The 144,179-nt window shown below is 33.2% G+C and overlaps 7 protein-coding genes and 2 long non-coding RNA genes across 9 annotated transcripts in view; 2 read left to right on the top strand and 7 right to left on the bottom strand.

Annotated features, from left to right (window-relative positions):
- LOC145565339 (uncharacterized) overlaps window positions 1–1,996 on the bottom strand; it is an 8,530-nt gene extending 6,534 nt beyond the window's left edge. Inside the window, exons 1-3 of the mRNA XM_081625379.1 lie at window positions 1,514–1,996; window positions 859–1,118; window positions 486–684 (exon numbers count right to left, since the gene is read on the bottom strand). Coding sequence (XP_081481505.1) covers window positions 486–684; window positions 859–1,118; window positions 1,514–1,843 — 789 coding nt within the window. The 5' untranslated portion in view covers window positions 1,844–1,996. The remainder of the gene's footprint in view (window positions 1–485; window positions 685–858; window positions 1,119–1,513) is intronic.
- A 3,682-nt stretch (window positions 1,997–5,678) lies between these two features.
- On the top strand, window positions 5,679–7,755 carry LOC145564051 (uncharacterized). The gene is made up of 2 exons (XM_081624405.1): window positions 5,679–6,275; window positions 7,128–7,755. Exons 1-2 carry the CDS (start codon window positions 5,713–5,715, stop codon window positions 7,540–7,542), a joined length of 978 nt encoding a protein of 325 aa, XP_081480531.1. The 5' UTR covers window positions 5,679–5,712; the 3' UTR covers window positions 7,543–7,755.
- A 26,220-nt stretch (window positions 7,756–33,975) lies between these two features.
- On the bottom strand, window positions 33,976–34,983 carry LOC145565338 (protein FAR-RED IMPAIRED RESPONSE 1-like). The gene has a single exon (XM_081625378.1). It carries the CDS (start codon window positions 34,981–34,983, stop codon window positions 33,976–33,978), a length of 1,008 nt encoding a protein of 335 aa, XP_081481504.1.
- A 28-nt stretch (window positions 34,984–35,011) lies between these two features.
- On the bottom strand, window positions 35,012–35,683 carry LOC145565337 (protein FAR1-RELATED SEQUENCE 5-like). Its single transcript, XM_081625377.1, has 2 exons — window positions 35,577–35,683; window positions 35,012–35,498 (listed from the first exon to the last, which is right to left on the bottom strand). Exons 1-2 carry the CDS (start codon window positions 35,681–35,683, stop codon window positions 35,012–35,014), a joined length of 594 nt encoding a protein of 197 aa, XP_081481503.1.
- A 13,146-nt stretch (window positions 35,684–48,829) lies between these two features.
- Window positions 48,830–49,336, bottom strand: LOC145565336 (protein FAR1-RELATED SEQUENCE 5-like). The gene has a single exon (XM_081625376.1). It carries the CDS (start codon window positions 49,334–49,336, stop codon window positions 48,830–48,832), a length of 507 nt encoding a protein of 168 aa, XP_081481502.1.
- A 26,127-nt stretch (window positions 49,337–75,463) lies between these two features.
- LOC145564050 (uncharacterized) lies at window positions 75,464–76,834 on the bottom strand. Its single transcript, XR_014094735.1, has 4 exons — window positions 76,558–76,834; window positions 76,381–76,472; window positions 76,047–76,176; window positions 75,464–75,850 (listed from the first exon to the last, which is right to left on the bottom strand). It is a non-coding gene; the product is annotated as an uncharacterized LOC145564050 (long non-coding RNA).
- Window positions 76,835–76,882: 48 nt separating this feature from the next.
- Window positions 76,883–83,154, bottom strand: LOC145564049 (uncharacterized). Its single transcript, XR_014094734.1, has 3 exons — window positions 82,905–83,154; window positions 82,755–82,807; window positions 76,883–77,157 (listed from the first exon to the last, which is right to left on the bottom strand). It is a non-coding gene; the product is annotated as an uncharacterized LOC145564049 (long non-coding RNA).
- A 34,550-nt stretch (window positions 83,155–117,704) lies between these two features.
- LOC145564048 (chalcone synthase-like) lies at window positions 117,705–119,276 on the bottom strand. The gene is made up of 2 exons (XM_081624404.1): window positions 119,096–119,276; window positions 117,705–118,702 (listed from the first exon to the last, which is right to left on the bottom strand). Exons 1-2 carry the CDS (start codon window positions 119,271–119,273, stop codon window positions 117,705–117,707), a joined length of 1,176 nt encoding a protein of 391 aa, XP_081480530.1. The 5' UTR covers window positions 119,274–119,276.
- A 17,924-nt stretch (window positions 119,277–137,200) lies between these two features.
- On the top strand, window positions 137,201–139,880 carry LOC145565335 (uncharacterized). The gene is made up of 5 exons (XM_081625375.1): window positions 137,201–138,119; window positions 138,256–138,495; window positions 138,723–138,792; window positions 139,208–139,399; window positions 139,661–139,880. Exons 1-5 carry the CDS (start codon window positions 137,201–137,203, stop codon window positions 139,878–139,880), a joined length of 1,641 nt encoding a protein of 546 aa, XP_081481501.1.
- The last annotated feature ends 4,299 nt before the right edge of the window (window positions 139,881–144,179 follow it).

Here is a 144,179-nt window from a genome sequence, read left to right as displayed (position 1 = left end):
AGTAAATTCCTACATTTTGTGAGAACTCAAAATTCCTAGGAATTTTCACTCCCTCCATTTCACAAAATTTTTGTCAATCAAACAACGTACTTGGTACAAAGCTTGCAATTCCTAGAAAGTCTCACTTACCATATTTTTTTATGTCAAACAAATAAGCCCTAAGTGAAATTAACAGCCTAAGGTTCATAATCTTATTTTCTTCTCAACAAAAATTAAGTGAAGCGATAAATTGATTGTTTTAAGCTCAACCGCAAAAACTTCATTTTTTTTTCTTTATGAAGAAACTTCATATTATAAAGTAATAAATTGCTTCAACACAATTTTTTATCCAATTACACTTAGGGTCTGTTCTGTTCAGCTTAATTTCAGTTCAATTCAATTTAACTCCAATCAGTTCAGTTCCTAATTTCCATCTTTCATAAACAATTCATTTCAACTCTATTCAACTCATTTTAGTTTAGCCCCTTCAGTAAATTAGAACAAACCCTTAAACTCGCAAGTTCATAGTATGTACGATGGAGTACGGTATAGTTCCGTAACACAGTACTTTGAGTTCCAACAGAGTGATGGACTGTGGAGTACGGTGTAACAATTTGAACTCGCAAGTACTTAAATTTTTGATGATTGAACATCAAGCTGACAACTTCACTTAGAACGCAAAAGTTTTTGAGATAAAGACACAAACTTCACACATAATTACATGACATCAGTGAATTACATCAAATACTTCAGAGTTCAGAAAATCAGATATACTAAAACATCAACAGCAAACACACCTAAAAAATTGCTAATCTTACACAAGAATTGAATGAGGGCAACAAAATCTATAAAAATCAAATAATATACATGAATTATTACTAAAATAAATCATCATAAGCAATGATTTCTCTAGCCTTAAATGGAGCATCCAACACAGAACTAGTACTACTACTGGTATTGGTATTGGGGTTAACAATGGCTGAGCTCAACCTATTCCCCTTTCCATGTCTACTTAATGGCGCCTCCCCCCTCAACAGCTTCGACGTATTCGCATTTGGACTCGTGTTCAAATTCTTCCTCTCACTTTCCTCCTCAACTCCTGCCTCTCCATTCATTTCACTAGCCCACATCACTTGAACCTGCGAAACATACAACAATTACAATCTCAATTTCAATCCAGAACATTTTACACTGAAAACTTAACATTAACCCATATGATCACTACATTTTACTACAATCAAGCTTAAATCAAATTACATCCATCAATTCCAAATTGATAAACTCTCTCAAGATTTTTGCAATTGTAAATACAATAAAAAGTACAAAACCACCAATTCTTAGAAACAATTAACAAATCTAAATTCTGAAACCTAAAATTCACAAAAATAAAAACAACAGATTCATAAAATCAAACCCCTTTTATTTAAAAAAAAAACACACAAATCAAAAAAATCAAAATTACTTCAAATTCAGAAACCCAATTAAAAACCCAGAAAAACAAGAAAGTAAAGAGGAGAGAGAAAGAGAGGAATACAGGGTGGGAATCAATGGAGATGCCGAAGGAGGAGTCAATGGAGGCGGAGATGGCGGAATCAGCGGCGGATTTTGAGCGGAAAGAAATGAAGCCAACACCTTGTGGGTCGATCCGGATCCGAGAAATGGGCCCATAGATTTCGAACCTGGACTTGAGGTCCAAAACAGAGCAGCCCAATGGGAGCCCAATGACCACTAAGGCCGGTGGTGGGGTTGGTTTTTGTTTGGGTAGTTCGACGACGGGAGGTGGCGGTGGAATAGGGCGGCGGCGTTTAGGGTAGGAGTATGGAATATGGCGGGAGTTGTTGGGTTTGTCTCTTTTTCGGCTCATGCTTTTATTATTTGGTTTGTGTAATCTGTGTTTGGTTGGAAAACGTAAAGATGGTTGAAAAGGAAAAACAAGAAAGGAAGGGGTAGTCACTAGTCACTCATGAACTCATGACTCATGAGTTTTCCGGGGAAAAGGTAGATATTTGATTTTTCGAGTTTAACTTTTGGGTACGAAGGAAATATGACTGTGGTTGTGTTGCGTTAATGCATTAGCTATGTATTACCTCCGTTTTTTTTCTATTTGACATCGTTTAACTTTTACAATATTTATGCACTATATTTTGATTCTCTTTTATGATTTATAGATATGATAAAATATAGTCATGTGAGATCTTGTTTGAATTGTGTTGATATATATTTTATTCATATCTACTTTTTATAATTTTACAATGTTGATAATTAAAGATATTAAGCATTAAAAACATGCGTTGGCTAGTGTAATAATAGAAAGGTGTCAACTAAAAAACGGAGATATTATAATTTATTAAAAAAAACACCAAAAAAAAAATAAATAAATAAATGGAGCCCCATTGAAAAAAAAAAAGAGAGAATACAAGTTTATAACCTTGATAAACAAATTACAAGCTAGTAATAAATCATTGCTATATGAAAATAAAGTTTAATTTGTATCTAAATTATAACTATTACTTTATACAAAACTTATTAAATTATCAACTTGCAAATTTTAACTATTACATACAAGTACGAGTATTTAAATATTTTATCTCATATGTTTTTATCGTTTTAATATATTTCATGCATTTTAATACCTAGTGAAGCAGTTCATAATATTTATATACTCTTAAATAATTAATTATATTGTCATTATAATTAGGAAATTTTGTCAGATAACACCTTTTAAGAGTGATTTGTTGTGAGAAAACACTTTATATATATATATATATATTGTGAAAACACACCTAATACCACTTATTTTTTGTATGATAATACCTAAGGGTGGTTTTAGGCGTGTTGACTTGGTTTAACGGTGTTGACCACCACGTGTGAGTCACATGCGTCGATTTACCCCCCTCCCTTCTAATTTTTTACCCTTTCTTTCCCCCCAATTCTATTGTCTCTCTCCTCTCAATTTCTTTCTTTCTCCTCTCAATCACTCCCTCCCCTGATGCTACTCATTATCATATACCCCACCATTTTCTTAACCTACACCACTCACACACACCATCCTCTGCTCCCCCTTGCTACTGTACAAACCAGCCACCAACTCCATCCCATCACCAAATGAACACATAGCCATCAACCACCAATCGCACCCTCATCACCTCCCATTTCTCTACCTATTCACAGCAGTAACTCACCAACTCGCAACCCGTCACTACCGCCGAACCACCGCATCCAACGCACTATCGATCGCCCCACCTGCAATCAGTCGCCCCACCTGCAATGCTCCTACCATGGTCAGCAGCAAAATAGCAACTAACTGCCGCAACCACCTCGACATTACTGCTACCTCCATCCTACAAAACTTTGTTGGGATTAATTAACCCTCAAATCAAAAACCCTAATTCAAATTTAAAACCCTATTTATGATAATTTGCAAAATCAACAAAATTAATGGAATAAATCTTTAATTAAATCTACTTACATGCCTCGTAATTATGCCAATTGAGTAAATTTGTAAAAATTGGAGCTCAAAATTGGAGTTCATCTTCTTCAAAGGGGAGCAATGGAGTTTGGGTGGAAGAACAAGGGAAATAAAATGATTTAATTGGGGAAGAAATTGAGAGTAGAGAGAAAATAAAGTTGGAGGGAAAGAAAGGGTAAAAAATTAGAAGGGACGGGGGTAAATCGGCGCACGTGACTCCCACGTGATAGTCAATGCCATTAAACCAAGTCAACAGGTTGGAAACCGCCTTAAGGTGTTATTTGACAAATAATAGCTGGCATTAGGTGTGTTTTCACAAAAAAAAAAAAAAAAAAAAAAAAAAAAATTATAAGATGTTTTCTCACAACAAATCACTCTTAAAAGTGTTTTTAGACAAAATTTCCTTATAATTATTTAATATCCGTGCATTGGGTTAAACCTAGTTATCACCTAATTTAAAATGCATAACATAATTCGAGAAGAAAATATTAATGTTAACTACCTCCACGTAGTTACAAGACTTACAAGAGTTACAAGTCACAAGTTACAACTAACTAAACTAAGGCCTCGTTTGGTTAGATGTGGGAAATGTAAATGGCTTGAAATTTATATTCCTATATAATTGGAATTCCTAGAAAATGTTAAATTGTATTTGGTTAACCACGAAAAGTGGAAATTCTCATGGGAAGTTCCACTTACCTAGGTCCGCTTAGGGCGCTTTTCGATGAAGAAAACAGACTTTAGGAAAGCGTGCACGTGAAAAGGACACTGTGAGGACATAAGGAGCGTAAGCTCTCAAGCAGTGGGAGGGGGGCACAACCCTGACCGCGTGGTAGGTAATTAAATACCTTTATTTTGTGGGAATTGGAAATTCATGGGAATTTCTACTTCCCATTAATTTGTCAACCAAACAACTCCAAATAATTTCAATTCCTAGGAATTTCTACTTCTCATGTTTTTATCTTTCAACCAAACGACACCTAAGAGTAGCTTGATCAAATTCAATGTACACCTTTACCCTTAAAATAAACTCAAATTTATGTCATAGCCCCAATACAAACATCCCACAAATAGCAATCAAAATTAGAGGTGTCAATTCGGATAATCGGATGGAGTTTGGGTCGGGTCTATTCGGGTGGGGTCTGTTCGGGTCAAAATTATTCTTATAATTCGGATCGGATCGGATCGGGTCGGGTCAAATCCGGGTCGGATCAAATTTGGGTCATGGTCTATCGAGTCCAGGTCGAATATGGGTCGGATCAACTCCAGATCAGTTCATGTTCGGTTCGGATAAATTCGGATCGGGTTCAAAACGGGTTTAACTGGGTTAATTTCGGGTCGAATGAATTTGGGTCGAGTTGATTTCGGTTCGGATGATTTCGGTTCGATCAAGTTATGTTTGATTAAGATAAAGTTGATCCGTTGATTCATTAAATTGGTCAATTTCAATTCAATTTCTTTTTGTGTTTGGCTGGATTTTAATCGAGTTGACCCAATTCATATTTAAATAAGGTTATTTTTAAACTAGAGTTATTATTGAGTTTTTACCTTATTATTGGGTCAATATCAAGTCATCATGTATCATACAGAGTATATTTTATCGAGTTAAAAGAAGAGGTTTTAATGTTCAAGTATTACAAACTATTTGTAGCAAATTTTAGATGAGATGAATATAAAGCTTAGAAAATAATTTTATATAATTGGTAAATACATGAAGTAAACTTGTTACTCCGGATTATTTCTTTGTAGTAAAAAACATAAACTTATTAATAATAACGGAGCAGTATTATTATGGCCTGAATAAAAAGGTCAAAAATTAATTATGGCCTGGTTAAATTCGGATCGGTAAAAATCAAATCGAGTTAAAATCGGGTCGGGTTAATATTAGTTCGGGTCAAAACAGATCGGATTAGATCGGTTATTTGCCGGGTCAATTTCGGATCGGGTTGAGCTCGGGTCGGATCAAATCGGTTCGGTTAGAGTTCAAATCGGGTCAAATTCGATTTGGGTTGAGTTCAGGTCGGATCAAATCGGTGCCGAGTTAAGTTCAGATCGGGTCGAATTCGGATTCGGGTTGAGTTCAGTTCGGTTACAGATCGGGTTTGGGTCTTGAATTTCTCGAATCAAATCGGATCGATTACAGTTCGAAACGGATAGTTTTTTTCGGGTCGGTTCGGTTTTGACACCTCTAATCAAAATCCCCTTCGCAAAACCTTAAACCACCTGAAAATCCACTCTTTGGCCCTTGCTAATCAAACTCAACAATGGCTTCCAGTCTCCCAGCAACCACTTCATTCTCTTTCTCTCCCCTTAACAAAAGAACCCATCTAATTCCTCCCTCCATTACACACTACAAACTTCACACCACTAATTCACCTCCTTCATTAATAATCCTCCAAAAGGGCACTTCCCATATCACAATTAACCCTCAATTTCTCTCTCATCCCTCCAAATTAAGGGCACCTGCAACAAGAAATCCAGAAAATACCCCAACAAACGAATTGGGGGTCACAATTTTTGGGGAAAAACCCTTGAAAGCTGTGTTATGGGTGTTGTTTTGGACATCTGTTTCTCTTACAGTTTTTGCATTTTCTAAAGATAGTAAGGCTTCTGCTGCCACTGTTGCTGTAATTGCTAAAGATTCCTCCATTAAAGCTTCGAGCTTTGGGGTTAAAGTTGCTACCTTTTTAAGGGGTTCTGGTTGGCCTGATGAAGCTATTGTTTTTGCTCTTGCTACTCTTCCTGTTATTGAGCTTCGTGGGGCTATTCCTGTTGGTTATTGGATGCAACTCAATCCTCTTTTGCTCACCGTTTTATCAATTTTAGGGTGAGTGATTGCATCATTTTGTTCTTCATTCTTTATGTTATTGGGTAATTACTGATTTTCTATTAGAAATGTTTTATGGGGTTGATTAATTTTGGTGCTTATTGATTGTTATCGAAATTGTTATTGGATTCCCGCTATTGGTAGTGGTACTCAAACAAAATCTCGTATTGTAGTTGCTCGCAAAAGTTCCTTAACTTGAATCGGTGAAAATGTCCTTGCAATTAATTGAGTTTTAGTACTATGATCATGGTATCAATTTTGGCTGTTTGTGTGTATTCTAATTTCTTGATGCGATTCTTGGGTTCGGAGTGTTATGTTGAGATCATTGTGCCTGCAAGTTTATAAATTTAATGCTCTTGTTACACCAAAATAAGTTTCTGAGTGGCATTGAAAGAATTGTACGTTAATCAAGATTGGCAGTATGTTTAAAGGTGATATTGTGAGACTCGCGATTGAATTCTGTTTGTGTCATTTCCCTTTTATCACTCCATATGCACAACAAAATTAAAAAAGAAGCAATACTCTTTGTGTCCCGCATTAATGACTAAAAGGATATGAAGATCAGTTGCCTCAATTGGGAATGGTTTTGTTAAAAAGTGTGAAAATTCAAGAAATGAGACATAAAGCTGTATATATGACTAATTGAACCAACTTTGGTATGAAAATATTGCAGCGTTGGTTTGGTTTGGTCATTAATGCGGTATGAAAATGTTTGTATCTTTTCTTGTTATAAAAATAAGTTTGTCCAAGTCACCAATATGAATCATGGGAGAAACATGAATAATGTCAGGGAAAATATAGCTAGTTGATTGATATTGGGCTGATCTAATTTGGTTATGTATGTAATCACAGGAACATGGTTCCAGTTCCTTTCATTATTCTCTACCTAAAGAAGTTTGCCACTTTTGTTGCTGGGAAGAACCATACAGCATCGAGATTTCTGGACATGCTATTTGAGAGGGCCAAAGAGAAGGCTGGACCGGTGGAAGAGTTCCAATGGCTTGGTTTGATGTTGTTTGTAGCAGTGCCTTTTCCTGGTACTGGAGCATGGACTGGTGCTATCATTGCTTCCGTGCTGGATATGCCCTTCTGGCCTGCTGTAACAGCAAATTTCTTTGGTGTGGTGGGTGCTGGACTTCTTGTCATTCTGCTAGTGAATCTTGGCCTCAAGTCTGCTATTATAACAGGCATTCTCCTCTTCATTGTTTCAACGTTTATGTGGAGCGTGCTTCGAAGTCTTAAAAAGTCTCTGAAATCAGCAAACTAATTGTACTCGAATTCAATTATTTATTACACTAACCTTCTCTTGTATGGGAACTTGACCATATCAGCACCTCCCCTACCTCACTACAAGACAGCAGTAGATCAATTCTTTTCTTAGTTTCATACTAACTTTGTGAATGTATCTTAAATCTTGACATAATGAGAAACAAATCAGTATTATAATTTTGTCATCAATCAAATATCTTCTAGCAGATGAACTTGTAACAGATAGAACACCCGACTACTTTTGATTTATGGTCTTGGATCTCGTTACAGAATTGGCTTTCTGACCAATCATCTAAATCTGTTTTCTGAGTTTTTCGAAAACTGTATACTCACCTGACATGATTTCATCAGATCTAGGGGGTTTGAGATTTTTTTTTTTTTTTTTTTTTTTTTTTTTTTTTTTTTTTTGACAAGAAGGGGGTTTGAGTTGAGTTCTAAATTATCTACAATCTTTTATATATACTCACAAGTTTCATGATTTATTTGTATCCTAATACAAAGAAAAACAAATTATGAGGCCCATGTTCAGCCTTACTTCTAGTCCAAGTTTCTATGCAGCAAATGTTTAGAAACAGGCAGAGCCAGCAGCAACGTGCAGCCAAAATCCTCCACACCAGCCGCCTAAGCTAGCCAAGCCACTAATGCTGGTAATTGCTGCTTTTTTTTTTTTTTTTTTCTTTTTTTTGGGCATATCAGCTGCCCTTGACAGTGCTGCTAGTTCTGATGCGAAGTCTTGACAGTGCTGCTAGTTCTAATGCGAAGTCATACTGTCACATTCTCACATGACTCTTGTTAACCAACCTCAGGCCATCAAGTTAGTCAATCTGTAGACTGTAGTCCTTCGTCACCCATTATTAGAAGAAAGTAACACCTTAACTTTGAATGCGCAAAAAATAGCTAGTTACAATTTACAACAAAAAAATTAAAATTTGTCATATTGTAGCAATTAAATAATAAGTGAGAATATTGGTAAAATAGTATATAATTGTTGATTAATTCAATAATCCTGATAGTTTTACAAAGCTCTCATAATGAAGATTACACAATTGGTAGCTAACCGCCTAACTGGCCCTAGCCCTATTCTTTGACCTAATACGTATAACTAACAATTACGTTTACAAAGACAAAATAAATTTCTTCTAATTAAGACTACAAGTTAAGAAGCGCGCGAAATGCGTGCACAAAATTATTAGATGTTTTAAATAGAATTTTTTTTTAAATCTATGAAAATACATCTTCGAGAAACAATGTGGAAAAAATATTTTCTAATTTAGTAAATTAAACAATAGTAAAAGTACATCTCTGAGAAACAAAGATTAGATGCTACAACTTTTAAAAGCTATGAATATTACCATCCTAAAAAAGGGTAATACTAAAACGCTGATAAATAAATTTGGTCTTGGGGAAGCTACACTATCACACTGATTAATATAATTACCAATAAGGTTCAAAAATCCAATAAGGCAACATTAAACATTGCAAAATTTAACCAAAAATACACCATGATTAGCAAAATCAAATTGTCTTCTTGTGAATCTTGTACTTTGTATATTTGATATACGCAAATGAGGGGGATGATAAGGTGTTAGCCTACAAATAAACAAACTCATGTCATGTCGTATATAATTCATAACACTAAATATACAAATAAGATAAATAAAATATTTTCAATATGGGGTAAGATAAGTATAGTAGATTGACACAATAATTTAGTCATCATTCCACAAATTCAATTTCAAAATTTGAAAGTTATAAAAAAAAAAAAAAAAGGGGAAAACAAAGTAACACGCTCAATCACTCAAACTCCTAAAGGAAAATCTTTGACTAATTAACTTACAATATTCGAACTCACCAAAAGGATCTAAGATCAAAGACAACATTTTAAAAAGCAATCAAGCCAAAAGTTGGGCCATGTAGAGCAACTCCATTACTGCAACACTGATCCAACCAAATGAAGTAAAATATCAGAATTTGAGAATAGAATTGATTGGTGGTTTTTTTAGTAACTTCAGAAGAAAATAAAACGAAATATAACAGGTTGTCAAATACTAAATTTTGTAAAAAAAAAAAAAAAAAAAAAAATCAAGACATAATAATGCAAATAAAATTTAGTTATGTATGTGATTTTGGTTATCTAGTTATATATAAGGAACTATAAAATATAATTTTAGATGGATTTCCCACAAATATCATACCTTCTACCAAGTTAAAATATCACTCATGTTAATTTAACAACCCAAATAAATTGTAATTTGTCTTGGTGCAGACATATACATACACCATATGTACATTAGTTTACAGATATTCACATAGTACTACGGTACTACCTAATGCTGCACTTATTAATTTCTGAATAAAAGAATAGAATTCTATTCAATGCCAGGAATCTATCATAATCTGTAATGAAGTATCATTTTCTTATTTAATTAACTCAAATCAAACCATGAACATGAAACTTCATTTCAAGCAAAAATTCATGGTACCATGAAGATAACCGCACATACATTTTGTTCAATTCTTCATTATCCTTTTTCAATATTCAAAGTTCAGATAATTGCAATTTTGATTTCTCTTTATCAATTTAGATAATTGCAATCATTATAGAGAAGTTATAGACATAATTATTTTTTTTTTTTTTTTTTTTATTTAAAGGAGCAAATTATTATTTTTTTATGTGCATTTAAATTTCTACAACAGAAATTTGTGATGATAAATAAATTTCTAATGGCCAAGGAAGCACCGTAAACACAAACCTTTTGTGATATATGAAGTATAATCTTCTAAAGATCAAGAGCATTGATTGATAGATTAATTTGAGGGCAAAGAACCCTCCCTAGCACTTCCTGAAAACAATTTAATTACACGCACATTATGAATGTTCAAACAAAATATCAGCAAAATAAATCAGTTGTCTAATAATTTTTAATATCAATTTTAACAGAATTTTGCATACTTGAGTCGAGAAAATAATTAATTCTAGAAAAAAAAAACATCAATTGAAAAGATAGAGATTGAGATATACCTCAATGGTAAAATTACAGTAAAACAAAAAAAAGAAATCACAATGTAAAATTAGAAGATAAAACTAAATAATATGAGAAAATATACCATAACTAGAAGATAAAACTAAATAATAATATGAGTAATTATAGTTAAAGACATGGAAATGAAAATGGATAACCCAACATATATAAATTAGATGATAGTCATCGACATAGAACTGCTAGGGAGAGTCTACAGTATATGACACACATTGCTATGTACCGTAAAAGTAATGTATTGCTGTATGTTAGTGTAATACTCTATTATAATTTCTTAACTAAACTTTATCCTTTCCCCTTATTTTCACCCAGTTTCTCTCTCCTTCCTATGGCTTTCCCGTTTCCCCTTCTCCAAGTTCTCTCTTATAATCTATTACTTTCTTCCATTGATGAGTTTGAAGCTTGAAGCATGTAATTTTGGAAAATGTCCCTGTCTACCTCAATGATTCAATTTAATTCATTGTTTTTGTCATTTTTAATTTCTCTTCTAATTAATCTAAATCCTAATTAATATGCATTTACATATACGAATCACCCATTACCTTTGATTCTACAAAATCAATATTAGAATTTAACAAAATAATCTTTGATAATTATAATAAGAAAAAATAACTGAAATTGGTTCATGATTTTTTTTTTTTATTCTCATCACCATTGATTGTGAAGTACATTATATTGCAAGCCTATAAGGCACTGTAATCCGTTTTAAAAATTGTGAATTGAATGAAAATAAGTTTTCCATCACACAAATTTCAGCATAGTTCTTTGTAACTTAAATAAAAAGGAGCCAAATCAGAGGAAAAAAAGGGATTGATTGGGGAAAAAATTTGAGCCAAACTAACCTACGCTAATTTTTAAAATTGCAAATATTAAATAATATTTTTAATTTAAAATATTATTAGTGGTACATAGCAATACATTGCGTTAGTGGTACATATTGATACTTGTCATTTACTATAGAAGATGAACGTGGGTGCAGTTTTTTTATCCTCATTTTTTTTTTCTTTTTCCTTTTTTATTTGAGCTTTTATTTCCCTATTTAAAAAAATAAATAAATAAATAAAAATAAAAAAATTGTGCTGTAATTAAGAAAAAAAAACTGAATTTTTTATTTCCCTAATAAATGAGGGTATTTTTGAAAAATGAAAATTCCCAACTAAAAAAGGGAGTTCACTTTAAAGAGTAACACAGATATTTAAGAATTAGGGATGGCAATGGGACGGGTCGGATTCGGATGATGGTACCTCCATACTCATAACCGCCTAAAAATCTTATACTCATCCCACCTCACCACCCATGGCGGGTACAATATCCACATCCTTACCCGCCTCACCGGGTACAAGATAAGATCCATCCCCGCTCCACCACCCATTAGAATATCTATACTCACCCCATATCCGCCCCCAAAACCGTCCCAAACCCATTGCCATGATGCCGTATTGTATCATATTCATGACAATTATATCAAATTAGATTAAAAATTTTGGGACTCTTACTGTTTAGGCTTATTGGGCTTTGGGGGTATTAAGTTTCATAAATTATAAACTCTTCTACAGGAAATACAGGGCGGGTATAAGGCGGATATGAGGCGAAGCAGGCATGGAGCGGGTCTATTCTAAAATCCATACCCGTTCCATCAACCATAACGGGTACACATTTTATACCCATCCCCGCCCCATCACCTGCCAAACTTCCCTCTATCCCCTAGGGTGGAGATGGGACAAGTCTCCTATTTATCTCGACGGCTTGACCCACTGTCATCTCTATAAAAATTGTCAAATCAAATAATCAGGAAGATCAAAGATCAGAGATGAGCACTCCAATAATACCAGAGATGAGCACTCCAATAATATCTCCAACCTACATAACGAGCATGTTTTTACCTTCAAAACCCTGCGAATCATGCAGTTTTCAAGATAGATATCAGAAACAAGGAAGTGTAGTCACATTGTTTGACATCCCAAACTCCTCTAAACAACCTGAGCAATTATCTTTGTTAAAGTTAGTGATTCAAAGTTAATTAATTAGATATTTAGTTTTAATATTATTTTTTACTTAGTCAAACTAGTAAATTAGTAGTGGTAGTATTGGGCTAGAATTATGGGCACTATCAACAACAATCCCACGTACTTAGGATTTGCATGTTAATTATTTGCTTTTTATTTATTTTGGCAGTTACTTTTGTAGCCTATATAAGGCAATAAGACATGTCTTGTTATTAGTTTACTAGATTAACCCCGTGCGATGCACGCTTTTAAAATAAGAATTGAATTATAGAATTTTAACAACACGTACTGAAAGAAAACAACTTCCTCATTTTTCCTAACTAATTTCTAATTAAATATGAATATGCAATTCCCGAAAGTGCATAATTTTCATTTTAAATTAAAAAATTTCAATTAAATTATATTATTAACAATTGTTATTAATAACTCGTAAATAACTAAATAGCATAATATGTGTAGAAAATCCAAAATTTAAAATTTAAAAATTCAAATGGAATATATTTCAAACCTATGTTAAATAGAGTAGCTTAAAAGGAAAAAAATATGACATCATCCTTGCATTTTGGAAGGAAAAAATTAAATAAAAAAGTGACACGTAAGCAATGATGACATCAACGGTTCTTATTTTAGTATATATATAGATATAGATTGGGAAATTCTACTATATAACCTGCTACTTTTAGAAATTTTACGTCGTGTCCTTATTTTTTAAAACTTCTATATAATAACCCGCAAGTTCATTTAGTGACTATATAGTAACCTTGCCGTTCACCCACCGTTAAAAAATTCGGTTAGTGGGGCCTACTTTCCAATTTTTAATATTTTTTTATTGATTTTTGCGCGTTGTAAAATGTTCAGTTAAAGGTTTTGGAGGCTATTTTGGCCTTGAAGGGTCCAAATTGAGCTTAGATTTGCAAAAAAAAAAAAAAACAAACGTAAATACCTCGTTTTACATATTAAAATGTAAACATGCAAATCGAGTTATTTCTTAATTTGCAATACAAGGTATTTACGTTTCATATTTGCCAAATCTGAGCTCAATTTGGTCTCTTTAGGACCAAAATAGCCGCAAAACCTTTAACAGAACATTTACCAATACGCTAATCGATAAAAAAAACATTAAAAATTGAGGAGTAGGCCATACTAACAGAATTTGTTAATGGTGGGATAAGGACAAGGTTATTGTATAATTACTAAATGAACTTGCGGGTTACTATACAGAAATTTCAAAAAGTAAAAGCACAACGTAGAATTTCTAAAAGTAGTGGGTTATATTATAGAATTTCCCTAGTTTATTTAAATGAGAAAGTATAAGTTTGGTTCATCATCTCTTCTCTAGTTTTTTCTTTCTTATTTCCAACAATCTTTAGCTCTGGTCGCAAACAAACCCGACTCACTTTCTCGTACAACAGAATTTATGCATTTTTTTTTTGGGAAATTCCCTGTTTCTCATGGTGAGAAACAAAATTTGTTTCTCATGAGGGCATTTTCGTGAATAAATCAACAACTTTTTCAATATTGTGGGCTCCACAGTTGAATAAAGTTGAAAAAGTTGTTGATTTATTCACAAAAATGCCCCCATGAGAAACTGGGGCTTCCTCTTTTTTTTTCCAACACTCATTTTTTCCAACACTCGCACTCCTTAATCTCCACATTTTTTGGCTCGAAAAACATGGGTTTCATTTCCTTCTTCTCCTCATCATCTGTATCAAAATAGTGAAAATACATTTCCTCCTGCCCCTCCTCTATTTCCACTTGTTAAGCTTCAACTTTAGCGGACATAGCTAGAGAAGTATGACCAGATTCGAGCACATCATAGAGCATTGTCCCACAACTTTTAAACACAACATCAATTATACAATTCCAAGCATTCATATCAACATTAAGTTCATCAAGCCAATCCATGACGCCAACTTGCCAATCACAATAATAAGAGCCGGCAGAGCTCTTCAACTCTAATGTCCTAGTAATGTTGTTAACAAGATTGTCTTGACAGTACGATAGGTAGACTGTAAAGCAATCAACTAGAGGCTTTTGGTTGTGGTTATCGGTAGGGTTTACTTCGATTGTCATGATGTAAGTTCTATACGGCGATACCTAGTTTTACTAGAATTTGTTATGTAAACATTGGTGTACCGTACACTCGAGGGTTATTTGCTTATTTAATCAAGCACAGATGGGCAAATAATTATTTGTCCATTTGTTGATTAAATGAGCAAATGACCCTGGGTATACATAGCACCCTCTCAGGTTTTACTAATGAACTTAAATAAGAAAAAGAACTATGATTCACGATTAGTTAAATTCTCTAATGAAACTCCCATTTCCTTCCATTTCAAGGTAATCAGGTCAATTGACCAACTATTTTTTTTTTTTTTTAACAAAATTAGTTGTTAATAAATATTTAATAAATGAATAAGTAATTAATTATTTAACATTGAATTACTTAATATGAACAAAAAGCATTAAACATGTGTTAATATTGAATCAAGTTACAATGAGAACCAAGTCTAAAATGAGAACTAAAAACTAATCTAGACCCTTAGCTCATGTTAATTAGACGGTCTACGTGCATTTTGTGTCATTAATGACATTTTTGTAATATTTTAACTTTACAAAATAGTTTTCATATATATATATATATATATATATATATATATATATATATATATATATATATATATATATATATATATATATATATATGACCAGGTTATAATAAGAACCAATTGCAAAATAGGAACTAAGAACAAATCAAGACCGTTAGATCAGAGACAAGAGGCGCGTGATCTAACGGCCGAAATTGATTCAGAAAAATTAAGGCGCGATTTCTCTCTCCTCTCTCTCTCTCTACTCCGTCATTTTCGCTCTCTTCTCTCTCTACTCTTATTCGCCGTTTTCAACTGCTCACAAGCTTTGAAAACCGCTATAACCGTCCATACAACTGCTTAATTACGCTATATAATCACAATTATAACTTCTACTGTCTACATATTTCATTTTCGGAACAAAAAATTTCGAAAATAGGCAAAAATTGACGAATATTAGGTATTTTATCAAAACTTCGAAGTTCATACTCTTTTTTGCTATTTTTGTTGCAATTTTTTACTTATATTTGTCTTTTTTGCTTGATTATGTTAAATTTGAAGTACCAAAAGTTGAATCGGAGAACTTCGAAGTTCAATTTGGGCATTTTTAAGTTCGATTTCTTCTAAATCAGGTATTTTCACAATTTAGTTTGTTTTTGTTCAAATTATGTTTAATTTAATTATTATTTTGGTTTAAATTTGTTGTAATTTAGGTTTCAATTGGTACTAATTTAGAATAGTTTTGATTAATTTAGGAGTAATTGTTGATAATAGTTAATTTATGACTAATTTTTTAGTTCATTATTGTTGCTTTGGTACTTCTTCTCTGCTATTTGCTATTGAAAATATTGCTACGGAGTAATCAAGTGACTTTAGTTAATTTATGAGTAATTTTTAAGTGCATTATTGTTACTATTTGCTAAAAGTAGATAAAGATTTGCAAAATGTAAATAGAAATTAAATTAAAGTAACTTAAAAGTAATTTGTTTTAAGTTTCTATAGTTTTGAGTGCATTATTTTTAAAAGTAGACAGAAATTTGCTAAAAGTAGATAGAAATCGCCTAAAAGTAAATTAATGTGCCTAAAAGTAGATGTGCAAACTAAAGATGTGCCTAAAAGTAGATGTGCCTAATCAATAAATTGATGTGACTTTTGTATTATGGCTTATGTATAACATATCAAAAAAGATGAAAATCCTTGCTCATTACATTACCCTATACATTATCATTGGTCATCTCATTTTTGTTTTGAATTGCAGACAGATTAAAATGGCCAAAACTACAAAGAAAAAACCTCCAACACAACCAGATCCAGCAAAGGAAATTCCTACAGCAAAGAAAGTTGCTACAAGTAAAAAAGTTACTGCAAGCAAGAAATCTCCTGCAGCCAAGAAAGTTCCTACAAATTCAAAGCAATCTCCAATTAAAGGTATATAATATTGAAATACAATAACTATTTGATAAAGTAAATAGAAACACTTATAAAGTAAATCATTTATCCGTATAAGTCTATGTTACAAATTTAAAGATGCATACTATTACATAATTGAATATAAAAGTAAATGGTTAGTTTAGTAAAGTAAATAAAAAAGCTTATAAAGTAAATATATATGTTTTAAAAGTTCTGTAACATGTTTATACTTATAAACTGATTGTGCAAACTAAATGTATTAGGTGCTAAGCTTCAAAGGATTTCAAAAAGCAAATATTGATAAAGAGAAGGATTAAAGAACTAGAAGCATCAAAAGGTTCATAAATTTATATAGTAAAGAATCTATTAATCTGTTATAAAGTATGAAGACTGTTATAAAGTAAATACAAATTGTTATAAAGTAAATAGAAACTCTTATAAAGTAAACATAATCTGTTATAAAGTAAACTATTTACTATTATTTGTGTATGATGTCTATTGATAAGTTTAATAAAGTTAATAAAAATGCTTATAAAGTAAATATAAATGTTTTCAAAGTTAGTTAACATGTTTTAACAAATTATAGGAACAAAGAAAAGGATAAAATCTGAAGTGAAAGATAGCAATTATGAACCAGAAGAAGATCAGAATGAGGATTCTGATGGATCATCAGAAGAAGACAAAAAAAAAGGGAAAAGCTCATTTAAAGAAAAAAATGAAGCTTGACAATTCTGACCTTGATGTACATGAAGTTATTGATGTTAATGATGATGATAATGCTAATCTGGAAATCAAGAAAACACACTGCAGGCCCAATGTAGTTGTTGATTTGATCAAGGATTTTAGTGAACAGCAAAAAAAAGATGTCATAAGTATTGGTTTTGGAGGGCTGCTTGAACTAAAGTTAACAAAAATTTCAACAAAGATGCTTCCATGGCTTTATCACCATTTCAATGATATCAGCTGCATGTTCAAGATTGACATGGTGAAGGAATTTTCAGTTAGTTCTTATGATGTTGAAGATATATTCTTGCTTCCACATGTAACTGAGAACAAGGTCAGCTTTCAGTTAAGGAAGCAACCTCTATCAAACTTGTTGATTCAAAAAGAATGGAAGAAGAAGCTAGGAATTCTAGAAGATGATGAGATAATGTTGAATAATTTAGAGAACAAATTAAAGACTTTGAAGAAAGGAGGGGAGGATTTTAAAAGATTCTTTGTGATGTATGTTTGCAGCACATTCTTGGCCCCTGTTGCAAACAGAGTGATTGATTACAAGATAATCAACTATGCAGGCAATGTGAAACAGATACATAACCTAGATTGGTGTGGTTATGTGATGAATAACCTGTGCAAAGCAGTGGGGAGCTTTAAGAACAACAAAAACAAGGAATCAAGATCAGGAATTAGTGGATGTGTCCTGATTCTTCAACTTGTCTACTTTTATCATCTGGCATTCAGAGGGCAGACTGAACCTACAACACTGCCATTGATCAAACATTGGTTAGATGAGAAACTGAAAGAAAGAATTGCAAATGAGGCAAAGGCATCTTTTGGTCAAGGAGAACTCCAAAAAGATGTCTATCCAGTTTGTAGAAGAAAAGAAAAGCAAGCATTCTTGGGAGATGTAATTGAGAATTCTTATAGAAACTTTGCTGATAGAGAGAGAAGATTGGTGTCATTCAACCTACCAGAGGGTGTCATGACAGATAGTGAAATACATGATGCTGCAAAAGATGTGAGTAATTTTTTTATAAGTTACAATGATTTCTTGTATTTACTTTAAAATGAAATGTCTTTACTTTTATCTCATATTTGTTTACTTTTATTATATTGAATTGCTCTGCTTCTAGTAGTAATAATATATAGTGAATGATAAACATAAAGTAAATAATGTAGACTTAAAAGTAAACAAATTAACTTAAAAAGTAAATAGTATTCGTGTTCAAAAATAATGTATTAATAAATTGTTGTTATTTATTTTGAAGGAAATTGAAGAAGAACTGCATTTGTTGACTAGAGATTCAAAACTCTTTGCAATGATACATGTTGAGCGTATAACTACCTTAGGAGAGAAGATGAAATAGCAACTGTAGGGAATATTTCAAGCATTACCCCAAACTTGAACCCCACTGTGATCATACACTAAAGCATGGTGGCGTCCAAAGGGAAGGAAGCTAGAGCAAAAGAGTCGCCAACAAGTTTTAGGAACTTGTAAACCGTTCACAAGGTGAAGATTACACCCCTTAACAATCCATGAGATCGTCAACTCCAAAAGGTCTTGAACCAAATAGGGTTCGGGGATGAAGGTACAAATCCAACCTAAAAGAGATTGAACTTGCCCTAAATAGGCCTCTACTTCATTCTTCTCGTATTCATGTGCGCTTTCCGACTAACATGCAAACATTAGATTAACCCTAAACTTGTTTATTTATGTTGGTTGAATTTAATGCACAAATAAAACTATTATTGGCGATCACTTGAATTATAATCATATTAGCCTAAACAAGATTATAATTTATCTTATTAAGCGTGATTACAAGTACAAATTCCCTTTAAACATGCATAAAAGGCGTGATCAAGAAATAACAATAAATAAGCATCAAGCAACATAATAACAAAATAACAATCATCATAATTATAATAACAATTAAAATTAAAATAATCATGTTAAAGCATAATATTATTAGCAAGATCCTAGGCATGATACTAACAAGATTAATAACAAATCCTAGCATGTCACTAAGCAATAAAAATCAAAGCTTTAGCCCTAGCATGATACTAACATGATATTAGAAAAGAGTAAAAGGCACCCTAAACATGATGCTAGAAAGCAATAATAACATCCTAACATGATACAGGAATTAAACAAATTGAAACATGCTTTCTACAAGAATAGAGCAATAAGATTACATACTTTGATGCCTCGTATCTTTTTCTAATAACAAAATACACGCATTAGTAACTTCAAGGAAAATAATAAAATCAAACAATTAAATTAAATAATGAAAATAGAGATTTGGAACCAAACCCTCAGAAATTATAACCTTTCACGTCTAGGGTAAAGGAAACTTCGAACTTGGCTAGGTGTGTCTAGATCTCGTGTATGCGGAATTATGTTTGTGAAAAGCTAGAGAGATGAGAGCTTAGAGACAATTTAGAGAATACATTAATTGATGATTGTAGATGATAACTGATAATTGATGATTAAAAACGGAGGTTCAGGACCCTATTTATAAGAAAACAGTCCGGAAATAGGTAGAATTTGATAAGGAATAAAACTCCACGCTGTCGCTGCAAAACCGACTTTGTCGCTTGGCGACAAGTTCTGTTGCGTGGCGACAACGCTTGTCGCGTAGCGACAGTCGTTTGGCGACAGCCTGGATTCCTACGCGCTTTCAAACACGGAGTCCACTTATCAATCAAAATTGACTTGTAAAGTCCGTATGAAAACTAAAATCGTATTTTTCATAAAATAATATTTTATTCCAAGTAAAACTTATCAAAATATAATTTTTAATTCTAATTTTATTAGGACTTAAAAGAACCTTCTAGAGAATTCTAGAAGACTATAATTAATTCTAATAACTTTAGGAATAATAATTAACATTGGGCCCTCCCCTAGATCATTGGGCCGCATGTAAAGATCAAACCGGGCCCAGTTTAGTATTTGGCCATAACTTCCTTATTATTCATCGGAATTGGGCTTATAATATATCGTTGAAAAGATCTTTGCAAGCCCCATCCAACTACACTATTATTGGACCCTTGTCGTGGACCAAACTAAACTGGATTGACTATTTTCATAAAATAGAGTTGTTTTTTCGAAAACAGAAAGAAAGAATTTTTAAAACTAACCGCAACACCTGACCTTTTACACTTTCACCTCGTTCGATAATCATTCAACGCAAAAGGTATTCATCACCGGGTTTGGTTTTGGGGAGACACAAATGGGTTTCTACAGGAGCCCCCACTTTGACTGAGTTTGGAGAAATGCATGTTTCGAAAACGAAAGTCAAAGTAGCGATAGGGACGGAGAATGATTCAGAACGTTCTGCGATCCTAAATTACTCTTGTAACGCCGATACCTGCAAACTAGCGTTAGTTAAACAAATAAAAGAGTTAAGAAACGCGTATCTTGCACCGTCGAGCACACGTCTCTGAAAGTAACCGATTTGTTGCTGCATTGCTGTTGTGACAACTTTCCACAATCTATGGAATGCCATCTTGCTGTTTTGAAGTTCACTCATCTCTGAACAATAGAGCTTTTTTTGATATGTTCCCGCGCCTCTGAACAAAGAGCTTTGATAGAAATGTCCATGCGTCTCTGAACAAAAGAGCTTTGAAAGAAATGTCCACGCGTCTCTGAACAATAGAGCTTTGAAAGAAATGTCCACGCGTCTCTAAACAAAAGAGCTTGAAAGAAATGTCCACGCGTCTCTAAATAAAAGAGCTTTGATAGAAATGTCCACGCGTCTCTAAACAAAAGAGTTTTGATAGAAATGTCCACGCGTCTCTGAACAAAAGAGCTTGAAAGAAATGTCCACGCATCTCTGAACAAAGAGCTTTAATAGGATGCCCACGCGTCTCTGAGAAAAAGAGCTTGAAAGATACTTGAATGTTTGTTGCGATAATATTTCGAAGAAAATTACTGAAGACCAACGCTTGTCGATCTTTTAAAGTTCGCTTGAACTTTTCTTTCGCTATGCCAGTACGTCGGCGCTTTTGCTGCTTGTGAACCATTATGCCGGTGCCTTTGTTGTTTATGAACCAGTATGTCGGTGTCTTACGATGAGCCAATGTTTAGTCGCTTTAAGCTAAGTGAGACGATCTTTCGTCAGGTCGATCACTTATTGCGATTGTAATCAAGCCAACTACTTAATCATGTAAAATTGCTTATAGGGGCTAACTGGCGTACCAAGGAACCCGAAATTGCTGAAAGAGGTTGAAATAATTGCTCTGAGTGGTTGAGCATTCTATCACCGCTGCAATGCCTCTGGCGCCGCGATTTGGCTCTGTCGCCAGATGCTGGGATCTAGCGCCAGGCGCTGAAATCTGTTGCCAGACGCTAGATGTTGTCGTCTGGCGCTGGAGTAGGTCTTCCCTATTCTGCTCTTGCTGCCACTGGGATGCACCTGTATTTGTCTTTGACTATAGGACTTTGCTAATTTCTTTAATTATTTTAGGGTTGACCTAAGGTTTAATGTCGCTTAACTCATTGACTTGACATGACTCAAGGTATAAACTTGACTCGCTGTGATTGACTCGAGGTTGACTGGACTCGAAGTGAAATGACATGTGTGACTCATGACCCGTGTGTGCATTGTATTGTGAAAAGCAAAAATTTTCCGTCATTTTTGTGGAGGGTACCGACTTTCTCCTGTAAAAGAAAGACACAAAAAAGAAAGAAGTTTTTTATAGTGCATGTTGAATGAGCTTAGTCAAATGTATGCGCCTACGTTGTATCTCATAGTACAAGGATTGTAACATCTTAGACTATCCTACTTGACTCAATAATGAAAGTATTTAGGTAACTTAGGCACGGAGGCTAAGTGATTCATACTTTGTGATGCAATGATGAGTGATGAGTGATTTTGTTATGACAAAGTATGCTCCAACGTTGTGTTAAGATTTCATGACAAATGGTTCCTAAGGGAAAGACTATTTGGTCATGTATCTGTGTAGTGTGTGAAAGTGACACTAAAGTTAGGCCGCAAGGGCTAAGTGTGTGGAAAAATATATTGAAAAGAGTCAAATGATGGTGTCTCTTAAGCTAGGTAAGCTAATGATGTGAGGATCAAGCCCCCAAGTCTGGCTCTACATGGTTAGGGATAAGCATTGGAAATCCCTTGATATGATCATGCATGTTTATTACGGCCGCACCTCGATGTGAGGTTGCCTACGTATCCGTTAAGAATCTGGCCGAACGTAGCTCTAGCCGAACCTCGCACAAGTATGTGTATTCCTCAAAGAGGTCTTTTGAGGGTTGTAACGTGGTTAGGCTAAAGGTTATAGAAGAAAGGGATAAAGGCTCAAGACCCTAGATAAGCCCCCAAGGTGTGCAACCTTGATTTTGGATCTTTGTATTTTTATGCTTGAGGGTTTTCACTTTTGAACTCTTTTTTTTTTTTTTTTTTTTTTTTTTTGCTCTCTCTTTTTTGCTTTATCATTTTTTCAAATTCAAATCTCTTTTTTATAAGCGTGGGCAATTTCGATCATGCGGTCTATCACTCACTTGGCATTCATGTTTCTCAGGCACGGTACCGAGCACTCGATAAGAAACACAATCTGAGACGTGTTCATATCAAAGACATGTTCATGTCAAAGACATTGGAACACTTGCCATTTTGTACACTTTTATTGTTTCTATTTTGCTATTTTAATCTTTTGAAGTCACACAAGCTTTTTATGAAATTGAAAATTGCATAAGTTGCACACCATCCCATCCCAAGGTTAGGTAGATATGGGTTGAAAAAATGAAAGGTCTATCGTTAGACGAGGCTCAAAGTGGTTTATCAAAAAAGGATTGCATATTTGAAGGGTGAAAGGTGATATGATGTGGCTACAAGGGGTGCCTCAAATCATTGGTATATCTTGTACTTAGTTTGACATTTTTTTTATGCGATGTAATGAAATGATCATATACAAGAAAATAAATGCTTATTTTATTATAGGGAAAAAGAAAAAAACCTATAAAATAAATCTAAGAAAGGTGCCTATGCTAGACTTATTGGGGAAAGGAAAAAATGAAAAAGAAATAGAAAAAGAGGTCATGAAATCTTGTCGTTGACGTTCGCCTTTTGTCTTGTGTCGTTTGCTTCAACATCACCCAGTCTTCTCGCTAGCTAGAGGCAATGGGATCTTGTTTGCTTCTATGAGATCTTGAATGAGATTTTGATACCTGTAGCATTCATCGGTGGTATGACCATTTCCTTGATGGTACTTGCAATAGGAATTGGGATCCCATCTTGAAGATCGCTTTTCTGGCGTTGGATCCTCGGTAGGGCCAATGGGTTTAATTAATCCTCGATCGTAGAGACGATCGAAAGCAGCATCGTAGGTCATTCCAATGGGTGTGAACTCTCTCCTGGGTTTCTTTTTATATCCTTGATTATCCATAGCTAAGACACCGTTATTATCAAAGGTGCTAACATTGTTACTAGAGTGGGCGTTTCTAGAAGAAGAAGGATTGTCGTTCTTCTTTCCTTTCCAGCCACTGTGGTTACTATTGTTAGTAGCTTTTTGCTTTGCGAGGTCATCTTTGATTTCAATACCGATATCATAGACGACCTTGAAAGTATTCAAATTATGTTGATACTTTAAATGTTTTGAATACTTCTCTTGGAGGTTCTTGATAAACATCTTCACATATTCTTTTTCGGAGGGCACCTCAATCATCTTAGTGGAAGATTCCCTCCACTTATTAAAGAAAGAAGTAAAGCCTTCATTCTCTTTTTGTCTTAGCATCTCAAGTTGTCTATAATCGGTTTCGACTTGAATGTTACATTTATATCTATCAATGAAAGCGTTTACAATAGCATCCCAAGTAGAGGTTTTCTCTTTATCAAGAGAAAAGTACCATTGCTGACAAACAGTTTCTAAAGATAGAGAAAACACATAATGAAAAGCTTTCTTATCTATTCCCTTAATATTCATTACAGTTTCAAAGGCTCTTAAATGAAAAATAAGGGTTATCCATTGCCTTGAATTTCGGGATGTCGTTGGCATTGAACTTCTACGGAAGAAGATCCTTGTCCACCGAGACCCCTTGTGAGCTAATGCCCTGGAATCGATAGTCATTGGATAATCTTCTCAAACTTTCTTGTATGAGCTCCATTTGTTGTTGTCTCACAGGGTCATTGATTTGGAGAGTCAGATTCTTCAACATTTCAGCCATGTTAGCCACTTGTCCCTTGAGTTCGTTGACTTCTTCCTGACTTGCCATTATCTTCTTAGCTTTCCTTTTTCGACCGATTAGCTTATCAAAAATTTGAACTTGAATAAAGGTGTTGTCTTTGATTAATTGTCCTTCTCTCCTTGACCAAATACTGTGGAAAGGAAAATTAAGGGATAGTCATTGTTAATTATTTGACTCAACTCTATTCAACATGCAATAGATGGAAGAAGGTAATAAGAATGAATAATGTGATATGGGGAAAGCATGTAGAGAATGGAAAGATGATGTAGATGGAGAGATATGAAAAAATTAGGAATAGAATGTACCCCCAATTCAAATGACGGAAAAAACCGACTCATGCATGAACCTAAGACATGGTCATGGTGACATATACAAAGTGTGTGCTAACACTAGTGAGTGTAGGTGACATGTTAAGACTCGTGTCATGACCATGTGGCTAGACTATGTGACTAGACTCAAGCAAAGACTAAGTTAAGACCTCACATATGTGCACTAAACTGGACAGGCTGTAGTATTTTAGTCATAACTTTTGATCTGTGAATCCGAATTGGACGAAACCAACGGCAAATGAAAGATATAACTCGGGGCTACAGATCCATAGGTTATACGACTCGTAAATCTTCCTATAACTCTGGCTATCACCAAAACAAGTTGACGTTTGTGCAGTATACGGGAATGAAAATCCGAGTTGACTCAAAAGAACTATGACTCGATTTTAGACATATTTATTAGCAAAATTAATTAACTAATTAATTAAGAAAAGTCCTTTAGACTTTGGTTAGTTTATTTAGACTTAAACACAAGTCAAACAAACGGTTAGCACATGTAGGGTATGCACAAGCAAATAATGCACAAATAGTTCAAATAGTCACAATATGATGCAATGAGTTTGCAACCTAACCATGGCTCTAGTTCTCTAAAGTTCAAGGATATGGGTTAGTCAAAGAGGGTCCATGGTTATGAGTCCGGATGCATCGCGCGGAAGCCTTACCTTTGGAAGGGTTGGCGCGTATGGATGAGACCCGCAAGTTAAAAAACTTACTTCCACGGTTTGGTGAATTCACAAACTCGGATGTACCCGTCGTTGCCAGGAGCGTTCGATTAGGTAGATGGAGCGTGAACCCCCAGAGGGTTATGTCCATATGTAGAACACATATGGGTTTCAGAAAAGAGAGAAAAACTCAATCAGGAAGTAGAATCGAGCCAACAGTGCTAGAAATGGTCAAAACAAGAAGGCAAAGTTCTGACTCGGTATTGGAAGAACTTGGCGCCAGACTACAGGGATTGTCGCCAAGCGCCAGAACTGTCGCCAGGCGACAGAAGCACTTTACAGGCGACAAGCCCTGTTTTCTAGACGCTAGTTCCTACATGCCTCAGCAGGTATCTACGTTCTTAGAATTTTCCAGATTTCGCAGTATTATTTCAATTCTAGTTGTGAAAGATATTTCTCAAGTTTCCTACGTGTAAAAATCCTATGTTTTTGACTCATTTCGGATGGTCTATCCAATGAGGACCTTTTTTATGCATATGACAATAATGCTAATCAAAATTATGCACATGAAATACTTAGAACTTTTCGAGTCTCATCCACTTATTCTAAATTATTGCCAAAATAAATTTTAGGAATTAAAATAGAAATCCTCCCCAGCGGAGTCGCCAAAAACTGTAGGGAATATTTCAAGCCATCCCACACTTGAGCCCCACTGTGATCATACACTAAAGCATGGTGGCGTCCAAAGGGAAGGAAGCTAGAGCAAAAGAGTTGCCAACAAGTTTTAGGAACTTGTAAACCATTCACAAGGTGAATATTACACCCCTTAACGATCCATGAGATCGTCAACTCCAAAAGGTCTTGAACCAAATAGGGTTCGGGGATGAAGGTACAAATCCAACCTAAAAGAGATTGAACTTGCCCTAAATAGGCCTCTACTTCATTCTTCTCGTATTCATGTGCGCTTTCCGACAAACATGCAAACATTAGATTAACCCTAAACCTGTTTATCTATGTTGGTTGAATTTAATGCACAAATAAAACTATTATTGGCGATCACTTGAATTATAATCATATTAGCCTAAACAAGATTATTAATTATCTTATTAAGCGTGATTACAAGTACAAATTCCCTTTAAACATGCATAAAAGGCGTGATCAAGCAATAACAATAAATAAGCATCAAGCAACATAATAACAAAAATTACAATCATCATAATTATAATAACAATTAAAATTAAAATAATCATGTTAAAGCATAATATTATTAGCAAGATCCTAGGCATGATACTAACAAGATTAATAACAAATCCTAGCATGTCACTAAGCAATAAAAATCAAAGCTTTAGCCCTAGCATGATACTAACATGATATTAGAAAAGAGTAAAAGGCACCCTAAACATGATGCTAGAAAGCAATAATAACATCCTAACATGATACAGGAATTAAACAAATTGAAACATGCTTTCTACAAGAATAGAGCAATAAGATTACATACTTTGATGCCTCGTATCTTTTTCTAATAAAAAAATACACTCGTTAGTAACTTCAAGGAAAATAATAAAATCAAACAATTAAATTAAATAATGGAAATAGAGATTTGGAACCAAACCCTCAGAAATTATAACCTTTCACGTCTAGGGCAAAGGCAACTAACTTGGCTAGGTGTGTCTAGATCTCATGTATGCAGAATTATGTCTGTGAAAAGCTAGAGAGATGAGAGCTTAGAGAGAATTTAGAGAATAGATTAATTGATGATTGTAGATTATAACTGATAATTGATGATTAAAAACGGAGGTTCAGGACCCTATTTATAAGAAAACAGTCCGGAAATAGGTAGAATTTGATAAGGAATAAAACTCCACGCTGTCGCTGCAAAACCGACTTTGTCGCTTGGCGACAAGGTCTGTCACGTGGCGACAAGGCTTGTTGCGTGGCGACAGCCTGGATTCCTACGCGCTTTCAAACACGGAGTCCACTTATCAATCAAAATTGACTTGTAAAGTCCGTATGAAAACTAAAATCGTATTTTTCATAAAATAATATTTTATTCCAAGTAAAACTTATCAAAATATAATTTTTAATTCTAATTTTATTAGGACTTAAAAGAACCTTCTAGAGAATTCTAGAAGACTATAATTAATTCTAATAACTTTAGGAATAATAATTAACATTGGGCCCTCCCCTAGATCATTGGGCCGCATGTAAAGATCAAACCGGGCCCAGTTTAGTATTTGGCCACAACTTCCTTATTATTCATCGGAATTGGGCTTATAATATATCGTTGAAAAGCTCTTTGCAAGCCCCATCCAACTACACTATTATTGGAACCTTGTCATGGACCAAACTAAACTGGATTGACTATTTTCATAAAATAGAGTTGTTTTTTCGAAAACAGAAAGAAAGAATTTTTAAAACTAACCGCAACACCTGACCTTTCACATTTTCACTTCGTTCGATAATCATTCGACGCAAAAGGTATTCTTCACTGGGTTTGATTTTGGGGAGACACAAATGGGTGTCTACAACAACAAATGAATGTGTCTACATCAAATTCTCAACAGGTTTCTGAAACACAAAAGCTAATGGAAGATCCTAAAGTACAAAGGGCTATGGATGAAATAGTCAGGCTTTATGATGATTTAAGAGATGTAACTAGTGTGATTCTATCAACATGGGAGGAGCAACATCAAAATTCTAAAACAGATTCTAAACCTAATCAAGAAAGTACAGTTGATCCTAAAACTGTCAATTTGGATGATGATGATGAAGATATGAAAATAGAGGATCTGGATGATGAAAAAAACGAGGAGGATGACAAAAAAGAGGAGGAGGAGGAAGAAGAGGAGGAGGAGGAAGAGGAGGAGGAGGAAGAAAAGGAGAAAAAGGAGGAGGAAGAAAAGGAGAAAAAGAAGGATGAGGAAGAAAAGGAACAAAAGGAGGAGGATGCTGATAAGGAGGAGGAAGAAAATAAGGAAAACAAGGAAGACAACAAAGAGGAGGAACAAGTGAATGAACCAGAGAAGGAACAAGAGAAAAAGGAAGATGAGAAGCAGAAAGAGAACACTGAAAAGAAAGAAGAGAAGAATGAAGAGAAAGGAGAAAAGGATGCTGATAACCAAGAAGTTGATGCTGATATTAGTAGTATAGTACACTCAGTCACTGAGAGTATCCTAAATCAGCCAACACTTACAAAGAAAACAACAAACAAAACAATTGAAAGTAATTTGTTAACTTTGGTAAATATTTAATCAATCCATAGTCAATAGTGGATGATTGTTTTGAAACTATATCTACTATTTTATTTCAGGTGATGCTGAAAAACAACTTCAGGTAGAAACAACCATTGAACTTAAAGACATTCACCAGGAGATAGTTTCAAAAGTTAAAATAAATTTAGATTGTGGAGAAAAAGATATTGAAATTGATTTTATTTCAAAGACAATGAAGATAACAAATCAAGAATACATGAAATGCTAGAGCTTATCAAGTAGTGGCTGATTACTGCTTTGTGAAGTATAGCCCATTCAAATAGTAAGTAATGTATTATTTAATTTCAAACATATTATATCTACTTTAGATAATATTTAGTTTAATTTAAATAATATTTTATTTACTATAAATATTTAATTTTGCACAGTGAAGAGATTGTGAAATTTGAAGGTCTTCTCATGATAACAAGAGATGACACAACATCCCTAGCTCCAACAGCCCCTGCTCAAATGATAAAATCTAATATAGTTCAATGTTGGTCATTCCTTATGAATGATTCTCGATTGAAAGAAGATCCTTCATGCTTTTTCTTTGGCATTGACCACAATGTAAGAGTTAAATAAAATGTTAAGCTAAATCATAATTAAACATCTATGATCTCATTAAGTAATATGTTTTATGTGCTCATTAATACATAGAGACCTGTAGAGCTGTCTCTCATGTCACAAGATCCTTCCCAGCAAATAGATAAAACAACACATGTGAAGTCTCCTTCAGTACACTCACAAGAATTGAATCAGGCATGGTATGATTGAATGTGCCTATGTGATGCAAAGGAGAAAATTATGACAACTCAGTTGGTATGTCTTATTATTCATGTATATTAAACTACATTGTAGGTCATTATGATTTTGAATTTGTAGACTAATAACTGTAATTTTAATGACAGATTTTTGTTCCAATCTGTCTGATTAACCCCTATAGTTTAATAGTGGTTAACTTTATGAATCAGACCATTCAATACTTGGATAACAGGGAGTATGATGACAAGCAAAAGCCTTTCTACAGAATTCTTGGATCTATTGTGGTAAGATTTTTTTTCTTTATAAAAAGTAAATTATTAAAGTAAATAAGACTACTATTAAAGTATATGAATATGTATTAAAAGTATACATTATAATGTCTGTAAAAAAATAAGATAAAAATATAAAGTAAAAGATGTTCTGATTAAAGTAAATAATATTTTTATTAAAGTAAAAGAATATCTATTAAAAGTATACATTATATTACTTGTAAAAAAATAATATAAAATATAAAGTTAAAGATGTTCAGATTAAAGTAAATCATATGTTTATTAAAGTAATTTATACTATAAATTTGTATTACTTATATATTGCTTTACAAATGTTATAGGTGGAGGAAATGTCAAACTTTTTGAAGAGAATTAATCATGAAAAAGCTGATGAAATACTAGAATATGAGTTTGATAAAGTTAACTTCAAGTGGAAGACACCGAGATATACTCTTGATTGTGGTGTTTTTGCAATGATCCATATGCTGTGTTTTTCTGGAGACACTTTTGATTCTGACCTTGATTTAGCAAATAGGAGAAAGGTGTATCGTGCAGAAATATGTGCTACTCTTGCTTTGGCAGACATAAACACCAAAAGAAAACAACTTATGGGAAAAATTTCAAGGTTCAGGGTAGTTAGGAAACTAGAGAAGGAGAAAGGGGTGGAAGATATGATATGTGTTTCTGATTTCTTGAAGAAACACAAGGAAGTAATGGATAACATGAGTTTGACATGTCACCAAGTGATTGACTACTTAGCAATCAATGATGATGAAAACTTTCCAAACAAGAGGTATGTTTTATACTTGCTAAAAAACAAATACTCATATTGAATTATATATAAAATTGTTTGCCATAAGTATAACTTTAATTTTAATTCAACATTATAGCGAAGTAGTTGGCTGGTTTATAGATTCAATTGAAATAGTAAGGCAAGATTGTAATGCTTTGATCAATGAATGGAAAGTTTCAAGTAATATAATCACTGCTTGGTCAAACCACCTCAATAATATTGAAATGCAAAAAGACAGGTTTGAAAATGACTTGATCAGATTCTTCTTTGGATTTGAGTTCATGGTAAGTTTTTCCGATTTAATTTTATAATTTAAAATTATGCATTAAACAAATATTAGAAATAATCTTTGGATTTTTTTTTTTTTTTTTTTTTTTTTTTTTTTTTTTTTTTTTTTTTTGCAGGATGCTTTAACAATGTGTTTAAATGCTCATGGGAAAAAAGGAGTAACAAGTCTGCAAAAACTATGGATTGATTGGAACAGTTCACAATCATTGGAGTTGGATGCAGCTCAATGTGTAAGACAGAATTAATATTTAAAGTAGAACAATATATGTTTAAAGTAATAAAAAACAGGTTTAAAGTAAATATGTGTAAAACAAACCTATGTGCAGGTATTTATACCTTTGAAGATGGAAGATCATTATTTTCTTGCTGTGATAAACTTCAAAGATGAAACAATTGACCATCTGGACAACACTTTATACGAGACCAATGAAAAATATGAGCTTGTACAGAGTTTTATCTTAGAAACGGTAAAGAATCAATAGATTAAAAAAATGTCTTTAAATTCATTTTTCAATGTCTTATATTATATTAATATTCATTGCATTGCAGGTGATACAAGTACAAAAGTTGTTTAAAAAAAGAAAGCATCCACAAGCAAATGATATGCTGTCCTACAAGCTGAGAATAATTGAACTTCCATTCCAAAAAGAAAAAGAAGATAATTTCTCAGTAAGCTATCTACTGCTGCATATGAAGGTTTATGATGGTGCAAATGGGATAGGATTAGGAACAATAAAAGAGGTAAGTTACCATACTTATTTTTGAAGTCCTTGAACTCTATACTTATCTGGTAATTTATGTAAACTAAAGTTAATCTTTTATTTTTTTTACAGGAATTTCCAAGACTGAATCACCATCACATAAGAACAGTGCTTGACCTACTTCTCAATGATAACAATCAAATGAAACAAACACTGCTTACAAATGTTGAGAATTGGGAAGAGAAGAAAGCATCTGAACAATTGTAAATGATATCAGTAGATTTGAATATATCATAGATATTAGAATATATCAGTAGTTTTAAGTAGTATGTTTGTATGAAGAATACATATTATATCTCTAAGTTGAATTACTGGGATTGTTATGTGTCAAAAATGGTGGTAGATGTAAAAGTAGAAGAAATCAATCAAAAAGTAAATGAAAATAGTGTTAAAGTAAATAACAGTATGTTTAAAGTAAAAGAAAAAAAGTTTAAAAAAAAAAACCTTTCTGAAATATGGTGTTCGATTTTAAAGTAAACAAAAATACTGTTAAACTAATAGAAAATGGATCTAAAGTAGAGGTGGAGATGGGAAAAAGTATTAAAGTCAAATCAAGAAAAAAATTCAAATCAAAAACATGTTATTCGATTAAGAGTGAATGAAAACAGTGTTAAAGTAAATAACACTATGTTTAAAATAAAAGAAAAAAAGTTTAAAAAAAAATCTTTCTGAAATATGGTTTTCGATTTTAAAGTAAAGAAAAATACTGTTAAAGTAATAGAAAATGGATCTAAAGTAGAGGTGAAAATGGTAAAAAGTATTCAAGTCAAAACAAGAAAAAAATTCAAGTCAAAACATGTTATTCGATTATAAGTAAAGTGAATTAATTCGATTATAAGGGCGGGGCGGGGCGGATGTTGGCCTTTCAATCCCCATCCCCTTCCCCACGACGCCACGATGGGTACAATATTTTAATTCACGTAATCCTTTTATTAAATAGTATAAAAGTATATTATTTTTCTTTTAGATATATATATATATATATATATATATATATATATATATATATATATATATATATATATATATATATATATATATATATATGTATGTATATATATATATATATATATATATAAGTTGGGAATGGGGCGGGTACAAAGTGGAGCGGGTAAGGTGGGGTAGGGATGGGGCGGGTACAACTTAAAATCCATCCATCCCCGTCCCACCACCCGCAAAACCGAGACCCATGCCCACCAAACTGAGGATGGGTCGGGTCTCCTACTTGACCTGCCCCACATCCATGGGTGGAGGTGGTTGTGAAGGTGGTTGTGAGGTGGTTGTGGAGGTGGTAGTTAAATGCTTGGTCACACTAAAAAAATACAAAATTTTAAAATATTGTTTTTTGGAAGGTCATGCACCACACTATTTCAGTAAGAACGAGTTTGGTTTGGGTTAAGTAAGAATGGGTCGGGTCTATTCAAGTTAGGTCAACAGGAATTAATACCGTAACCTATGTTGATCAAATACGGATTGGGTCATGCTTGAGTTGAATTACAACCGGCCTTACATCTTATTAGGTTTGGTACAGGTTTAGGTGAGTTTAATAACAGGTCAAGTTACATTCAATTCAAGTCAATAATTAGCGAGTTAGAGAATTAAGTCAATATAGAATTTTAGACGAATTTGGTTGAAGTCAACAATTTTACGGCTTATAATCAAGTCCAAGTCACCAAGTCAATAATCTATGGGTTACATTTAGGTCAGGTCATCTACACGTCAATTCATGTTCGAGATCGAGTCTCAAATACTCTTGTCAACTCGGGTTCCATGGAAAATGTGACAAGTATTTTAGAACAAATAATGGAAATGGTAACAACTATTCTATGACAAAGGGAGTAGTACAAGATATTATCTTTAATTTTGTAAATAAGGACATTATATATATCAAACAATTCATATGATATAAAATATCATAAAAGTAAATGAATTATTTCATAAATTTAATGTATAATAGCTAAAAGTAAATAAACTGAACTTAAGTTCTGTAATACAATTACTTATAGTAAATGCAAAAATATTACAATAATAAAAATAATAAAAAAAATTTGTTCATTAAATCTTGATTTTGATCTTCCAAAACATCTTCTAATTTCCAAGTATTATAATAACTGCACAAAAATAAACATCAGTTATTTGTGACAAATTAAAGTAAATAAATTAGATTGTAAAGTAAATAAATTACAACTTAAAGTAAATAGGAAAAGTAAAGAGGTAAAATACCAAATAAAAAAAGTACCAAGTATAATAATACCTGCACAAAATAAAAAGTAAATGAAGTTACTGTTAAAGTAAATAAATAGAAGTTTAAAATAAATGGAACACATTTAAAAGTAAAATACCTGAAAAATTACTTGTTTGGACAGTTTCTACTGTCATGGGAAACACCAGATTCACCACAAGCTCTAGAGGTTCTGCCCTTTTTGGATTTTTGTTCAGTACCTATTTCTTTTACACTCTTCAACCTCTTTGAACTTCTGGCAGAACCTTTATTAAGACACTGATTTGGAGGCAAGATATTTACATCTACTTCATTTGACCCAACCAGAACCTGAATATCAGCATCTTTCACCTCTTTTGAACTAGGTGCATTTTCAGGATTATTCTTTGATATCATCTGCTCCTCAAATGAAGATAATGTCCTAATAAGCTCAGATAAATCATCCTCAGATTGGTCAGTTAAACTCACACAACTGAAAATCTTGGACCATATATCACTGACCAATTGCTTCTTCTTATCATACTTAGAAGCATCATCCAGAGCAACATTTATGACAGAAGCTTTCTTCAGAACATCTTTTCTCCAACGATTCAAGATATAAGGATTGGGAATTTCACGTATACACTTGCCTTTCATAACAAACAGAATGTGTCTACATAAAACGCCTTGACTCTCAAACATTCTACAAGTACAACTTGAATCATATGTGGCCAAGTCAAAAGTTACATCAAAATTTTTCCTTTTCTCATGATCAACAATAACAAAAAACTCCACACCATCTCCATACAGAGAACTACAACTTTCAACACCACATGAAAAACAGGGTCCCTGGCATTCTTCTTGAAAATCATAAAATATGGCACGAGTATAAACAACAATAGCGTGCTTTTCCAAGTGTAAATGAGTAACCAATTGAGGCTCAAGTTTGTTAAGCCTGATCAACTCATCCTGTTCATGCCTTTGAGCATCAAGAGCAGTTTCATAATGGACAAAGAATTCAACACAGGTTACATGAGGGTTTGTAAAATTACAAAAGAAACTGTTTTCACCTTCAGACCTAGAAGTAGATAGCAGTAAACCACCCATAAATAAGTCCCTAAAATATGCAGGAATCCAAAGATGTTTAATCTTGAACATGTATGCAAACCACTCATGATCGACAAGGTCAAACTCCTCGTGCATCCATAACACTATTCCAGCCATCAACAAATACATGAGGATCAATTTCTCTATCCCAAACTGCTGCACTTAGCTTTTTTAGGAAATCAGTTTCATTACAAAAAGCAGTTCTAACCTTTTCAGGTACCTTCCTCATTATGTGCCACATACATAGCCTATGTTTAGTCTTGGTAAACACCTTTTCTATGGCAAAACCCATTGCAGGATCTTGATCAGTGATAATACAAGAGGGTTCTCTTCCCATACACTTCAAAAAAGTTTGAAATAGCCACACAAAAGAATCTATGTCTTCTTTAGATAATAAATCAGCACAAAATGTAACACATCTCTTGTGAGTATCAACACCAGTAAAAGGACAGAAAACCAATGAATATTTATTTGTATCATAGGTAAAATCAAAAGATAAAGAGTCCCCAAATAATTGATAATCTCTTCTACCAATAGCATCAGCCCAAAAGACACGGGTCAAATGCCTGCTTTCATCAACACAATAATCAAAATAATAACCTCATTTACTGGTTTTCACTTTTTGTTCAAGCTTCTGAACAAACATCGCACCATCAGCATTAGAGATATAAACTTTCAAGTCCCTAGAAAAATTTTTGAAATCATTTTTACTGCCCCTGACATTTTGAAACCCACCACAAAGTTCTTTCATGATCCTACACTACCACAAAAAGTGGAATAAGTAACACACAATACAAAACTGTCAAGTTACATAGGCGATCTATTGAATTATATAGAACACCTATGTAAGATAAGCGCTTTGTATGTTAAAACTTATAGAGCGCCTATCCAAGTTAATAGCTTTGTTTGTTGTATCCCAATTTTACTAGGTACAATATAGATCACCTCCCTTAGTTAACCGTTATATAAATATTATAATTAATTTTTTTTCATTTTTTATGAGCAAAACGCACCGAACAGTTGGTTTCCCAGCTTTTCCTATACCACTAACCCTAACTCCTTCCCTATCAAGAACTAGCCGTCAATTTTCTCACTTCATTCCCCATCTCCTCTCATTTCCTCTTTTACTCTATTCCCTCCCGTCTCTTCTTATTTCATCCCTCACTTATACCAACCCAGAAACCCTCGTTCATTACCATGGCAACCCCTTCAATCACCCAGCCCCTTCGTTCGCGTTGTCTCAATTTGTCCGCAGTGGGTTGCATCTTTCTACAAACTGGTTATGCTCTGCCGTAATGCCACCGTCGATCGAGCCGGAGGAGCCTATTTCAATGTTTAAATGTTCTATAAAACGGATTAAGTCTAAAGATGCAAAACGGTATGTGAAGATTAATCACATTTTTGTTGAATTTCAATATTCAAATTCGTTTTATGGGTTTTGTAAAGTGATTGATATGATACATTTTTTATGTTTTTTTTACTTTTTTTCGATCCAAAGGTCACAGAACTTATTCTAACTCAAATTTCTGATTTTTCATTTTACTTCTCAATTCTTTTAGATTTGTGGGTGTTTGGTGCGGTTGCTCTAGTGCTTTGTGGGTGTTTGGATTCTATGATATAATGTCTGATTTTTTATATTTTATCAATTGGATTTCATGTTATAGTTTCTTATTTTATCAATTGATTTTTTTCCTCTTTTTTTCGATCTAAAATTTTGATTTTATTCTGATCCAAAAATTTTGAATTTCATTTTAATTCTCACATATTAATTTTAAATCTCAAATTTCTGATTTTTTTACATTAGATTTGGTGTTAATTTTTGATTTTTAATTATGTTGAAGTACTAAACAATAACAATAAATATTATCGGTTTTTTTGGCAGTGTTGTTGGCTGTTGTCACGTTGATTTACGGGTGGTTGATCCGGGAGCATGGGTGAGTAGGGGTGTTGCTTTGTGTGGGTTGTGGCTGCTGTGATTGGAGTGGTCTAGAGGTGGTTATCTGAATTGTTCTTGCAAAAATTAGAACGTGGTTTAAGGTGGTGAAAAGAAGGTGGTAGCGTTGATTGTTGTGGTGTGGTGCTTGAGGTGTTGCTGTCGTTTGGTGTTGATGGTAGTGGTGGTTGTCTGAAGTAATCAGTTTTTTTTTTTTCATGAATTAGTTATTTTAATTAAATACAAGTACAGTATTTGTTTTTTATTTTTGATAAATAAATTGTTATTATTAATTCATATAATGTAATAAGAATTATAATAATAATAATAATAATAATAATAATAATAACAATAATAATATTTTTTTTAAGAAAAAAATAAGAAAAAGAGATTGTCTATCTATGATAGGCATTGAATTTTTACATAAATATAAAGCGCTTATCTTAAGATGACCGCTCTCTTTTCCTAGTTTTTTTTAATTATTTTATACATGGAATAGAGAGCTGTTATCTTAGATAGACGCTCTATAATCTATAAGATATAAATCGCCCCAAAGAGGCGTTTTGTAGACGTTATAGGGCACCCTGTAACACCCCCAAATCTCCCTCTACGGAAATACCAGTATAATATGTATAATTATATCGTAGAGATAGACTTAGGCGTATTACCGCCGTGTGATTACGCAAGGCTACCCAACTTACTAACAAAACCATACTTTGCAGCGGAAACTTCAAAACTCTTCTTTATTAATAATAACTATAGATAGAAACCAATGTTATGAGTACTCAAAAATAGATACAAAGACCAAGACTCCTAACTTAGTGAAACCAAATCCCGGGACTCCAATGCATCAATTTATTCACTCCACCTGAAATAACACTGCTTACCATTACGGTAAACAGGGCGAACCAAAACAAATAAGAAATACGGGTTAGCAAAATATGCTAAGTACGGTAAGTGCAAGATAATTAAATTCAATTTATTTGCAAACATGCTTTTGAAATCAATTCCAATAATTATTCCAATAATTCCAAACTCATGATTCAAAACCAATTCTCAATATTCAAATCCCAATAATCAATAAAACCAATTCCAATTATTTTAAAACCAATTAAACTAATTTAACCAATTCCTCTCCCAAGTGTGCACACCCCCCAAGCTAGTCTCCTTATGTTACAAGGCTATTCTTTAGGAAAGACCCGGTCATACAAAGTCCAAGCCTTATCAATAAACCAAATCCGCATAGTGGGATTACTAACATGCTTATAAAGCATAAATAATAAATTTAATTCAATGATTAAATAAATCCTCTTTAAATCCAATAACTCCAACCTTTAATAATAATAATTCAAACTCCCTTTTTTGTTATAAATCCAACAAGCTTTCAAAACCAATCCTTTTTAAACATGAATAATAAATTAATTAATCAAAACATGTTATAAAAATCAATACTCCAATTTAATTATTAAAACCAATCTTTTAAACATACCTTTATTTCATAAACCATAATTCAAGTCAATTTAATTCAATCACCATAAAATCATTCAAACATGCTCATTCAAATCGATCACTTTCAAGGTATCTAGCCACCTAACGTACCTTGATCCTTGCTTAGCCAAAATCACTTCAAAAGAACTCTCAAGTAGCTTGATCAAAAACACCCTACAAATAAATATAACCTTAATTAATAAAAGGTTAACAAATAATCACAACAATGAAATTAAAAACCCCCAACTATATGTACATGAACCTTTTAAATTAATTTTCATAAACATCATTAAAAATCTAATTTATATAATTAAAGCTACTCATAATAATTTTTATAAATCCCCCATAATAATAATAATACTTGAATAAAAGAAGAGAAAAAGAAAAGATAAGAAACCAAGGAAAAGAAAAGAATTGGATTTTCGTTGGAAAGAATAGGCAGAACTTGCAGAGGCTATAACTCCTTCAATATAACTCCGAATTGGGTGATCCTTGAGCCTAACCTCAAGGAATTTTCGAGAGGAACAATCTTCTGTGAAACAGCAATACCCCAAAAACTGGCCAGAAGTGCCCGAAAATTGGCTTCATAGATAAATGGGATGATTTGTGTAAAAAGAGGAGAAGAAAAGAAGAGAATTGGTGTGAAGAATGTGAGAGGTATGGAGGGGTATTTATAGGCTAGCTCATGCAAGAATTATGGTAAGAGAATTTGGGAAGAATTATGGTAAGTAGGGTTTAAGAGATTACTTGGAGAAGTGAGTAAAGATTTAAGGAAAGTTTTGATATTGAAGAGATTGTGTATAATTGAATATGGAAGGTATGATTGTCATGAAAAATATTAAGGAAATTGGAATTACTTGGGGAATAATTAAGAAAAATAGATGGCAAGAAAATATAATGATTGGATACTAAAAAGATGGAGAATTAGATTTAAGGAAAATAGGAGATTTTAAGGAGATAATTAAAAATACAATTTACCAAAAATATTTTTCCCAAAATCTATATGGGATGGCCGAAATTTTTGAGCTTTCCTAAGCTCATATATTCGGCCCTCCTATTTAGTACTTTAGGAAATTATTTTGCTAGTTTTAAGGAATTAAAATAATTGTGTAAATAATATTTATTGTAATAAATAATTAAATAATAAAATACCAAATATTCACCAAATAATTTAACTAATAAAATCAGATTTTCTCTTAGGAAAATCCGAAATTTATTAGCCAAATAAATGGGATTTTCGGACTTATTAAAATAATAATAAAATATAGCTTTTGCCTTAATTAAAATATCCAAAATATATAAATAATCCGGTTTTTAAAATAGGATAAATGGATAATAAATCTTATCCAAAATAATAATTTGTTTTTAAAATACTTTTCGCGCCAAAATTCAAATGTCGTTTTGGCTCCAAGATTTAAATAGTAAGTTAAATTACTAAAATACCCTTTTTAGAAAATAATAATTAATTAATTAATTAGGAAAATACGTATAAAAATACGGGGTATTACAGTCTACCCCCCTTAAAATAAGTTTCGACCCGAAACTTAGTCAAAAGAAACGAAAATCATTTTGAAATTATTGGTTCATGCACATCCTAACTTGACTCAAGACTCCAACTAAACTCAAATAAGACTCGAAATCACTCAAAAATGACTCGAAAAGTAGACGCGCGAAACTCTATCGCCCTCTACCCCCCTTAAAAGGAGTTACGCCCCCATAACTCGACCACTAACCTTAGGTAAACAACTCTGGGTATCGTTTCCTCATATCAGCCTCAGCTTCCCATGTAGCCTCCTCAGTTTTCTGATTTGACCACAACACTTTCACAATGCTCACATCCTTGTTCCTTGTGCTTCTTACCTTAGAGTCAAGAATCTTTACCGGTCTTTCCTCATAAGTCAAATTTTCATCCATCTCGATGGTTTCTGGTTGCAACACATGTGTCACGTCCGGAATATACTTTCGAATTTGGCTCACATGGAACACATTGTGAACCCTTTCTAGCTCGTTAGGCAGACCAACTTATAAGCCACTTTTCCCACTTTCTGGATGATCTCATAAGGCCCTACGTACTTTGGGCTCAGTTTCCCCTTCTTTCCGAACCTCATCACCCCTTTCATGGGTGAAATTTTCAACAAAACCTTCTCTCCAACTTCATATTCTTCCTCCCTCCTTTTTAAATCAGCATAGCTTTTCTGTCGATCCTGGGCTGCTTTAATCTTTTCCTGGATCAACTTGACCTGCTTCACCATATCTTCAATCATTTCTGGCCCAAGAACCATAGTCTCACTTATATCATTCCAACAAACTGGGCTTCTACACTTCCGACCATACAATGCTTCAAACGGTGCCATTCCAATGCTTGCATGGTAACTGTTATTGTAAGAGAACTCTATTAAATCCAAGTGGTCTTCCCAAGACCCTTGATACTCCATCACACAAGCTCTCAACATGTCCTCCAATGTCTGAATCGTTCTTTCCGTTTGACCATCTGTTGCTGGGTGAAACGCTGTGCTCATTAGCAACTTAGTTCCCATCGCCTTTTGCAAACTTTTCCAAAAGTTAGACAAAAATCTTGAATCTCTATCCGAAATGATATCCGTGGGTACCCCATGGTACTTCACCACAAACTTCACGTATGCTCTTCCCAACTGATCCATAGTCCAAGTACTCTTCATGGGCATGAACGCTGCTGACTTTGTCAACCTGTCCACTATTACCCAAATAGTGTCATTCCCTACCTTGGTCTTTGGCAAAGCTCCCACAAAATCCATAGAAATCGAATCCCATTTCCACTTAGGTACCTCCAAGGATTGGACCTTTCCTTGAGGCCTGTGATGCTCAATCTTCACCTTCTGACATGTCAAACACTTAGCCACAAATTCAGCCACTTCTCTCTTAATATTGGGCCACCAAAAAGTTTTCTTCATGTCCTTATACAACTTATCCCCTCCAGGATGCATTGAATAAGGAGAATTATAAGCCTCCTCCATCAATCTTTGTTTTAGATCACCACGATTCTGCGGTACACACCATCTCCCCTTAAATCGAATACTCCCCTTATCACAAATGGTGAAATCCAACACTTCTCCTTCATCAATCTTCTTCTTTATTGCTTTTAGCTTCTCATCTTCCAATTGACTTTCCCTTATCTCATCATAAATGGATGGTTGAATCACTAAGGCATTTAACATCCTAGTTACTTCACCATTCTCCATCACTTCCAAGTTCAACTTCTGAAATTCCACACACAACTGATCTGGTACTACCATCACATTCACCGTATGTTCTGACTTCCTGCTCAAAGCATCTGTCACCACATTAGCTTTTCCCTCATGATACTGAATATCCAATGTATAATCACTCATATACTCCAACCATTGTCTCTGCCTCCCATTCAAGTGCGTCTGGGTGAAAATGTACTTCAAACTCTTATGGTCTGTGAAAATTCTATAAGTCACCCCATACAAGTAATGTCTCCAAATTTTCAAGGCAAACACTATTGCAGCTAACTCCAAATCGTGGGTTGGGTAATTCCCTTCGTGAACCTTCAACTGCCTCGAGGCATACGCAATCACTCTTCGATTTTGCATTAACACACATCCCAATCCCAACTTCGATGCATCACTGTACACGTCATACAGATAACTCCCATCCGGCAAGGCCAGCACAGGTGCTGTGGTTAACCTTCTTTCAGGATCTTAAACGCCTCCTCACACTCTGGAGTCCATAAGAATTTATGCTCCTTTTTCATCAAACTTGTCATGGGCTTCGCGATCCTCGAAAAATCCTTCACAAACCTTCTGTAATAGCCTGCTAAACCCAGAAAACTCCTTACATCTGACACATTCTTTGGGGTTGGCCAATCACTCACAGCCCGAATATTGGTTGGATCCACTGAAATTCCATCCTTGGAAATCACATGGCCCAAAAATGCTACTTCCTCCAACCAAAACTCACACTTAGACAACTTGGCATACAACTGATGTTCCCTTAAACATAATAACACTTGTCTCAAATGCTCCTTGTGCTCTTCTTCATCCTTTGAATAGACCAAAATATCATCAATAAACACTACCACAAACTTGTCCAAGTATGGCTTGAAAATCCTATGCATCAAATCCATGAACACTGCAGGTGCATTGGTCAAACCAAATGGCATAACTGTGAACTCATAGTGACCATAACGGGTCCTGAAAGCACTCTTTGCAATATCTTTCTCCCCAATTCTCAACTGGTGATAACCCGATCTCAAATCTATCTTTGAAAATACTCCTGCTCCTTTCAATTGTCAAACAAATCATCGATCCTTGGTAATGGATACTTATTCTTCACTGTCACCTTGTTCAACTCTCGATAATCTATACACAACCTCATACTCCCATCTTTCTTCTTCACAAACAATACTGGAGCTCCCCAGGGTGATGAACTAGGCCTAATATAACCTTTCTCCAATAAATCATCCAACTGGGTCTTTAACTCCCTCAACTCAGCTGGAGCCATCCTATATGGAGCCTTAGAGATAGGTCCAGTTCCAGGCACTAGGTCAATAGTGAACTCAACATCCCTTACTGGCGACATACCCGGAATCTCATCTGGAAACACATATGGAAATTCTTCTACAACAGGAATACCCTCTTCACCTTTCTTTTCCTCACTTTCAATCTCTTGAACACTACACAAAAACAAAGGACAACCCTTCTTAACCAGCTTCTGTAGTTGCATTGCAGACACAATTCTCAACCCTGAACTTTTCCCTTCCTTTTTGTATACCACTTTGGTCTTATTTGGGCTAGTTAAGGTGACCTTTTTAGCCGCACAATCGATCCTTGCCTCATACTTTCCCAACCAATCCATACCCAGAATTACATCGAAGTCGTTCAAATCGAACTCGATCAAATCTGCCAGAAATTCTACCCCAGAAATAGAAATAGGCACTCTCAAAAACAATCTTGAACAACTCCTCACTTCCCTAGACGGGATAGACACATCTAGAGAAACTGACTCAGGACTCTCTAAACCGAGACTCCCTACTACTTTCTTAGAAATAAAAGAATGTGACGCCCCTGAATCAAAGAAGACTCTCACAGGAGATGAACTTATAAAGAAAACACCAATTACCACATCATTAGCAGACTCAGCCTGAAGGCTATTCATCACGAACACACGACCTTTTGGGGCACTTCCCGCACCGCTATTGGTTCCAGCCTTGGTTGTAGGTCCACTAGATTGAGGTGGTTTGCTAGGTGCACTAGACTCTTTCACCTTCCCAGACTTAACATCAGCTTCCTTCTTGAAACACTCGTACTCACGGTGTCCCAACTTCTGACAGTAACGACAAGTTACCGGGTTTCCCTCACAGTCCTTCCCTGGGTGGTCTTTCTCACATCGCTTGCAGAAATACCTTCTCTTGGGTTTCTCACCCCTTTGGTTCCCACTCCCCTTATGGTTGGACGACTGGCCTCCATTCCCCTTCCCAAAGTTTCCCTTGTTGTCCCTCCTATCACCAGAATTCCCTTGGTAATTCCCATTGGGCTTGTGCCTCTTTTCACCCCCGTGAAAAGAGTCCGGGTTCTTCCTTTTCTCTCCAACCTGCTCCATCTCTCTCCCCTTAATTCCGTACAGATGGGCTGCACGGCCATAAACTTCATCCAAAGTCTCAAAGGTCACTCCCCCTAGCTTCCCTTGGAGAGTCAAGGTTAAGCCTTGCTCAAATCTCTGAGCTTTGATGGTTTCAGTAAGGACTACTTCCGGGGCAAACCTCATCAACTCAATGAACTTGTTGTAATATTCACTGATTGACATGTTCCCCATCCTTAGGTTGGTAAACTCCATGCACTTTTGCTTTCTCAGGTAGGAAGGGTAAAACTTTTCTCTCAAGGCTTCCTTAAACTCATCCCACCCAAAGTTTGGTTTCTTCAACAGCTCATCTTTTCTTTGGGCCCACCATAAATCAGCTTCCTCCCTCAAGTAGTAAACCCCATTGTCCACCCTCATCTCACTTGGGCAATTGATAGCATCAAACAACTTGTCAAACTCCCTAATCCAGTTTTCAAGGCTGGCTGGGTCCTCCTTTCCTAAGTAAACAGGTGGTTTAGCTGTAGCTACCCTCTTAAAGACTTCACTATATGAATGAAGCTCGGGATTTCGGTGTTCCTTTTTCACCACTTTCGTGATGTTCTCAGTAATATGGGCTAACTGCTTAAGGACCTTCCCAACTTTGGAACCAGTGCGCTTACTCCTTAATTGATCCCTCATTCTCGGAGACATACTTCCTGGGTTTAATTATCACACTTTGAAAATTAAAACAAGTTTTATCATATAAGCATTTAATTCACTTAACAACATAGAGAAATTTCAAATAATTCATTTTATTTCATTAATAATTAATGAAAATACAACTTTGTCATTTAGGACAATTATTGAGACACCAAACAAAACCATAGTTCAAAATCAATCAATCAAATAACACTATGAGCATAACCATCTTCAATAGGATCATAATCCGGATCCTCACTTCTATTACTTGGTTCGGCCATGAAAGTTGGGTTATAACCACTATAGCTTGGAATAAAGCCTGATGAGCTTGACCCAGATTTACTTATATTTCTGTCCGGGCCAAGAGTGTAACTTGGGCTTTTTGTTGGGCTTACATCCCCACGAGGTTGGCTTGAAGAAGCTTTGGGGTTTTGGGCTCTTTTTTTTGCAGTTTGAGAACGAGTTTTATGCCTTTTTGCAACATGGAAATGGACTTTTAGGCTAGGTTGTTCTGAAGATTCATAGCTTGGAGTTTGGCTAAGAGAACGGTAATGCTTGCTCCTACCAAGAGGTGGTATGGACTCATCACTAGATTCCACATACTCATGTCGCTTCTTTGGGTATGAAAAAGGTACTTGGGCATTTAAGAAGTACATTTGGTCATTAGGTCCAAAGGTTCGATCTTTTGGGATCGTGGGAATTTTCACAACTTTCCTCCTAGGTTCATACTTGCGCTCCACATAGTGCAAGTCCCTCTTAAGGCTAGACATGGTTGCTAACCATTTCCCTTCATGATGATGCTTCTCATTCCACATTGTTCCATCTTCCTTGATCACATCCCCATATTTGTCAAAGAGAGGTTGGTATTTCTTAATCCTAGGTAAATGAGCTAAAGCCAAAAGGACCATCCAAGGTTGTTGGGTCAAGGCTTCCTCACCATACTTCTCACAAAGGGTCAATGCCAAAGTACAAATTCCAGTCATGAATTCACTAACTGAGACTCCACTATCTTTCAAATAATGAATGTCAAAATATTGATGTCTCATTTGATCAATCTTTTCCATCTGTTTCACACACACACATGCAAAACAATTAATTAAATGCCAAATCACACAAACAATCCAATTAAAAATCCATTTGCAATAAGCAATTCATAACTCAATAAACCAAGTATAACTCAAAATCACCTAACCATGGGTAATACTCCAAAATTTCGGACCCTTTATACACACTTTCAGGTGTTTTAACACCAACTTTAATGCACACATAATCACATACTCAAGTTTCAAATAATTTCAATTCTTTTTATTTTCAAAAATAATAAATATGTACTTGAATCATGATTATAGGACGGTTGAGCCCGCGTCTCCCAGGAAAGTTACCTACGACGTTGAGGAGAGCCTTTCCTAGACAGAGAGTCGTACCCATTATAGGCCTCCGTAGAGAACTCGAGCATCCTTTTCTCATTCATCTTTCCACAAATAGGAAAATAGTTTTTAAATAAAATAAGGCTTTTGACTCACACACAAATGCGAAACTCTATCTATCCTATATGCCCTCTTAAGTCTACCCACAGTTTTAATTACTTTTCCAATTTTAATCTTTTTAGGACCTTGAAAACTGATACCACTTTGTAACACCCCCAAATCTCTCTCTACGGAAATACCAGTATAATACGTATAATTATACCGTAGAGATAGACTTAGGCGTATTACCGCCGCGTGATTACGCAAGGCTACCCAACTTACTAACAAAACCATACTTTGCAGCGGAAACTTCAAAACTCTTCTTTATTAATAATAACTATAGATAGAAACCAATGTTATGAGTACTCAAAAATAGATACAAAGACCAAGATTCCTAACTTAGTGAAACCAAATCCCGGGACTCCAATGTATCAATTTATTCACTTCACCTGAAATAACACTGCTTACCATTACGGTAAACAGGGCAAACCAAAACAAATAAGAAATACGGGTTAGCAAAATATGCTAAGTACGGTAAGTGCAAGATAATTAAATTCAATTTATTTGCAAACATGCTTTTGAAATCAATTCCAATAATTATTCCAATAATTCCAAACTCATGATTCAAAACCAATTCTCAATATTCAAATCCCAATAATCAATAAAACCAATTCCAATTATTTTAAAACCAATTAAACTAATTTAACCAATTCCTCTCCCAAGTGTGCACACCCCCCAAGCTAGTCTCCTTATGTTACAAGGCTATACTTTAGGAAAGACCCGGTCATACAAAGTCTAAGCCTTATCAATAAACCAAATCCGCATAGTGGGATTACTAACATACTTATAAAGCATAAATAATAAATTTAATTCAATGATTAAATAAATCCTCTTTAAATCCAATAACTCCAACCTTTAATAATAATAATTCAAACTCCCTTTTTTGTTATAAATCCAACAAGCTTTCAAAACCAATCCTTTTTAAACATGAATAATAAATTAATTAATCAAAACATGTTATAAAAATCAATACTCCAATTTAATTATTAAAACCAATCTTTTAAACATACCTTTATTTCATAAACCATAATTCAAGTCAATTTAAGTCAATCACCATAAAATCATTCAAACATGCTCATTCAAATCGATCACTTTCAAGGTATCTAGCCACCTAACGTACCTTGATCCTTGCTTAGCCAAAATCACTTCAAAAGAACTCTCAAGTAGCTTGATCAAAAACACCCTACAAATAAATATAACCTTAATTAATATAAGGTTAACAAATAATCACAACAATGAAATTAAAAACCCCCAACTATATGTACATGAACCTTTTAAATTAATTTTCATAAACATCATTAAAAATCTAATTTATATAATTAAAGCTACTCATAATAATTTTTATAAATCCCCCATAATAATAATAATAATACTTGAATAAAAGAAGAGAAAGAGAAAAGATAAGAAACCAAGGAAAAGAAAAGAATTGGATTTTCGTTGGAAAGAATAGGCAGAACTTGCAGAGGCTATAACTCCTTTGATATAACTCCGAATTGGGTGATCCTTGAGCCTAACCTCAAGGAATTTTTGAGAGGAACAATCTTCTGTGAAACAGCAATACCCCAAAAACTGACCAGAAGTGCCCGAAAATTGGCTTCATAGATAAATGGGATGATTTGTGTAAAAAGAGGAGAAGAAAATAAGAGAATTGGTGTGAAGAATGTGAGAGGTATGGAGGGGTATTTATAGGCTAGCTCATGCAAGAATTATGGTAAGAGAATTTGGGAAGAATTATGGTAAGTAGGGTTTAAGAGATTACTTGGAGAAGTGAGTAAAGATTTAAGGAAAGTTTTGATATTGAAGAGATTGTGTATAATTGAATATGGAAGGTATGATTGTTATGAAAAATATTAAGGAAATTGGAATTACTTGGGGAATAATTAAGAAAAATAGATGGCAAGAAAATATAATGATTGGATACTAAAAAGATGGAGAATTAGATTTAAGGAAAATAGGAGATTTTAAGGAGATAATTAAAAATACAATTTACCAAAAATATTTTTCCCAAAATCTATATGGGATGGCCGAAATTTTTGAGCTTTCCTAAGCTCATATTTTCGGCCCTCCTATTTATTACTTTAGGAAATTTTTTTGCTAGTTTTAAGGAATTAAAATAATTGTGTAAATAATATTTATTGTAATAAATAATTAAATAATAAAATACCAAATATTCACCAAATAATTTAACTAATAAAATCAGATTTTCTCTTAGAAAAATCCGAAATTTATTAGCCAAATAAATGGGATTTTCGGACGTATTAAAATAATAATAAAATATAGCTTTTGCCTTAATTAAAATATCCAAAATATATAAATAATCCGGTTTTTAAAATAGGATAAATGGATAATAAATCTTATCCAAAATAATAATTTGTTTTGAAAATACTTTTGGCGCCAAAATTCAAATATCGTTTTGGCTCCAAGATTTAAATAGTAAGTTAAATTACTAAAATACCCTTTTTAGAAAATAATAATTAATTAATTAATTAGGAAAATACGTATAAAAATACGGGGTATTACACACCCCTTCAGAGAAGCGCCTTGGAGGCGCTCTATATACCCTATTTTAGGCGATCTGTATTCCTCTTTTTGTAGTAGTGCTATAAGACATAACAACCCCTATATTTAACTTTGAGTTGTCAAAAATAAACTTCTTATGAGCAAAATTTAAACCAACTTCATGTTTAGTAACCTACCTAGTAATAGGTGTAGAAAAAGGATGAGAATGAGATTCATAAAAACAATAAACCATATACTTCCCACCAGTACAAAACCTAAATTTTATCTTAGCAGGACAACCAACTCTCTTCACAGTCTTTCTCTTTAAACAAGAACCTTCAACTTGTTTACCAGATTTCTTGTTATTTGTCACATACCCTTCTTTCCTACATAATAAATATTTAATTACAGTAACTCCTTTACCAGTAGGATCATCCTTATTCTTTTGTGATTTAGTAGTACTAGAACGGACTTTAAATCCACACTCATTAGCATATTTGTAATAAAAGGCAATACCATCTTGAAGATTATCAAATATCATTCCAACAAAAGTTTTGTTTTCCAAAGAACAACCTGGCATATACTCTTTATCACCTCCAGAATTATAATATATTTTAGGCTGAGTGGGTGTTTTGGAAATTCTTACATTGTTATCTTCAGTAGTGACAGAAGAAGAACAATGCTCTACACTTTCAGACATGTTCCTGAAAAGTAAATGAATCGAAGGAAAAAGTAAACAAACAATAAATAAGAGTAAATAAACTATAACTAAAAGTAAACAAAATTTTTAAAAAATATACTAATAAAAACTATTAGAGATATACTAAAAAGTAAATGAGTAAGAGCATAAAGTAAAAAAAAAAAAAAAAAAAATTAAAAAACTTGAAGAAACTAAAAAACATGAAGTTATAAGGATTAAGTAAAACTAATAATGAGAAATTAATGACTGAATGCAAAATGTAAATTTAAAACAACAACAAATTATACTACTTGATTAATAACAGCAAGCAATATAGCAACTATATGCAAAAAACATCTACAATGAATTCCGTAAGTGTAAAACCATAAAATAGAAATTAAAAACCAAAATCATAAAAATAAAACACAAAATCAAACACTAAATTGTATAGAATAATTCAAAGAACAATTAATAAGTAAAAATTGATAAAAATTACGATAAAAAACCCTAAATAAGAAAACTCGTAATAAGATAAACAATGAAATCAAAATAAACAACGAAAATACAAATAAATATAATTAGAAAATTACCTCAATGAATTGAAAAAAATCGAAGAATACGATGTAATTGAAGATCAAAATTGAAAAATCTGGGCAAAAAAATTCGCAAAATCGAAGAACAGATGGCGCGGCGGAGCAAGCAATGTTAGAGAGAGAAAATGAAGATGCGAAGAGAGAGAAAATGAAAGGAAGAGAGAGAGAAAGAAAGGAGGTCATTCAAAGTGACAAAATTACCAAAATGCCATTACTGAAATGAAAAAGGCGGGTGAAACAAGAGCCGTTGGATTGAGAGTGATCAACGCTCCAAATTAGTTCCTAGTTCCTATTCTATGCTTAGGTTCTCACATGATCCCATATATATATATATATATATATATATATATATATAGAGGAAGGCTCATATAAGAACTCAATCTTATATAAGAACCAATCTCAGCCTTTTTATTAATTTTGATCTTACCATCTAAATTGATCCTTTAGTAATGGCATTTCTGTAATTCTTTACAATTTTTTTTCCCTTTCAAACAAAATAAAACTCAACGCTATTCCTTCTCTCTCCTCAACATATTCTCTGATTCTCTCCCCTCAGCATCTGCTCTCTCCTCAAAACTCAAACCTAGCCAAACTTCATCATCTTCATCAACGAATTCATATTCTGGTAAGTTTTTCAATTCTTAAAAAATTCTGATTTCATTTTAATCCTTGATTTTTTCCAGATTTCTATTCAGATTTTCATGCGATTTTTAATTCCGATTTTTTGTTGTGATTTTTCTGTTTTTTTTTCGATTTTTCTTATTTTTGTTCGTACTTTCATCAATTTTAGAGTTAACATCTTTAGATTTCTTCGTTTTTATTTTCAATTTGTTCGTTTTTATTTTCGATTTTATTTTTTAAATTTTTTTCCTGATTTTTTTTTCTATTTTGTGAATTTGCTTGAGATTTTTCTCTGGATGTATGTGTGATACTATGATGAGAAGAGAAAATTTATTTAGAACAAAGCAATGGTGGATCTAATTCTTATGTTCTAAAGTTTCTTTATATGTTATAAAGTTTTTCAATCTATGTTCTAAAATTATCTTACTATGTTCTAAAGTTTACCTTATATGTTGAAGGTTTACTCTATATGTCCTTGTCTGCCATCAGTTCAACAAATAACAATGATTCCCCTCAGTTTTCATGTTTAGACAGAAAATTATATTCCTATGCATCTCACTGATGTTATGTCTGATGTAGAATAGTTCTAATTGTTGAATTATAGTCTGATTGTTCTAATAGGATGATATTTCAATACATGCTTTGTTTTTATGTTCATTCATTACGAGTTTTATATATTTTTGACTTGTTTGCTGTTTTTGATCGAATTTTCGATGATATTTTGCTAAACATTCTGCATTATATAGTGTTAATGAGTCTATAATGATGTATGTTTTCGTTGAATTCTATTTTTTTAGCCAATTTCTATTTGAATTTCACTTTGATGAATCAAGTATTATAAATCTATAGTTTTAAATTTGTTGCCTAACTTTATAGTTAGATTGTTTCAATTTAACTTGCTCTGTTTTTTTAATGAAGAGAAAAAAATTATTTAGAGCATATTAGTTGATTTAAAAGAGGCAATTAGAACATAAGGAGAAATACTTCCCATTAGTGGAGATGGTGGGGAAGGATTATATGATACTAACAGGTATAAAGTCTTTTAGAGCTTTTTTCTGCTGGATAAAATTGTGAGTTTCTTTATTTATGAGTTCAATTTGAGTAATTGAATTTACGTTTATCAATTTGTGTGCAATTATTTCAATTTTTTCATCTATTTTTCTGAATTTTTCTTTTTTGTTCGATTTTTTATCATACATTGTATTGCAGATTGTTTCATCAGCAGGCTCACCTAAATTGTTAAAATTGTCTTCTTTCTTTATTTGAATAGTTCTTCCAGATTAGTTAACCTGCCCTTCACATAATCTTTTTGGTTTTACTGGCGTTTGTACATGATTTTACTCCCTCTTTGTAAGCTTGAATACTTTTGGTTTGAGGTTGATGAAAAACAATTAAATTGACTCCCTCTTTATATACTCTTCTCAAACAACCTCACATAGTATGCATATCGATCATGAGTATACTTTCTGATTTAAGAACTACCCTTTAATTTATTGTTAGTCATATTTTTGTCAAAACTTGCTTGGTTAGTACTAGTCTTAACATGGGATAGTCCTTGCCCTCCCAAAATGTGCACTAAAGGACTACTAATAATAGTATAAGCAAACTTAATGTCTATCTTTTTAGTAATTTTTTTGGTTTGAATGATTTATATACATTAGCCTACTACCTCAACGGGTAGAGCATTGTGCAAATGCACAAAAGATGTGGGTTCGAATCCCACGTAGGTTCCTTTTCATAGTGTCAAGACAAGAGGTTGTATGTGAGTTAAGTTGTAACAAAGTTTCCATAGTCGTTTATCATTTCAACCAATTTATTCTTGTATAAAATATAACTTAGTGCTTATTTAATTTTTTTTTTTGAAATTATTTATAGAGTTAACCTATGTAGGAATCGAACCTACATCTTCTATGCATTTGCATAGTGCTCTGCCAATTGAGCTAATAGGTTTAGCATATGTTCTAAAATATACTGAATTTGTTCTAAAATTTACTGAATTTGTTCTAAACCATGAACGAGAATATAAAAAAGATTTGCATAATCATACTACGTACTTTAGAACGTAAACATAATATTCTTTTTCTATGTTCTAAATTTTTTTTCTTACTCCTATGTTCTAAATTTAGTCTACTTATGTTCTAAAGTTTTATTTTCCTATGTTCTAAATTTAGTCTACTTATGTTCTAAAGTTTTATTTTCCTATGTTCTAAATTTAGTCTACTTATGTTCTAAAGTTTTATTTTCCTATGTTCTAAATTTTTTCTACCTATGTTCTAAAGTTTTTTTTTTCTATGTTCTAAATATTCTTTTTACCTATGTTCTAAATTCTTTTGTCTATGTTTTATTTTTTTCCCTATGTTCTAAATTTCTTCCTATGTTCTGAACATGTGCTCTACATTTTCTTCTTATGTTCTAAATTATATTTTTGTCTATGTTCTAAATGTTTTCCTATGTTCTAAACATGTGCTTTAAATTTTTTTCCCATGTTCTAAACATGTGCCTTCAATTTTCTTCTATGTTTTAATTATTTAGCCTATGTTCTAAATTTACCTATGTTCTAAATTTTCTTCTACCTATGTTCTAAATTTTTTTTCCTATGTTTTAAATTTTCTTTTGCATGTGTTCTAAAATTTTTATTATGTTCTAAATTATTTTCCTATATTCTACATATTATTGTCTATGTTCTAAATATATTTCCTATGTTCAAAATTTCTCTCTATGTTCTAAATTTATTTTCAATATTCTTAATTTTTTCTATATATGTTCTAAATTTATTTTCAATGTTCTTAATTTTTTCTATATATGCTCTAAATTTTTTTCCATGTGTTCTAAATTTTTTCTATCTATGTTCTAAATTTTAACCTATGTTCTAAATTTTTTCACCCTATGCTCTAAATTTTTTTGCCTATGTTCTAAATTACTTTCCTATGTTCTAAACTTATTTTCTATGCTCTTATTTTTTCCCAATATTCTAAATTTTTAATTTTTTTCCACCCTAGATCATTATGCTAAATGTTTTACCTCTATGACAAATTTAGAACATAAATATAAACATAATACACCTACATTTAGAACATAAGCACAAATAAATCTTTAGATCATAACACATCTAAATTAAGAGCATAAGCATAATATATCTAAAATTAGAAAACAATTAATAGATGAGATTTGAACAATGAAGTAATTCTAACTAATCAAAAAAGTTCGAACAATGAATTTAATCTGACAAATTGAACAACAAATTCAAGTAATTGATGCATAATCACTGAAAACTCTTGAAAAAATTCAAGTATTATCGCTGAAACATACTAAATGCAACTCAATCGTTGCAATTTCGTAACAAAAATCTCTGAAAATTTGAAAAAAAAAAAATCAAACAAAATTGCAGTACCAAATCGCTGAAAATTCGAACCTCAAGTCATAAAATATCAATGAAAAAATGAAAAAAACAGCTTACAATTTTTACATTAAACTCGCTGGAAAATAAACCTAAAATAGCTGAAATTTCGTGAGAAAACAAACAAATCACTTTACAAAAATGGTCGAATTTAATCATACCTGAATTGGGATATCTATAGTTTTTTCGCCAAAATTTGCTCTTAGTTTGTGAAATTTAACTTATTTTATAATCAATGTCGTTGATTTTAACCGAGAAAATGAAGGAAAATTGTTGAAAGTCCTTTAAATTGCAGCATCTGGCGTTCTTTTTTTGGAATTTGAGGAGAGAGAAACTAACAAACATTTAGATTGAGGAGAGAGAAAGTGAAAGTTGTTAGAGTTTGAGGGTTTGTGATTTGTTTTAATCGTGGCCGCTCATCTCACTTTAATCCTACGACTGAGATTGGTTCTTATATAAGTAGGGTTCTTATATATATATATATATATATATATATATATATATATAGAGGAAGGCTCATGTAAGAACCCTCCTCTATATAAGAACCCAATCTTATATAAGAACCAATCTCAGCCTTTTATTAGTTTTGATCTAACCATCTAAAATTATCCTTTAGTAATGGGGTTTCTGTAATTTTGAGAATTTCGTATTTAGAACATAGAAAAAAAATTTTTGAACATAAGTAGAAAAAATTTAGAACATAAGCTGAAAATTTTAGAACATAAGAAAAATAATTTAAAAGATAGCAAAAATTTAGAACATAAACAACCAAAAAAGTTAGAACATAAGAAAAATAATTTAGAACTTAAGTTGAAAAAAATAATCGTAGCATAGGTTAAAATTAATAACATAATCTGAAAAAAAAAATTTAGAACATAGAAAATATTTAGAACATAGGAACAAATTTAGAACATAATCTAAAAATAATTTAGAACATTAAAAATTTTTGGAACATAAGTAGAAAAAATTTAGAATATAGGGAAAACTTTAGAACATAAGCTGAAAAAATAATTTAGAACATAGAAAAAAAAATTTAGAACATAAGCTGAAAAAAATAATTTAGAACATAGGAACAAATTTATAACATAATCTAAAAAACAATTTAGAACATTGGAAAAATTTTGGAACATAAGTAAGAAAATTTTTCGAATATAGGAAAAACTTTAGAACATAAGTTGAAAAAAATTTAGAACGTAGGAAAAAGTTTAGAACATAATTAGGGTTCTTACATAAGAAAGGGTTCTTATATAAGGTGGGGTTCTTACCGGATCCCTCCCCTATATATATATATGTATATATATATACACACCAGGATTAAATTGCGCATATTCAACTTCTAAAAACCAAGCGCACTTTCTCTCTCCTCCGCACGTTTCTCTCTCATTCTCACAGACGCTATTATTGCTTTCCTCTGCCATTTCCGTGCTTCTTCACCTCAATCAACAACTCAATTATATGGAATTTGCTACACTTTACAAATTGTTTCAATAATTTGATGGATTCATTGCAAAATTGGGACGAATTTGCTGCGAATTCGTCGAGAATTGCTTCAATTGAAAGTATTTTTTTTATTTTGCTGAATTGATTCAAATTTCTTCTGCAAACGCAAAATCTCAGTTGAGTATGCAAAATCTAGCTCTAAAATAGGTATAATCATAATATTGCTAACAATTTCTTAAGTTTCTAGTAATTTTTGCTAATATTAGGTCTAATTTCATCTAATCAATGCAAATTTATTAGGATGATTAATTAAATCGTTTTTCCCTATTAATTTCCTGCTTGAATTTTCCAATTTGTAAGCGATTGCTGCGAATTTCTCATGGATAAAGGTAAATTTTTCAAATTTGTGTTGATTTTCGATAATTGATGTTGGTTGTTAAATTTTTATGAATTGTGCAAATTTTCTGGTATCTTGTTCTGGTGTTTAGATTCTTAGTAAATTTTGGTTGCTACTTGTATAGTTTGGTGACTAAAATGTGTTAAAGTAAATTGAAATCATGTAAAATGTAAATTAAATCAGTTTAAAAGTAAATTAATTTTGTTGCTGGAAGGTTTACAATTGTCAACGACAGTCTAGGGGTTGTAGCTCCGTGTAATACATAGGTCTAGGGCAGTTAGCTGTTAAAATAGGTGGAAGTTTTATTACTCCCTCCGTCCCATAATTACAGGAAAATAACTCTAAAAAGTACGGTTTTTAAAGAGGATGGAAAAAGTAGAGGAAACTTGTATGAAAAGAGATAAAAAGTGAAGAATGTTGTATGGGGATAATAAAAAGTAGAGAATATTGTATGGAAAAGTTAAAAAGTAAGTAATGAATTTTTAGGTATGTGTGTATTTTGTATGAAAAAGAGAAAAAGTAAGTAATGATTTTTTAGGTATGTGTGTAATTTGTATGGAAAAACTAAAAAGTAAGTAATGATTAGGTGTTATTTTTAGTAATAGAAGGAACACTTTGGGACACCCAAAATAGTATATTTTCCTGTAATTATGGGACGGAAGGAGTAGTTGAAACTTGCAACTTGGATGTAGCTCTGTATAATACATAGCTTTGTAAGTCTCAAGTTTTATTAGTTGAAACTTGAGAGTTCCGATAGATTTACCAGAGAGACTGTGTTAGGATATTTTCAGCTTTGTCAAATTTGTTGATATTTCAAGAGTGTGTTTGCTCTTATCAGAGAAGAAAAGTGAAACTAAACTTTAGTTCCAGTTTAGTGTAATGTTTATATACTTAGTATAATGTTTTAGTTGCCAGTGATTTAGTACCTTTTGGATTTGAAAATTGGCCATCTTTATGATGGAACTTAAATCACTCCGCTGCTCTTTCCTTTAACATATTTGTAGGCAAACAGCGAGCACCTACCCCCTAGCTAAAGCTGCGGCTGAACACGCTAAGGTTCAGCGTAAGAAACATGAATCATTGGCTGACCATGTTGAAGATGTTAAGGATTTTGAGGTGCATCCTGGAGCTGGAGTTGGTGGAAAGGTCGGTGAGAAGATAGTTTTGGTAGGAAACAAGAGGCTCCTGCAGGTGCATAATGTTCCAATCAACCATGAAGTTGAAGAGTATATCTCAGGGACAGAAAAATTGGCTCAACTTGTGTGTTAGTTGCCATTGATTTCAAGGTTGCAGGGGCTTTCGCTGTGACTGATCCAGTGAAGCCGGAGGTAGGTCATGTTATTAGATATCTCCAGTCTATGGGCATCACAAGCATCATGGTAACTGGTGATAACTGGGGTATTGCAACATCCATAGGAAAAGAAGTTGGTATTAATCAAGTTTTTGCTGAAACAGATCCAATTGGAAAAGCTGGGAAGATAAAAAATAGATGGTGTCCAAAAGTAAATAAAAAAGTATCTAAAGTGAATAAAAAAGACTTTAAAGTAAACCTATTAGCTCAAGTGGTATAGCGCTATGCGGGTGCATAGAGGTGTAAGTTCGATTCCTATATAGGTTCATTATCTCTAAAAGTAAATGTAACACACTTTAAAGTTATTTAAAATTTCTCAAACATAAATAATAAATAACTAAAAATAAATCAATTTAGCTCAAAGATATACGAAAAATTACTTGAATTTTATGATTAATGTCTACGGAAACTTTATTGACTTTCATATACTTACAAGATGAGAAGTTATAAGAAGAAAGCATATGGAGCTTATAGTAAAGGTTTTCAAATATAAAGTAGATAAAACAATACCAAAAGTGAATGATAAAGAAAATCAAAATAATCATATTGTACTCCCTCCGTCCTAAATTACTCGTAATGTTTTGACTTTTTAGACTATTCACACATCTTATATTGACCATCTTTTTTAGCTATTATATGAAAGTCATTGTAGTCATATAAGATGTTAGGTCTATTTTAATGTATAGTCTCTTAATATAAACTTTTTATAGCTATTATAAATATATAATAAAAGATATCGACGGTCAAACATTTGCATCGGCAAGCGTGTTCAGTTAAAATGTTGCAAGTAAATTGGGACAGAGGGAGTATATGTATAACGAAATAATTGAAAGTGAGAAATGAGCATAAAGACTAAGTCATATATCCTTTTATATCTCTCTAAAAATGAATAGTAATAAACCACGAGAAAAACATATGAGTTGAGGTTGAAATAAAGGTTTTCAAACTAAAAGTAAACCAAAATAATCAAAAAGCAAATCAAATTAGCTCTAAAATATAAGAACAATTGATTTATGGTTACTGGTAAATATTTCTACAAGCCAAGTTTGGAGTGGAGAAATTTGTAATTGAAGGTCATTGAAGATTTGAAGCTAGAAGTTATCATTTAGAGATTTTTTTTTTTTTTTTTTTTTTTTTTTTTTGTTTTTGGATTTTCATTATTGATATTTGTATTACGTTTGTAACTTTTGAGATATATGATATTCAAGAAATATTTTTTATTCCGTATTTAATAATGCAAAAAAAAAAAAGTAATATTGATAAATTGTTGTTATAATTTTAAAAATCAAATGAAATAAGCTTTTTTTTTTTTTTTTTTTTTTTTTTTTTAAATGAGACCCGAAAGACCTGTTAAGTTTAATAAGTGGTCTCAAATTTTTGAAAAAAGAGACCGCCTATCTTCAATAGGTGGTCTCAGTTTTCCGAATCTAGAGACTGCCTCTAGTCAAGCGGTCTCTTTAAGCAGTCTCTTCGCCAAAGAGACCGCTTAGCTAGAGATTGCCTCTAAGGCAGTCTCTTTGGCTAATTTGGACGTGTCTCTTTGGCCTATTTTGTAGTAGTGAAAATGATCTAGTAGCTCTAATCACATGTTTTATTAATATGGTAAAACTAGAATTATTGTAAAAAAAAAAAAAAAAAAAAAAATTATCATTTCTTCTTTCCCCCCGTGCACCTGTCCATCAATTTCCCCCCGCTCATCCTTTTCCTCATTTTTTTTCCTTTTAGAGCTCTTTTTACCCATTTCTCTCCTTCTCTCTCTCTTTTTTCTCCTCCCCATTCCTCTCCCTCTCTCTCCTCCATATTCATCTCTTTTCCCATTTCCTTTCTCTTTCCCCGCGTTCGTCTTCCTCTCTTTAAACTAAATTTGCATTATACTCGCAAAAAATAAGTATTATTCTTGTATAAAAATGTGCAGATTTAGAACATGATATGTGCATATATTATAGAAGATATTACCAAGAATACTTCTTGATATGATCTCCTTAATTACAGCCATGTATAATCCCCTTGATACATCATTATCTTTGACTTTTGTTATTTATGTATAGATAATCCCTACAACTATGTATATACTTTATTTTGTGTAGGATTTTATTTTATTTACCATATTTGTAATCAAGCTTACACTATATGTACTTGACTCTTCTTGTGAATAATATAACACTCTTCATTCTCACATGGTATTTGAGCAGGGAAAGACCTAAACCCCATATTTTTTTTCATCAATGCATCCTACAATGTCATGCAACAACACAATGGCCTTGTTTGGCAATTGGCTGTTGGCTGTTGGCTGCTGGCTGTTTAACTTGGCTTGTTTGACTGGCTGTTAGTATTGGCTGTTTGTAGTGGCTGTTTGACTATTTATTGTATGTAAACATGTTTGGTAAAATCAGCTGTTAGATATTGGCTGTAACTATGCAAAACAATCTTAAAGGGCATTATTATGTATTCTTATACATTTATTATCAGTATTATTAATTATTAATTACTAATACAAAATATTAACTACTAATTTATAATTACTTATTATTAATTATAAACTACTAGTTATTAAGTACTAATTACTAATTATTAAGCACTTAATATTAATTACATATTACTAACAATTGTTAATTACTAGTTATTAATAATTAAGTACTAATAATTACTAATTACGGAGTACTAACTATTAATTTTTAAGTACTTATAACTACTAATTTACTAATTATTAAATAATAATTATTAATTATTAATTAATAATAATAGATTATTAATTACTAATTATAAATTATTAATTACTAATTTTTTATTACTGATTACTAATTATAAATCATTAATTAATAAGTATTGATTATGAATTACTAATTATAAATTATTAACTATTGATTATTGATTATTAATTACTATTTATAAATTATTAATTACTAATTATTAATTACTGATTACTTATTATTAATTACTAATTACTAATTATTAATAATTAATAATTAATTATTAATTACTGATTATTAATTATTAATTATAGATAAATAATTATTAATTATTAATTATAGATTAATAATTATTAATTATTAATTACTGATTATTAATTATCAATTATCAATTACTTATTACAAATTAATAATTAATTATTAATTAATTACCAATTATTAATTACTAATTATTGGTTGATAATTATTAATTATTAATTATTAATTATTAATTATTAATTACTAATTATTGATTGATAATTATTAATTACTAATTATTAATTATTAATTATTAATAATTATTAATTAATAATTATTAATTATTAATTATTAATTATTAATTATTAATTATTATTAATTATTAATTATTAATTACTAATTATTAATTAATAATTATTAATTATTAATTATTAATTAATTATTATTATTAATTATTAATTATTAATTATTAATTACTAATTATTAATTATTAATTAATAATTATTAATTATTAATTAATAATTATTAATTATTAATTATTAATTATTAATAATTATTAATTATTAATTAAGGATAAAAAGTAATTTGTTTAATGAAAAGCCAAAAGCCAAAACCAAAAAGCTAGTAACACTAGCTTTTTGTTTTTGGCGGAAAAGCCGGCTTTTTCACCTAGCTGAAAAGCCATTTACCAAACAAGTATTTTGGCTGTTTGACCAAAAGAAAAAGGCCTTTTTTGGCAATTGGCTGTTGGCTGTTGGCTGCTGGCTGTTTAACTTGGCTTGTTTGACTGGCTGTTAGTATTGGCTGTTTGTAGTGGCTGTTTGACTATTTATTGTATGTAAACATGTTTGGTAAAATCAGCTGTTAGATATTGGCTGTAACTATGCAAAACAACCTTAAAGGGCATTATTATGTATTCTTATACATTTATTATCAGTATTATTAATTATTAATTACTAATACAAAATATTAACTACTAATTTATAATTACTTATTATTAATTATAAACTACTAGTTATTAAGTACTAATTACTAATTATTAAGCACTTAATATTAATTACATATTACTAACAATTGTTAATTACTAGTTATTAATAATTAAGTACTAATAATTACTAATTACGGAGTACTAACTATTAATTTTTAAGTACTTATAACTACTAATTTACTAATTATTAAATAATAATTATTAATTATTAATTAATAATAATAGATTATTAATTACTAATTATAAATTATTAATTACTAATTTTTTATTACTGATTACTAATTATAAATTATTAATTAATAAGTATTGATTATGAATTACTAATTATAAATTATTAACTATTGATTATTGATTATTAATTACTATTTAAAAATTATTAATTACTAATTATTAATTACTGATTACTTATTATTAATTACTAATTACTAATTATTAATAATTAATAATTAATTATTAATTACTGATTATTAATTATTAATTATAGGTTAATAATTATTAATTATTAATTACTGATTATTAATTATCAATTATCAATTACTAATTACAAATTAATAATTAATTATTAATTAATTACCAATTATTAATTACTAATTATTGGTTGATAATTATTAATTATTAATTATTAATTACTAATTATTGATTGATAATTATTAATTACTAATTATTAATTATTAATTATTAATTATTAATAATTATTAATTAATAATTATTAATTATTAATTATTAATTAATATTATTATTAATTATTAATTATTAATTACTAATTATTAATTATTAATTAATAATTAATAATTATTAATTAATAATTATTAATTATTAATAATTATTAATTATTAATTAAGGATAAAAAGTAATTTGTTTATTGAAAAGCCAAAAGCCAAAACCAAAAAGCTAGTAACACTAGCTTTTTGTTTTTGGCAGAAAAGCCGGCTTTTTCACCAAGCTGAAAAGCCATTTACCAAACAAGTATTTTGGCTGTTTGACCAAAAGAAAAAGCCTAAAGCCAAAAGCCAACCAAAAAGCCAACTAAAAGCCAATTACCAAACAAGGCCAAAGCCTAAAGCCAAAAGCCAACCAAAAAGCCAACTAAAAGCCAATTACCAAACAAGGCCTAAGTTTAACTAACTTGTCTATTATCTCAAGCAGCCATGTTAGTTTCAAGTTAGTGGTTTTAACTTTTAAGTGATCCATCTATTTTAGAACCCCATCAGCCCCTTATTAGTTGTGCTATATTACCAACCTTGTATTTCTTGATCTTTTTCATAATGGAATTACCCAAGTCCTTAAGTTTTCAAATTTTTAATTATTATGATTATTAAATAGTAAATAATGATAATTGATTTATATAAAGTTTCATGCAAACATAGAAATTAAATTGTTATGATATTTTGGTTTAATATTTTTTTATGATAATATTCTATGTTTACATATATTTATCTATTTTATAGGTGTCAATTTTGTCAAAGGAAAACCATCCAAGTGTTATTACTAACTTAAGAGCATTAGCACAAGGTCCGGATCGTGCAGTGATATCTCTAAATGGCTACATGGCTAATGGATTTATGTTTCGTACCAAGGATAGTGAAAGGACAAGAGAAACACAAAATAGTGGGGTTGTTGTGAATGGAGAAAGTGGATCATCAACCCTTAATTATTACGGCCTCTTACAAAAAATCATAGAAGTTCAATATATAGGAGGAAATCGTGTCACTTTGTTTAAGTGTGACTGGTGGGATGTGCACAGTCATGGTCGAGGGATCAATACTGACTGTTTTGACTTCATAAGCGTTAATACATCAAAGTTGTTAACTAATGATCTATACATTTTAGCTACACAGGCTCGCCAAGTATTTTATGTGAACGGCGTTTTAAAGCCTAATTGGAAGGTTATAGTTGAGACCACACCAAGAAACTCATATGATGTCCCAGAGCTCAATGATCATGACGGAACTAATCATATGGATACTATGTATCAATGACCCTTTTTATTATTATTGTTTTTTTTGTTTTTGTAAGATTATACAAACAATTTTTTTTTATCTTGTTCTTTTTTTTTAATTTAATAATAAGTACATTTGTCGTTTAATCTATAGATTCCTACTTTACACAACGATATATTTTTTTTTTTATAAATCATCATGATTCGATTTATCCACATACGTTTATTTTTTTTGAGCTTTGGTTTCTAATATTTATTTTACAGGTATTTATGTTTTTTTAGTTCTAATATGATAGTCACATCTAAAGAATGATAATATGACTGCAAATGATTGTGGACAACAAAACTTAAGACAATTGAAGATCAGACGTTGGACATTAAGCACTTTGATGACTCTTTATCAAACTTAGTAGAGAATGCAAAGCCACTAGTGTGCATAAGCTATATTAAAGGTCCCAACCATGGCCCACTAGTGTACATAAGAAGTATTTGATATTTAATTACTTATTTATACTGTAATGATCTAATTAGTGGCCTAGTGGGTTACATGATCCACTATAAAATAAAAAAAAAGTAGCTTAATTTAGGAATAAGCCTGGGGATGCAGAAATATTGTTGTATGTACTTACTCTCAGTCAAATCGTCCAAGTCTTTATCGTCCTTATTACAAACTAGGCTAGGATGCCTCTTATTATAGATTACAAAAAATTAGCCAAGAAAATTAAGCCATATATATGCTCGTAGTCTATATCATTATTTTATAATATAGTATGAAATTATGATACTGTTATCCATAATTCATGAATAATCCGTCTATGCTTGTCGTTGTGGTTTACATGGATCAATGCCTCCCCCATCACCAACCTGCATGAACTGATTCACTTATAATTAGATCAACTACAATTCTACAATTACAAACAAAATATACATAAAAGTAATATGATGTACTTCCTTTGCCCCTTTGAAACAATTGTCCAATAATACTTTTTATGATGTCTGAAATGAACACATCTTAACCTACTCATAACTTAAAGGCTCCAATTGTAAAAGTCTCGCACAAGAAAAATACACTTGATCATTTCCTTTTTGATGCATCACTATCCGTAATACATATACAATTTCTAGTTTTTTAAGAGGCAACAAAAAAGTTTTAGAGGCAACCATAATTTCTCGAATGCTAAAAAGAATATTTACAGGCAACATAAAGTTCATTATTCCTAAAAAGAAGTTTTAGAGGCAACCACATCCTCACAAATGCTAAAAATGAACTTTTAGAGATAATTTATAATTAACTAATGCTAAAACTAACTTTTAGAGGCAACAATAATTTCATTGATGCTAAAAAGAACTTTTAGGGGCAATCTATAATCCATTAATGCTAAAAATAACATTTAGAGACAATAAGAGTTTAATTGATGCTAAATATATCTTTTAGAGACTATAAAAAATTATTTGCCTCAAAGTTTTGCCTCTATAGATAAATTTTCTTGTAGTGTTGATTGTATGTTAATCAGAAAGCGTACGTGAATATGAGAAGAATAAATTAAAGGCCTATTTAGGACAAGTTCAATCTCTTTTAGGTTGGATTTATACCTTCATCCCCGAATATCCAGTTATGGTTCCGGGCCACTATGGAGTTAGCGATCTCATGGATCGTGAAGGGGTGTGACCTTCACCCTGTGAACGGTTTACAAGTTCCTAAAACTTGTTGGTGACTATTTTGCTCTACCTTCCGCCCCTTTGCACGCCACCATGCTTAAGTGTATGATCACAGTGGGGCTCAAGTGTGGGATGCTTGAAATATTCCCTACATGTATGAACTATTTCTTTCTCAAACATGTCAATATTACCTAGTCTTAGATGTCTAAGGCTTAAAATCACATCAAAAGAGAATTTTATTAAGTGAAAAAATACATGTTTCCAAAGGGTCCTTATCACTCCAACCTAACCTATCCTTGAATAATGTCTACTCTCACTAGTGAATGTATGTAAACTTTCCAATTTTAAGGAAAATCCGGCAACATTTCCCCCTAGTTCTCCAAGTACACGATGTAGATAATTATTTACCCACATATGTACCTAAAGAACATGGTGAGGAAATGGTAAGCCAAGATATTCCTTAAAATCGAAAAGAAGACATACATTCACCACCTAAGTGAGAGTAAACATTCAAGAACAGTCCCAACCGGGGACTATTCAAGACTTTCACCTAATGAGAAAGCCTTGAACGGGTATCTAGGCATATGATGATGCAAGAATTCTATATACTGTTGTATTTATTTGTAATTAAACAATACACAAGTTGTAATATTATGAAAAAACTTTTATTAAATGGGTAAATAAAAAGAAATATAGCTGAGTAGAGTTTATAATTCATACCAATATAGCAAGTACAATGGATGTACACTTTTAAACTTCCCACTTGAGCTAAATATGTAGTCTTCAAGCTAAACTCGTGCTTCACATATGAATTTATAAAAAAAAAAAAAAACAAAAAGACACAAAAGTTAGTAATTAATTAGTAGCTACATACATTGCTAAGCTAAAACACATCATTCATCAAACTAATAATTGCTAAACTATTTATTCACTAATTTGTTAAACATAATTGCTATTCATTAATTCATACAAAATTAGAAATTTTGGAAATATATATTTTTTTAGCTAAATTCACAATTCAACCAAGTTATAATCTACAAACCAAAATTCAATTAACTAACAAGTTTGCTCATTAATTACTAATCTCTAATTTATTGAAAATTAAACATTACTATTCTCTAATTTATTGAAAATTAAACAGTAAAACCAAAATTCATAATTACTAAAATTAAACAGTAAAACCAAAATTCATAATTACTAATCTCTAATTTATTGAAAATTAAACATTAAAACCACCTAAAATTCACAAACCCTAACTTTAGTTTGCTCATATGCCCAACAATTGTTAAAAATGCAAAACAAAATATAGGTAGAGCATTGAAAATAATTGTTCAAAATGCCAAAAAAGGGAACTAACCCTAGGTGGAAGAGGTGAAAATTACCACCATAATTGGAGGTGGAAGGGGAGGAGAGATGGAGGGCAGAGGACATCGGCGGTGGAGAATGAACCTTGTGAATGTGGAGGGGTAGCTACGGCACGGCGGCAGTGGCGGAGGAGGGAGCAGCTACGGCGCGGCAGCTGTGGCTCTCGTGGCTTGAACTTATCGTGGCTGTTCGCTGCTGTGGTAGAGGGAGTTCCGGGCAGTGACGGAGGAGGAAGCTGTAGTGGTGGCCGGCGTTACAGGTGACGCCAATGGTGGAGGGTTTTCGAAAGGGGACTGAATTTGAAAGAGGAGGGAAGAAACAATGAGGTGCGAATTGAGATGCTCGAATATAAAGAAGGAAAGGGGAAAGAGAAGGAAATTAAGGCGAGGCGGCGGTTTTTGTTTTTCTGAATTGCCACCGGTTTAAACTGGTGGCCTTTAATATATATGGAACCAGTTTGCTATGAATCGATGCCAATTTCCTTCAACCCAATCCCGCCCATTTTTTTCTCCATTGGTTTTTAAAAACCGGTGGCCATTACTCGATGCCAATTTGTTATTTTCTACTAGTGTCATTAACGCCTTTGCTTCTTTCTATCCTTATTTCCTCTCGAACACGTGAAATGAGATACTTGAGCGAGATAGCTTCATACTCCATGATTATTATACTCAAGATTAGCCATTCATAATCTATTTGCATCTAAATCACCTGAAATTCATCAAAACACGAGCATAAGCTAAGAAAATAATGTAAAAATACACCTTAAACATCTAAATTTATAAGCAATTGCGTGTAAATAAGCATCTAAAATGTGTATACATTAGGACGTATCACTAATAATTGCGACACTTTTTTACATTAAAATAGTCTTTTGGCTCGTGTAATGCCCAGGTTATTCATAGGTGTATAATATATTTTTTTATGGTTTAATTTGAAAGTAAAACAAGGCACGACATTGCTAATCTTTGTATCCAAAACAGATACAAAGTACGGTGTACGTATAATAGGTACTCATTATATATATACACACTACAAAATCGATATGTCAAACTTTGCAACCCTAAAATTTCAATTCAAAGCTACATATATACATGAGAATATGAATAAAGTGAAATCGTCTGTCGTGGATTGGAGAAATAGGGTTTCATAATCGATCTCAGCCCCACTCGTAAGTATCCAGATGACCGCATGGGTATTTTCACCCGAATGACTGTGCATTTGTGGATTTAAAGTCAATTTAGTGTTAACTTACAAATTGTATTGCTTCAAATGATTTTATTTTTTTATATTAAGAAGATCGTTGATCAAATCTGTGATATACACTACTACAATGTTTTTAAAAGATAGCGGTCCAAAATAACAATAGCAGCGGTTAACAACCGTTATAGATGAAATCGCTGTTATAAAGCAGGTATCATTTAACAACGGTTACTCTACACGTTCTTAAAATGTATGGTTTTAACAATATTAGACTACCCACTTGACCGTTGTTATAATAGTTATTTCAACCATTGTTAAAGTTAAACTTTAACCATTTTTAAAAGTACATATATCGACTTGATACTAATTGATTAATTAAAGACTTTATTTGACTATATATATATGAGCTATGATCTCGCGCATGAACCTTAGGACATAGTAACCGCAATCAACATCATTAGTCTAACGAGGACACTGCATAAAGCATTTCAAAGCTACAAGTTAATACAATAAATATAAAAAGATAACGAAAAAATGTAACATTGCTTCCAACATACTAATTTCAGACCTATAGTAAGGTAACAATCACCCATACATAGTATTTTTTATAAAATTAGTTTCAACTGTTTTAGTTATTATTTTATTTATTTATTTATTTTCTTTTTTTGATAAAAAAATATAACATATAACATGCTCACCAAATGCAAACCATGCACTCTAAAAGCTACAAAGAATACTTATACATAACCAAATGTCAATACATTTTTTGGGTCATTCATCCTCAATTGGGTTGATTATGGTTTTATTTCCTTTAAAAAGGGAGACTAGGAAAACTTATTGTCATGCAGATACTACTATAACTTTTCCTCTGTACTGAAAAATTAAGAATTCACACAGCTTCTGAGTTAATACTTTATTCTGCAGCTAGGCTGGTAGAACTCACCAAAAATAAAAAAAAAATAAAAAAAAATAAAAAAAAGTTTTATTTATGAGACCATAAATAATCTCCATGAAAGTGATAAAACACAAGATCTAACGATCTATATTTCTCACTGATGCTATTTTCTATATCCTTTTGACATGCCCATCTTTCACAATGGAAGTTATTAGCAAGCTTTAGACACATAAACAATAGCCCAAACCATGTTTAAGAACAAATGCAACCTAGGTTCGTTTGTAAAACAAGGAAGATGACAAACAACAGATCAACTAGAAGACTTGACAGAGTAGTATAAAGTTAAATCTAAAATCTGCACACAATTTAAAAAAAAAACTCAAGCATCAATTGTAAATTCTACCCTTGTCTATACAGTAGAATTATAGGACAGGAGATCATTTACGCTAATGCAATATTTGCCCGGCATAACACAACAGATCCTATAGGTACTCCATATGTCTCTAAAAATACTCCATACGAGAACCAATCAAACAGATTATATTACACTAATTCTATGCATATATATATATATATTACTTGAATTATGGACCAAGTTGTACTTTTCTTTAGCTTCTTACTTGTTCTAACTTGATTTTGATATATAAGTAATGCCCTGGAAATGATAAAAAAAAAAACTTTATAAAGGAAAAGAAAATGAAAATATATGATCTCTCAAATTTATGATAAAAAAAAAATCAGAATAACATTTAAATTATAAAGCTTACGTATCCACAATACTACGTAAATCTTCTCCAATAGGACAATTTTCCTTTCATAAAGGGTCTAAGTAATAGACAACATCAGCTTCTGGATCAATTACACATAATATCCAATGGCACCTACACATTGGGTTCATCATTGTAAGTCATATATAGAAACCAATATATATTTATCTTATAACACTAGACATGCAATATATATAAGATTGCACTAACCCAGCATTATATGGTGCCAAAAAAACTTTTCCCTTCCTTGCAATCCCTTGAAATGCATTAACAATATATTGTGATCGTTCTACACGGTTCTCTAGAATCTTTTCTTTCTGCCTACTTTGCACCACTAAAGATATTGCGGATGGATATAAAAACCCAAATTTGCTCTTCCCCGTTGCTTGATAATTACGATACAATAACCTGTAAAAAAATATTAAGTTTGAATACCTAAACACATTGATACACATAATAGTATGAAATTAAACATATTTATACCTTTATTTGAGTGCACATTTATAAAAAAAAAAAGTAAATAAAAAGAAAAAAGAAAAAAAATTAGTTCAATTATCATTACTATCTTATATCAGCTCATTTCCTTTTACATGTAATTATATTTATTTGTTTACAATTTATGAATATGAAAAAGATAAAACTGTAAAAAAGAAGAGAAAAAAAAAAAAAAAAAAGAGCAAGAGGAGGAGGTGTCAAAAGAAAAAAGGGTATGTATAGACACCTAAAAATGTCTCCCCAAAACCAAAACCGATGATGAACAACCTTTTACCGCCATTATTGGTCAGGTTGAGTATTTAACCTTTGGAGTGCTTAAATCCATATTCATTCCCAATACATTTCATAAACCAATCCAATTCCTAGCTCATTTCCTTAAACCATAACTTACTTTCCACTTTTCGTGTCCACATCACAAAACCGAGAGAAACTGATTTTATGGCCCTATAATTTAGATCCAATTATTATTTAATTGGATAGGACTTTCAATAAGTTTTCCAACAATATATCATAAGCCCAATTCCGATTTAAAACGAAGAACATATGAGCAAAATACTAAACTCGACCCAAAACCGACACCCTTACACTAAAACGGACATATCTTAACATTTACAAATGATTTTGACCTGATTCTTATTGGGTTGGAAATTAAACTTGATAAGCTTTCCAATGATATATTATAGGCCTTATTCCGAGTTACGGATCAAAAGTTATCATAGTTTTAAAAACGCGTAAAAAACTGGAATTACCACGCAGCAGCCAAAATGCCGCGTCACAGCAAAAGCTGACGTGGCACGGTGCATATTGTCGTGACACGGTATTTTTCACCGTGTCACGGTGATTTTTCCGTGTATTTTCCAAGTTTTCTCACGCGTTTATGAATTTGGACGCAAATCTGGAAAACCCGTACACCGTAACACAGTGCCACGTGCCGCGCCACGGTGGACATTGCCGCTTCACGACATTCTTTGCCGTGTCACGGTACACATACCGTGACACGGGAAATATTCTTGTTTTCTCCGCGTACACAACTGCACGTGCTTTATCATTTTAGGGCAAAATAGTGCACCGCGACACGGCAATCTGTACCGTGTCATGGCACCCTCTGACCGTGTCACGGCAGACACCGACCATGTCACGACGCCCGAAATTAGAGTTTTTATCTTTTCTATGGTTTCATGTGATCCCCTACTCATTTTCTCTGTAAATATGAGCCTCCTTTCTGCAGTACGGGGCACCAAATCATTCTTTATTCCTCTCTTCTACACCAAAAAAATCATTCTCTTTTCTCTCTCTCATACTCTAAGGCCCTGTTCTTTTGAGCTTCTGGGCAGAGCAGAGTAGAGCAAAGAAAAGGTCAGCAGAGCAGATTTCAGAGTAGAGCCGAGCCGAGCAAAGCAGATTTCAACATTATTATTAATACTATTATTAATGTTGTTGTTGTTGTTATTATTATTATTATTAGAAAAATGGAAAAGAATAATCCCACATTTGCTTGCTCTTCCGTTAATAATCTCACCTTTGTTTATTCCCGAAATAATCCCACCTTTAATGTCAATCTTATATTAACAAGCCTTTTGACTGGTTACCTATTTGACTGGTTTTTTTTTTTTTCTTTTTTCTTAAATATCTTTCCTCTTCACAATCACCACCTACTGCCACTGCTAATGCCACCTCCACCGTTGCTACCCTTAAAAACACCAATGGCCAACCAAGGTAAACCCACTACCACCAAAACTACCGTCCCTCCTTCAATTAATGTTAGCCTTAATCACCACCACCCCACCTACAACTCACCTCCTTTCAAAACATCCATCGTCGTCGCCTAACATCCAAAAGACAAAATAGTTTCTCCAAGCTTCCACCGTTAAGACGATTAAATAAGAAACTAGTCACAAACAAACAAGCAAAAAGAACAAAAAGTAAAAATGAAGTAAAATAAAAAGGATATCATAGTATGAATTATACAATCATGGCAGAGTAGAATGGTTTAAATAGTGGGAAATTAATGGAAGAAATAGCGGCATTTGCATTAAAGAACGGCAATGCGGCATTTGCACCCCGCATTTCCCAGCAACAACATCCAATGTTGTCACCATTGTCACCCAAAAACCTCACCCCACAACCTCCCCGCAACCAATGCTACCCCACAAGCCAAATCGTCATCACCGTCGTCGTCAAACAACAACAATTAACAACGATTAAATTGACACAAATCAGCAGTTAAATTGACAAAAAACCCCTTGATTATTAATAAAAAAAAATTAAAAAAAAACATGCTACCTTAGAAGTTGCTTTAAAGGGGGCGAGATAGCTCAGAAGGTGCTTTAATGGAGAACTCAGGGTACAATTCAATAATGGAGAAAAAGGAAGGAAAAGGGGTGATGATATTGTTTCGGTGAAAAAGAGGAAAGGGAAAGGGAAGGGGGTGGGGTGGGACTGGTCAGACCGGCGGGAAAGTAGGGCTGGTCAAACCGGCGGTAAAGTGGGGGTGGGGTCGGCGGGTGGTTGCCATGTGGGGAGGCTATAGCTCCGGTGGGCAGAGGAAGAGGAAAAGGAGAACAGAAGGGAAAGCTGGGAGTATTTTTTTTTTCCTTTACTTATTATTCAAATAATCAAGTAGAAAGCGACACGTGTTAAGTTACCTTCTCTAACCGGTTGTCAACCCAACAAAACAGGTCATGGCCCGTTAAAAGAAGATTGGTGTGAAAGGTGGGATTAAATCTGGAATAATTGAAGGTGAGATTATTTTCGAAAGACCGTGCAAAGGTGGGATTATTTTTTTCCATTTTCCCTTATTATTGTTACCATTACTATTATTACTATTACTATTACTATTATTATTATTATTATTATTATTATTAATTTTATTATTATTAATGTTATTATTATTAATGTTGTTATTATTATTATTATTACTATTATTAATGTTATTATTATTAATGTTGTTATTATTATTATTATTATTACTATTACTATTACTAAGTGCATATACCATTGATTTAGGTGAGTGAAAACATAAATATATGTATACCATATTTAACATATGTTAATAGTAGAAAGATAAAAGACAACGGTTTACTTATATTTATTTCACAAAAATTTTAAAATAAAATGATTTAATGAGTAATAATGATTTTACTTATAAATTTGTCTTAATCATATATTTTATACCCTAAATATAATAATGATACACAAAGTACTACTTGAAAACAACCTTTTTTTTTTAATTCTTAAATTGTATGGAAAGATTTGAAAAATAATTCAACTCAATAAACTAACAATCAATACCCACATACATATAATATTTCTACACATTGTGATTCTAATATCAAATGTTTATAAAAGAAATTGTTATTAATTGTTATTATTATTATTTTTTTTTTGAAAGAATTGTTATAATTATTAGAAATTATTAATTAATAATATTATTAAATATTAATTCTTAATAGTTTGAAATATTAAATATTATTAATGATAACTATTATTATTAATTATTATTATGATTAATAAATATTAATTATCATTAATATTAATAATTATTAAAATTATTTTATTAATAATTATTATAATTATTCAAAATAATAAATTATTATCATCAATACAATATTAATTATTATTATTGTTATTATTTATTATTATTTGAAAATAGAGCAGAGCAGAGCAGAGTAGCTCTAAAGAACGGGGCCTAAGCCTTAAACTTATATTCCTAATTACATCATTCCTTCCTTAAGCACTCCAAGGAGTCCATACAACACCTGAGGTTCCATCCTTAAACGAAGACGTGAAAGGTAGAATTACCTGAGGGTTTGGACCAAATCAACTCTACTTTTTATTTAATTTAATTTTCATTTGATTTATATTTTTATTGAAATTACTAACAATTTATTCATTATGTAGCAATTTAAAGGAGCGCGCGAGATGTGAGTAATTAATTAATTTAATTGCTTATTTTATTTTAATATTGCTAGTATCATGATTAGGTTTATTATTATTTGATTTGACTAACGTTTATTGTTAAATTGCTTCTAATGTTAATGTTAATTTTATTATATTTATTGATCATCATATTGCACGTTTAAAGGGAATATGTAATTGAAAATCACGACTAATAAGATAATTTGGACGACCGGTTTAGGTTCCTTTTTAATCTTGTTATTCAATTAAAGTGATCACGATATTTTAGAATTATGTGTGTGCATTAATATTCAACCAATTTAGCATAATAATAGTTTGGAGCGAATTGATCTTTGTTTGCATGCCTTTGAGATCGCAGGAATCACTTTTCACTATAAGAATCGAGTAGAGGCTAATACGGGCGAATGTGACTCCATGACTCACTTGTACCATCATCCCCAATCCTCCTTTTGTGGTTCCGAACCATATGGAAATAGTAATCTCATGGATTATGAATGGGCTATAACCTTCACGGGTCAATCGTTGTTGCCTTTCGTTGTCCCTTTATTCGTGGTTGCCTTTTATGATCTGTGAACAGTTTACAAGTTCCTTAAAACTTGTTGGCGGCTCCCTACTTTATTTGTCCCTAATCGTATATGTCAATTCCCACTTCCTAAGAGTGTCAAACATATTCACACATGCTTAAGGTAGGCACACTTCAAACGATGCCTACAGTATGGTAAATTTTTTAACTAAAAAAGAAAGTTGATAGACTTACATGATATATGCAGACATGTGGCAGACACCTATTTCTTCTTGGGAAACTAATTGAAAAATTTCCTCCTTGCCTATATAAATATGTTGAGATTGATTCACTACTGCTTCTTCTATAGGAATCATGATCTGCTTATCTTTCTTCATTCTTTTAGCATACATCAATGTCAGTCTTAGTTCATGGGGTAGGGTATCAACATTAAGATCCACTTCCCTGTCAACTGTTGTGAACATGGTATTTTATGCTGCCAGCTCTTTGGTTTTCTTTGCAAGCGAAAATCGATCAACTTCATTTTCCTTAACCTTTGGTATTATTGGAATCTATATCATTCTCCATGGTAATTACATATGTAAACAAAAAGCCAATCTAGATAATGTCATTTGAAAATTGTAAGTAATCTAAAGTAAATATTTAAATTACGAAAGCATATTTTGTGACTTTACAATATTAGAACAACATTGAAATAATTAACCTTTGCATTGCTTTTCCCAGGGATGACTCTTGACTTTAATGTAGCTTGTGTAGTCTGCAAGCTTTGAAAGACAGCAATTTGGTTCTATAGATTAAATATTTACAAAACATGTTAGTTAAGGTCAATAGATTAACTATTCATATGCAGATTTTTCAAAATATAAACAAAAAGATATAAAATCAAAGAGTATGATTTATAATACATCTTGCATTGAAACCTTGGTGCAACTTGTCTGAATTGCATTTATTGTAGGTTGCGTTTGGGTCTGCATTTTACAAGTATGTTAGAAAAATAAGTTCTGCTATATATATATATATATATATATATATATATATATATATATATATATATATATATATATATATATATATATATATATGTATATAGTTTAGATTATGTAAAATTGGTAATAATAAGGGTTAAATAACTGACAGACCTTCCCGCCAATAATTACTAAATGGCTAGGCCAAGCAACGTGCGTGCCTAGAGCTTCATTTAGAGTATGCTTCATCTTTAAGAGGAATTGGTAGAAGAGCCTCCTGCTCATAAATGTACTCAATAGACACTCTAACTTGGTTGACAAAAGTGGTACACCATGTACAACATGTGCAACATTTGGGATGTTATGCACCTTGCCTTGTAGCTACAACACGATAACTTGGATATGAGAGTGCTAGTTCACATGCAGTTAGGCCGTATTTCATCATGGATTTCAAGTTAATTAGACACATGAAAAAACAATCTATGTAATTTATTAAAGGGGAAAGTTGATTTGGTTAGCAACATACTATATATTACTCTAATCATTTGTATACTAGACTTATATTAACATAATATATCAACTGCATATATAAGATTATTTATTTTTATACAATTCATTGAAATTAACTACGCTTCGATTATTCTACTTAATACTTACATGTACAATATAATCAATTACATAGTATACTTCATCATTGGATCATTTTTTCTGTATGTTTATCAGTTTATAAATGAGTTCACAATTTACCTCTGAAAATTTGATAGGGCTATTGCAACTTGGAGAGAGTTCCACCTCATTCTCTTTAGTAACGATAGTATCACAAATAGTTGTAGCCTTCTGACCTGGATTTACTAATGATCTCAACTCCCTCAGCTCATTTGACATAACCATCACTATTTCTTTCAAATCCTTTACCTCATCCCTAGACTCCTTGAGATTTTTCAAGCTTCCAAAATAATCTGTGATATTGACACCAGAACCAACACCCCTGACACGACCACCATGTTCTACCTTATTTCCTAAGGCCTTGAAGACCACATCCTTGCGCCTAGAATCTGGAAACTCGCCACTAGTTGCACGTTTTGCTAGCATATCCTACATTACAACCGATTATCCTACATTACAACCGATTGAAAACAACATAAAATAGAAAAACTAACACATCAAATTTCTGAGGTACTAAGAAAATCTTGCCTTTCAAGAATTAGGTATCATTTCTTAGGCTAGTTGCAGGATGAGTGGAAACTAGGTCATAAAAGTAAATAATTAAAAGAGTCGTGAAAATACTCACAATTTTCTCCACAACTTCTTGAGCCTTCTCAGAAATCTGCCCAGTTTTTTTTGTCACTCCGTATAGCCTTCCACATAGATGCTCGTGGTATAGGATTCACTGGATTATCACTAAAAGCCAAGTCGGCTAACTGCAAGAAAAATAAAGTCATAATTACAATTCCACGGGATTGCATTTGAGCCAAACTAGAAAGCTTCAAATGTATTATACAAAATAGTTTAATATTTAGAGTTATGCGACTATAAGTTTCTAGTAAACATGGCATTTAAATAGCTATTTTTTGAGCATCTGTACACCTTCACATTTTATTCAAATCCTTGTGTTTACAACTTACCATATCTTGCTCTAGGCGAGCACATCCTTTACGGGAACGCTTCTGAGATATTTGTTTTTCTTTGCTCAATGTCTATTATCCTCACTAATTTTCTGTCCATTGTGATTCTGGTTAGTGTATGAAACCTATAGATGTATAAGTTAATTTAATATTTGGAATCTAGATTAAGAAATTTACCTTAAAATTATCAGATAATCGACTGCTAACAAAGACCTCCCAATCAGGTTGCTCAATAAATGGATATAAATCAGGTGGCTTATAACGTACATTCCCTATTGTATCATAGAGCCACTTCCTGGTCAAAAAGCTCCTAAAATCCCTCATCTTATCAGCTGCTTTAGAAATGATCCATTTTTTTCCTTTGTTCAGGAATGCTAAATGTTTTCTTTAAAAAAAAAAGAACCAAAATCACGAAATCAATTTATCTCACCAAAAAGAATAATAATAGAAACGATTTATATTGCTAATTCATAATGTAAGAGTACATATAACTATCGAGATATCTTCCCAAATTGCATTTTTCAAAGCATACGGAACTCGATCCTAATCTTCAAAATTGATGGGGATTGTGCTTCGTGTTGCAGCTCCTAAATAACTCGACATTATCACACTATTATTTCCAATAGGCTGACCCCTTGCGTTCCATAGTATAGGAAATACAATACTTCTTTTCCTGGCTCGAACAACCTTCTTCATGTGAGTAGCACCTCTCTTAGTTGTTGTTGGCCTACTGTTCTTAAAAGAAGCATCAGTACCATCAGCAATATAACCCATTTCCTATTTGATTTTAGAGAAAAAATAATAGTAATTAGGCTAAGATCAATGAAACACAATTACATAACATTTAGTAATAACTACTAGAATATTATTATAATAAAAAAATATACTGCTAAGACAATCAAAGAAAATAACCAGATACATGACAAAGCTACATAATTCATTAGTTGAGAATAGAACTACAAAGTACCTGAATTTAAATACCATATTCACACGCACTAGTAAATCTTGGTAGAATAATAAGAGTGGATAATTGCAGATTAGATGCAATTTTTTTGGCAATAAATAATGGTATCCATGCAAGAAACAAAGGTATGATTTTATATAAACACTGTATGTTACTAATATTTAAATCAAGAATATTAATTAATTCATAAGTTCTAAAATAATGAAGTCACAAAGCTGAAAATGTAAAATGTAGAACAATATAAATCTTTACTGTATTATTAAACTACTGAAAGAACTCCAGTAAATAAAGTCTTTCTAACTATTCGCCATCTCTTTCATCTTGATTTGATCTTGCGCTTCTTTCGAAGAGGTTGTATCCAATACTTTTTTACTGCCGTGCCTCGATGACTTTTACTTGGTCTAAACCATATCCCTTTAGAGTGATCATTTCTCTTATACAAATCATCTTCATCGGTATCATCGTCAAATGATTGTAATGTTTCAGGGAATCTGTGCTTTTCAAACTCATTTCCCTTATCATCTTCAACATGGTCAGCATTAGCATTTCTTCTATTTGTTGATAAGACTATGCTCCAATTCCTATCCTTTGGGTCAGTAGCAAAGAATAATCTTGCTTGAGATGCTAATATAAAAGGCTCCTTAGTATAGCTTGCCCTTCGAAAATCAACTCTGGTGAAATTCATTTTATCAGTTTGGATGTTGTTATTCTCAACCCACATACATCATCTGAACACAGGTATTCTAAACATATTATAATCTAACTCCTATATGCTCTCAATAACCCCAGAGTATGACATGCTAGCAAAAATAGGATTTTTGTCTTTTGTACTTGAAATATGCATAGCCTTGGCCTCAAGAGTTATGCCGCTGTTCTGCATAGTACTTTGATTATCTCATTCCTTTGTATAGAAAGTAAAACCATTTATTTGATATGCTGAATAAGATATGACCTCCATACGCAGACCTCGAAACAAAGCTTTTAATCTTTTAGAAACAGAATCAGGCCTCCTTTCAAGCTCTTCAGTAACCTTTGTTCGTAGCCAAACAATAAAAGAGTGGTTGTGTTGAGAAGCTATCCACGCTTGATTTCTAGTAGGATTCAAGTCCCTCAAGAGAGCCATGTGTTCAGCTACATAGGGCTCAACTTCAACATTGTTTTGCAAAACATACAGGTGCACTTGACGCCACTCATCACAAGATATGGATATCACTTCATTTCCAACAATTCCCTTACCCGTCAATGAGATGCTTCGCGACTTAGGCAAACCAATTGGGTGAACATTAGAAAGATATTCACTACAAAAATAAACTGCTTCTTCAGCTAGAGATCTTTGAACCATGCAACCTTCTGGCCAACTTCGATTCATAACATACCCTTTTAAGATTTTCATAAAGTGCTCAATTGGGTACATCCATCTCAAATAAGCTGGCCCACACAATTGTGTTTCTCTAACTAAATGAATAGTAAGATGAATCATTATGTCAAAAAAAGACGGTGAAAAGAACATCTCAAGCTCACACAAAGTGACATCAACTTCTATTTGCAGATTAAGTAATTTTTGAGGGTCAATGACTTTGCGACATATTTCAGCAAAGAAAAAGCAAAGTCTTGTGGTGGCTCATCGAACATGTTCTGGTAAAATAGACCTCAATGAAATTGGCAAAATATGCTCCATTAGGATATGACAATCATGAGACTTTAAACCTATTAGTATCAAGTCTTTCGTAGACACAAGACTACTAATGTTCGAAGAATAACCCTCTGGAACTTTAACTCCCTTTAAAAACTCACAAAAGGCAACCTTTTCTTTCTTTGATAACGTATGACATGCCAATGGTAGATATGTACGCCTATTCCTAACCTGAGGGTGCAATACTTCTCTAATGCCTAAGTCGACGAGATCCTTTCTTGATTTTTTTCCATCTTTGGTATTTCCACAAACATTAAGCAAAGTTCCAATCAGACTATCACACACATTTTTTTCAATGTGCATGACGTCAAGAAAATGACGCACATACAAAGACCTCCAATACGGAAGATCGAAAAATATTGACTTCTTCTTATAACCGGTGCTGGGAAGAAGATCTGCAGTTTGTTTTCTAAAATTGACATCCAACCCTTTGACCTTTTCAAAAACTTGATCACCAGTCAATGGCACAAGTGCTTTACCATATTCTATTTTCCCATCATAAGCTTTTTTCAGTCTACGATAATGATGGTCAGATGGCAAAAATTGACGATAGCCAAGATAAACAACTTTCCTACTATACTTCAAATATTTGTCACATTTATCATCATCACATATAGGACATGCCTTATATCCTTTGTTACTATATCCAGATAGATTTCCATATGCAGGAAAGTCATTTATTGTTCTACACAACATAGCCCTCAAATTAAAATTCTCATTACGAGATGCATCAAACACTTCAACCCCCGTGTCCCATAACATCTTCAAGCCTTTAATAAGAGGTTCAAGATAGACATCTATGTCATTCCCAAGTTGTTTTGGCCCGGAAATTAACATAGTTAGCATCATATATTTCCTTTTCATGCACAACTTTGGAGATAAGTTGTAAATAACCAGAATAACTGGCCATACACTATATGAGCTACTTTGGCTGCCAAAAGGGTTCATACCATCGGTAGCTAGTGCAATACGAAGATTTCTATCCTCAGGATAATCTTTATCAATTTTGATCCATTGCGGAGAATTAGCTGGGTGCCTAAGCATACGATCATCTTTAATCCTCTTATTTACGTGCCATGTTAAGTTCTTTGCATCTTCTGGACTACTAAACAATCGTCGAAATCTTGGTACTATGGGAAAGTACCATAACACTTTGGCAGGAACTTTATCTTTCTTCTTGTATTGAGACACGTTGCACTTAGGACACTTCTTTAATTATTCATACTCCTTTCGATACAAAATGCAATCATTAAGACATGCATGTATCCTCTCATAGCTCATGCCCATTGAACACAACATCTTTTGGGCCTCATATGAACTACTCGGAATTGTATTATCCTAAGCCAACACATCTTTGAAAAATTCAAGTAACATTATGAAACTTTTATTAGTCCACCCATTTCCAGCTTTCATGTTGTACAATTTTAAAATAGTGGACAATCTCGTGTGTTTTGTACAACTTGGATATAAGGGTGTTTTTGCATCATTAGTTATGTTCTCAAGCATTTCTGGACAATCTTGTAATTCTTCCTCAATCACACACGTCAAATCCTCTAAGTGATCTCCCTCCCAGTTGTTGTCTTCATTCGGTTCATCTTGGGCACCACTCCAATCGAGAGATACATCTCCAACCTCTACATGTCGGACCCAATTCGTGTAGTTTTCATCTATCCCATAAATTGTCAAATGATCTCTTAAGTTTTCAACACTAAGTCGAGTTTGAAAACAACATTCAATTCACGGATATACTATTTTATTCGGATGTTTAGAATGTTTGATCACAAAAGCAATGAACTCCTCCATTCCTTTCTCATATTCTCCACCAGTATGATCTTTTAACATCCAATTTCAATTCATTATTACTAGATACGAGGGGAAAATTATCATAACGGTTAATATTATTTTAAAAAATCAATAAATTTTAGTATATTTAAACAAATTCTTAATTAATTTTATTCTTTTCATCATTCGTTCAATATTAAATGCATCAAACACTATTTAGCATATAACATGTAGCAAGTAGCAGTAGCACCATAAAATTATGCATAAACACCTTAAGCATAAAAAAAAATAATAATAAAGTAGCAATAGTAGCATATAATAACAGCAGCAAAGCAACGTTATTTGCGAAATTTTAATTGCATAGATACACAAATCTAATAGCATTGACATCCAGTAGCAATGACAATGATAATTTAATTCAAAAGGAGAGGTCTAGATGTCAATGCTCAATGTCCTCTTTGTATTAATCATGTTCCTAGTGAAAATGTAGGATTTATTATCAAGCATGTGTTCAAGGATTATGAGATAGCTAAACACATATGGAAAAGGGAGACGACTTGGATTAAACACTGAGAAACAACAAATATCTCTATGTGGAATGGGTGTCAAAGTGGATAAAATATCAAGGAAAGGGAGACTCCGAGACAAATGATATGGTGGATTACTTCATAAACACGTTACTAGGAATTTGGCCTGCTAGAAACATGGTTACATTCAGTAATATAAAGGCTTAGCCTCCTGGTCTTATTTTTGAAATAGAGAATTTTGACAACTAATACCTCATGATGGAAAGGCAGGGAGAAGCAAAGGGGTCTCTATCAAGCTCCACCAAGGTTTAAGTAAGGAAGAAGAGATGGAGCATAACAAAGATCATGGAAAATTCTAATTAATTTGAGTTATTGGAATTTTCAGTACTAGGGACACTAGCAGAAAGGAACAATTTAAGACATTGGATGAGATTTGAAGATACATATTAAAAATGCAGCATTATCATTAAAGTGTTGGGCTAAACTCATCAAGCAATTTGAGGAAGGAATACTCTAATGCTTATAAAATTATCCCTATCGTGCCTAGTTACCCCCTAGCCCACAATTACTTTCCTCTTGTTTTCTATCTCTCTTCTCTCTTTTTGTCATTAATAAAATATGGGACTTGACCCTTCAATCTACTACATTCAAACCCACATTAATCTACTATTAAAAATGTCATTCTTCACTCTACTTTTAAACAAGTCTAACTTTTTCTTGAAGAATGATATCATCATATTACTTACACATGCCTTCAAATTTCTATTTCTATATTTAAGCCCAACCCCAATACTAAATTTGAATTGACATATAGCTATATAAGTAGTAGACCCATAAGTTTACTCTTAGAAACAAGCCAAAAAAAAAAAAAAAAAAAAAAAAAAAAAAAAAAAAAAAACTAGTAGACCCGTAGGTTTGGAGAATAGTAAAAGATGAGGAGCTTTTCCCACTTATATAAATCTTGATTTGTCAAATTTTATACTTAATAATTATTTACAAACTTCACAGTCAACTAAATAATACAAGCATCTGACTTAACTTTTTCATGACATTCTTCCCGTACACAGAGTCATCCAAATGAATCAATATAGAAATTTATTTTGTTTTTATTATTGGAAAGGAAATCCACATGCAACTAAAAGAAAAAAAAAATTCAATATACAATACATGGATTAAGTAAAGGATTTTAATTAGCAAAAATAATATTAATTAAATTATTTATATGTTAGCTTCAATGTATAAACATCCTCTTATTCACTGTAGCCCAAATTGATCTATTTGACATCCAATCAAACAATTTTATTCCATGAAACTCCTTACCCAAATTCATACCAACAAAGCCACATGCAATTTAAAAAGATTCATTAAGAAAGCTAAATATATGAGTGAAGTTTATGAAATCAATTACCTGAGTCCGCAAAGTTGCTATTTGCTATGAACTCTAATATTCATAACGTCAACCTCCCTAATCAATGGAGATGTGAATTACATCAAATTAGTACTTAATCAATTAATATATATAATCAACCCTAGATTAATTAAGAAGAATTAATAATACCTGCCTAGTATAAGGAAGTCGAATTGCAAACCTGAGAAGATCGCACAAAGAGAGAGAATTGATTTTTTTTTATATATATATTGCTCAAAGCTACAAGGAGAGTGGAAGAGAAGTAGTTTCATCTCGTTCAAGAAGAAATTCTGGAAGTAGCGGGTAAATCTATCTGATAGAGAAAAGAGTTTCAGTCCCTGCCAAACTCTCAAGTCTTTATGAGTGGGTTTTGTGGGAAAGTGGAAGGAAGCTGATAATTTTTTTTTTTAAAGATTAATTTTAGGGATTTATTGAATTTTGGGTAGTAAAGTTTAAGGCCCCGTCAACAACGCTTAGTAATGGGCCATTATTAAAAGTATATTCCTTTAACACCGGTTTAATATAAAACGTTATCTAATCCATTGCCCATTGTCAAAGATATCCACTTACAACAACATTTCAAGTATGACTGTTGTCATATGTTTTAGTAATTGTGTAAAACTACTTATTACAATGGTTCCTTGTTGAAACTCTGTTATTTTATCCGTTGGATTTTGTAACAATTGTAGTAGTGATAAGTAGTTCTAGCTAAAATGTTATGTACTTGTGTTGGAATATAAGATTTCTTTGAAATTATTTGTAAGTGTATTTGACTATCTTTTATCAATGAAATTTTTTTTCTTCCTATTATAAAAAAATTGTTTAAATTTAATTGAACTCATTGATTAGAAACTCAACATAATTCATGTAAAAAGATAATTGACTAAAATGTTATAATTTGAAATCATGTTGACAAATGTGTACAGAAACAATGCTTATTTGTTGTGGCTAGCCATATCGTAAGACAAGCTAACACACACCAAAACGTTTAACCCCGACCACACTGTGTGGTAATCTACGAGTCGGTCCCATTAATATCATATATCAACAAGGAATGTTAATATTATGGCATTGTTGTAAATAACTTGAAGTTTTTCTTAAAAGTGTTTGCAAAGTAGTGGAAAGCTGACTTGGACTCCGTTGGTGGAATATTTAATTGGAAAAGTGTAACGGATCCAAAATTGATGGAATATTTGACGTTGTATACTTCTTTTTATCAAAACTGGGTAAATTTGGATAAGAGGAGAGAGAGTCAGAAACTAGGAGAGAGAAACCAAAAGCTTAACAATCAAAGTAATCGAATCATCAATTTTACAGTATATCGACTGTTGGGGTTTGGGGAGTCCGACTCACCGCGGAAACAAACCTAAAACCAAGACCGCACTCACAATAAATATAACCATAAACATAATTAACTTAATGACAAGATTAAGATAATAATTATACCTTTGACGCGTGCTTCGCTCGACCTCGAGGGGCTCTTACTTCGAAAGCTAGCCTCGAAAATACGACGACCTCCAACGGAAGTCCACCCACAACTCGAACACCGACTAGGTCCAATGCCTTAGAGTAGCAAGGCCCGACCGAAGCCCGAGTAATTGAGTTCAAAGGTTTTCACAAAGGTGATGCCTTTTTTAACTCTTGAGTTCAAAGGTTTTCACTACTAATGATGCCTTTTCAAACTCTTACTCAAGTGCTTTTCCCAATACCCCAAGTTAGGTATTTATAGGGAAATGGAAGAGTGTGAAAAGCTCTCCCATCAATGTGGGAGAATTTGATTTTCCCATTTTATTTTAAAGCTAAAATAAAATTAATAATCAAACTAGTAATAAATTAACAAGTGGCAAGCATACAAGGAGGAGTAGGTGAGGACCATTTGGAGGGGGGGACCAAACTTGCTCCCCACTCTCACTCCCATAACCGGCCACCTCAACCCCATAGCCCCCAATTAAATTGCGCCACGTGGCACCCACACTTGGGCACCAAGGCACCCAAGGTGGGCTGCCATGTGCTACGGCCCAGCAGGCAACGCACCAAGTGCGGGATGCTTGGCCGAGGCTAGCTGCCAGCATGCCGCGCACAATGTGCGGGCTGCTAGCTGCTGCCTGCTAGCATGCCTCGCACATTGGTGTGGGCTACTAGCTGCCACGACCTAGCAAGCCACGCACCAATTGTGCGGGCTGCTAGCTGTCGTATGCTAGCACAGCCACGCGCACTAGTGCTGGCTGCTAGCTGCGGTATGCTAGCCTAGCCCCCGCACTTGGTGCGTGCTGCTAGCATTTGCCGCGCCCCTAGCACTTGGTTTTCCGATGCTAGGGGTATTTTGGTCATTGTTGATTTATTATTATTTTCACGTCTCGTCTTTTACTATTTTCGACTCGACTTCCGACGCTCCGTTTCGACGCTCCAAGCTCAAATTTTCGACGTCTAAATATTAATTACTCGGTCGACTTATTAATTAATTCCTTATTAATTCGTCGCTTCAGCTCGTTAGTTGCTTGGGTGTGACCCGAAGGGTTCAGTCAAGATTAAGCTGTAATATTAATTATGCATTAATATTACTGATTGGAAGCGGCCTCCACCCAGGCATTTCGATCACTTGACCTCACTGAAAAATTAGCTTTCTAATAATTCCGAACCCCCTATCGGAATAATATACTTGTTCGAAGGACACTATTCCTTTCATCGACAAGCATAAATCATGTGGAACAAAAAATTAATTTGTTTCCATTTATAGAAGAACATTTAACCATTACAATTACCTTCTAAATAACAAATAATAATTCTGTTATTGGCAAGTAATTAGGATCCAAAAATCATATTTACACTAAATTATAATCCTGATGGAAATTATAATCACCAATAAATCTTTTTTGCCAAATTATAATCCCCTTCTTGACAACTAATTACAAGAAATAAACCATTAATCCATTTTTTCCAAAATCAATCCAGAATCTATTTATTTAATTGTGGGAATTGCAAAAATACACAACATCGACACTAATATGAATTATTCAATCCTCTAACTGATATACTATTAAAATTGAAGAATAATTCACCATTACAATTGCCTTATTTTCGGGATGAACTCGCATTCAGCAAATAACCTTCAACGATTGCCGGTCATCAACTTTGCGATTAGCTAGGAAATTCAGCCACTTGTTGACCGACACCCAGCAACTGGATTGCTGACAATCGAGATCGACTTTTCCTCCCAACAACCTAGGGTTCAACTATGCGAAGAAGGAGTGAAGAAGGTGGACAACAAAGTGACAAACGAGGTTAGCAGACGTTAACGTTGCACCCATTTCAAAACGGGGAACAAAAACGGGAAAAGCTTACCAAAAGGCTTGGATTATTTTTCTTTACCATTTTACCCCTGACTAAACCATGTGAAATGACAGCGGTACCCTGATATTAACAAGGAATGTTGATATCAGATATGAACATGGATTTTCTCGTAATCTACATATAAAAATTTGACTAAAGAAATATCTACTCTCTTGAAAATGGATACATCTTGAATTTTTAAGTGAATCAAAAGGGTATTCTAATATTCTTTTTCTTTTTACCTATCAAAATAAATAAATGGTTGACAGATTGAGTAGAAACAATAAAATAACATAATAAGTTCTAGGGTTTTATGTTTGTAATACCTCGTATTTTTATACGTATTTTATTTGAAATAAGTATTTTGAGAAGTATTTAATTGAATTTAAACATTTTATTTAAAGTATTTTAGTTAATTATTTTAATAAGTTGGAAATATTTTATAAAAGAAAAGTTTATTTAATTAATTATTTTAATTAAGTTGGGGTTTAATTTAGGAAAGTTTATTTTAGTAAAGTTTTATTAGGGATAGGATTAGGAAAATTAAAAAGGGAAAGTTTAGGGAGAAGGGTCTTAGAGAAGGGGTATAAATATCCCACATATGAGGCAAATCAAACTTTGCCCAGAGTGGAGAAAACCCAAGGTAAACTTCTCTCTCCTTTTTCCTTATTTTCTTTCTTTTTTTTCTTTCTCCTTTTTCCCCTTCCCCTTCTTTTTTTTCGGCAACCCCCACCACCACTGCCAGCCACCGGCAGCAGGTGGCTGCCGCCGCCAGCAGGCGGCCACCGACGCTGGCAGCCGGCTGGTGGCTACCGCCACCTCCTTCCTCCCTCTTTTTCGAATAAAAAAAATTAAATTTTTGTTTTAAAAATCAATTTAATCCTAGATCTAAATATTAATTATGGGTTTTGTGATTGATTTTGATTTTTGATTGAAAATATTATGTTAATTAATTTTCAGATTATGTTTTTAATTAAAAAGCCCCAATTTTTGAAACCCTAGGTTCTTGATTTATAAATTATTGAAGGATTATGATATATAATTGTGTAAACCTTTGATTAAAGTGTTTTAAGACTAAATTACAGCAAGATTTAATTAAAATATAGTGCTGGAATTTTTGGTAAAGCATTAAAAATCAAGTTTCTTTAAGGAATTTTAATTACCCATTAATTAAGATTGAATTATGATGTTTTAAATATAATTTCAGCTTATTTTAAATAAATTATGAGGGGTTTTATAATAGTATATATTGCTGGAAATTTGTGTAGAGTGGGTTTTAATATTCTTTTATGATTTTAAATTGTAGGAGACTTTGAAGTGAGTGATTTCTATTAATTGTGGCGATATTAAGATCGTATTCAAGGTACGTTCGCTGACGTGGAGAAAACTATGTCGTTGAACTAATCCTCCCTACGGTCAAACAAATTTATAATCACTCAACTACCTAAATACAAGTATAGAGGTAAGTTAAGGGTCGAACCACTAGGAACGGTTATGTTCAAGTATTTCTAATTAACGCCTAAGCTAGATCGAAGTCTAAAGTGAAAAGTAACATTAGTCTACTTCCTAAATCAAGAACCAAACAAATGAAACACTAGGGAGTGGGGATCAACATGCATTCATGATAATCAAGCTAATTAGGGAGTCAAGCAATCCAAGCAATGCAAAGACAAATAGTAGGAGCAATTAGGGGCATTCAACTAATCATCCTCACACTCTCTAACATAGATTTCTCTAGTGCTAAACAATATGAAGAAACATAATCAAATACTCAACTAATTATGATCAAACCGATATCAAGTGGTCATGTCAATCAATTCAATCATGCAATCAATGCTAGCAATCATGGTTAGCTACTCCAATCAAACTTATGCAACTTGCAAACCTCTATGAATCAATTTAATCACAACACAAGAACTACTCAAATTCCCAAATCAACCTCAATCCATCAACCACACATGTTTACCCACACCCTAGCAAGTAAACTACTCAAGAAACATCATCATCAAATCTACTATCAACTATAGAGAACAAGAATCAACAAAATATCAAGAATAATTACTCTAATCAAACATCAAATATCAAAATCAAACCAAACAAACATCAAATTAAAGAAAGCAATTGAATGAGATAGAGTTTATAAATGCTCATTGATAATTAGGAAGATCTCCAACACAATTGTCACACTTGCATCTTCAATCTCTCAATCACCATTGAAATTCTTCACTTTCTCTCTCTAAAACTACTCCTAATATAGAGAGAGAAGCTCTCAACCTAAGAGAGAGAAAACTATTCTAAAACTAAAGAATTACATGAATGAAGAATAAAGGAAACCAAAAACTATATAAACAAAAGGAGAAAAGAAGCTTAAAATCGTAAAAGACCCAGAAACCCACGCCCGCGAAGAAATCGGCCGCGCCCGCGGAGGGGAACAGACACCCCGATAGCCGCGCCCGCGCCCTCGGGACAACCGCGGGTGCTTACTGCCCAAATACGGCAGTTTTGGAGCAGCAGCAACCCCGCGCCCGCGGGTACTGTAGCCCGCGCCCGCGGCAATTTTCCTAGGCCAACTTCAGAAGGCTGTAACTTTAGATCTAAGAATCGTATGAAGGCGTGCGACCTATCATTGGAAAGCTCTTCAAGTCTTGTTTCCAACCCAACTTGAATCACCCTAATCCGATCTGTAGAACTTGAGATATGACTAAAACAATGCACAAAGGTCCTATTTGATACTTTGCAATCCTTCGTTTTCCTTTGTTTCAAACTTAAATTCAATTCCGAAAAGTGCATATTGATCCTAATGGGTGCTATTTTCAATTCCCATGCATATAGCCCGCGACGTACCTACAAAAAAAGACAAAGGAACGGAGAAGCAAGAGAAATAGCCGAGAAATGAATAAAATGATAAGAAAACCATTAAAAGCATGCATTTCTCTAAACTAACACAAAAACACGCGAATCGAACATTATTCTCTAAAAACACGACATAAATGACTACAAAGGAGCATAGAAATATAAAGAAAACATAGCCTAAAGGTGACATAAATGGCACGGATCAAATTCCCCCAAGCTAAACTTTTGCTCGTCCTCGAGCAAAACAAAATCCAACCCAAGGGAAAAATGATGACATTATTCAAACAAAGAAAGAAACGAGAAAACTAGAGAAGATGGGAATATACACTAACTCACTTTCGTAGGAATCACGGTCAATTTTAGCAACTAAAGACAAGCCATTTAAACCCCTAGATCGGCCTAGAGGACGAGTGATGCTCTCGTAAGGGTATCCTAAGAGTTTACCCATAACTCTCATAATAATACAAACAAGGCAAAGCATGAAAAAGAAAACAAAATACAAGAAAAGCAAACAAATGTTCATGAAAGGACTTTTGCAAATGTACAAGCACAAGTGGATGCAAATCTTTCTAAACAAGTAAGGGAGTGCACGCTATAAGATACCTAAGGTTGATTGAAACATAAATATGCTAAGCATAGGAACTAGTTATCACACTCCACTTTCATCCCAAACAGTCTTACCGCGTTCCCCGTACTAATCTCATATCTCCCCTTAGTGAGCATCTCATAGATTTCGCGAAGGAACCGGAAAAAAATCAAATTTTTGGCTACTCGACATCTTGACTTCGCATCCCCTTTCCTTAGGCAATGACCCATGATTCCCTCCCCCGAATAGTGACTCAACTTTCTAGGTCGAAAGGTCTTTCCCCAAGGTTGTAACGTAAGGCATAAAGGGTGAAGTTAGGCTAAAATTTTTAAAATTTGGCGGTTTTCCTAAAAAGTGAAGCAAAGGGTGATCAATCCTTAACAACACGATCAAGAAATCACCAAACAAAAGCAACACCCCCAAGCTTATTTGAAGCTATACCCACAAGAAATATATACAAAAAGCGTAAACGCTTCTCCCCAAGCTTAAATGAAGCATTGTCCTCAATGCATAGAAGGAGAAAAGAATACATCAAAATATTTTTGAATTTTCACTTTTTCAATCAATTTTTTTTTCTTTTTTTTTACTTAAACTTGCAATGTCCTCGCCTTTTGCTAAATTCGGATGGCTTTTTCTATAATGCAATTTATTAGTCCATGCCTTTTATGATTAAGGACGGCTTTTACTCATATACACTTGCCATTATTTACAAAGAAAACTTAACACAATCTTGCACTCATAAAAACCAAACATCCAACTTCACCACAACAAACTCCATCAAATATGGTCAATTTGCTTCACAAAAACAAGAAAAGAAAGAAAATGAAACAAAAGGCCAAAGATCTAAAGATGTGGCTTGAAAAGAAGGAAATAGGCTCAAATGGTTGCAAGAAGGCAAATGGAAACCCAAAAACAAATATGAAACAAACTAACCTAAAAATGAAAAATACCACCCCGAAAAAGGTGCCTTTGTCCTCCCTAGATAGCTCGGTCTCGGGTTTAAGAATCATACATCAAGCTTTATAGATTAGGCTTGCAAAGTCAAGGATCCATGCCGCTCATGCAAGAATATGATGAAAGCTTGAACAAATATAAATCTCACATGGTTATAGCAAAAACTCACTAAGGTTGTCAAATCGAATAAAGGGAGCAACTACCAAACATGCCACAAACAAGTAGAATCCGGCTTCATGATCCACCTAGTTCTAGACAACTACCTTAGCATGCTTTATCCTAGAATCAACCAAACGTAATCTCAAACCGTGCACACCACTACCATTTAGGAAGAAAAGCATTCAATTATACAAGTCCAAATGTTATTATGTCCAAAGCAAGAACAAAACAAAACACATTGCAAAATTGCCTTGTTAGAAACAAAAATCTTTTTGGAGTTTTCAAAATATAAGAACATGGAAAAGCATATACAAAGGTGCATAGCATATATGAATCAACATCCCACCAAACATGATAGAATACCCTCCCCCAAGCTTTAATGAGACATTACACTCAAACATAAATCAAACAATTCAAGGGAGGGAAAACAAGGAGATCAATCCAAACAAACCAACATATGTCGAACAAGTCATCATCCACTAGAGAAAGAGCAAGGAAGGATATTACCGGATATAAGGTGGGTGTAAATACCCGCAAATGACCCAATTTTACCCTTTCAAGGCTAACAACCTCTAGTATTGAACTTGCCTTCCTTATGCTAGCAAAAATAAGAGTCAACCTTCCTTGATTCTTGATCCATATTGAAGTACCAAAGTATATCAAGTTATGTACCTAGCAAAAGGCACACAAACATTTCCATGAGATAAAATCTAATCTAAAAAGAAAATAAAATGAAAGAAATAAAACACGGGTTACTTCCCGAGAAAGGCTTGCTTAAGGTCCAAGCATGACCGCTCTAGAAAATAATAATTCAACGCACGCAAGAGCTTGTCAAATGTACTACTACAAATTTCATATGATAGGAGGTAGGCAAATGACGGGATAAGGACGTGCAACAAGATCGTTGCACGTAAGTGAGAAGGGAGATGCCAAAAGAAAGAAGAAGAGGGATCAAAAGGAAAAACAAGAAAATAAGAAGAAGAAGAAGGGGGAATAAAAGAATGGAAAGAAAAAGAAAAAGGCAAATCCTCCTCACTAGAATATTTTTGGGTGACAATATCACCCCTTTCCTCAATCGGGGACAAATGAGCCACATAAAAACCATCATAAACAAGAGGGTCCCCAATAGGCTCATTAACAAAGGAAGGGAGGGACATAGGAGTGTAGGGGATATGGTTGAAATTCCTTGAAAAAGGGACATGTGAGGAGGGAATAGGAGCTATGGTCTCGCAAATGAACTCTTCCTCACCACCATGCCTCAAATCACCAATTAGAGCATGAAAATCAATCATAGAATCCTCAAAAGAAGAACACTCATGATCAACATCTCCCTCAAACATCCAACTTCCAAGAGGAACTACATAATCCCCTCCATCACAACCATGAACAACAACTCCCTCAACTTCCTTAAAGCCTAAAGTCTCAAAGCCATGCATGAATGGATGTAAATTCATTTCAAACTTATCTCTCTCACATGAAGCATTCTTAATAAACTCACTCAAAAGGCTATGGGTTTTCATTTGACACTCAAAAAACATATTAGACATAACCTCAAGTGAATCCAAATACTCATGGATAGAAGAATCACAATCATGCACTAGAGACTCGTCAAGATGGGAAAGAGGGATAGGATTTTCAAAATCAACACTCTCTTCATTCTCAACTCCTTCACCATCACTCAAATGCTCACAAATGGGATCCTCACACTCTCTTGGTCGCTCAAAATCATCATCATCATCCTCAACACACACATTAAATTGGGATTTTTCACAAATAAGCATCAAGGATGACAATTGGCCTTCTAACTCTTCTTTTCTTCTCTTTCCCTCCTCAAGACGCTCCTCACTCTTTTTCATTATCTCTAATTGACCTCTCATAGAATTAAGAATCATCTCCTTACTAGGCCCAAACTCATTATCAAGCTCAATGTGCCTAATTTGAGATTCAAATACATCAACAAGAGATTCAAAAGATGTAGAAGGTTGAGGTTCAACAAGAGGAGAAGAAATACAACCAAGATTGGAAGCATCAACATTAAGATCATGAGCATATACATCACATTGGGGAGTGGGGGCAAAATCAAGAACATGAGATTCATCATTAAGGGAATGAAGCACATCACAAGAAGGCATGGTAAATAATGAAGAATATTGAAACACACCATTAGCATCAACTTGAGCATGTACTTCATCATCATGAACAAAAGGGGAAATAGAGGTGAAATCATGTATTCTAGGTTCACCAATAGGATCATGTGACAAATCATGGGAATTCATGCTAATATTAGAAGAATCAACACATTGCATATCAATATTAGGATCATGATTACCCCTACTATAGACATTCCTAGCAAACCAAACATAAAAATCCCAAGCATCATCAATAGACAATGCTCTAAATTCACCATTATGCATGCATTCAACTTCATCCCTAGTTTGCTCATTCAAACCAAAATAACAAATCTCACAAGCCTCCCAAATATTACAACAATTACAATCAAGAAATCCCTCTAGTCTATTAAAATATTCACAAAAGGCTCATTGTCAAATTGAGGAAATGAGAGACATGCCATTTTTTTCCAATGCAAACAAAAAGAAATAAAAGAAAAGTATACACAAAGACCTAGACTCAAGCAATCAAAAACACTCAAACATAGACACCGTTCCCCGGCAACGGCGCCATTTTGACGTGGGGAAAACTAGGTCGTTTAACTAATCCTCCCTACGGTCAAACAAATTTATAATCACTCAACTACCTAAATACAAGTATAGAGGTAAGTCAAGGGTCGAACCACTAGGAACGGTTATGTTCAAGTATTTCTAATTAACGCCTAAGCTAGGTCGAAGTCTAAAGTGAAAAGTAACATTAGTCTACTTCCTAAATCAAGAACCAAACAAATGAAACACTAGGGAGTGGGGATCAACATGCATTCATGATAATCAAGCTAATTAGGGAGTCAAGCAATCCAAGCAATGCAAAGACAAATAGTAGGAGCAATTAGGGGCATTCAACTAATCATCCTCACACTCTCTAACATAGATTTCTCTAGTGCTAAACAATATGAAGAAACATAATCAAATACTCAACTAATTATGATCAAACCGATATCAAGTGGTCATGTCAATCAATTCAATCATGCAATCAATGCTAGCAATCATGGTTAGCTACTCCAATCAAACTTATGCAACTTGCAAACCTCTATGAATCAATTTAATCACAACACAAGAACTACTCAAATTCCCAAATCAACCTCAATCCATCAACCACACATGTTTACCCATACCCTAGCAAGTAAACAACTCAAGAAACATCATCATCAAATCTACTATCAACTATAGAGAACAAGAATCAACAAAATATCAAGAATAATTACTCTAATCAAACATCAAATATCAAAATCAAACCAAACAAACATCAAATTAAACAAAGCAATTGAATGAGATAGAGTTTAGAAATGCTCATTGATAATTAGGAAGATCTCCAACACAATTTTCACACTTGCATCTTCAATCTCTCAATCACCATTGAAATTCTTCACTTTCTCTCTCTAAAACTACTCCTAATCTAGAGAGAGAAGCTCTCAACCTAAGAGAGAGAAAACTATTCTAAAACTAAAGAATTACATGAATGAAGAATAAAGGAAACCAAAAACTATATAAACAAAAGGAGAAAAGAAGCTTAAAATCGTAAAAGACCCAGAAACCCGCGCCCGCGGAGAAATCGGCCGCGCCCGCGGAGGGGAACAGACACCCCGATAGCCGCGCCCGCGGCCCAAGCCCGCGCCCGCGGGGCCAAGGCCCGCGCCCTCGGGGAGCCCTCGGGACAACCGCGGGTGCTTACTGCCCAAATACGGCAGTTTTGGAGCAGCAGCAACCCCGCGCCCGCGGGTTCTGTAGCCCGCGCCCGCGGCAGTTTTCCTAGGCCAACTTCAGAAGGCTGTAACTTTAGATCTAAGAATCGTATGAACGCGTGCGACCTATCATTGGAAAGCTCTTCAAGTCTTGTTTCCACCCAACTTGAATCACCCTAATCCGATCTGTAGAACTTGAGATATGACTAAAACAATGCACAAAGGTCCTATTTGATACTTTGCAATCCTTCGTTTTCCTTTGTTTCAAACTCAAATTCAATTCCGAAAAGTGCATATTGATCCTAATGGGTGCTATTTTCAATTCCCATGCATATAGCCCGCGGCGTACCTACAAAACAAGACAAAGAAACGGAGAAGCAAGAGAAATAGCCGAGAAATGAATAAAATGATAAGAAAACCATTAAAAGCATGCATTTCTCTAAACTAAGACAAAAACACGCGAATCGAACATTATTCTCTAAAAACACGACATAAATGACTACAAAGGAGCATAGAAATATAAAGAAAACATAGCCTAAAGGTGACATTAATGGCACGGATCATTCGCGTACTTAGCATAATTACGTTGATGTAGTGGCATGCTAAATGTGTTTGATTGATTACAAATAGTATCATGTTAGGTTTGGATTGGAAATTATGATTTGGATGTTATTGGTGAATGGATTGTTAGGCATGATTTATTTGTGATGGATTATTGAATGGAAAATAATAGCTTGGAATATTATTTATGAACCACATATTTATTTTTGGCATGATAGAGAACATGTTTAATTAAACTAAATGTTTAATTTGGTTTGGAATATTGAAAAGGAATTTATTTATGGTTCATATAATTTTTATTGATGCTATAAGCATGAGGAAAGGAGCTATATAAGTGTCTATGTACACGAGGAATAAATTGTATATTGGTGCCTTAGTGCACTTAAGGTGTTTTTAACACCGAGGGATAGGATTTGTGGCGCTTTATGCGTTTAAGGTGTCATTGGCACCGAGGTAGAATTAAAAAGGGTTCAACATTAAATATTACGTGGTCACTAATTATTCAAGAATTAAATTGATATATTTGATTGTTTGAATAATTATTGTTGATTGTATGATTATGGTTTGAGAGTCATCACCAAATTTAATAATCGGTAAATAACGTAAAGTGGAAGAGATAACGCACCAAAACTCTTGGAACATATATACCTTGAGTATGAACATATGGGAGGAGTTATGGCGTTTTATATTTAACCATAACTTCTAATGGAATACAGGACGCTGTATATTCCTTTTTATTATTATTATGCACAGGAATTCCGCCACCTATGTGTGGTTTTTGATGCTGGCACGGTCAGCTCCCGTGTCAGTAACCTCAATTTATTGGGGGAGGCTAGGGGGAAACCCGTTCGATGCGTAATCAATGCCAAATAAATTATTTAGTGTCTAGTGCGAATTTTTATTGAATGTTGTATGCTTGAAAAATAGGTGCAACAAGGTAAGTCGTGTGTTGATAGGGAATTGTATGTTAGTGTGTTATTTACGCTTATGTACTCAGCTTTGCTGATTGTGTGTTTTGTGTGTTTGTTGGCCTTGTCTTTATCTTGGCCCTATGATTACCCATTTATAATGGAGAGTAGTGGAAATAGGTAGAGATAAGCTTTTCAGGTATTGAAGCATATTCATGAATGGGCATGAGTGAAGAGCGTATTATGCTAGTTTCCATCAGAATATGAGGGGTTTACTGCTTTAATTATTTATGATTTTATTATTATGCGTGACTAACGAAAAGATTTTAAATTTGGTTTGGTTTTAATAAGGGCCTATAATGGTTCCAAGTTGTAGGTTGATTTTATTTTACTTCGTTTGACTTCGGGTTGACTTTATTTTCGTTGATTGACTATTTAAGTTGACTTGTTTTGAAAGGGTTTGAAATTAGTCTTCCGCTGTATCTTTGATAGTTGCCTTAGCCGTTATCACGGTGGCGGTAATGTCTTAGATATTCCTAATTAAAGTTTTAAACAGGGCAAAACATGTATTTTAAAAGAAAGGAATTTCTAGGGTGTTACAAAAAAAAATTTATTTTATTTTATTTGGTTTGAAATTTTTTCAAAAGAGGGGTCGAAATTTTTATTTTTATTTTTATTTAATGGTCCGAAAATTTATTTTAGAGGGAAGATTCAAAATTTTTTTTTTTTTTAGAAGTCCGAATTTTGCCTTCTTTCTTATTTAATTTCGAAAAATTTAATTAAAAAGGAGTCAAAATTATTTTTAGTTTGTTCATTTTTCAGGAAAGCAAGGATTAAAGTAAGTATTATGTGTTAATAGCTTTTTTTAAAAAAAAGGCATGTTGGTGAGATTGGGTAGGAAAGAAATTGGGCATATAAGTTAGAAATAATCATGTTCTTGTATGCATTAATATTTAGGTTGTGATGTTTAATCATGTTTATGGACTACTTGTGAGCATGTATTTATGTGGTTAGAAATAAGAAAATTGTTTGATTGAACATTGAACCTATTTCATGCAAGAACTGTATTATTTTGTTTTCTTTGGGAAAGGGAATTCTTTTCTAAGTCTTTTCCTTACAGGATGCCGAATCTTCCTAGCAGATACACCGAACTAGGCACTCTCACTAAGAAACCAAATGAACATCCCTATGATTACGTTCAAAAGATTCGCTTTTACTGTTCCTACAGGAGCAATGTTTTAAAGGATAGAGTTTTTGTTAGCCCTGATCGTATTTCAGCTATGATTGTCCGTTGCTTGCCGGATGAGCCCCCTTATTATGCTGTCAAATCCAAATTTTCTGATTTCTATTTACTAGGGGAAATCCCAAACTACTACAAGTATAGGGACTATTATGGACAATGGTACCCGGATCACAGATTTTTAATTTCCTACCTTGTTAGGGTCGAGAAAGCCCATTGCCGACAACTTCACCTTCCATACCATGATTATTATTTCGAAAATCCAATGGGGCAAAATCCACCTTCTCCTAGTCATCAGTCAGAAAGTTCTTCTTCTTCTTCTTCTCATTCTTCAGGGGGAAATCAAGCGGAAAATGAGGAACAACAACAAGAAGATAGTTCACTCATGGAAATTTCTAATCCATATCCACCTCCAACTCTAGTCATTATAGAAATTTCTTCTGATGAGGAGGAAGAGGGAGAGTTCGTGCAGGTGGAACCTGAACCAGAATCACCTGAGCCAATGGAGGAGGAAAATGATCCGGAGTTCGACCCTGGTAGCTACAAACAGTCCGCCGACAAGAGAGACAATGTCCGAAAGGATTAGATTTTTATAGTTTTCCTCGTCATGAATTTTCATATTTTATTTCAGTTATTATCACTTTAGTTTTAAATTAATAAGTGGCATGACCACATACGTTTCTAGAAAATAATTTTATTTTAGTAATTCCAGTTTATTTTAAATAATAAAATCTTATTTATTTCTTTATCGAAATTTTTATATGATTAATAAAGAAATTCATTTATTTTCCAACATCTTCCATTTCACATCACTATTCCAATAGCCAAAATTCCAAGCAAATTAATTCCAATAAATTATTTCTAGGCTATGGGGATCTATGGGAATTATTTTTATTTATCTATGTGATGCTTTATTAAATGTATGGTTGGTTAGCAATCAAAAATTGATTGACAAAGCTACAAATTTAGGGAATTCTTAGCTTTTGCTATTCCAATTTGTTAGCTTCAAATTTTACTGTGAATGTTTCAAAGGGTGCTAAGTAATAGATGAGTGTATGTTTTGAGAGTTAACCCTAGCCATTCTCTAATATAGACCCTTGTTCTTAATTCAGGAGAAGCAAAATGGCAAGGAGAGGTAATTCTGGTAATAATGGGAGTGAGTTGAATGAGGTTGTGAGGCAATTAGCAGTTGTAGCCCAGCAGTTGGCAAGGAATTCATCCACCAATGGGGATGCTCAGGGAGAACTTTTTAAGAAGGTGGCTCAAAGCAAACCACCAACCTATCAAGGAGACTCTAACCCTACCATACTGGAAAATTGGTTAAGGGAGTTTGAGAAACTGTTTGGGGCAGTTGGGTGCCCAGAAAATTCTAAGGTGGGTTGTGCTACTTACTACTTGAGAGGTGAAGCTGATCTTTGGTGGCAGCAAAATGAAACAACTATTAAAGTGCTGCCTGGATTTAATTGGACTAAGTTCCAAGAAAAGATGAGAGACAAGTTTTACCCTAGCTTCTTACAGAAGCAAAAGGCTGAGGAATTCTCAAACCTCAAAATGGAGGGCATGTCAGTGACTGAAAACTATACGAAGTTTATAGAGCTGTCTCGTTTTGCTGAAGAGTCGGTTTCTACGGAGAAGGCAAAGGCTAGGAAGTTTGAGAGTGGGTTGACTACTGATTTGCAGCTGAAGTTATGTGGTCAAGTGTTTGAAACCTTGGATGAAGTGTATGGTAGAGCTGCACACTTGTATGCTTTGGAGTTGAAGAAAAAGAAGGAACTGCCGGATGTGGAAGTGAAAAAAAAGAGGAAAGAGATGGGACAGAACTCTAGGAATCAACAGGGTAACCAGAATAGCTTCAAAAAGCAGAAGTACCACCATAATAATAACAACTTCCACAACAACAATCCCCAAGGTAACAATCGTCAAGTAGGACGTAACTTCAATGGAGGGGTTAGAAACAATAATCAAGGGAATAACAGAAATAAGAGGCGTTATTTTTGCAGGAGATGCAAGAATAATCATCCTGGAAAAGATTGTGAGGGCAACTTGGTTGCTTGTCGTGCTTGTAACAAGCTTGGGCATCGAGAGTATGAGTGTTTCTCTAAAGGTCCTAATGGGAATAAACCAAGCAATAATTCAGGAGGGACCCAAAGGAACTTTCAGGGAAACAACAACAGCTTCAATGGGAATAAGGGAGCGCAGAAGAACGGAGCAAGGAATAATAATAACAGCAGCAATGGGAACAATCAGCAGAAAAGTGAAGCTGTAGGAAAATTGAATGTGTTGAGTAGGCATGAGGCGGATTCCACAAAAGATGTCATCACTGGTACTTTTTCTATCCACTCTATTCCTGTTAAAGTTTTATTTGATTCTGGTGCAACTTTTTCTTTCATTTCGAAAAGAATTGTTTCGAAACTTAAAGATCGTTTGAAAACAGTAGAAGTAGTAGATTTACCAATAACCATTCCAGCGGGTGGGGTAGTGAACTGTACCAAAACCTTTAGGAATGTACCTTTAGAGATCGAAAGGAAAGTGTTTCAGTCGGATCTGATTGAGTTTGGGTTAAAGGATTTTGATGTCATCCTAGGAATGGATTGGTTGAGCAAGTACAATGCAGAAATAGGATGTCGATCGCAGAAAGTAAAAATGACCACAAGTGGGAATGAGGCAGTGACTTATTGGATGCATGGAAAAGTCAAATGCTCTAGATTGATTTCTATATTAAAGTTGGCAAAGTACATAAGAAAGGGGCATCCAGTATACTTTTGTAGTGTGAGGAACATGGATGATGAGGAGGAAATTAAGCCAGAAAATATAGAAGTAGTAAATGAATTTTTAGATGTATTTCCGGACGAGATCCCTGGGATGCCACCTAAGAGGGCAATCGATTTCACTATAGACTTAGTCCCAGGAACAGCACCAATATCCAAGGCACCATATCGGATGGCACCGACAAAAATGAGTGAGTTAAAGGAGCAATTGCAGGATTTGTTGGACAAAGGGTACATCAGGCCGAGTGCATCCCCTTGGGGAGCACCAGTTCTGTTTTTTAAAAAGAAAGATGGAAGCATAAGGTTGTGTATCAATTACAGGGAACTAAATAAGGTGACAATAAAGAATAAGTATCCACTTCCAAGAATTGATGATTTATTCGATCAGCTAAAAGGCGCAACCGTGTTTTCTAAAATTGACTTGAGGTCTGGATATCACCAGTTGAGGATTGCTGATGAAGATATTCCTAAAACTGCTTTTAGGACGAGGTATGGGCACTATGAGTTTACAGTGATGCCATTTGGATTGACTAATGCTCCGGCAATCTTTATGGATTTGATGAACAGGGTGTTTCATCAATTTATAGATAAGTTCGTTGTGGCGTTCATAGATGACATATTGGTGTATTCCAAGAACAAGGAGGAGCACGTGGAACTCCTGAGAGCAATTCTGCAAACACTGAGAGAAAACAATCTTTATGCAAAGTTCTCTAAGTGTGAATTTTGGTTGGAAAAGGTAGCATTCTTAGGTCATTTCGTGTCTAAGGATGGCGTGGAAGTAGACCCATCCAAGATCGATGCTGTAAAGGGTTGGCCTACGCCCAAAACAGTGTCTGACGTTCAGAGTTTCTTAGGTCTAGCAGGATATTATAGGCATTTTGTGAAAGATTTCTCGAAGATTGCTAAACCTATGACTACTCTAATGAAGAAAGACAAGAAGTTTGAGTGGGATGATAAGTGTGAAGAAGCATTCCAACTCTTGAAACGGAAGCTGGTTATAGCACCAGTGCTTACACTGCCAGACGACAGTAGTATCTATGATGTGTATAGCGATGCGTCAAAGAATGGTTTGGGGTGTGTGCTTATGCAAAATGGGAAGGTAATTGCATACGCATCCAGGCAGTTAAAGACTCATGAAGTCAATTACCCAACCCATGATTTAGAATTTGCTAGGATTATCTTTGCACTAAAGATCTGGCGTCATTACTTGTATGGAGTGAAATGTAGAATTTATACAGACCATTAGAGCTTAAAATACATTTTCACTCAAAAGGACTTGAACTCTCGACAGAGGAGATGGTTGGAATATACGACGGATTATGACCTGGACATACAATATCACGAAGGGAAAGCAAATGTAGTTACAGATGCTCTAAGTCGTAAGACCAGTCATGGATTAATTACCTTGATAGTGGCTGATGAGTTATGTAGGGAAATGAGGAAAACGAACTTAGAAGTGGTAGAATGGGAAGTACCAGCTGGCATTCTTGCGAGTCTGACTATCCAACCCACCATATTCGACGAAATAAGGGAAAACCAAGTAGGAGATGTGAAATAGGATAGGATTCGAGAGAAAATAAAGCAAGGCAAAGCTACAGATTTCAAAATTCATGAAGATGGAAGTTTGAGGTATAAGGGTCGATGGTGTGTACCTCAAAAGTGTAAGGAAGTGAAGAGAAAGCTAATGGAAGAGGGGCACAATACGCCCTATTCAGTAAACTCAGGAGGGGATAAGCTATATAAGGACTTGAAAAGGGTGTATTGGTGGCCTAGAATGAAGAATGAAGTTGCGAAATTCGTAGCAAAGTGTCTGACTTGCCAAAAAGTGAAAATAGAGCACAAGAGGCCACAGGGAACGGTGCAACCATTGGAAATTCCTTGATGGAAGTAGGATTGCATTTCAATGGATTTTGTGACTTGCCTTCCAAAATCAAAGAGTGGAAATGATACCATTTGGGTAGTGGTGGACAGACTGACAAAATCTGCGGTGTTTATACCAATGAAGGAGACTTGGAAGATGGAGCAACTTGCAAAGGCTTACATCAAGAATGTTATGAGGTTACATGGAATTCCAAAGGATATTGTGTCTAATAGAGATTCCCGGTTTCTTTCAAAATTTTGGAGAAGCGTACAGGAAAACTTTAGTACGACACTTAAGATGAGTACAGCGTTTCACCCTGCTACAGATGGGCAAACAGAGAGAACAATTCAAACCCTGGAGGACATGTTGCGAGCCTGCGTTATAGACTTCCAAGGAGGATGGGAGGATAGCTTGGATTTGATTGAATTTTCTTACAATAATAGTTATCATGCGAGCATAGGAATGGCTCCATTTGAGGCATTATATGGGAGAAAGTGTCGTAGCCCAATTTGTTGGAACGATATAAGTGAAACAATGATTCTAGAGCCTCAAATGATCGAGGATACAGTGAAGCAAGTAAAGGAAATTCAAGCCAAGATTCAAGCAGCTCAAGATCGCCAAAAGAGCTACGCCGATTTAAAGCGTAGAGAAGAGGAGTTTGATGTTGGTGATAAAGTGTTATTAAAGGTATCACCAATGAAAGGAGTAATGAGATTTGGAAAGAAAGGGAAACTGAGCCCAAAGTACATTGGTCCATATGAAATACTGCAAAGAATAGGCAAAGTAGCTTATAGGTTAGCCTTACCTATGGAGCTAAGCAAAGTGCATGATGTATTTCACGTGTCTCAATTAAGAAGGTATATACCTGATAAATCCCATGTGCTGTAACCTGAAACCATAGAGCTAGACCAAAGTTTGACCTATGAAGAAAGACCTGTCAAAATTCTTGATAGTAAAGTGCGTAGTACACGCAATAAGAATGTTAATATTGTGAAGGAATTATGGTCTAATCAAGAGTATGAGGAAGCCACTTGGGAGGCAGAAGATGAAATGAAAAATAAATACCCTGAGTTGTTTAAGGTATGTTGAGTTACGGGGACGTAACTCGTTTTCTTTAAGGGGGGTAGAATGCGGTAGAATTTCGCGCTTTTTCCTATATTTTCAGTTATTTTTGTGTTTTTTGCACAATTTTATCGAATAATTTGAGTTCTTGTGTTCTCAATGAGACGCAAAAAGGGTAAAGGTATGACAAAAAGTACAGCAATATTATACTAATTAAGGAAAAACTTCGGATTTCATTCCCCAAGTTTCGGGACGAAACTTCTTTTAAGGAGGGTAGACTGTAATACCTCGTATTTTTATACGTATTTTATTTAAAATAAGTATTTTGAGAAGTATTTAATTGAATTTAAACGTTTTATTTAAAGTATTTTAGTTAATTATTTTAATAAGTTGGAAATATTTTATAAAAGAAAAGTTTATTTAATTAATTATTTTAATTAAGTTGGGGTTTAATTTAGGAAAGTTTATTTTAGTAAAGTTTTATTAGGGATGGGATTAGGAAAATTAAAAAGGGAAAGTTTAGGGAGAAGGGTCTTAGAGAAGGGGTATAAATATCCCACATATGAGGCAAATCAAACTTTGCCCAGAGTGGAGAAAACCCAAGGTAAACTTCTCTCTCCTTTTTCCTTATTTTCTTTCTTCTTTTTCCCCTTCCCCTTCTTTTTTTTTCGGCAACCCCCACCACCACTGGTTTGGAATATTGAAAAGGAATTTATTTATGGTTCATATAATTTTTATTGACGCTATAAGCATGAGGAAAGGAGCTATATAAGTGTCTATGTACACGAGAAATAAATTGTATGTTGGTGCCTTAGTGCACTTAAGGTGTATTTAACACTGAGGGATAGGATTTGTGGCGCTTTATGCGTTTAAGGTGTCATTGGCACCGAGGTAGAATTAAAAAGGGTTCAACATTAAATATTACGTGGTCACTAATTATTCAAGAATTAAATTGATATATTTGATTGTTTGAATAATTATTGTTGATTGTATGATTATGGTTTGAGAGTCATCACCAAATTTAATAATCGGTAAATAACGTAAAGTGGAAGAGATAACGCACCAAAACTCTTGGAACGTATATACCTTGAGTATGAACATATGGGAGGAGTTATGGTGTTTTATATTTAACCATAACTTCTAATGGAATACAGGACGCTGTATATTCCTTTTTATTATTATTATGCGCAGGAATTCCGCCACCTATGTGTGGTTTTTGATGCTGGCACGGTTAGCTCCCGTGTCAGTAACCTCAATTTATTGGGGGAGGCTAGGGGGAAACCCGTTCGATGCGTAATCAATGCCAAATAAATTATTTAGTGTCTAGTGCGAATTTTTATTGAATGTTGTATGCTTGAAAAATAGGTGCAACAAGGTAAGCCGTTTGTTGATAGGGAATTGTATGCTAGTGTGTTATTTACGCTTATGTACTCAGCTTTGCTGATTGTGTGTTTTGTGTGTTTGTTGGCCTTGTCTTTATCTTGGCCCTATGATGACCCATTTATAATGGAGAGTAGTGGAAATAGGTAGAGATAAGCTTTTCAGGTATTGAAGCATATTCATGAATGGGCATGAGTGAAGAGCGTATTATGCTAGTTTCCATAAGTATATGAGGTGTTTACTGCTTTAATTATTTATGATAATATTATTATGCGTGACTAACGAAAAGATTTTAAATTTGGTTTGGTTTTAATAAGGGCCTATGATGGTTCCAAATTGTAGGTTGATTTTATTTTACTTCGTTTGACTTCGGGTTGACTTTATTTTCGTTGATTGACTATTTAAGTTGACTTGTTTTGAAAGGGTTTGAAATTAGACTTCCGATGTATGTCTTTGATAGTTGCCTTAGCCGTTATCACGGTGGCGGTAATGTCTTAGATATTCCTAATTAAAGTTTTAAATAGGGCAAAACAGGTATGTTAAAAGAAAGGAATTTCTAGGGTGTTACAATGTTAGTTACCTTTTCCAAATAATATGAAAAATTCAAGTGCTTTCATCCAAAGAGTATTTTCACTATATTTCTTCAGGTAAATTCTGTTGGAAATAAAGAAAGGAAATTCAAAGGGTCAGATATGGGCGCTCGATCGGGCGCGAGAAGAGTCGTAAAATTCTGGAGTTCCGCCGCCTGATCGGGCGAGCTCCGCCCGACCGACCGAGACGCCCTCGATCAGGCGCCCGATTGGGCGCGAGGAGACGTCTGGAAAAAGGGAGTGTTTGCCCGATCAAGCCTGAGTTTGTCTGTTGGACTCCAACGGTTCCCTTGGATTCCTTTTCTTGGTTAATTTCTTGTAACCCCCCATTTAAGAGGTTGATTATGGTGTTTTAATCACCATGATTATTCTGATTTTATTTTCTTATTGATTAAAGAGATTCCTCCTTGATCTTCCATCTTCTTCAATCTTCTTTATAAATTGGAGGTTATTTTTCTGATCATATACACTAGAAATACATATCCAACACAAGCTTGCTCAAACGCATACTCTATATTGGGCATAAGTAACTTGACTCCAACCTCTCATCCAAAAGTGCCTTTGTATGAGAGTAGTGTGTTAACCTTAGGGAACGTGCCGGCAAATACAATTGAGCACCACGGTTGCGCCGGAATTTCGTTTTCAAGTTAGTGATTTTCATCACGATACACCGTATTTGTTCCATTGATTGTAAGATCAACTTTTCGATCTTATTGATTATTTCTTCTTGATAGCATTGAAAATACATCTAATTTTACAAAAATTTGAAAACGAAATTATATATTTTCATTGGCTACTAATTGGGTATTGATCGAAAGATTAAATGTGCAAAGAAAAATATTTTTGAAGAAAAATTCTGTTCACGTTTTTCTGGAAGCAGTCCCAGAAATGGTCCCCGATCGAAGGTCAATCGTTCTCCATTTGGGGTGTAATTTTGGGATCTTGTTCGAGACATATGAGGCTTCATTTTCAACGGTTGGATTGTTGATATCTGTTCACATTTAGGATTTATGACGAATTCTTTGAGCTGCAACTTTTGGAGAGGAAATTTGGGTGTACAACGGAAAATGCTCATCTTTGACACTTGAATTAATTCAAGGGAGGTCCTTTCTAAACTAATTTTAATTTTATTATGCTTAGCATGTGATTTTAATTCTAATAATCATCTTGGCAAATATATGAGTTGTGATTTTTGGCATTATAATGTTAGATGATTATTTTGTCCATAATGTAATATTTGTTACATGATTATTAGTTTATAGGCTAAAGTATAATCCATGTTATATGTGTGATATTACATGGTATGATTATTTCTATTTCTTTGTTCTATTTTTGTGGTTTGAACTTAGTACTTAGAAATATGTTAATTGGTTTTATTTACTAATCTGTTGGTTTTTTGAACATATGTCTTGTTTTGTTCATTGTGAAAGTAAATATTAGGCTATTGCTTTAGATTATTTTCTTTTAGCAAAATGTTGAGCACCTAATGTTTACATGCCTATGTTGTTAGATAATTCATGGTTAATTTTTATGACTTGTTAATTTGTAGGATTTATAAATTTTACCATGAATCATGTGTTATATATGCTGAGTATGTTATCAAAGATTATTGTTTTTAGCAAATATATACAATGATGTGTATATGTCATGCTTTTGGAACTTTGTTCATGCTCATAATGCTTACTTTGCATACTTATTTTCAAGAACTTGTGTTAATAATTCTATCAATTTATTAAGTATGAGAAGTTTTTGAATTAGAATCATGTGATCATTGTGTGAAGAGTCATAAGTGTATTTTTCTCAATAGGAGAATATTATTATGGTTATTGTTTTAGTGACTCTTAATTGTGGCATGTATCTATAGTTCTTGTTGAAGAATATATATATGATTGTACTACTTCTATTAATTTTGCTTTTGAAATTCTTTTGGTGGCTATTTTTATATATTAGTGTGTTAACTAAGTTGTGTTAACCTTGTGATGAACTTTTGAAATGTGATAATTTTTGAATTATTATCTAATTCAATTGTTAGATTATTTTACTTCTTTAATTGTCCACCTTAGGAAAGAGTCTTCAAGAGTTATTAATTCTTGTTGCATGTTTTGCTCATTTTTGTTCTTACTTAGTTCGATTTGGTTTAGTATTGGCATTTGTCTAAAGCATCATTATTGGTTTTTTTATGTGTGGAAAGTGATTCTTAAGAATTTTATTTCTTTTGATGTTATACCTAGTAAATCTCCACATGATGCCAATATGCTTCAAGTAAAGAACATGGATCCAAATGTGCTTCAAGAAGCTCAAAAATTCATAGTGGATGCACAATCACTACAAGTGGTGGTCATTGGGTTGTTCGTCATTGATCGCTAAGGTAAATTATTAGAGGCACCATGGAGGTATGTTCAAATATTTTTTTTTCCTCCATTATCAACTATGCTTTGATTTTAGACTTAACTTTGGCATGTGGGGGTTATGATTCTATGAGTTTATAAAATTTTCATATAGGAATTTAGTTCTTATGAGCCCCATGTAAAATGTGTAGAGTTTTCATGTTTAATTTCAATACTTAGTGAAAAACCTTTGTCATCCAATGTGGGGGAAAGAGTAATATGATGAATTAGTGTTGGACTCAAAGTCTTGGTTTGAGTAATATCTTGTTTTGTAAGCAGTTGATTGTATGTTCCATGACTTTGTATATGAAGGTTGGATTATTGGATTATCTCCATGCATCACAATATTGGATTATTGTGTGTGATTGTTGGCCGAATTATTCAATTATCTCGATGTATCACAGTATTTCGCATCATTTACTATAAGAATTCGTTTTTAGCAATTTATGCTTATGCCATGTTTATACATATGATAAGTGATTTGGCTATGCATATTGGAATTCCCATGTCTCTTGATTGCTATTTTTTTCCTTCTATGTATTTATGTTGTTTATTGAGTGAACAAGTTGACTACAAGAGGAATAAGAGGCATTAATATTAGATCTATCTATTATTTGATGCAAAGCATGAAAGTGACTACTAGTTATGCTAAAGACTATTATTTGTTTGCCTTGATTTGTTGCTTTAATATTTGAAGAGTGTTTCCTTAACTTAATGAGTTGATGATGTGAGTGATTGTTTACCTTGGAAGAAACTATTGAGGATAAGTTAGATTATTTCTAACATGCTTAGAGTTCTCCTATATTTTGTATGGAGTGTGTTTCCTAATATTTCATCTAAAGTTTTTCAATATCAATTCACTAAGTGTTGTTGGAAGTGTTCAAGGCTAAACTTGTGAGTAAAGGTTACTATGTTTTTCTTGTCTTAATGGAACAATGTAGGTCTCACTTAGATGACTTAATTATTTTGGATCTTTGTCCTTGATGATAAGTTTCCTTCTAGTGGTTGAAGTTTGTTAAGTCTTTTAAGTCTTTTAAGTGATGACTTTGAGTGATTGGAGAGTTCCATGTTGTAGATAAGAAATGTGAGATGAAAATTCAAGTGTGAGTTGACTTAAGTTTATCACCTAGGAAGTGGTACAAGAGTTTGGTTAGTACCTTGTAAGGATCTAATACTTGTGATTAAGTTTGCATCTCACTACTTGCTTCAAAGTAATATATTTGTTGTGTTATGTCTACAATGTGAGTAATGTGGTGGTGTTGAGAATCACATGTGATTTGTAGTTAACAACTTTCTTGAACTTTTTATCTTTTCATTTTTGTTGAGCAAATTTCACGATTTGGAATATGACAATATGTTTTATTATTTTAATAATATCATTATGAGTTTTTGGTTCTTTCTAAAGTGTCATACATGATTTGTGATTGGAAAGATTTTTGCGATGATATGATATTTGTTATTCATGTCATCATTTGAATGGAATATGTTTTAGCATGAATTATGTGTACTTTAAGGAGGTCTTAAAGTATGTCTTGAGTGGAGTGTGCTAATACGGTTAGCAATGTGATAGTGACATACATTGCATTTTATCTTAATATAGCATATATTTGTAAAATAATTGAAGTGTAATATTTTACAAATTTAATAGTGAATGACTAATGTTGTTTAAACTTGCTTCATCTTTTACTACGTATCATTTTAGGTACGAAGGTTGTGAAATAATACACTACCTTTCAGGAAAAGTTGTTCAAAATTTCCAGAAGGCAAGTGTTAGTGATTGATGGTTGATGAAGAAAGTTCACTAATGCGGTTATGTTATCTTCGAGGATTGTTACTTTATTCATCAAACGGTGAATGTGACATGTTTTCTAACCATTTGTGTGAATTAAGTTGATGTTGGTAACATGTTAGTTTTCCTTATTGGAAAAGTATTCTAGCAAAAATAATTTAGTACTATGGTAAGGAAATTTTGAACATGTAACAATCCTTGATAACTTGTGGAAATCTCGAGGGGGATAGGCCTTAAGCCCATGTGGAAAGATTAAAAACATTACTTTCTATCCCTATGGCATGTGTTGTCATGCTTGATTGAGATTGAGCTCTTTTGAGTTCTTAATGGATCAATAAACCATTTAGGTTAGTGCTATTTGAGACGCACCTGATTGATCCACCGTTTGAGGTTGAGTCCTTTGACTCTTAATGAATCCAAATGATTGAGTGGACACACTAAAACTTTGGAATCACCGTTGTTTATGATTGTTTTGAGGTTGAGCATTAAACTCTTAATGAATCCATGGTCTTTTGGGGGTTAATTAATGGCTACAATGTAGCATTTGTTAAAGTTCTTAGGAACATGTTTTAACCCCATTGACTAAGTGCTTTTGAGAAGTGCTTGTGATTCACTTATGTGGTTGAGAAGAATAGCCATCTTCTATGGAAAACTTGGGCGGATTTCCTAGAGCTTCCACTAGACCTAAGGTGAATATGCTTGGCTGTAAAAGAGCATATCTTTTTGCGGACTTCAAGTAAATTTATGGAGTGATGTATATGTTGTGGGGGTCTTGCACTAAATCTTGGAGTTTCAAGGTTCGTCCACTCCATGATCAAGAGTCTTAAGGATTTTAAGGTTTGTCCACCCTTAGACTTGTAGTTCATTGCCTCATTTCACTAATCACTAGATTTCAAACAGGGCTGTAGCAAGGGCAGGGCAACTGGGGCGGCTGCCCTGGGCCCCTTGTTAAAAAGCCCAACTTCAATACAATACAAGGCCCCAAAATATATACTTCGTACATTTTTTTTGTGGGAACTTCGTACTATGTAATACTTCCTCCGTTTCTTTTTACTTGCAACACAGCCTTGTGGCACGTGTTTTAAGGTCGGGTTTATGTAATGTAAACAAATAAATTATTCATTATAATTTTTACAAATGATACTTAACCCTATTTTAATCTTCGTGTAAAAATTATATTGATAAAATCGCTCGTTTATCCTCACTAATCATCTCCTAAAACTACGTGCCTAAAAAGTGTGTTGCAAGTAAAAGAAAACGGAGGAAGTACTACGTACGTACATGTTCATATAAAAAAAAAAAGAAAGAAAGAAAGCAAGAAGTGTGTAATGTACAAGTGTACAACACTATAATAGTACTGTAGAATTCCAGAATATCAAATGGCATTTTTTGTCAACGTCCTTCTTCCCTAATTTTTTAGTCAGTTAATTTCCTTCACTTTCGCGATTCAATTGAAGATGAAAACTATAATAAATGGTCCTTTTACTCTTCAATTTGCAACGGGAATTTATCTAATTATATATAATTCTCTTTGCATACCCTATTTTTTTTTTTTTTTTTTGAACGGTGCATACTCGACTTGATTCGTCAAGATCTCTTCTTTGTATTAAATTTTTCTTAACCTGTATAACTACTTTCATTCAAAAATTACAAAATTTGGGGAAAAAAAAATCTAGTTGCTTGGTGGGATACTTGGTTTGAATGGTTCGGCTAGTTTAATTACTTCAACGAGAGTTACGGGAATGTGATTTCAATGTTTTGTGAAATTTGATGTTTTTAAAGATTATGAATCATAATAAAATATGTATTATTATTTTGCATACCCAATTTTTTAAAATTTTATATCAATATATGTGAATTAGGGCCTCGATTCATGTTTTTGCCCCAGGCCACCAAAATCTCAGAAACGGCCCTGATTTCAAATTACTTATGTAATATCTAAGTGTTATGTATTGATCTCCTCTTATGCCCAATATGTTGCTTATCCTTATCTTTCGTTAATGGCTTTTCTTTCCTTCCTTTAGCGGGGGATTGTTGGAAATAAAGAAAGGAAATTCAAAGGGTCGGATATGGGCGCCCGATCGGGCAGGCATCAACCGATCGGGCGCGAGAAGAGTCGTAAAATTCTGGAGTTCCGCCGCCTGATCGGGCGAACTCCGCCCGACCGGGCGCGAGAAGACATCTGGAAAAAGGGAGTGTCCGCCAATCGGGCGTGAGTTTGTCCGTTGGACTCCAACGGTTCCCTTGGATTCCTTTTCTTGGTTAATTTCTTGTAATCCCCCATTTAAGAGGTTGATTATGATGTTTTAATCACCATGATTATTCTGAGATTTTTTTCTTATTGATTAAAGAGATTCCTCCTTGATCTTCCATCTTCTTCAATCTTCTTTATAAATTGGAGGTTATTTTTTTTATCATATACACAAGAAATACATATCAAACACATACTCTATATTGGGTTGGGCATCAGTTACTTAACTCCAACCTCTCATCCAAAAGTGTCTTTGTATGAGAGTGGCGTGTTAACCTTAGGAAATGTGCCGGCGAATACAATTGAGCACCACGGTTGCGCCGGAATTTCGTTTTCAAGTCAGTGATTTGCATCACGACACACAATATTTGTTCCATTGATTGTAAGATCAACTTTTCGATCTTATTGATTATTTCTTCTTGATAACCTTGAAAATACATCTTATTTTACAACAAATTCGATTAGCTTCTGACTACTTGCAAAATAAGTAGTTGTCAAATTATCTCTATCAGTTATTCCATTAACAATTAACAAAAGTCAAAACAACAGGTTATCAGTTATAATAACATTACTCGTGCACAAATTTTTAATTTATACGTCAATTGTTATACAAGTTTTTTTATCTTGCAAGAAAACGTTGTAGCTTATAGCGACATGATCTGGATTATCTAGCAATCGTACGTCATAACGTAATTAATTAAGTAATAATCGAAGTTATCCGCACATTTCGTCTAGAATATGGTATATTTAAGCCTCTTTAATTTTTAATTTGTTTATATTAAAAGGAATTTTTTGACTTTTACCACCAAAACATCAAAAAACTATTTTTTATCATCAAAACATCTAAAACTTTTATTTTACTACCAAAAAAAATTCTAAAAATTATTTTTTACTACTTACCGTCAAGAAAACCATTCAATCTAACGGTTTGAAAAAAATTTCTACATTTTTCATATGCAAAACATGTTTTTCACGGGCTTAGGGGGGCATTTTGGGGCTTTGAAACCAATTTGAGGCTAGAATTGAAAAAAAATTATCAAAAATGCCTCATTTAACGTGTTTCACGCAAATCGAGGTAATTTTGAGTAAGAAAAATGAGTTATTTACGATTATTTTTTGTCAATTCTAACTCAAATTGGACTTAAAGAGCCAAAATGCCCCCCAAAACCCCTAAAGACTATGGACCTGTTCTCTTCAGCTTAATTTCAGTTAAGTTCAGTTTCTAATTTTCTTTTTTCATAAACAATTCAGTTCAACTCAAATCAGTTCAGTTTAGCTCAGTTTATCAGAACAGACCCTATGTGTTTGGCACGAAAATGGAAGCATTTAAAAAATTTTGTTAGGTTTACCAGTGTTTTTTACGATAGGTCGTAAAAAAACAATTTTTAATCTTTCTTTAAGGTAAAATAAAAGTTTTAGAAGTTTTGGTGGTAAAAATAATTTTTTTTTTCAGTTGGTAAAAGTAAAAAAAAAAATCCTAATAAAAATCCAAATTTAAGAAGCATTAATAATCAATAACAAGTCTAATTCGGTGGAACTAATTGAAGCACCATGCGTGGGGAAAATCTTGTGTGGACCTGGCTTATAATAATATTATTGTGGACGCGACCCTAAGATCTATACGCATGTAACTAACTGTATTTGAACATACTAACCCTAATTTTAACATAGTAACCTTAATTTTAACATAATAACCTTTATTAAAATTTCTGTAACATTTAATATTATTGTGAATTTAAAATACGACGTTATGTTAAATATAATGACCCTAATTTTAACATACTTACCTTTATTATTAGTATATTGATAATTTCATGAAAAAAAGTTAGTCTCTTATGACCTTTATAATAATGCAATGACTTTTATTTTACCATAATAACCTTTGTTTTAATATAGTGATCTTTTTTTAATTTATAAAACGACCATATTATCTCTAATATTAGTGGTCCGCAATAAATAATGTGAACAACATCTGAGAGTTTGTACCATGCGTGTGACATTTAGCTTTAAATTGGTTGAGTAAATTCTATAATCAATCAAAACATATATGTACTATTCTATGTACATTAATGTGATCAACGCGATATTATTACTTTGAGCTTTGGTTCGAATTTAGATGACTACCTCTACACATGAGGGTGGGAGTATGCATATTTGTTTTCGCTAGGGTAGTAGGGTGTGGGTATTAGTTATTGAACGCAAATGAAAGTATATTAGTGGGCTGGGTCATGAATGTGGCTAATTATGGGCTTCTTGGCTCATATCTTACAAAATCCTTTGGGTATATTTTTACATTTCTGTGTTAAAAACCCTTGTGCTTACTGCTAGTAATTATTTATGGCTAGACTCTAGTCTAGGCATCTTACCCTACACCCCTTTCCTCAAATACTCACTTTCATTACATAAACGCACTGTCCCAATACAAAAAAAAAAAAAAAAAAAAAAAAAAAAAAAAAAAAAAATCAAACCTTCATTTTCATTTCACTTTCTCTCTCCTTACCCATTTTTTGCATTTTCTCTCTCTACACCCATTTTTCGCATTTTTAAATCCGAATATTTCTACGAATTTGTGACAAATTATCAAAAAAATTGTTCAATTACTACCAAATCAAGGTCGAAATTCAAAGGAGCAAGTGATTTTGTTCATATTTAGTTCGAAAAAGAGTATAAACCCTAGTTTTAATAAATTTTTATTGCAATTGTATTACAGGAATAACATCAAGTGTAAAACATGGAAAAAAGAGTATTAACTATTGCTTTTTAATAATTTTTACTAATTTTCATTTAAATATTAGTAAGTTGAACAAATACATTTTGATTTTTGGGTATGAAGTCTTTTTTTCTTTTTTTTTTTTTTTTTTTTTGCAGTACAAATGAAACAGTTTCAGAGAAGAACATCAAAGAATCTGGAGAAAAGTAAGCACTAATTAAATTAGTTCGTAGTGGTTTTTTTTTTTTTGTTTTTTTAATGAATGTTCATTTTCATTTTGATAAATTTTCATTTATATATTAGTATACAGTCATTCACATGTTAATAAATGATTAATATAATTATTCATTTACATATTACTACATAGTCATTGTATTAATATTCATTCTTTTTCATAGTTTGGAGTGGAAAATTATTTTGATGAGTGTTCATTTGTATTTTGACAGATGTATGTTCAATCACATAAAAGTATATGATTTTTCACATATATTAGTATACGATTATTAGAATATTGATAAATATTTATATTTTGGTCATCCTCTTCAAATATTTCATGCTCGGTTCAATTTTGAGTTTTAATATATGTCTTTTTCATATGGATGTATGGTAAATCACATATTGATAGCTTCAAGAGTTATTCACGTATATATTTCATGTTCATTGATTGATATCTTTCATAGGCATTTTTAAACCAATGCATGTTCATTTATATATTAATAGATGTTCATTTTCATATTGAATTATGCAAAAATGTTCATTATTTATTAATAGTTGTTCATTTCCATATTAATGGATGATCATTTATACACTAATATATGTTCATTTATATATTAATATATGTTCATTTCCGTATTGATCATTTCAATTGTTATACTATTCATATTCATATGAAAATTGGTTCATTTCAACACTTAGGGCCTGTTCTCATTGACTGAACTTAGCTGAACTGAACTGAACTCAGCTGAACTGAACTGAACTGAACTGAACTGAACTGAAATGAATATTTTATAAGAGAAGGAAATTAGGAGCTGAACTGAACTGAACTAAACTGAATTGAGCTGAACTGAACTGAACTGAACTGAACTCAGCTGAACTGAACTGAACTGAACTCAGCTGAACTGAACTGAACTGAACTGAACTGAATTTCAACGTAAGAGAACAGGCCCTTATTCTTGCTCAAATCTAACGAAAATTTCATTTATTTTTGTCTATTAGTTTAACAAAGAATCATGAATATAGTGAGCTATACCACACAATAGCAATGAAAAAAAAGGAAGACGACAAAAATAAGGAAATCAAGAAGGCATGGATTCGCACTACACGGACCAATAACACGAGCTTGAATTTTTCGATTTTGGATCGAGAATTCATTGTGTATAATAATATGCATGTGTGGAATTGTGTTGTATATTTATATATTCAATATTTTAATTTTTGGTGACATACAATTTCTATTTGACGACTTATATAATGTTCATATTAGGGAGACAACATATATATATATATATATATATATATATATATATATATATATATATATATGTTCATATTTTTTGACGACTTATATAATGTTCATATTAGGGAAACAACATGTTCATAAATAAAAAACTAAATATTCATAAGAACTTGTATTTGTGGTTGAGCATTTACAATTGTTGACTTTGAACCATCATTCACTAACTATATTAGAATATACATATTCATAATCACACCTGAATGATCAATAGAAAACTGTACAAAAGCTAAACATTCAATTCTTGTATCAAGTCTCTCATAGGACCTAATATTTCTACATTTATTATCTTTATAATCCTCATCAAAACAAATAAATCCTTTCATAGAATATGAGTCATCCCTTCGCCTCTTACTCCTCCAAACTCTAATTCCAAAACCTTTCATAAAAGTATACTCATTATACATTTCATAAGCATCATCTTTGGAAGGGAATTGTTTCCCCCAAAAATCAAACTGATTTGGTTCTTGAAAAATAATAGCATCCTCTTTTCCACTGCAATAAATAAACATGTAACAGATGAACAAATATAGTAGCATTTTTGGTCAATTACAATAATGCATTTGATCACTTACAGTTAAATTACTATATGTAAAAATATAAATGATCATCTATATAGTTACATAACTGAATATTATTTATGAAATTACAAAACATTGATAATCATTAAAAGTCACATGTACAACTTATAATTCCATAAACACAAATATATATATAAATGAACATTTATAATTGCATAATTGAACATTATTACAACAAAACAGAATAAAAAATGTTAAGATTTTTTTTTTTAGGGAACAAATATTAAAATACGTTCCACTAGTTAAAATAGATATGAGCATCTTTAAAAGAATGAAAATCATTTAAATTCACATGTACAACATATATATTCAAATATAACTAAAATAAACCTATAGTTTACTATAAAAAACATACATTAAACATAAATGAACATTTACTATTATACAAGTGATCATTTTTTTAACTAAGATTATTTTTATGCGACACAACAAGTTGATAAAAATAATCGGTTAACAATATTATTATAACAACTATATATGTTCATATAAGACACACAAAAATGGAAAGGCAACAATCAAATAATAAGATTACAATCAAAATTACAAAATAAAAACAATAACACAAATAAGAATCAAATTAGAAGAATAATACAACCAAAACTATATATGAATCAACTAATAACAACAATAACAATACTAAAACCAGAGCATTATCAAAATTATAATCAATACAACAAAAACTATGAAATCAAAGCATTATAATCATAATTACTCACATTGATTGAATGACAAATTACTCACATTGATTGTTAAACGAGTCGAGTAAAGCAAGGAGGAAAAATAGAGTCACAATCATGATCAAATGCAATTGAGATAGAAATCTCCATGGAAGAAGAGAAAAATTTGAAAAAAAAAATCAAAAAATATGGGAGAGAGAAAGTGAAATCAGTTAAAAGAGGAGAGAGAAATTAAAATTGGTGAAATGAGGAGAGAGAAAAAGAAGGAAATTTGGTCTGGAAAGAACATTATATACTTGCTTGAATGGAAAGTAAAGAAGAAAACAAAAAAACAAAGAAAAAAAAATTGGCGGGGGAAAAGGGATAAAACGACGTAGTTAGTTGGGGTGTATAGGGGAAGCTGCCTAGACTAGAGTCTAGAGAAAAATTTGTATATTGCTAGAGTTATGGCAAAATAGATTTGGGCCTTGAAGTCTGGGCAAATATACTTCATTATAAATTCCAAACAAAAGGAATTAGAAATAGATTTATCATAATCGAATGTGATCTGATCTCATCTTTCTTAGATAACATGTTATATAATTATATTGATCAACACGTAAATTTGTATATGAATATACTTCATTAATCATTATAATTGGAACAAATCAATTATCTATATATTTAGATCCATTACTTAATTATTTGATTTTTGTACAAAATGTTACATTCAGATTCATTTTGCAACTAAAACGATCATTCCAAAATAACATTATTATAACATTTTATTAGTAAATATTTCGCTATGAATACATGACAAATTTCATTTGATCTTATTATATCGACATATACAAATCTTAGAGAACAATACATGGCTAAACAGCAAATCTGCATATGTAGCTTTTATTCAATGCTAAAAAAAATTGAAGGATAAGTGTAAACATGTAGCGTACCCTATTGCTTAATTAGTTATAGGAACACTATGAAGCATGACTGTTTCGACCGTAAGACCAGGCCCGAACCCGAACAAGACACCCCAATCTAGCCCTTCTCCGGTGGTAGTCTTACCTTCTTTCAATGACCTATTCCTCATCTCATCCAATATAAACAACACACAAGCACTAGACATGTTTCCAAACTCGCTTAGCACATGCCTAGTATCCCTGAGTTTATCTTGCTTGAGTTCGAGTGTGGATTCAACTTGGTCTAGTATTGCAGGACCACCAGGGTGTGCCACCCAAAAGATCGAGTTCCAGTCGTCGATCCCTATTGGTTTGAATGCCTCAACAAGGGCTTTCTCGATGTTCTTAGAGATCAAACCAGGGACATCCTTGAGTAGATGGAAGGCTAACCCTACTTCACGCAAGTGTCCGTCGATGGCTCCTTCAGAGTCAGGGAGTATAGTCTGAGCAGCCCAAACAAGCTGAAAGATGGGCCGCTCAATGGACTCATCAAGATCAGCACCCACAATAACAGCACCGGCTCCATCCCCAAAGAGAGCTTGGCCTATCATGGAGTCCAAGTGAGTTTCAGTAGGACCTCGGAAACAAATGACAGTAATCTCAGCACAAACCACCAACACACGAGCTCCACGGTTGTTCTCCGCAATGTCCTTGGCAAGGCGGAGGACTGTACCACCAGCATAGCAACCCTGCTGGTACAGCATGAACCGCTTGACCGAGGGTCGGAGGCCGAGGAGTTTTGTAAGCTGGTAATCAGCCCCGGGCATGTCAACACCAGAGGTAGTGCAGAAAATGACATGGGTGATCTTGGACCGCGGTTGTCCCCATTCTTTGATGGCCTTGATTGCCGCCTCTTTACCGAGTTTAGGCACCTCGGTTGCGAGAATGTCTTGGCGGGTGTTTAAGGATGAGGCATTGTAATCACACATGTGTGGGTTCTCTTTCAATAATTCTTCAGTTATGTGCATGTACCGCTTCTTGATCATTGACCTTTCGCCTGTATACATATAAAAACATCATTCCAGCATTTCATAATCATAACCATGATCATTGCATATATACAATCCCTTTGATTAAACTAATTGCGTTTCTTGGATTAATGAACCAAAAATAATAAAATATGTTTGATTAATAAAGGTGCATGATTTTTTTTTTTTTTTTTTTTTTTTTTTTTTTTTTTTTTTTTTTTGGTATTTGAGTTATTTTTAGACCATTGATGGAGAAAATGTGAAGATTCTCAAAATTATTTTGTGTAAATGTTAATTTGACACGACTTGACACAGTTGCTAGGTCAAATGATCGATATAACATGACTCCATATATATTTAGCTAAAAAGAAAGATAAATAGGAATTAACAGTACAACACATATGATAGTATAGAAGACGTACACATGCGCTTAAACTTTTTCTTGAGATCAATCATATGCTCACTCTCGGTAACACGGAAGTAGAAGTCAGGGTACTCTGCCTGGTACATTTCATTCGGAGGATTGGCGGTTCCAATTGCTAGGATGGTTGCTGGACCATCGGCTCTTTGGGCATTACGGATTTCTTGAACTGATGCCATTGCTTCAATAATTCAAGTACGTAGTCAAGTTTTTCAATAATTAAATGAAAGAGAAAGTATAGAAGAAAAAGAAACTTTGATCTACTTAAAAGTTGAATGATAGAGTTTGTGTGAAGTGAAGGTTGAAAGGTAGGTGTTTTATATAAGGCCACAATTATTGTTACGTTTTTTTTTTCGTAAAAGGGTGACTATATTAAATTCGTTGAATGATGGAAATGGTTAGCCATAATAAAATTAACTTAATAATTAAGATGGTTAGAATTGATTAATTCGAAATTTTGAGATGTTTTAATATTAAATATTCTACAATGGAGTGCCACCAACTATTATTTAATTCTTGTATCTTTTTGGTCCTAGACTGACTAAGATATTCCAAGTACGGACTATGAGCTTGGCCTACTAACTTTGATTTTTTTTTTTTTTTTTTTTTTTTTTTTTTTTTTCCTCCTGACGTTCCCTAGCTTGCCGTAGAATTCGACTTGAGATCGTTTCCCTGCAGTCAATACGTACTTTAAATTAATGTCCCGTCTTCTATGACTTAGAATTTGGAACAATGATCTATGGACAACCTACTAATTAATGAATATAGAGAGTGAGGGATAGTCCAAGTGGTTAGAGTTTTTCTCCCGATTTCAGGAGAAAAAAAGTAATTAATGAATATAGTCGTGTCTAGCGGTGAAATAATTACAGTCATGATTTTATGATAAAAATGATCTATATTTGATTATTTATATCTATTAACCTGATTTAATACTCAATATTGATAAAAAAATAAAATAAAATAAAAAAATTGTGCTTTGATATAATTAAATTGTCTTAAACATGTTCTATAAAATGCTAGCAATTTCAATGATGATTTTGTATCAAAATAGATGTATGTCAATTCGGGTAATAAAGGGTTTGGTTTTGGATTATCACAGGTTGTTATATATCGCACTTTGAAATGATTAGTGGGTTTGTTTCAAAATTATCGGGTCAGTTCAGTTTGGTTTTTTTTTATTGCAGTTTCTATTCGGGACAGGTCTTAATCGGGTCGGATTATAATCGATTCAGGTCATAAGTAGTTTGGGTTGAATCGACTTGGAATGAAACGGGTTTAGCCATTTAAATCGAATTTCGTTTCAAAACAATTTGGGTGCTAATCCGGTTAAGTTGTAATCGGTTTGAGTCATAATCAGTTTGGGTTGAATTGGGTCTGTTTGAAAACGGGTTTCAATTCAAAACAGTTCGAGTGAAATCGGGTCGGGTCATTATCTGTTCAGGTCATAAACGTTTTGGATTGAACTAGGTCGGTTTGAAAACAGGTTTACCAAGTTTGTTGCAGGTTTTAGTTCAAATCATATCGGGTTAAAGTCAAGTCGGATCATTATTGAGTCGGGTTAATCAAATAATGGTTGGGAACAAGTCTGGTAATAATTGAACTAAACGTTATATAAGTTGGGTTTATCGAGCAGTGAGTTGAAACAAATCGAATCATAAACATATTGGATAACGAGTTGCAAACAACTTCATAACGGGTTACAAGTTGTAAATGGGTTAGTCTCGACGAGTTACAGGTTGTAAACGATCTCAATGGGTTACATGTAGAAACGAATCGGTCACAACAACATAAATTGGGTCATTATTCATGAGAGTTGCTCATATCATATTTTATTACTTGCTCTATATCACTATGTGCGAACTTTTTGGAGAAATTGTATAAATTAATAAAGTATAAAATAAGTAGGGTTTGTTGAAGAATAAATTATGATAGTTCGGAAAAGAGAGAATATGAAATATTATAAGTATGGTACTTGGGGGTCCATTTGGAGAGAATAAATTAGTAAAATATTGTAAAGGATTTTCAAAAATAGACTATTATCAATAATAAGAGAAAATATGTAAATAAAAATTTTCAAGGGTATAATTATCTAAATATTATACATGAGAATTATCTCAATTTAAAAAGTTACATAGGCATAAGTCAACACTGTTGCACAAATCAACTTCTCATGAATTCCAAATTTAATTTCAGGGTTTAAAGTCATATTTAAAATTCGAAAATCCAAATATTAGAGCAACTCCAATGGTTGTAGCTATGGATTTGCTTGCAATTTCAATAATTCCCTAACTACTAACTTGACCATTGGAGCTAGAAAAGTTAATTAGCTTGGCCAAGCAAATTAATTTTGCCAAGCTAATTTGCTTGGGAATTAAACTTGCCAAAATAAAATATTCATTGTATCAATTAAGGTCTTTCCATGTATTTTCTATCCAATGAATACAACTAAACTAATAGCTAGCCATTAGAGCAAAAAGTAGCTAAAATGATAATTAGTTTAAAAGATTATGTGGCATGGCAAACTAATTGTCAAATTAGCTTATCATTGAAATTGCTCTAAAATACTCCATAACAAAGAAATCGATTGCCGCTTGTAGCATACAATCGGTCCCTTAGAAATTATTCGTATTATATAGACAACCCGGGCCACATCAACCACCTGGCCACTTCTCTTATTATTTTTTGTTAAAATCAAAGAGATCGATTAGTTACTAACAATTTCTTAGATGTAATTTTATGTTATATGTGTAAAATCAGTTATTTTCAACCAATGAGATCAGGAGGAAATACAAGTTTATCAGGCTGATGAACTTGTAATGTTTATCAGGGGGTAAATTTGTCTTTTCCAGGGCAAGTTGGGGGTATTAAAGTAAAATAAAACATAGAATTGCATCTGATAACTAGAATGAACTTCAATGGAGGAATTTGAGATTGTTAAGGATGCTTAATTGCTGATAGATTCAATGGAGGAATTTATAGGGTTTTTCATTTGATTTGGCGGCGAAGCCGCTTATATTTGTCGCGCGACATGGTGGTTGACGTCGGTGGAGATGATTCAGACGAAAGAGGAAGAAGATGGTGTTGCTGGTTGTTGTCGGTGGAGGCGAAAGAGGAAGGAGATGGTGTTGGTGTTTGTTGTTGGTGGAGGTGAAAGAGGAAGCTTCAATGGTGCTTTAATGGTAGATTTGGTGGAGGTGAAAGAGGAAGCTTCAATGGTGCTTTAATGGTGGATATATGGGTAGGAAGAAGATGAAAGTAACCTGTTCTACTTTAGCAAAACGTACAATGCAATAATAAATTAATATAACACAAATACCAAAGCTCTCAATTTACAATATTGCTACCTGATTAACAAGTTGTTAATCAGGCTGATTAACCGGGGCCAGCCCTGAGATCGGTTTCCACAAACAACACGTCGCTTAGATAATCTTTTTTTCACACACAAACATGTTCAGTTACTTCTTTATAAACCTCGTTGTTGGAGGATGCGTACACACAAAGACTAAGATAATAGTTAAATAAATTAATAATAACTCGAACTTTAGTTGGCAAAAAATGTTAATACTCCACATATATAGTACTTTGTACAATAACTTTTTTATTAAGCTTAATTTCGTACCTCTAATCCAAATGGATAGCTTATATAACGGGCTTATATGACAGGTATCACCACTTGCTCACTTGATGACTTGGATTCATCTTGGTCCTTAAAACAAATTAAATACCTTTATACGACGTATGAGCTTGGTCTACTACTACCTCCGTTTTTTTTTTTTTTTTTTTTTTTTTTTTTTTTTTTTTTTTTTTTTTTTTTTTTAAAGAAAACCTCCATTTATTTTAGTTGACACAAATTTTTTTATTTTTTATTTTTTTTTCTCTCTTTTAGTTCCTTTGTAATCAACACATATTTCTTTTTAGGAAGTATATTTTTAATTGACCCCACTACAAACTTGATTAAATAAGTTAAAATACATAGTCTATTCACTTACTTTAACATTCTCTCTCCTTTGTTTAAAGTGTGTTGCTAAATTGAACGTGTAATCTAAATAGAAACGGACATGTATTATATATTTTTTATTTTTTTATTTTTTTGGGTGAGGTTACTCAAATAATTCAAAGGAAATTTACAAAAAACCACCTTTTAAATCTTGTTTTTTGCATATAATCACCTTTTTAAAAAAATCCCCAGATTTTAAAATTTTGGTTGCAAATTACACCTTTTTTAGCCAAATTTATCAATTATTTTACATTGAATTGGTGGTAAGTTGTAACAAAATTTTTTAAAATTGATAGTTTTTTACAACATTTTTTTTAAAAGTTGTTATATGCAAAAAATAAGATTTAAAAAGTGGTTTTTTTTTAAAAAAAATTTCCTAATTTAAATTAATGCCCCATCTTACTTGACTAGTATGTTGTTTTTTAAATCTTGTACTACGGACTTCCTGCACTAGTCAAGAATGATTTTTTTTGTGAAAAATAGTACTGTAATAGTAGTATGGTGTTTTACTTTCTAATTTTCTATTCCTATGTTCGTTTGTTGAAACTTGTTGCAAATTTTTTAACTTAATCTTTAAGTGTTAAAATCATAGTTGAATATGGTCTTTATTGATTTGTCTCAGGTAGGGGTGTTAATAACTAGCCGAGCAAGACCAAGCTTAGGTAGGCTCGTCTCGAGCTCGATGACTTCTTAAGGCAAGCTCACCTCGGCTCAGGGCTCTTAGGCTGAATCAAAGCTTGTCAGGCCCAAAATCAACAAGCCCAAATGGTGTCCATAGCCCTAGGTTTAAAGACCATCAAATTTTGCTTTGAATACCTCTTACTCCCTATGTGTTCTTTTAGCCATTATACTTGTCAAATGCGGTTGTGTTTCTTTAAATGTTACACATTCTATATTGTCAAAAAGAAACTACTACCTCCGTTAACTATTATTTGTAACATTTACAAAAAAAAAGGCTGCTAACTATTATGTGCAACATTTTCAAATCATTCCCTTTTTTAGTAAATTTTTTTAAATGAAATTACAAAAATACCCTTACTTACTGGAATACTTTATAACATCAATTATATTTTTAAAACATAATTAATTAAAAACTATTCTAATCTAATTAAACTTATTTTGCCTTTCAAAAATCATCGATTTCTCTATATTCATCTTACCCACTATCTTTCTCTCTCTTCCTTCATCATCTTCTTCCTCTTCCCCATTATCTTTATCTTTCCTCCATAATCTAATTTCACCACCTTCATCCTCTTCCCCATTAACTTACTCTCTCCTCCTTTAACCACTTCTCATGAATTGAAAAAGAAAGACACTCAGTTTTAGATCTGAAGAAAGGGTCTCGTTTTCGTGGGTATGGGTTTTGGGTTTGTGGGTGAAGGGTGGTGGGTTAGTGAGTCTAGTCTAGGTCTTGGTGCGAGGGTCTTGGTTTCTTGGATCTGGGTTCGCAGGTAGGTCTAGGTAGGCCTAAAATTATGAACTAATCAAAGTGTAGCACTTAAAAAATGCAGATGGAGTATATTTTATCCCTACCTCTTATCTTTCGAATTGGGACTATTTCCTTTCTCTTTAATTCTTCTCCTACATAAACAACAACAATACCATGAACGGAATCTCCAACACTGAGCGAGAGCGTAAACTAGAGTTTTGATGATTAATTTTAGGTCCTAAGTCCTAAATATGAAACAAAGTTTATGTTGATAATTAATTTATTACAAAAAATTAATATTATACAAAAAAATCGAGCTTGTTCAAGAGCTTTCGAGCTGAGAATTGGCACAATAAGATTTCCAACCAAACCCGAGTTCAAGTTAAGCCTATATTGAGCTTAAACTGAACCGAGTCTACGAGCAGGCAGCCTTAGTCTCAAATCTCAACCTCTATTTTCCAAATATCAAAATTTAATAATATTTTGTTACACATAATTGAAAATAATATTATTTAAAATTAAGCATTGACAAATGTGCCTAAGTAAATGTGTCAACTAATATTAAATGTAATAAGCATATTGCTATTCAAAAAAATTGGATTAATTAAGGATTTTTTATTTTAGAAAAATGTTATACATAGCCCTTATAGGGCTACATATAAACATTAAATACACACTAAAAAGTCATGCAAAGTTAGAAAATCATACAAATATCAACACTAATTACACTTATTTATACGTGTTTTTATCATAAATTCCTAATTTTATACAATTAATAAGAGTATATTTAATGCCTATAGGCTACATATAACATTACCCTTGATTTTATACCAATCTGAAATTTTATGTTATACACCTTTCCAATTTATTACATGAAGCAATTATATTGTTGTTCACGAGCTTAAAAAAAAATAAAAATAAAAATAATGTTCACGAGCTTATACTTGCTAGGATAATTAACAAGAGTACAAGACATTGCTAATTATAAGTAGTTAACAATTTATATTAATTGTGCCTTCAATGTTCCATAAGGTGTAAATTAATAAGACATTGCTAAGATAATAAGTTAAGGAAATTTTCTAACATGATTGGCACACAATAACACTTGAAATACTTCTAAAATACTCCTTTTGTGCATATAAATTGAGTTCGAAGCTCTTCCAGACAAGAAAATACTGGACAACTATTCCCTACTCGGCCCAACATATGGCCCACTATGCCTTGTTTGGTTGGGTGTAAAAGGTGTTTCAATGAAAAATCTTTTCCATTAGAAAATGTAATTTCCTATACATTTTTCCTTATTTGGTTACATGTAAACTGATTTTCCTTTTTAAGTATTTTCCGTCGTTTGGTTCAATAGAAAATCAACATCTTTTTATTTTTTTATTTTTTTTATTTTTTATTTGTTTTAATTTTTAATTCTTTGTCTTTCCGATATTATTTATAAGGAAGATCTTATCAATTCTTTCTCATACCGTACTACTACTAATAATAATAATCCTTGAACTTTTTCTAAGCTAACTTTGAATTTTTTTTTTCTTTTATTTATTTATTTATTTATTTTTTGAAGGGATAACTTTGAATTTATTTTTGTAAACATTAAATGCAATTTAGAAACAAAAGGGTAAAAATTAGCATAATAAAATCATATAAGTAAGATAAAATGTTGTAGACTAGTACAAAGTAGCAGCAACAACTCAAATACCAAGACATTACAGAATACTTTACTTTCTACGTACTCATAGTAGTAGATATTATAGTAAGTAGTTGTAGACAAACAATAAAACATACTCATTCTAATTTTAACAATTAAGGGAATTTATGAAGTTTTGGATCCAAACTCTTCGAAGAGGTTTGCTCTTTGTCAAAAAAGTTTTGGCAAGCATCTCCCGCTCAACTAAGTGGTCAAATGCGGCATCACGAACTGCTTCTTCAAAATCATCCATCTTCATTATCTCTTCATAAAGTTTATCCACATCAAGTTGGTTGTTTGAGAATTTTTTCAGAGCACTAACCACTTCTCCTAGTTGATTAGATATTTGTTGCAAGTCACAAGTGTCATCTTCACCTCGAGTCCTCTTACGATGTTGTCTTGGCTCTGAAGAAGTGACACTATCTGATTTTGATGTCCCATTTTCTATCATACTTGTAGGCTGCCTTTGTCCATTCTCATTGCTAAGTTCAATATCAGCAAAACTCTTAAAAAAGTCTCCATGAGCCATGTCTTTACCAGCCACGATTGCTATTTCTTCATACATGTCAATTTTTAGGTTGAGATATTTCTCATGAGAAGGATTTTCCTATATACAAAAGGAGAAAAATATCAGAGAAATACTTGAAACATACTTGAGTTGAAACATGACTGTTGTATGTAACATTCAGTGCCCTCATACAAAAGGTTAGCAAAACCAAGAAAATCATTTACCATATATTCCCATGCAGATGATCAGAAGTACATCAATCTTTTAATTTCATTTAGAAATCAAAGCACCCAAAAAATTAAGTTAGAATGATACCTGAATATAATTATTGTAAGCATTAGGGGATGTTACCATCTTCACAGTGTCATTCCACCCAAATCCAGAGTTACCACGAACTTTCGATATGATTCCCTAATTAGCTTTCACCGTCCTCATGTGGTTCTCAACATGGTTAGCCGTGCAGGAAGTTTTAATTTTTTCTAAAATATTTTTTGCAGCAACAACAAATGAGCTTGTTCTGAAAGTGTTATTTGGCCTATTCCCCTTTCTCACTTCTTGTGCAAGAAATACCAGCAACTCCTTGGACATTTGTTTTGACCGACGAAAATTCCCTTTTTTTTTTCTTCATTCTTCACCTGCAATGGTAGATACACATGCTTCTCATATGCAAACCACATGAATTATCAAGAAAATCTTATCATTTCATATACAATCACGAAAATAAAAGTTCATGTAATTAAGGAGAATATAAACATCTTTGCAATTTATACTTCAAATCATTAGTGTAACCCATTACAACATAAGGAAATAGAAAGACTTCAGGTTGTTCGAGGCCTCTTGTATGCAGTCCACATGGCTGATGCTATTGCATTTCTTTTATTAACACACTCATTTGTTTCTTCTCGCATTTCCCTTCAAGTAAGCAATGTTCTTGTATCTTGTGAATCAATGTCCAAGTCTACCTCTCTAGTTATAGGGTCATTAGGATCCACACCCCTAAGGAAGTTGTGTATCACACAATATGCTAAAACCACATAAACCTGGGTTTTAAATGACCAAAAAGGCTCAGCATCCAAGACACGAAACCTCGCCTTTAGAATTTCAAACGCCCTCTCTACAACCATTCTAATTGAAGAGTGTCGAAGGTTGAATAACTCCCGTTCATTTTCTGGAGGATTGTTTGTATATTCTTTCAAGTGATAACGGGTTTTCCTGTATGGAGGCATAAGACCTTTGCAACTACCAAAACCCGCATCTACAAGATAATACTTCCCTGCACACAAAAATGAAAATGCATATTATAATCAATTTATCTTCAGTTTGCAACTAGTCAACTTCCAAAAAAGAGACAATTACCTTCTGGAATTTTGAAACCCCTACTTAGCGCATCATTAAGAACCCCTCCCAGACAGCTAGAACATAAGTGAACTTGGCATCAAAATCAACAGCAGCTAGCACGTTTTGTTCCGCCCTTTCTACGACGAAATCTATCTTGTATTTCAATGGGAACGGAAGCACGCACATGTGTTCCATCTATAGCCCCTATGAAATCCTCAAACCATGGAAAGAACCTAGGGTTGTTTTGAATTTCTGGCTGAATTGAAGTTGTTGGTGGTTTCACAAACTCTGATACAATCGAAGGATAGCTTGAAGTACAATATGAAAATAGTAATGTACGGTCCATGTTGACCGAAAAAAATCTTCCCTCAATCACACGAAACCTTACATTATGTCCCAATAAGTGAAAAAAAATATAATTACTTGCTCCTTAACACTCATCCGAACACTTTCCCGCAAAAATCCTCTTTCAACTAGAATATTACATAAAATATAAAATGCAGCAGGCCTCAAACAAATTTGTCCTAGACAAGGAGTGTTACCATAATATAAAATACTATTGATATTGGCCTCCCTCAAACTATCTCTATTCACATAAGGTTGCCTAATTATTCTAGGCCTTTTAGTCCTAACCCTATACTCTTCAACAAGAGCAAGAACGGAAGCAATTATAGCTGCCACGGAACCAAGAATCATGCCTTTCATCATGGGTCATCTACAATAGCATATACAACAAATTATATAATAAGCCATAACATATACAAAACAGCAACTTATCTCAATAATTACAAAATTAAACCAACTGGGTACTAAAAAAAATTCCAGAAACTAGAAACCCACATCACAAAATACAAATGAACAACAACAATATATAAAGAAACAAGCATATTACCATCATGAGCCATGGCAAAAACAGAGAACTTTTCCTCTGCTTGCCATATCATATACAACAAATTATACTAACAAGTGACCAACTACCAACTGCTTGCCTTCACATTCTTAGATTGTGGTCTTATCTTCATTCAATTATAGTATTAATTAATTTGTTTATTTTACTGAAACAACATGCATGTGAATGTGTGATAGATTTATTCTACAATATGTAACATACTAATGAGTATTACCAGATTCCGGAAGACTATGATAGAAATTTTCTTACATTCTCTATATAATGAAGCAAGTAAAACCAGACCATTAGAGATGTATTATATACCTGAAGTGAATTTTGAGATGCTACCCCATGATCCGACATCATACTAGCTTACAATCTTAGGTGAGGCATTTTATCAAACACTTTGTGGGGATGATAAAAACATGTAAAATATATGAATGAAAATAAAATTTGCAGCAAGTAGAATGAATCTAACAACAAATTTCCAAATTGTAACCATCTTTAGAAAATTTAATCACATCACAAAAGCAATTTCGAATTAAATTTAAAAAATTTAATGCAAAAATACCCTAAAATAATCAAAATATGTACAAAAAATACCCTAAAAACAATCGAATGTTAAATAAAATTAAACCCTACATTAATAATCAAGACAAGAAGAGAGAGAATATTACCAATTTGTAACAAGAAATCAAGTGAGAAAGATCTAACTGAGTTCGTAGCAAAGCAACGTAAGGAGAAGGGGAAAGATGGAAGGAGAGTGAAAACACGGCTTCCATTCTAATTTGGGGGAAAACGTTTTCTTGTACAAAGGAAAATAGTTTTTCAGCCCAAATTTTCCTTTTCATATCCGACCCAAACCAAACAACGTAAAATGAGGAAAATAGTTTTCCTGGAAATGGTTTTATTCCCAACCAAATAGGGCCTAAAACCATATCAGCTATATCTAATAACCACCATGATGTTTAAAAAAAAGGAAAAAAAACACCTACCATGATCATATTATGGACACGGAGACTTAGGGTCTTTTCTTTTCAGCTTAATTTCATTTCAGTTTAGTTCATCTCCAATTAGTTTAGTTTAGTTCAGTTCAGTTCCTAAGTTCCTTTTCTTATAAACAATTTAGTTCAGTGCAGTTAAGTTCAGCTCAATTTAGTAAATCAGAACAGGACCTTAGGCCTTAGGTTGAGACTGAGCATTGTGAGCAATCCTTTTAATTAATTAATTAATTAATTTATTTATTTTTTATTTTTTGGGTGTTTAGAGAGCCACAAGGACAGGTGATGATAATCAATCCCTAGATTTTCTGAAATCAGGAGAGAAGCTCTAACCACTTGAGTTATCCCTCACTCTCAACTAGGAGTGAGCATGGGTCGGGTACCCGTATCTTTAACACTATTGGTTCGGGTACCCGATAAACAATAACACTAAAAATGAATCCATTACCCGAACTGATAAGTTCGAATACCCGAACTTCGGGTATCAGATTTTTGGATCGGTAATCGGGTACCCAATATGATATCCAATATTGAAAATTTAGACTTTATTATATAATTAATATGATATTATTCAACAGTAATCAACAATAACACCACATGATCATGACCAAATTACTAATAATTAGTAATCATTTAAATTATGAAGTGATTATAAAGTAAAGTAAGAGTTTAGATTTTGGATAAATAGATTTAAGTAGGAAAAAGAAAAAATTGCTTATCGGATCAGGTAACCGTTAATTTCAAAATGATACCCAATAACCGTACCCGATAACAAATTATTGGATCAGGTACCTGAACCGTTGTGGTTATCAAACCTGATCCGATAATTTGTTATCGGAACGGGTACCCAAATTTTGGTTCGGTTACGTTTTGGGTTTTCGATTTTTCGGATAATTTTACTCAGCCCTACTCTCAACCTTTTAAAATCTGTTACATAACACAACATGACACACAACTAATGGGTTAAAACGTGGGTTATGTTACATGGACTTTTCATTTCACCTCAACTATTCATTTCGGACCCTCAACACTCGAACATGGGTACAATACTTGGACACTTCATTTTTATTTTAAAATCATGAATTTTTTCACAAAATAATCGAGTTGGACGCTTAAACATGTACCCGTGTTGAACATTGATACACAAGTCCATGTAACATAGGTCATGGGTATGGACTAGTTAACCCCAAGACATACATTCGTAACATAAGACACGAGTCACACCACATAACAAAATCCATATCATCTACTAAGTTCACACAAGCCTTCGATAATTCTCTTAGTGCAACAATTGCAATACTGAGACCTTGAGGGGTAGAATTTAAAAGTGTTAGACACATTATTATAACCAGAAAAATGGAATCTCTACGTGTTGTAGCTTCAACTTTCTCTCTCTGAAAAAGAAAGCTCATCCTTATCCCCCACCGCCTCCCACCGCTTCCCCCTTTCTCAACCCCAGAACTCGCCGGCGATCGGCGCTCCCCTCCTTGCCATCGCCGGCGGCCTAGTACTCTAGTTTTTAGTTAGTTTGCTTTTCTTTTTTAGCTTTTGCGGGGTAAAGAAGTCAAAGGAAGGAGAAGAGCTGTTTGTTTGCCTTCAGATCCATCAGTGATCTTCTAGTTTGGCGGGTTGTTAAGTATTTTAGTATTCAATTATCCAACGAAACAAGGAGCCAATGCTATTCTTAACGCCGCCGTCGAAAGAAAATTAAATCCGCTAATTATTTTCCTACGGTAAAGGTGAAGTTAAGACTACGGTTTTTCCCTTAATTCAAGGTTTGATTAAGGGCGGTCTTCTTGCGTTGGTCTTAACGACTAGTAGGGGTGTTAAATTTTGCCGGTGAGGTCGTTTTTTTGGGTGTTCTTTGCTCTTCAAGAACTCACGTGTTGCTTGTGAGTTTTGCAATTCTTCTTTGCTCTAGTTGTTTAGCTACTGTTCTTGGTTTGTCTAGGTTTAATTATGTAATTATTGCTTATTTTGCTTCTGTTGTTGTTTGTGATGTTGTAAATGTTTCTCGCTTTTAATAATTCTCTTGCTCTGTTTGTTTATGAGTTGGAGTTTAAAGGGATAGTTCTAGGTCTGGAGGATTTCGAAGTGTTGTTCTTTGTGCAGTTTTGTCGGCCTGGTTTCCCCTTGAATTTAGGGGTAGTTCGGTTCGCTGGTACCTAGGATGTCAGGTTGGTAATTATTTTGGTTGCCTTTTCGAGATGGATATGTGTTAGGGGGAGTTTTCACTTGGTATATGTGGATCCCTCTATTGGTAGTTTAGGTGCCTTCCTCTGTATTATGTTCCAGAGGGTTACATCATTTGTGCAATCTTTTCCCTACATTCAAAGTTTGTGGGGAGTACGTGGTTATGAGGGGAGTGGTTTGATTGCTTGTCCCGTTGCTTCTTGGTTGTGGGATGATTTGGGTATCCATTCAGTTATAATCATCTCATTATAAGTGTTAGTATTAGTGATGACAAAGTCAGTCATCGCCGTTAATTTCTACTTGAAGGAGGCTCCCCATCTTTAATGTTTAGGGTAAGCAAAGTCCTTCATTTCCTTGTATTCTCAATTTGTAGAATTACAGGAAAGGAACCTGCATTTTGGTGGTGCAAGGTTTCTCATGGCAGAGTCGTTGACACATCCGGCTCTCTTGGTTTGGTCCTAGACTCTTAGGAGGTAATTATGTTTTTCGAGCCCTAGGAGTGGAGTCGTGTCACGGGTTTTGTTTTCAGCAACAGGGTGCTTTTAGCTTTCGGGTGTTTTGTGTCTACACAATTTCCTCTGCAATTTTGCTCAGGTCTCTATGCAAGTTTCGGTTCCCTTCATTAGTATCATCTTGTACTCTCTGTCAGTCTCGGTGTGTTTGGTTTAGTTGGCAACTCTTAGTCCAAGAAAGGGTTTTAGTAAGAATCCTTTTGGTGTCCAGGCTCCGTGGTATTTGGTATGTTGCAAAGCTTCTCTGGTTTAATTCTAATTCTACACTTCGAGTTTCCTGTTTTGGTAAACGGCATAACCCGTTTGTGGGTTTGTTTGGGTGTATCGGCTCAGTCACGGTCTATAAGGTTTTTCTTTTGATGTTTGTGGGTTTAGCTAGGTGTGGCTGGTTCTTTTTTAATTTCACTTTGTAGCTCTCTTAGGTTGTAATTTGTTCTTTATTTATGAAGTTCTCATTGTCAAAAAAGAAAAAAAAATAGAAAAAAAAAGAAAAACCAGAAAAATGGATCCCACCAGAGATGTCAGTTTCTAACCCAAACTATTAAACTCGACTGTTTCGAACCGATCTAAAAAGAAACTACATCGTTAAAAATCCATTTTTATTGAAAACCGACCCGACCCAATTTTCTCTAACCTGAAACTGAACTGAACATAATTTGTGCGAACCATTACTAACCCAACTCGTTATCAAGCCAAGCCGTTACGACCCGAAACTGAAAACAACCCGAACCGATTACATCTAAACCCGATAGTAACCCGATCCATTTTAAACCGAAAACCGTTTAAACTGGGCAAAAATCCGATAAACCTGAACCGGTCTAACCCGTAACCCGTTTTTACCGAATCATTTATAACCTATAACCCGTTATGACCGAACCTTTTTCAACTTGTAACCCATTGAGACCGAACTGTTTACGACCCGTAACCCGTTGAAACAGATCCTTTTACGACCGGTAACCTGTTATGAATGAGTCGTTTACAACCCTTAACCCAATATATATGTGTAGGATCTGATCCATTTCAATCCACTACTAGGTAAACCTAACTTATTTATGACTTCACTTAATTATAACATGACCCTTTCCTACCCATTATCTGAATAACTCAACTCAATAATGATTCGACTCGATTTTAACCCAATATGATTTGGATTGAAACCCGCTTCAAATTGGGTAAACCCATTTTCAAACCGACCAAGTTCAATCCAAACCGATTATGACCTGAACCGATAATGACTGGACCCCTGATTTCACCCAATCAGTTTTGAACCGGAACCCATTGTCAAACCGGCCTGGTTTAACCCAAACTAATTATGACGCGAAACGATTACAACTCGACTCGATTAGAAACTGAACTGTTTTGAACCGAAACCCATTTAAAATAGCTAAACCCGTTTTCAAACCGGCCAGAAAAATGGATCCCACTAGAGTTGTCAGTTTCAATCCAAATTGATTATGACTCGAACCAAATACAACCCGACCCGATTAGGACCCGACCAAAATAGAAACTGCAATTAAAAAAAAAATTATAAAAAAAAAAAAACCAAATCGAACATACCCAATGATTTTCAAAACCGACCCACTAATCATTTCAACTCGGCCAGAAAAATGGATCCTACTAGAGCTGTCAGTTGATTATGACTCGAACCAAATACAACCCGATCATATTAGGACCCGACCCAAATAGAAACCACAATTTTTTTTAAAAAAAAAAAAACCGAACTGACCTAATGATTTTCAAAACCGACCCACTAATTATTTCAACTCGTTATAAACCGACCTGTTATATTCCGAAACTGATAAACCTAACCCAAGCCCGAACTGTTTACCCAAATTGACACCCCTAGATCCCACACATCTCTCTAAATAATGTCACAAAAAACATTCGGCCGCTTAAAGTGAAAACCCCTTTTGTAATTTTTTTATCTTTTTATTTTTTAAGATATATATCTCAAAAGGTAAAACCACTTAATGTACATGTGTAAAAAAGGGCTAGAGAAATTAAAGATAAGAGGTTCAATAATAAGTTACAGAATATTGAACCTAATCTACAAATTAACGTAATTTAGGAAGAAATTATCATGTTAATTGGTAGGTTAGGGACTTAGGGTACAGCAAAATTAGATGCCCATTTCATCACTATATATATACTAAGGTTTCACTTTTCTAAGAGTACATCTAATTTAAACCATACACATGCATCAAGCATATAAACAGAGGTTCTAAAAGTTACATTATTTTATATTTCTCGTTCAAACATTCGAATAATAATAATATTCATATTCATTGTTTACTATAATCTTTGAATTTATTTGAAGGTTTGTTATACATGCCACGCACCTACGAATCCTCTAAAGCACTATATATAGTGATTTCTTTAATGGTAATGTGGTGGTCACTACTTTGATTGTGTCGTTGATTCTATGATATAAATGATCATGATCTTTTGGGTCATGCAACTATTTTAGATGAAGAGTGAATGAGCGGAAGGAGAATAGGAAAGAAAGGGATGTTTATTGTTACAAAATACAAAATTGTCCTGCTTTCTAAACAAAGGAAGACAGTTCGAGGATCCGTTACAAGTCTGAAAAGGTTTCATATTAAAATTAATTGGTGACAATATGTAGTTAATAGGAGAAGCTCATCTATCTAGCTTATAAGGGTATTATACTCTTTTCTTTCTCCCTCATATCACATGGAACTACAAAGGAGTTTCAACAATTGATTTTAAAAAGTTAGGGCCTGTTGTCATTTATTGAAATGAGATGAAATGAATATTTTATGAGAGAAGGGAATTAGGAACTGAAAATAAGCTAAAGAGAACAGGCCCTTAGTTGAACAAAGTTTTTTGTAGGTATATAGAGTGAGATATATATGTTGAACAAAGTTTTTTGTAGGTATATAGAGTGAGATATATATGTTGTGGTAAGAACCCTTTTACTTCGTAATATGAGAAGTACATAAGGTACGAGTCAAATCTAGCTCTTCACTTGATTTTTCATGAATAAAAACTATTTTTAATGAACAAAATTTTTTTACTAATTTATTTATTTATTTTACTAATTCTCTATTATTGAGTATATTTATTTTTGTAAGTTATTGCTTTTTATTGATTAAAACTTAGGTTCTGTTCTCATCAGATTATTTTCAGTTCAATTTAGTTCAGTTCAGCTCTAATAAGTTCAGTTCAGTTTAGTTCAGTTCAGCTCCTAATTTTCTTCTCTCATAAAATATTCAGTTCAATTCAGCTCATTTCAGTCAATGAGAACATGCCCTAAGTTTTATTGTACTAGATTTTTTTTTTTTTTGTTAAATTGATTTTATTGTTACAAAACTGAAATCATTTTTACTAAATTAAAATCATTTTAAGATGAAAAGAAACAGACATAATTAGAATAACCAAACAAACTTCAAAGATAATTTTTTATTTTTTATTTTTCAGAAATCTTCAATAATCAATGATCAAGACATGAGTCAATAAGAATATAAGATGCATGTTCTATAATTATAAGGTGCTTGTCATGCAGCTATAAGGTACGTACGCAACATATTTTAAAAGAATTCTTAAACAAATAATTAATTAGGTCAAGCTAGTTTTACCAGGTTTAATCATAATATTAGAATTCAATTCTAGGTATAATAACCAAATCACACTGGAAAATATAATTAACGAGGAAAATACTACTTCAAACTTGGAAACAATAAGGTTGTTCATGGTCCAATAGTTAATTGGAGTAGCAATTTTTTCAAACTGCACCAAATTTAAATTATTACCAAATCACCCGGTAAATACAATTTGGTACGTATGGTACGCCGGTGCAGTTTGTGGTTTAAGTACATTTTTTTTAAATAAAATTTTTTTAATTTCATTGTGTGATTACGAATTTATAATGCAAATATTAAAACTCATGTGTAATATTATTATTGAGATATATTTAGGAAACTTAGGATATATTTGTTTAGCTTATTTTGTGCTAGTATATGTTTTGGTATATTTTATGTTTGGTAGTTTTCTAATCCTATCACAATAGGGTTGGTCTTTGTATTATATAAGGATTTGCAAAGTCATTAATGAAAGCAATTTCTTTGAATTTAGCATGGTATAAGAGCTGAGCCAAGTTTTTTTTTTAAGAAATTAGTCATGATCGGGCCACCACCAAAAATTGAAACAAATTCTCCCTTTTATCTAGGGGCGCATGATAGATCCGGTGATTTCATAACACCAATTCGATTAAAGTTGGATAATTTTGATGCTTGGGCGCACACCATCTATGTGGCCCTTTCATCTAGACGCAAATTTGGATTCCTTGATGGATCGATTACAGACTTTGTGCCGCCTGCAACCAAGGATGATTGGGTTGTGGTGCATTGTATGCTTGTCTTGTGGCTCATGAATACGATCGACCCGGAGGTAAAATCTATTCTCTCTAATTATGATAATGCAAAAAAGTTTGTGGGATGACTTACATGAAAGATTTTGTATAGTAAACGAACCTCGTATTCAACACTTAAAGGCACAAATTAATCAATGTGAACAAACTAAAACCATGACTGTGGCTATTTATTTTAGCAAATTGAAGGTTTTGTGGGATCAATTAGCAAAACTTGAACCTTTAATTAATTGCAAGTGTGGGAAGTGTACTTGTAATGTTGGTAGACAACACGAGAAAAGGCGTGAGGATGATAGATTACAACAGTTTTTGCTTGGCCTATGTTCCGAGTATTATGCTCAAACAATGTCTAATGTTTTATTCCAAGACCCTTTGCCTACCTTAAATAAGACATATCAACAAGTTGCACAAGACGAACTTGTGCGAGGGCTCGATCGAGTTCGAGAAGAACCCATCCAAGTCGTGGGCTTTGCTGTTCGTACAGGTGGTTTTGGCAGGGGTCTTGAAGGGTCGGGTACAGTTTGTGGCAAGTGTAAGAAGGTTGGGCACGAGACTTCTAGTTGTTGGTCGGACAAGGTGTGTAACCATTGCAAGAAACAGGGTCATATTGAGAAAAAGTGCTTTCAGCTTCATGGCTATCCACCTAGCATGGGTGATGGTAGCCAGGGGGGAGGTCCACAGGTGGCCGTAGTCAAGGACCGGCACGTGCTAATGTTATCTCGGGTTCGAGTGCTCTTTCTCAAGGTCAAGTGTTTTCAAGTGAACAATGGAAGGCAATTACAAGTTTTGTTTGGTAATGCCAAAGTTTCCGATAATCGCTTGAATGGTAAGTTTGATGTTTCTTTGTGGATTATTGACACAGGGGAAACACATCATGTTACAGGAGAAAAATCTTGGTTATTTGATACACAAAATTTTAAATGTCCCATTGGTTTACCTAACAGAGACACTGTGGTGGGTTCTTTAATTGGTTCTGTTCGTTTATTAGACAAGATTACTCTAGCCGAAGTTCTTTATGTTCTGTATTTGAGTTGTAATTTGATGTTAGTATCACAACTTTCTGATGATCTTAATTGTAATTTCCATTTTAATCCTTATATGTGTGCTATACAGGACCAAACGAAGGTGCTGATTTGGACTGGGAGCTAGGAGAGACGGACTATATTATTTTAGCACTTCGGATACGGTGAACCATGTTGGTGTTGTTGAAGCAACCTCAAGCTTGGAATTGTGGCATCGTCGAATGGGTCATCCTTCTAAGAAAGTAGTTAAGTTGCTTCCTCATATTAGTAGTAATAAAGATATTCTCGATAAGGGGTGTGAAGTGTGTATGCGTGCTAAGCATCCTAGAGTCAAATTTCCTTTAAGTGATAGTAGAGCTTCTAGGAATTTTGAGAAAATACATTGTGATTTATGGGGTCCATATCGACACGTTTCGTCATGTGGAGCTCGTTATTTTTTTTTACTATTGTGGATGATTATTCTAGAGCAGTTTGGATTTATTTGTTAGTTGATATAACTGAAGTTTTTAGAATGTTTTTTTTTTCTTTCGTTGCAATGGTTGATAGGCAGTTTTCCCAAACAATTAAAGTTGTGCAAAGTGATAATGGTACGGAATTTAATTATTTGCTTGATTATTTTAGATCTACTGGAATTATTTTTTAAACCTCTTGTGTAGGGACTCCACAGCAAAATGGGAGGGTTGAGAGAAAACACAAACATATTCTTAAGGTTGGGAGAGCGTTGAGGTTTCAAGCTAACATGACTATTTATTTTTGGGGGGAGTGTGTCCTTGCTGCAACTCACCTAATTAATCGAACACCCACTCCCTTGTTAGAAAAAAAAAACACCATTTGAAATTTTGTTCAATAAAACCCCTTCTTTTGATGCCATTCGTACTTTTGGATGCCTTTGCTTTGCTCACAACCGAAAAACAAAGGAGGACAAATTTGCTAGCCAGAGTAGAAAATGTGTTTTTTTGGGATATCCTTTTGGGAAGAAGGGGTGGCAATTTTACGATCTCGATTTAATGTTTTTTTATCTCTCGTGATGTCAAGTTTGTAGAGGGTATATTTCCGTTTGGTAGCTCGGAAGATGTGAATATAGTGTCCATGGATTTTTGTTAAAATAATGATGTTCATGATGATTTTTTGGGGTATGAAGTGTTGAGGAGAATGAGGTGGTTATTGGTGATGATAATATTGCATCGTTGAGTGAAGAACAAGGGGCCACGAGCACTGAGCTCACTACCAAGCCCCAATCAGCCCAGTCCGCGACCAGGTCGCGGGAAACAGCTGCCAGCCGGGACCTGGCAGCGGACCACATTGCTCAACAACCTAGTCTGCGGCAAACAGAGTAGTCCGCAACCAGGCCGCGGGAAATAGTTCCCAGCCGGGACCTAGCAGCAGACCACATTGCCTAGCATGCTGATGATGGCGTAAAGCAGCTGGGAAACCCCGTCTCCTCCACCGAGCAGCATGGCAACGCTACAACATCTTCTCCGTAGCCCTCCGCTAAGCATCAACAACCTATTACGCCCTTAGGAAAGGGGTTTCTTTAGAAGATACCATCAGTCAAGCTTTGTGATTATGTGACATATTCCGTTTGTGCTAATAGTCGGTCTCTGTCCTCTCCGTCTCCAATTCCTCCTTCAGGTACGCCATATCCTTTAGCACATTATATAAATTGTGACAAGTTTTCTGTCAATTATCGGAAGTTTATTGCAGCAGTTGTTCAGGGAAAGGAACCAAAATCATTCAAAGAGGCCATACAATCTGAGGGTTGGCAACGGTCTATGAAAGAAGAGATAACGACTTTAGAGGACAATAGAACGTGAACCTTAGAGCGTCTTCCCCCCGGTAAGAAAGCTCTAGGGAGTCAATGGGTGTATAAGACAAATTTTTTTTCTAATGGTGATGTCGAGGGTCTTAAGCCTTGACTTGTGTTTTTGGCAATCATCAGCAGGAAGGTATTGATTACAGTGAAACTTTTGCTCCAGTTGCTAGTATATATTTTGGTATATTTTATCTTTGGTAGTTTCCTAATCTTATTACAATAGGGTTGGTCTTTGTATTATATAAGGATTTGCAAAGTCATTAATGAAATCAAGCAATTACGTTCTTTGAATTTAGCAGTTATGTAACCTTTAATTAACTACTCCGTAATAGTTAAAGATTACATCATATGTATTTTTAAGATATTTTATATTTTTTATTAAAAAATATTATGAAACCAGTTTAATTGTTTGCGGTTTAACTGTTTACGGTCTAAAATGCAATTTACGATGGCTTGGTCGAAATATTTTCAAAAAACTGCACCTAAACCACAAATTGCGATTTAGTCATATTTGAAAATCGCACCACAATTTCCAAACGGCTCTTTAATCAACCTTAGGCTACTAGATACAGTAATTCTAAATCTTACTTATTAAACTTTACTTAATCCCCTACCATTCAAAAGTATGAAAAAACACTTATGTATAGTATTTGTGACTATGTGAGGACAATTATATCCTTAAAATACTTGTTTATCTATATTCCCCTATTAATATGATGTTAATCCCTACCTTTTTTTTTTTTTTTTTTTTTTTTTTATGGAACCCTCAAAGGGGAGCTTAGATTAATAAATTAGAAGAAGAAACATCAAGAATACAAGGAGGAATCACATTATTCCACACTCTTTGACCGACTTCCCATGGTTGAAAGTGAGCCAATTCGTGTGCTACCCTATTCCCTCCACATTTCACAAACGACCAATTTACATTACAAAAAGAAGAACATAACTGAAAAATATCCTCTAGAACAAGATGAAAAGAACTAGACCCTGCAACTTTCTCCCTTAACGCTTGGATGGCCGAAAGGCAGTCACCTTCAACAATGACATTCCTTACTCTCTGCTCTACTGCAAACTTCATACCCCAGACAACTGCTTTTGCTTCTGCGATTCTTGTTTCCCACTTTGTTGCAGACTGAAACACTGAACAACCTCGAACTTCACCCCTACTGTAGACACTTGATTTTGTCACCTGAAAAACCAAACCTAGTGATGAGTACCTTTCACGTCATTGATATCGAGTAAGGTGAAATGTTAAAGTGTCTCATGGATTCTTCTATTTTCTAAAATGTTTTAATAAAAATAATTCATTTCTTATTTCGAAAATCATTCATTTCGTATCCTATTTATGGAAAACGTCCAATCCAGTTTATTTTGGTCCATAATCTTGGTCTAATAATTGTGTAGTTGAATAGGGGTTGAAAAGATCTTTCCAAATATATATTATAATCCCAATTCCGAGTTATAACGAGGAAGTTATGACCAAAATACTAAACTGGACCTAAACCGAGCTTTATATGCGTACCCAATGATCATGTGGAGGGTCCATTAATATTAATTATATTTCTAAAATTATTAGGATAAATTCGAAGCTTCTATAAGTTTCTAAAAGATCTTAATTTTCCTTTTAGAAAAGATTAGATTAAAGAGTTTGAAATTGAATAAAACTCCTCTTTTTGAAAGTCCTAATTCAATTCGAATTGAAAGACGTTCAAAGACGGGCATATATTATTTTTGTGCCTAATATTTTTTTATTCAATCTTTTATGGTTGGATATTCCTTGAAATTATCTTTCCAATTACATATTATAATATTAATTCCAAACTATAACGAAAAAGATATGGAAGAAATACGAAACTCTATCCAAAACTGACACCCTTCCACTATTTTGGTCATATATTTTATTCTACAAAAGATTTTGATCTGATTCCAATTGGGTTGGAAATTATACTTCAAGAGATTTCCAAAGATGTATTATTTTCCTTATTCCAACTTCTAGATCAAAAGATATGATAAAAACAAAATCCACAAAAAAAATTATTTTTATCGCGCCACAATACTGCTTATCATGGCACGTCAAAAAAAGTTTTATTCCGATTTGAATTCTGACTCTTTTCGGATCGTTTTCGATCGTTTTTCTCTATAAATAGGGACGATTTTCTCCGTTTTTATTTACAAAAACAATCACCCAAAATCATCAATCTTCTCTTTCTCTCTCTAAGAAAAAGCTTATTCTCTCTCTTTCTAGATTTTCAAAACCTTTTCATACACATACACCATACTTCCTTCACGAGACTTAGACGTCACTAACCAAGCTCGAAGTTGCCTTAGACCTGATAGGCTAAAGTCGTACCACCTAATCAAAAGTATTACCTAAATCCTCTAACTAAGTAGATAGGGAAGTAGGGTCGAATCCACAGGGAAACAAGTCTTTCTATTCCTAATTAATTAAAATAATCTAAACTATCAAGTAACCAAATTGTTGTGAGGGAAATTAAACTAAGGAGAATAAATAGGGAGAAATCGATAATAAAAAGCCTGGGGTCACTGTAGACACCTGATTGTGTCTCCCCAAAAACCAAGCCCAGTGATGAATACCTTTCACGTCATTTGATAATCGAACAAGGTGAAATGTGAAAGTCTTGTGGTGCGGTCGTATTAATGAAAATACTTCTTTCTGTTTTCGAAAATGTTTCTTTACTTACTCTATTTATGGAAAATGTCCATTCCAGTTTAGTTTGGTCCATAATATGGGTCCAATAATTGTGTAGTTGGATGGGGCTGGAAAAGACCTTTTCAACGATATATTATAAGCCCAATTCCGATGAATAATGAGGAAATTTATGACCAAAATACTAAAATGGGCTCAAACCGGATTTTACCTACAACCCAATGATCATGTGGAGGGTCCAAAGGTTTAATCACATCCCTAAACTAATTAGAATTAATTAGAAGCTTATATGAGTTTCTAAAATATCTTAATTATCCTTTTTGAAAAGATAGATTAAAGAGTTTGAAATTGAATAAAACTTTCCTTCTTTAAGTCCTAATTCTATTTGAAATGAAAGACGTTCAAAGATGATAAGATATTATTTACGTCCCTCATAATTTTTATCCATATTTTATATGGTTGGATAGGTCTTGAAATTATCTTTCCAATGATAAATTATAATATTAATTTCGAGCTATAACGAAAAAGATATGAAAGAAATATGAAACTCTATCCAAAACTGACACCCTTCGACTATCTCGGACATATCTTTTATTATAAAAAATATTTTAATCTGATTCTAATTGATTTGGAAAGTAGACTTTAAGATCTTTCCAACGACATATTATATTCCTTATTTGGACTTCTGCGTCAAAAGATATGATAAAAACAAAATCAGCAAAAAACTGTTCCATCGCGAAACGATGGCCCCATTTTTATCGCGATGGAGCCATCGCGTCTGCGCAGAACTAATTTTATTCCGATTCAAATTCTAACTCTTTTCTAATTGTTTCCGGATGTTTTTTTCTATAAATAGGGTCGATATTCCCCGTTTTCAAATCACTAACAATCATCTTTCTATTCTCTTCTCTCTCTTAAAGTTAATAGCTTGTTCTTTCTCCCTCTTTCTAGCCTAGCCTTTTTACAAACACAATACCGCATTCACGACACTTAGACACACCTAGCCAAGCTCAAAGTTTTCTTCGCCCTAGACGTAAAAGGTTGATAATTTCAGAGGGTTTGGTCCCAAATCCCTATTTCAATTATTTAAAATAATTGTTAGATTTAATATTTTCATTGCAGTTACTAACGTGTGTATTGTTTTGATAAAAAGAGATACGAGGCAACAAAGTAAGTTTTTTTTTTGCTATATTTTAATAGAAAGCATGCTTAAATTATATTAATTCCTAGTATCATGTTAGGATTTATTTATTGCTTTATAATATCATGTTTTAGGTTGCTTCCTATTTCTTCTATCATGTTAGTATCATGTTAGGGTTAAAGATTTGATTTTTAATGTTTAGTAACATGCTAAGATTTGTTATTAATCTTGTTAGTATCATGTCTAGGATCTTGCTAATATTATTATGCTTTGTTGAGATTGAGATTATGATGATGATGATTTATTGTGTCAATATATTATTATTGTTTCTTGGTATATATTATTGTTTTTGCTTGATCATACCCTCTCTTGCAGGTTTAAAGGGAATTTGTACTTGTAATCACGCTTAATAAGATAATTAATAATTTTATTTAGGCTAATATGATTTTAATTCAAGTGACCGCCAATAATAGTTTTGTTTGTGCATTAAT

The sequence above is a fragment of the Chenopodium album genome, chromosome 10, assembly GCF_948465745.1.
Source record: "Chenopodium album chromosome 10, dcCheAlbu1.1, whole genome shotgun sequence".
Lineage (NCBI taxonomy): Eukaryota > Viridiplantae > Streptophyta > Magnoliopsida > Caryophyllales > Amaranthaceae > Chenopodium > Chenopodium album.
Note: the sequence above shows the minus strand (reverse complement) of the source record. Positions and strands in the feature narration are given on the sequence as shown.

Coding starts and splice junctions, on each gene's coding strand:
- LOC145564051 (XM_081624405.1), top strand. CDS start 5,713: ATGGCTTCCAGTCTCCCAGCAACCACTTCATTCTCTTTCTCTCCCCTT. Junction 6,276..7,127: donor ACCGTTTTATCAATTTTAGG/GTGAGTGATTGC, acceptor ATGTAATCACAG/GAACATGGTTCCAGTTCCTT.
- LOC145564048 (XM_081624404.1), bottom strand. CDS start 119,273: ATGGCATCAGTTCAAGAAATCCGTAATGCCCAAAGAGCCGATGGTCCA. Junction 118,703..119,095: donor GAAAAAGTTTAAGCGCATGT/GTACGTCTTCTA, acceptor ATATGTATACAG/GCGAAAGGTCAATGATCAAG.
- LOC145565337 (XM_081625377.1), bottom strand. CDS start 35,683: ATGAAAGAACTTTGTGGTGGGTTTCAAAATGTCAGGGGCAGTAAAAAT. Junction 35,499..35,576: donor TCTAATGCTGATGGTGCGAT/GTTTGTTCAGAA, acceptor TGATGAAAGCAG/GCATTTGACCCGTGTCTTTT.
- LOC145565336 (XM_081625376.1), bottom strand. CDS start 49,336: ATGTCTGAAAGTGTAGAGCATTGTTCTTCTTCTGTCACTACTGAAGAT.
- LOC145565338 (XM_081625378.1), bottom strand. CDS start 34,983: ATGTTCAAGATTAAACATCTTTGGATTCCTGCATATTTTAGGGACTTA.
- LOC145565335 (XM_081625375.1), top strand. CDS start 137,201: ATGACTGTGGCTATTTATTTTAGCAAATTGAAGGTTTTGTGGGATCAA. Junction 138,120..138,255: donor ACTTTCTGATGATCTTAATT/GTAATTTCCATT, acceptor GTGTTGTTGAAG/CAACCTCAAGCTTGGAATTG. Junction 138,793..139,207: donor AAGGTTGGGAGAGCGTTGAG/GTTTCAAGCTAA, acceptor TGGGGTATGAAG/TGTTGAGGAGAATGAGGTGG.